We start from the raw sequence: 141,092 nt of genomic DNA, 5'->3' as shown, positions 1-141,092 counted from the left end.
AGTCTCTCCTGGAAGATATTCATAGTGCTGCTGCTGCGCTCGGTTGTAAACACAAAAAAAAGTGACAGTAATAGTTGTGTAAAGGCTGAAAAAAGGAGAGCTTGGATTGTCAGTTTTGGAAAATCTGTCATAATCCCGACGTCGGAAAGGTGTGTTCAACCGTCCGACAAGCATCTCTGATGGATTATACTGGCACCTTAATAGCATCTGATATCTCCTCCCACATACTTTATCTACAGCTCAGTTTTTAGAGCTGTGTCTGACATGTTTTATAACCTTCCAAAACAGACAATGGGACAATCATTCCCACTTCACGCAGTGGTTGGCCAGCTGTGTGGAAGTGAGAAAGTTGGCATTGTTTGAACTTTTCTTCATACTTCACACAACAACTTCAGTCAGTTTTCGTTTGAACAACCCGGAGAGTGTAACACCATGAATGTCTGGAAGTGTGTGATTTGTCTTTTACAAGACTACAAAAAATTTGCAAAAACACACCAAGTTCCTGGAAAGAGAGAGAGAGAGAAGGAGATAGAGAGAGAGAGAGAGAGAGAGAGAGAGAGGCAGGCTTTAGAAAACGCCTGAGACGTTCAGAAGAAACTTTTAGATGTGATTAATTGTTGTACGAGAGGATTGTTTCAGCATCTGAGGCTTTAAGAGTGTAGCAATCGGAGCAGTCGGTAGGTTTGTTATGCACTCAACTCTCACGCAGAAGCTCTTATCCCTGACAAAGACTGATATGTTGGATTTTAACATACAATAGATTGTTGTCAATAACCCTAAACCATGCTCAGATATTGTAGAAATACATACTTTATTCATCATCAGACTTATCCTTTAAGGAAAAATGATGGGAACAGCTGAAACCTCTTTAGTTGGTTATAAAGCTGAAGCAAGAAGTTCAGAGTTTGCTTAATATCTGTCTGATCTGTTCACTCACCTGTCTGTCGTTATAACTACCAGGAAACGACGGCCAAAAACTACAAAAATAAGGTCCAATCCGCGATGATTTGAGCTGAGCTGCAGCCTATTTAGATGATTCAAAAGTACAGGATGTCAGCGCAAAACCTAAATGTCACATTCTGTATTTTCCCATGGTGCATGTAACACAGTGACAAAGATAGTTTTTTTTTGTCTCGTCCTGGAAGTAACTTAATTATGGTGTGATAAACGCTCCTGGCTTCGATTTAAATGGCTGTTGTGAGCGTTTCGGTCCTGGATGACTTAGCGTTTTAATTCTCTCGGCCCTGTTGAGGTCCAGCGGGGCAACAACCAAAACAACAATTATGGTGAGTGACATGACGTGAGCTCCGAGACATCGTCCTCTATATAATCATCACCAAGAGTTCATATTCCCTCATGGCACATGAACTATTTTAAGTATTTGGACTTTTTTCAATCTTTTTACAGGAAGTGTGGCCTCTCTCGCAGCAGAACACGTGTATGACCTGGGAAATATGCAACAAGTCTCAAGAGCGCAGACATTTACTCACCGCAGGGAATAGTACATTATTCCTCCAACAGGCCTTATAATTCGTTTGGGATTTGCTCTCTCTCTGCCTTTTAAACTGTCTCTTTCATGACCGACACAAAGCAGTAAAACACTTTAAAAGACAGCACTATCAGGCTGTCAGATTATAAGCAGAGCCTGTTAAGTGCTCACTATCATATATGTACCTGTCAGCTGCTGATACACTGTCCAAACCTTTTTTTTTTTTTTTTTTTTTACTCTTTCAGCTTTCAGCTCACTTTGCAGACATGAAATAACCAACAACACATTAACAGTCTGTTGTGCCTAAAGGAAGCTGAAACAGGAAGTAGTTTGTTACAGCTTGATAATCTGATTTTTGGTCCTCAGAGGGAACCATGAGTCTCATTGACTTCAGGTTGTTACTGCAGCAGGGGGGGCCACCATCTGTAGAGTCCATACTGAGTGCCACCTTTAGAAAGGACACCTCCTCCTCAAATTATCGGCGGTCTTACTCCCTCTGCTGGACGTTGACTGTCCACACAGCTGCAGGAGAAGCTGCTGATCATCAGACAGGAAAGTGTCAAACTCCTCCTCAGTAAAAAACCCAACTTCTAGAGAATCTTATTGAGTCATTTCTGGCTATAACTGCCTTCTTAGGGATTTATTTTCCTTTAAAAAAAAAAAAAAAGTAACAAAAACTGTCAGTTCAGACCTGTAACAACACTTCAACTTGTTCCAGTGGAAATTATTTTGTGTATCTGCAGTTTGAAAGAATAAAACTCAATCTTAGATACATGAAAACAAGTAAAACAATCTCACCATGGCTTTTGAGCATATACCATGGTCTTCCTCAGTAGACATTCACCAGCTGCACTGTTGAAAATAAGACTTTAAGGACTCAATTACAGACGAAAATTGACTGCAAAAGAAGGAAATGATTGAGCGACTGAATACTTTAACGCCGTTATAATGTCGTTAAACCTTAATGAAAATACAGCAGCACAAAACCTTTATTTGGTTTTGACAGAAATGTCTTAAAACAACAGTTAGGAAACATGTTTTTCTTGCTGTAATCATTCCTCCTGTTCATACTGACCATTAGAGGATCCCTTCATAATGCAAAAGTTTATCTGAAGCTAATATGAAGCTTGTTCTAAGACAGACGGAGGAGCTCAAAAATGCTAAAATACGATTAATGCTGAGTAACGTTTGAAACGTTTCTGTTCTGGTGTTAATTAGATTCCTGAGTTTCTGTCATAGCAATGATACTTTTTATCAAAACTTACTTTAAGAATAAAAAAAAGTTTTTTCACAAAACTCTTCAACTAAAAAAAGACCATATTTCTCCAAAGATACAACTTAAAATTGTGAAAATTACAATTTAAATCAGTAAATATCTAATTAAAGAATTAAGTGAAGAAGACAAAAAAACCCATCATGTTAACAATTAGGATTAAATGATCAAAATGAGAAAAGAAGACTCATAAAATAACAACAACCTGAGCAACTACAAAGCAAACATTTGACCCTCATTTAGACTCGACTCAGCTAATTTTAGAACTAAATCTCTTTCATGTGCTTCTTCTTCTTCTTCATCTTCTTCTTCTTCTTCTGTGATGAAATGATGCTGGTGTATCTTTATTCTGACCTTTTTCTCCTCCTCCTCCTCACACAGCCCGTGTTCTCTCTCTCTCTCTCTCTCTCTCTCTCTCTCTCTCTCTCTCTCTCTCTCTCTCTCTCACTGAGCTGCAGACGGGAGGAAAACCCGCTCGGTCATCATCTGTAGTGGAGCTTTCTCTAATGGGCTCCATACTGGCCAGTTGGAGATGATTATTTGGAGAAACATGACACTGGGGCTTGGATCAAAATCGGCTGAATGTGGGCACATGTTACAGGTCTGGGCATGCATGTGGACGTCTGAACAAGGGCTGGAGAAGTGTGTGTGTGTGTGTGTGTGTGTGTGTGTGTGTGTGTGTGTGAAGGAGAGTATAAGAGAGGGATACAGTTTATGCATGTGCCTTTTGATCAGTGCCTAAACTTGAGGCTATGTGGAATGTTTCTTTTTCTCCTTTGAAGGCAGTTTAAGTTTTCTGTAATAGTTTTGGTTCAGCTGGGGCTTGTGCCTGTGTGCGTGCATGTGTGTGTCAGTGTGTGTGTGTGTGTGTGTGTGTGTGTGTGTGTGTCTTCAGCTCAGTATAAATGAGGGCGAGCTCTGAAATGAATATCATTGTCACATCTCGTGCCAGAGCAAATTCCCCATCCAAAACGAGCAATTTGGAGCCGACGCCTGCCGTGGAAAATCTGCCTTCAATTTTCCCCCACTGGTGGCTGTGCGTGCGCTCGCCCCTCCGACTCTTTTTCTCTCATTCACACACACACACACACACACACACACACACACTAAGCAAACCAAAGGCCGAGCTTTCTCCTTCACACACACACACACACTTGTAGATCTAGTTGGCCTGCAGCAAGTGGACCCCACAGTTTATTTTTTTCTCAATTATCCATTTAGTGTAAGTGGCAGGCGCCTGATGGGCTCCACGCCGAGAGGAAACGTTTGTATTGTCCTTATTTAACAATGGCGTTTAAACTAATACCTGATTAGCGAGAATGAGTCAGCGGTGAAAAATAGATTTTTTTTTTTTTTTGACTCCCTTCTCTGACACTGTTCTGGTTCTTTGTTTTTCTAGTTCCAGCAATCGCCTCCTACCATCACAACTTCCACAGACTGTTTTCACTTTAATTAGCTCATTGGAGTGCTTTTCCCACAAAGACACAACTTCTGAATCTGTTCTCATAAATTCGGAGCAGCGAGTCTTGGCTGGATTTACTGTAAGTGCAGAGCCAGGTTGGAATATATTTACTGAGCACATATGTGTGTGTGTGTGTGTGTGTGTGTGTGTGTGGACATGTCCAGTGTTGGAGACTCATGTGGTGGAATTAATGGGGATTTGTGATTAACATGCAGAGAGGAACTTGCTTATTACAGATTCTTTTTTTTTTGTTTTGTTTGTTTGATAGTTGTGTGTTCTTGCAGAGCTGCAGCCAAGATTTTAGAGACACTAAGGTCATGAATCAAAGTCCCCCTCCCTCAGATATTTAAAAAAATGGTTTTATTTCTGTCAGATTGGAGCTGAACACATTTATGCTGAAAGCAGAGATGTCGTTTTTTTTGTTTTGTTTGTTTGATAATTATGTTCTTGCAGGGCTGCAGCCAAGATTTTAGAGACGCTGGGATCATGAATCAAAGTCCCCCCTCCCTCAGATATAAAAAAAAATGGTTTTATTTCTGTCAGATTGGAGCCGAACACATTTATGCTGAAAGCAGAGATGTAACAGTTAATCGTCAATCAGCTCCTCCGACATACGAAGGTCATCTGTGTGAATGTGGAAGTTATTCAGTCTCTTAAACATGAGGCTGAAATTAATAATGATGCAAGCTTTTTGAAAAAAAAAAAAAAAAAAAAAAAGAATGAACGTAGCTTCTGCCCGACCTCCGCAGTCTGGATGTGAAAGTGCTATGTGGAGTTGCTCATTAAACCAGCAGGAATTACTTTCTAGCGTCTGGTTTAAATTATAAAAGCTGCAATGATTTCTGTCATTTTAATCGGAAGAAAAGCATACTTTAAGCTAATAAAAAAAATCCGACACACATGGTGGTGTAAAAGTGGAATTTCGGCTACGAAATGTAACGCTAATGCCAAGCTAACGCCAGCAGCCCCGTGTATAGGCAGATCACTCAGTCTTTAGAGGGTCCCTGATTGGTCAGAAAACAATAGAAACCTGATGATTTAATGGAGATTTATGAAAGTAAATTTAGTAGCTTATAACCTGCATTTTAAAGACATATGATGATATCTTCAACATATACAGTAAATGCTTTCTCCTGGACATATTTCTTGACCAAAGCGCCCAAACAGTGAGATCTTGTTACATAAATTATAGTGTTATATGCAGGTTTATAAGTGAGGCAGCCTTTATCCCAACATGAAGGTCAGTATGCAGTTTCAAAGCTTCCTCCTTAGTGAGGTTGTCACTTTTAATCAAAAATTCAAATTAACAGTCCAACATGGGAAAACATTAAGGTTCCCCTCCACTCAGATATGTTTTTCTTCTCGTTCCTATGGTCGGATGTTTGAACTTCACGCTGCAGAATGATGTATGTGCAGAGTTTGACACTAGAAGGTTGTTTTCACATTCATCAGCTGAAAGTGGAAAATTTCTCTGAGCTCATTGAAAATACAATTTTTTAAGGGGGGGGGGGGGCGACGAGCATCATTTGTGGACTTCACAGTGAAGAAAGAGACATCTTGTGTCCAGCAGGAAAACTTCTGAATTTTTAATGAGGGAGAGGGAGTAGATGTAATCTTAAGGATTTTAACAAGATAATTGTAAGTCTAAAGTGGACCTTTAAATATAGTCTAAAAGTTTGGAATCACCCTATAAAAAAGCTGCAGCAATTAGCCGATTAATCAGTTAATCATTTTGGTTATTTTTCAAGCAAAAATGCCCAAAATTCTCTGCTTCTAGCCTCTAAAATGTGATGCTTTGCTGTTTTTCTGTATCATATATGACACTAAATTGACTGGCTTTTGGTTTTAGACTGTTAGTCAGAAAAAACAAGCAAATTGAAGACGTCTCCATGTCCTCTGAGAAACTGTGAATGCACCATTTTTTAACATTTCGCTAACCAAATGATTAATTTAGAAATAATCAATACAAAAAAATAATTGTTGCAACCCTAAAATAACCACCATGTGTAGGTTTTTAACTGTTAACTCCACTCAGGTTGCTGATTCTCCAAAACTCTGAGACAAAATACGGAGGATATCACCTCAGTGCCCTCGCTGGTAGCTACGTCCCTGTTCTGACTGCCTTTACTTCCAAAGTGGATCCTCCATGTGATCCAGCCTCTGTTCACGCTCAGCTGCACAAGCACAGGAAAGCACAGATGACTTCAGTACACACACACACACACACACACACACACACACAGCACGCTGAAACTAAACCGAGCCTCAAGTTCAGCCAAGCAGCCATAAAAAGCTCTGACGCAGCACTTTCCAAATTTTGTCCGTTCTGATCTGCTGTAATTACAAGTCTGAGTTTCCATGACAGACACCAGCTTGGCAGAGCAGAAAGCTGATTTGAAACAATGCCGTGATGATACATTATGACCAGCGAATTATCATTAAACATCGTCCAAGTCTTTAACTTGGACGAACCGCTTCTCATCAGCTCTGCAGTTTTCTATCTGTGGAATTCTGTTTTTTCTTTTGACTCATCATCAGTCTGAAAGGAATCTTCCTGACGCCTCACTTCCCCCCGAGGAACAACTCTTCTTCATCTTTATTTTCCTCTCTCCTCTCATTATGTGTGTTGTTGGACTATTGTGCTGCGGAGGATCTTTTTTTCTGTTGAGCAAGGCAGGCAGGCAGCCTGCCCTGCGCAGATATTAAATCTATGGAGACAGCAGGAATGATGCGAGTGGGAGAAAATGAGGCAGCGGGGAGGAAAGGCGGAGAGAAAAACTCGCCCGAGAAAACAGAACTTTGACCCACTTGTAGCATGTGTGATTAGCTAAATGTTATTAAGCTGAGAATTTGAATATGAGGACCAGATGCATAACAGAAGATGGGCCCGATATATACGGGAACCAATGAAACCAAGACAAACAGGTAAACTGTAAATAATAATAATAAAAAAAACATAAACATAAAACAGACCTTCCAGATTTTGGTCCTTGAGTCAAAAAATGTTTAGTTCATCCTACACTGCAGGTGAGGAAGATTTTGGTTCAGTTAATTCCAGCTGGCCATCAAAGGAAAAGGTTATTAAAAACCAAACCCTGACCACTGAATGTAAAGAATCTGAGGGTAAAGAAACCTGTTTGGTTTCAAGTTTATCTGCTTCTAAGTTTTCACGCCGACTATCAGGAGAGGAGTGAGGAAGAGGAAATGACCCAGTATGACCCGGATATGTGTAATTCAGGAGTTGTCCGGGTTTGGCTTATTGGAAAAGATATATAAGAATATATAATATAAGAACTGATTATTATTATGTTTGTAATATTATGTTAGATTCTTTTTAGATTTTAACTACTCTACTTGTCTTAGCTCATGACATGTTTATCCTGCAAAGACCTTCAAAAGGTAACAGACCCATTGCTGCAACAGAACCTCAACCACCACAACTTTTTAAAACTACAATATGAAAGTTCTAGAAATCAAGCTAGCGCTAGCATGAGACTCTGTAGCAAATGACTCATGATCATGTTCACCTCATGTATTGATTTCTTTGCAGGAACTGGAAGTAACGGAGCTCTAAGGCTTGGTTCACATCACAGGTCTTACCGTAGTCTGATCTGATCTCTTCGTGTTCATGTTTGTAAGTGACATGTATCCAGCTCCTAAACTGCCACACATGTGTAGATTTAACTGAAATGTGAGCTGCATCTGTATAAGAATATCAACAATAACATAATCATTTGTGCAACAGTCAAATCCTAAACATGGATGACATGGTACAACAAGTTCTTTCCAGTTTAGCTCGAATAAAAGCTTCTACAAAAATGACACACAAATGTGAGAATTCCTTGCATGTTTATTGTAACCGGGCTGTGAGGTGTCGACACTGAATGATGTAGACAGGAGATATTGTGCAGAGAAGTGAGACGTGGCCCAGATCTGATTTCAATCAGATCAGATTTGTTTTGTTCACATTTCCATGAAAAAAAATCTGATCTGAGTCACTTGGAGGCAAATAAATTTGCAGATTTGGGCCACTACAGCATCTAATGTGAACGTAGCCTCAGACTGGAGGTATCAAGAGCTTGTTAGCCATAGCAACATCTCCCAGAAGCTAATTGATATGAGAGGAGTATTAGGCCAGAAGTGCGTTTTAGCCCCTTTATAGATTTGAGAAGGGAATATCTCAGTACTGCTGCCAGGCTGATCAATGAACCAGAGTCACATAAGCCTTTAACAACTCCACTACACATTAAAATCTGCTTTGGATCATATTTCAACTAAAAAAATACAAGTAAACTTACATACTATAGCTTTAAGGTTTTGTTCATTCTTTTAGGGGAAAATGAGCTTATTTGCTGACCTATTAAGAGTTAGGTGAAAAAATCTGTATCATTTTCATCCATTACAGTAATAAGTATGGGACGCATTTATTAGCCTGAGGACTGATAGCAAAGCTCCATCAACAGGTAAACATAAACATGTTGACATGTTCCCACATGCTGACCTTTAGACCAGAACATTTAGTGAAGAACACGTTGAACCTGTAGCATGTATGTTAACATTTAGCATGTTAGCATGTTGTATGTAATCTCAGCAGAATAAGAAGACCAGGAAAACCAACCAGCTTTTGTCAGTGTAAAAACATTTTTGTGATATTTTGAGTATTTTTTCCACTCAGTTTTATTCATGTGCAAATTCTGGCCTTTCCTGCCTGTCTGCCTGCCTGCTGGAATAAATAAGGTATCAACACAGGAGCTTTTGCCAGTAACTGATCCAGGACTCCGAGAGCCTAAAAGTTTTCAACCATGAATCCAATTCTAGAAATTGTAATGTGTAATGTGGTTACAACTGATTGGTTTTGTTATTGTGAAAATACTTTGAGTCATAAGTTAGAAAATCTTTTCATTTCAAGTAGCAGTTATGTATGCTGTAATTTATCATTATTAAACCTTCATCACCATCATCAAAAACAGTGACATTAAGATCATTCAACAGTTAGTGACTCAACAAACACAGTCATCTGAATATGTATCATGCACATTTCCTCTATGTTTATATTCTGGGGCTTTACTGGAATATCTTTGCATGATTTACAGTTAAAAACTCCATATTTATCTTATACTGGCTCTTTATGCAGCCCCTCAGTTCAGCCTCTGTCTGAAACAGGCCGTTTTAGCTCCTGTCTCTTTAAGCCCCGCCCTCCTGATGAGTCTGTTCTGATTGGTCAGTTTCAGGAAGCTATATAGCTATAGAAGCAGGATTTCACATCTTTTTCTCCTTCTTTACTCCAAATGTCAACTTCTCAAATCCATCCGTACATGTTGGAGCTGAATCAGATCTGAAATATGTAAGTGGACAACATGACAACACATGGAAACACCTTAGCAACCGCCTTAGCAACCACCTTAGCAACCAAGACTATGAAACAAGTGGCTGTTTGTGAGCATGTGCAAATGATCTGATGTCATCGGGAGGAGGAAGCAGAGGTAACATTGCAAATGAAGCATTCAGAGGAGGTTGAAGCCCTGACTTTTGACTTGCATGGAGCATTTTTACATATGTTTGCCTCAAGTTTTGGAACTTTAATCATGTTTAAAATCTAACATCATAACAGCATATAAATCACAGAAAATCAATCACAGAAAATCACAAAAGGCAGAATATATCCTCTTTAAAGAAAATGGGACTTGCAGTGACATTAATGGGATGTGAGGTACAAAAACTGAAAGATTCAGGAGTGAGAGATAGGAATATAAAATAACGCTTTTGAACAGCTGTGTAACGTGTGTGTGTAATGACGGACACACCTGTGTTCTGATGGATATCAGTGCCAGGCAGCGTGTTTCCTCCAGCGATGAAGGTTTTGATCACTACATCAGCTCTGGGTGCAGGAATGAGCTAATATTAACAGTCAGCCGAAATGTCTCGACCTCATTCGTCACGTCACACACGATCATGACAAATTTAAACAAACATAGCAGGAAAGTGAAGAGAGGGTTGAGTGCTTTCTACAACACGAGTATGCAACACAAATATTCATAAACATAATGTCACTCACCAACACAGAAACACACCCACAACACATCATTCCATTCATGTAAGGATGTAAATTTACAGTAGGCCAGTGTATGACACACACATTGATTTTTACCATAAATAAACATATAAAGCAGCTGTAACATATATTTTTTTATGATACAATTGTATCAAATGGCTCATATTGATGAACCTACAGACTCTGCAGCTCTTCTCAGCTTTACGGAGCTTTATAGTGAGTTTCAGCTCTGCAACTTTACTGTTCTGGTTCACTCTCAGCGCTCTCATAGCATCGTTTTGACTAGCTGGTGAACATAGTGGAGCATTTAGCAGCTAAAGAGCCAGATATTTCCCTCAGGAGTTGGTAGAGAGTAAAAACAGAGCTAAAAGAGAGTGAATATTGGACTTACATTCACCAGGTGGACAGAAACACGACTCTAAATGAATGATAATGTTGCTCCATAACTGCTGGATGTGGAAATTAGCAACTGTTTGCTAACAAGTTCAACATGTCAACTTGAAAGCTGATGATACGTCAGAGTTGTTACTTGTTTCTGCTGAAAGCAAGTGGCCAAAACATCAGTTATTGCAGGTTTAAGTAGCTTTAAAATGAACGAGAGGAACTCCTCACTGATAACCTCACTTATAAATATTCTGTATCTGCTTGTTGAAACAATCATATCAGCCAAGAAATAATTCCAACATGTACTAAATTTCTCTTTAAACAAGATACAGCAGGTTAATTAGTGAGCTTTAGAGGTGTTGATAGGTGTATTTTTGAACTTTTGACAGAGCCGTGCTAGCCGTTTCCCTCTGCTCCCAGTCTTTATGCTAAGCTAGGCTAACCACATCCTGACTCCTACTCTGCATTTTACTCAGACATGAGGTTGAAATCTGTCTCAACATCTCACTCTCAAGAAAGAAAGCAAATAATTGTATTCTTTCCAAGTCCTCCTCCACTCAGAAATCTGTTTTTCTTCTTGTTCCTTCAGTTGGATGTTTGTTCTCTCCTCCTCTGTGCAGAATGATGAATGTGCAGAGTTTGTTTTTACATTCATCTACTGAAGGAGGAAAGTTTTCTCTGTGATCACCTTAAATCTCAGTTTAACAAAGGTACCTATGAGCATCATTTGTGACATCACAGCTAGTTTGGAGCCCGTCGTGGTCCAGTATGGAACTTAACACAAGTGTGATGTGGAAACTTGAAGCCTCCAGAGATACAAACACTGAGGATGAACTTTACAGTGAAGGAGGAAACATTTTGTGTCCAAGAGGAAAAAAAATTCTGATATTGAACAATATTTGCATATTCATAGATTCTTGATTTTCACATGTGGGAGAAGGAGGAGATGTCATTTTCATGTTTCAAATTTTTTTTTTTTTTTTTTGTGGAAAAATCATATCAGAGACAAATTATAAGTCAGAGCAGAGTATTTTTATATGTCTTCAAACACGTCTGGAGGGGATTTTTAATTCATTTCAGTTTCTTGAAATTATAGCAAAAGTTCAGTTTATTTTCAGTTTCTTTTTTATGCACCTTCTTTCTTTCTCTCGGCAGACTTTTTGGCAGCGTTTACAAGCACAAAGAAGGTTTAAATGTTTGATTGCCTGTCTAATCACGCTTTGTGTGTGTGTACATAGGTGCATGTGTGTATGTATGTGTGTGTTGTCAGAAAACACATTGAACCCACATGTGCACACTGGTCGTCTCATACACACAACTATTTGATTCATTAATGTAAACACACACATGCACACACACACACACACTTAAGCGTGCATGAAATAAGAAACCCAAAGAGGTGTAGTTCACCATTTGGCCACCAGGTGACATAAAAGCAAAGGTTGGCTGGGGTTCATCTGGAGGGAAGCCTGCTGTGTGGGAGAGCTGAGGAGGGATGAGGATCTTTGAAATGAAAGAGAAAAGAAAAAAAGAAAGAGAGAGAGAGATGGAAATAGAGAAAGACACAAAATATGAAAAACCACAGCAGACAGAGAAAGATGATGTTATTATGATCATATCACATATTATGGAGGGAAGAAGGAACATAACAAGCAGAACATGAAAAAATGAAATGACAAAGACGGATCGAGTTCTTCATTCAGTCACTGAACGGAGGTCACAGTTATATAATTATACATCATTATTACTGATACATTACTGTCTAAGCAGCATCTTGATGAAGTGGAGCCAATTTTAACTACTTCATTTCAGTTTAATCTGTAAGAATGCAACGTATTTTATGAGCTGAAATGTTTTCTTTGTAAAATCGAGGCCTAACAGCAGCTGTCAGATGAATGTAGTATTTGTAGAATAAAAAAAACAGCAATATTTCATCTGCAGTGGGAGTAAAAGTGGAAAATGTAATAGAAATACTTCAAGTACAAGCACCTCAAAACTGTAGCTATATGCAGTACAGTATAAATCTGCTTTTTACTGAAGCTTTAATAAATATTTTCACATTTTGCAAGCAAGAAGCTTCCAGTTATTCATTCATTTTTTGTTTGTGTAATTGGTCTAATTTCCAGGTTATAGAGACTTCCTTTGATTAACTCATTTTTTTATATTTATTCACTGTTATGAAGTTATTTTCTGCATCTACCTGCAAGATGGTTTAATAATTCTTCTACAGCATGAGCTGCAGGCTAATCTGGTGGAGTAAAACCTGTCATTTTATTTTAATTTACCTAAACTTTGGAGGGTTTAAATTGAAGAAGATATTGGCTCCTAATGAGATCAGTATCAATCAGATGAAGAGGTCCCATCTGTTTACATCTTGTCACCCCTGCAGGCAGACCACTGATCTTTTGTCTTGACCCTCTTTCAACACGTTTCATGTCACTGACTGATGCTCCTCTCACATGATTGTGAGCCAAAACGAGCGCACGAGCCCCCCCCCTCCACCTCCGCATCACGAGGCTTCTCCTTTGATGTTTGGGTACACCGCACCGCTGGGAGGGAGGAGAGGGGGGGGGGGAATCCAGTCTGCCGTTTATTGGGTCGCGGAGGGGGGGTGTTGTTGGTGGTGGTGGTGGGTTCCTCTCTGTTACCGACCAATGAGCTGAAACGGGAGCATCGGCGGCAGCAGCAGCATCTCTGACTCCAGATCGAGGTGATCATCAGGGATGCTGGATGCGGATGGATCCCGGCTGCTGTAACCGGACCTGGATGGTTAATTACAGGATTACAGTCGGTGATGTCCGGTGATGTGCGCGAGGGGATGCCGTGATTTGAAGAAGATGGAGAGGGGACCGCTGCTGTCACCGCGACGCACAACACTAGTGAGGAACTGAGAGGTAATCAGGCATCTTCAGCTTCACTGTGTGCTGCAATGTTTCATATTACATCATGCTGTTATTTCAGAGAATTAGACAGCAGCAAACGATGCATTTATTTGAGCATTTTGTCGCTTTATTGCAGCGACCTGCACTGTGTTTATGGCTGTCATTTACCCTCCCGGCGGGCTCCGTTGTGTTGTGGTTCACTGTGAACCAGGATCCGGAGTGTTGATGTTGTTAGTGCGTGACAGCTGTCTGATGGGTCTGCAGGAGGTGTCACAGTCTGACTATTCTGAGCCAATAACGGTTTCCTGTTCGGTATCGATTCATTGATTGCTGGGCTGTGTGACACCCAGCAGGCCCAGTGTGTGTGTGTGTGTGTGTGTGTGTGTGTGTGTGTGTGTGTGTGTGTGTGTGTGAGAAGAGTTCTGTCTGCTTCAATTTAAAGGACCATCCTGGTGTTTTTTTTTGTTTTTTGTTTTTTTGATGGATCAGCTGTGATATTGATAAATGAAATAAATTCAGGTCAGTGGCTTTGGACCTTTTTGACTTTTGGTTGTTCAGCTGTAAATTGGCAACAACATGATGCAATACCAACACTGTCAAAATCTTTGCATCATACTAAAGGCCCCTTTACACTGTGTGATTTTGGGCCATCTGAGAGGAAAGTTGACAATCATGAGAGAAATGTGGTGAAATCTTCGGTTGTCAATCCAAAACAGTGTCCTAGATCTCACTATGAGACGACCGGGGACAACCTGAGACAAAAATCTGATATTTCAGACCAAATTCTCACAATGTGACAGCTGCTACGACTAACGACTACAAACCAACCAATTTTATTTATATAGCTTTTTTTTGTTTGTTTCACAGCGGTTACATTCTTTTTTTGTGTATTATTTTCATTGACACATTATACAAAGCAACATATAAACAACATAGAAATCAATACCCAAAATCAAACTAAAACTTGTACACACACACACACACACACACACACACACACACACACACACACACACCAGCTGGGGAAGAGGAATACAAGTAATGTAAGTAAGAAAAGTTCATCCTGGCCACGTGTCAAGGACATAAAAACATATCATCCTCAAGTGACTATCAATCACAGCCCCACAATTTATTATTTTTTTTAAAAAGGGACCCAATCTACAAATGAGGTTAAATTGAGTCCAGATATTGCAAAAAAAGGGACCCCAAGATTCCTCCCATCTATGTAGACCTTTTCAAATCACAGTTTCTCCATGTGGATAATTAAAGCAAGTTCATGCAGCCAGTCACTAAAGCACGGTGGAGTTGGTGTCTTCCAGTCTTTGAGAATATGTTTGTTTTTTTGTTTTTTTACTGTGTACATCAATAAAGCTGTTTGAATATGTAAAGTGAGAGTCAACGAATAACAGTTTAAAAAGCAAACAGGTTTTGCACCAAAGTGCTTCACAAAGACAGGAGTGTGTATACACATACAAGCATACAGACCATAGACTGTATAAAAGTATGGACGTAGTTACCGTGACGTCACCCGTTGGTTTCTGAAGAGCGGTTTTGAAGCTCAAAGTGAGCCGCTCCGGCCGTCGCCATCTTGGCAATACGTGACTCTGCCTAACTCCCAGCCAATCAAAAATGAGCAAAGAGGCGGGGCCAAATGGCTGAAACAAGCCACCAAGTGGCTGGCGGACCTGTCACTCAAAGCAGCCATGTCCTTCATTATGCATAACTTTATGGCTTAATAAAATTTAAACAGGTGAGTTATAAAAAATTCACCCCCCGTACAGTTGTCATGAAAGGGGAAATTAGCTTTAGAGACCAAAACCGTTGTTTGTACCAGGCTGTAAACATGTTTATTTCTGCTGTAAAGTTGGGCATTTTAACATGGGGGTCTATGGGATTGACTCGCTTTTGGAGCCTCAAGTGGTCATTCAAGGAACTGCAGTTTTTGGCACTTCCACATTGGCTTCATTTTACAGCCTCGGAGGTTGCCACTTGATAAAGAAATATATGTGCATAACAGATCATTGCAAAAAAAAAAAAAAAAAAATAGAGCAAGATTAAAATAGAAACATGTTTAAACACAAATTAAAACCCAAGACGCCACAGTGGGAAGATCTGAGGGGTCTGGCGGTGCTGTAAGAGGTGAGAAGTTCTGAGATATAAGTAGAGGTGAAAACATGGAGAGATTCATAGACAATTAGAAGAATTTTGAAGGTTTTCTTGTAATGAATAAGGAGCCAGTGTAAGGATGCAGGGATAGGAGTGATGTGGTCTTGTTTCTTGGACTTTGTTAATAACCAGGCAGCAGCGTTGTGGATTAGTTGTGAGCAGGAAATGGTAGCCTGAGAGATGCATAGCCAGAGGGAGTTACAGTAGTCCAGCCTGGATGATATTAACGCATCAATGATTCTTTCTAGGTCAGAGGAAGAAGCTGGACCTGACAACAGAATTTACCACCCAGGTTCTTAGCATGTGGTCTGATGCAGGTGGAGAGGTGATGGTGGTAATAACAGCAGTATGATGTTCAGGAGCTAAACAGTATGATCTCTGTCTTGTCCTCATTTAACTGAAGGAGGTTATGAGCTAACCAGTCTTTAATGTCTTGAGGACAGTTTTGTAATTGAGTTGCATCGGCCTGACTTTGGGAATTGAGTGGGAGGTAGATCTGTGTATCATCTGCGTAACAGTGAAAAAACACATAATGAGTTTGGATGATTCTTCCCAATCGGGAGCATGAATAATACAGCGTGAAACGATGAAGAAAACACCAGCTGCTGTGACATTTTGTAAGCGCAGCTGAATAAAATTTAGTAGCCCCAAGCCTCCAAACTGAGCTGTGGACGGTCAAGTTGCATTGTGGGTAATGTAGGCGCCAGGTTTTGACAAGTAAAATCTTTGGTTCTGCTGCGTCCATCGTGAGTCTGACATGTTATAAGTGTGAAATAATAAATCTTTTAAGCTGTTTTCTTATTGTTTTGTCCTTTCAGTGTTTTCAGATTTGGTCTCAGTGAGCATTATGTGCATGTATATTATTTATCGGTGCATTCAGGCAAACCGTATTTGCCTTAAGGCGATTGTCGGTCACAGATTAATGCGTCAAAAATACAGTTGACAGATGAAAAAGCCACTGCGGGACGGTAACTCTCTGACAGTCCCCGGTCATGTTGGCAGAAGTTCAGTCCTGTTTGTTAAAGCAGCTCAATCATCTCTGTGCTCTACTTTGACCTGGTTTTACCTCGACTCAGCACTAACCAGACTGGAAAAATATAACCTGACTCCCCACTGGCATCTTCTGCTCGTCTATGATGTGATTATTCATTCAAATAACAGACAGTAATGAACCTGCTTTTTGAATCTTGAATCCCACCGTGGATTCATGAGCACTGAAGCAGATACAAAACTTTTAGCATTAAGAACTAATATTTCAATATCTTTTACTGCAGTGGTTGTGTTACTTTCCATTTCTTCTACATTTCAGAGGGAAAATTAACACTTTTTACTCCACTAAATATATATATGATGGCTGGAAATGACTGATTACTTCACAGATTTGGATTACACTTTGAACATGACATAAACTCATAATAAATATTCGTTCAGAAACAACTTTCTTCTGTCCTTTCTTATTGATTTCCTTCTTTTATTCCTGGTGTCTTTCTTTCTTTCTCTCTTTAAATTTCCCCAAATACTTGTCGAGATTCAAAGTTTTACAGTGAAACTAAACTATTTAAACTATTAATCGCAATATAAATAGTTTATTTTAGATATATACTTTGATTACCAAGTGAGCACACTTTTATATTATATCGATGGCCGAAGAGCAAAACCTCCTATCTGAAAAATGCACTTTTTTGAGAAAACTTGTTTAAAAAAACATGTTGTTTTCTTGCAGAATGCTATTTGTTAAGGATACCCAATACATAACACACTGTTTTTGGGCTATATTACTATATTATGTGGTGTTGTTTACGGTATCTTTGTATGGTTATTTATATGGTTTGTATGGTTACACTGCACTGTTACTTTTATTCTCTGGTTTTATCTGTCTTATTCCCTTTTTAGCTTCTTTTTATTTCCAAATTTAACACTTTTTAATTAGGGTTAGTTAGTTTTTATAGTAGTCTTTTTACTTGTGTTGCTTTTATATTCTGTATTAATGCCTTTTATGTTCTATGTAAAGCACTTTGAATCGCCTTGCCTTATTACAGTATTGTTAACACATAGTATAGTAATATAGTCCAAACACAGGGTATTATATATTGGATATCCTTAACAAATAGCATTCTGCAAGAAAACAACAAGTTGTTTTTTTTTAGTTTTCTCAAAAAAGTGCATTTTTCAGATAGGAGGTTTTGCTCTTCGGCCATCAATATGTTGTTTACAGTATCATCACCGCCCAATCAAAACCAAATATCACCAAAGAGTCGACTTTTAATGAAATTAGAAAATCAGCCTCGTTACAGTCTTGCTGACGCAGCGTGTTTTAGAGAATTCAATAGTCGTTAGAGGGGGTTTATTGCATAGGATGTAAAAATTACTCACTACTTACTACTACTTATGAGACTTTTACATGCTACAGAGTATTTTTCCATCATGATATTGCTGCTTTTACTGTATTGACTACTTGGCAAGTTTATTTTTTTATCGCACCTTTCAGCAACAAGGAGACATAAAACAAACACAAAACAATATAAAAATACACATATGGATATAAAAAAAGAGTGAAATATGCTAGAAGATTTAAAAAAACAGGAGAATAAAAATTATAATGCAATGCAACATAGTCACAAATTCAATTTAATAAAAGGTTTTGACAAACAGAAAAGTCTTGGATGAGCCTTCAGGTTTTAAACTGAGTGATTATGGGTCAGATTTTTGTTATTTGAGCCAAAACACAACACTCAGCTATTGATTATTTGTAAAAGTGGTGTTAGGTGAAGTCAGCCTTGGTTAGAAGTTGGTATGATGCTTATTAATAATAAATACATTTGACTTTTGCCTGTAGATTATATGGAAAACAACTGCAGGACAGTATGTTTGTGTTTTAATGTAGATTTTGTGCATTTTTACAGTGAAATCGTCACGTTTCTGTTAGATAAGTGTCACACCAGCCTGATGTTTCTTATATGTTTTTTGGCTACATGTGTGTTGAAAAACTGCTTCCAGCTCTCTACTGACAGACTCTTGGCCTTGTAAACACACCACAGAAAATCTGAAAGATACTCACAGCTGACAGCTTGTACAGAAATTACAGTTAATTAGACAACTACATCTCTCCCAACAGAGGAAAGGTACACAAGCCCTGGTTCTAATCAGAGGGTGAGAGAGAGAGAGGAGGTCTGTGCCTCATTCTCTACAGATGTTAGTGGGGAGAGATTCAAAAAAATACCTCTAAATCTCATGTTGGATGCTGAAAAACATAAAGTTTCTCCAGGCGAGATTATGTCTCTCAAATGAGTTTCTGATGTCGGGTGCAGTTATTCAAATCTTCTCCATCGCCGGGATTAAAACCTTGTAAGTGAAATATAAAACTGACACTTCATGCAGAGACAGCAACAGACCCTCGCCGACATTAGACATCTCATCCCCCTGGTTATCCTTCAGTATTAACTGATCACAGAGCAGCCGGGTTGGTAATCATGAGAATGATCTCAGGATTTCAGGGTTTAGAAGTTCGAAAATTCGTTCTTGCGGTCATGTCGGGGCGCCAGCATGTGAAATCATGGCTGATTTAGGCAGTAAATGCAATTTTACCTCCTGCAAGTCAGAAAAAAAAACACTGAAACTTGAATACTCAAATAAAAATTGTTGAAAAACAAGACTAAGAGTCTAAAGTAATACTTGCAGCTCAGTGACGCTGTAAAGGAGAGCAAACTGTTGGATGGATCATAAGCTCCCTTCACACATTCAACCCTTTACTTGATAGCGACTTAACATGTCGTAACGTACGTAACACGTAAAAGTCATGACAACAATCTAACAAGGTTGAACTGACTGCTGTCAGATTAACATAAAGACCATAGCAGCAGGTAAAACATGTCCAGCTAACACTGCTGATATATAATATGAAGTCTATCCTGCTCTCAAGTTTATTGCCAATATATCTGGAGAGCCTGATGTCTTTTATGCTTACAAACTCTGTGCAAGTTTAAGTTTAATTTGTCATTTTCACAACAGAAGCTCAAGTGAAAAATACACAGACAGAAACATGCAGCACTCTACCAAAGAGTAACTTACACACACAAGATAATACATCGGCGTTGTGGTTGTTCCACACAAACTGTTATAAATTGACTTTTATTCAGTTTTAAGCCACATTTTCATGATAAATTTAGGTCGTTTTTAACTATATCTTTTAGCTGGAAGAAGGATTTTAGTCATTGGACGTCTGGATCTTAAGTTATCAGAGAAATAAACTGGGCAAACGTTAGCAGCAGCTCGGCTAACAGCCCCTCCAGGAAGTCCGGTGGTCACCAAACATCATCGGAGAAATATTGATTTTTTTAGGTCAAACAGCTTTAATTCGTATTCATCACACTCTGTCTTTTGTTATTGTTTTGATTGAGAGACCCCTAGCAGCTGAAATTACATATTGTACATTTAAAGAGGTGGTTCAGTAAATTTGTGAGCCACATATTTTATGATGATAAAATTTGCTGACATGCACTAAACACAGACAGGTGACGCTGATGGGAATGTCACTTGTTTTAAACCAAAGTGTTGGATAAATTTAGCACCAGATGAAACATCAGAAGAGTTATTACAAGTCATCCTGAGGCAAAAATAGTTTAAAAGACCAACCAACAACCCGACTGATTTTGTTTGGTAGTAAAGTCTAGACTTACCTGTGTGTCATTGCTTTTAGTTTAGCTTTAAAATAATTTAGTATTTGGTCTGTGGTCAGAACGTTTGGATGATGATCTGTTGTGTGTGACGGCTGTCGGCTGGACGACAGTTTTCTAAAACAGAGGAGGGGAGGAAGAAGGATGTGAGGGAGGAAGAGGAGCTTGTGGGAGATGACGAGGAGAGAAGCGGGGATAGTCGAAGGAAAGGTGTGATCAGGATAATTAAAGGGTGTAGTTGTGTTCTGTCAGCAGACTCTTCTACTTCATTCCATGTCTTCTGTCTCTTCACTGTTTTTCTTCTTCTCTTACTGTAACTCCCTCCCTTCCTTCTATGAGTCAGGAAGCTGAAAGGACAGACTGAAATAACAATCTGTCTCATGAGTTTTCTAACATCACGTACCTCGGTTAAACTCAGTGATGAAATGTGTCAGAAATTCAGCAGAAGAACCCTCGAGCTGTCACACCCTTCTTGACTGATTGAAATCCTGAACAAACTGAGCTGGTGTCAGTGTTTCTGTCTCTGTCTCAGGTTAAAATAAAAACGTGAACTCATCCAAATGAATCTGATCTCACGTTTTTAACACAACCTCCTCACTAAACTGGACCACAGTGTGAAATACTCGCACGCTTGCACACCTACGTCTCAAAAGAGTGACTGTGTCCTGACAAAAAAAGTCTAAATAGCAGCAGAGCTCAATTATACTTTACTATTTATAACATCTGGAGAAAACAGATTTACCTGGTGGAAGAATCAGCCTGGCAGTGAGTTAAATAAAAGAGGGGAAATTATGTATGTATTTATATACATATTGAACAGAGAAGTAATGTCTGAACATTAGAGATGGAGCGAAGTGATACAAACAGCAAAAACCTGTTGAAACTCATTTTAAAAGGTTGATGTTTGCATGTTAAAATAAAAATGTTACAAAAAAGAACATAAAAGGAAGGAATGATAAGAAAACAGTTACAATGAGTGAGAAGTTATTGCATTTACTTTACATCCAAGGCTTCAGAAGTAGCGACTCTAAAAACAGGAATTTGCTAACTTTTCTATATAATTGTTTCATATTATATAGTTTTTTTTAAAGCTTTGAAGAGGTAAAACTATCCAGAATTTCACATTAAAATAGCAAAGATTAGAGTCTTAATGGACACATATTATGCATATATATATTCTGGGGCTCTACTGGAATATCTTTGCATGATTTCCAGTTATAGTTAAAATTATTTATCTTCTACTGGTCCTCTATGCAGCCCCTCAGTTCAGCCTCTGTCTGATACAGGTCATTTTAGCTCCTGTCTCTTTAAGGCCTTTTAAGGTCCGATCTTAAATATGACAATACAACAAACACAAGGCGAACAACCTCAGCACCAAAGATTATAGAATGGACGGCCAATTTTGGGCGGGAGCATTTTTGCCACAGACTGTGAAAAGTATTGATGTAGCCAACATAACGTCACACATTGGTTTCTGAAGAGCGGTTTTGAAGCTCAAAGTCTTGGCAGCGCCTGACTCCGGCTAATCCAAAATGGGCAAAGTGGTGCAGCTGAGATGGGCTGAATGAAGCCTGGTTGCTGAAACAAGCCACCTAGCGGTTAGCAACCTGTCACTCAAAGCAGCCACATCCTTAATTATGCATAACTTTACGGCTTAATAACATTTAAACGGCTGAGTTATAAAAAAAAATTCATTCCCCGTACAGTTGACATGAAAGGGGTAAAAAACGTTTGTTGTACCAGGCTGTAAACATGTTTATTTCTGCTGTAAAGTTGGTCATTTTAACATTGGGGGTCTATGGAGAGTGACTCACTTTTGGAGCCTCAAGTGGCCATTCGAGGAACTGCAGTTTTTGGCACTTCTGCACTGGCTTCATTTTTCAGGTTGCTGCTTGATTTTTACATATATTCCCCTCAAGTTTTGGAACTTTTGACTGTTCAACATCTGACATCATAGCAGGATATAAATAACAGAAAATCCCCCTCAAAAATGTCCCCTTTAATCATCTCCCTTCAGTTTCTGTGTACCTTTGCCACCACCAGACAGAGAACCCAGATTAGATTTAAAACCCAATGTATAAACACAGAGATAAACATCCAACACTCAAAATAACTGAGCAGTAAATCACAAAGAGTGAAGGTTTGTTGTTTTCTATGATTACATAACGTGTGTTTGGCTCTCAGTCAGACCTCAGACCTGCAGGACCGCAGGCCGGCTGGTTCAGGCTGCAGCTCCTGAGTGCACCGGCTGCATGTGTGGAATGTGAGGCAGGTATGTGAGGTTACTTCTGCACTGGTGGAGACAGACAGAAAAAGATTCCTTGAATTTTGACCCTTTAGGTTCAACATTTTAGACATCTGTTATTTGCAGACTCCAGGTTACACACTGTACTGAATCTAAAATGTATTTTGCAAAAAACATTTACTCGTACATGCTCCAGCTGTTTGGGTTGAGAAACATCTACTATTAGTTATTTAAATGCAAGCTTTAGTCCGTTAACTGCAAAAACTTTACATTACTTTTTATGCTATTTTTGCACCTTACAGATAATAAATTATTGAAGATCATTACTATGAGGTTATAACCACAGGAGATCACTGTTCATTTCCTGTTTCCAACTGTGAGTCGGGACAGTTTTTTAAAAAAAAAACTGAACCACAATCATCCTAATCTTAACCCCGTGGTTACTGTTGTAGCCATGACAACGAAGGTTACCCAACTTTAAGGAAGTAATAACTTTAATCCATGTCACATGTTTCTCTAACTTTAACAAAGTGATCATGATCTTTACCTAAACCTAGGTTCATAAAAACATTATTGTGTAACAGTTTTGGAAAGTACAGACAGATGATGTTAGAAAATGCTTCTATTTCTGGAGCGTTCTGGAGTCACATGGTCAAACTACCTATTTAGCTGTTTAATTTGGAGGACTTGTTGACCAACCCAGATATGGTGATAAGGGTGTACTGAACCTAAACAGTGACTGTGTGGCACAAAATCAATCTAAAAACTGCTGTAAAGTATTCAAGTTATATCAAAAACACATCTCTATATAATAATTAATGGCACATTTTAACCTGATTGGTCACTTTTCTGGCCTTTTTTCTACATGTGTTAAGCTGCAGTTAATGATACTCAACACTTCCTGTGGATGTTTCACAATTATAGCTGCAATTGTGTCCCCTGAACTGCTGAAAGTGTTTTAATGTGAAAGTTTTTTGTGAAACAGTGTGTTTGTAGTAACAGTAAACAGCAGCAGCAGCTGTAATCTTACACAGAGAGTTTAAAGAACGGATGTCGTCTTACTAAAAATATGATTAAACACACAGAGAGGCCTGTCTCTGGTCACATAAATACAGGCTTGTTTCTCTCGCCGGTTGACGTAAATGAAAGCTCTGTCCGTTATTTGTGAATCGGTGTACAGTAACGAACTAACGTGCCTTAAAACCACTGGTGAGGTCATTAAAGTTCAAACCAAAAACTCAGTTCAAATCAGGGTATTTTTTTTCACACATACACGCTCCAGCAGACCACACCCTCCTGTTTAGAGAAGCAATGAGGAGGAATTTCCATGGACTTCTGCTGCTCGCTGACTCCTGGTCAGCGCTGTCTGTCTTTGATCCTGAAGCTGCCCTCCACCAGAATGAATGTGCTGCTTGTCTGTTTGAATCTAGCCAGTAGAGCAGCACTGTGAGGAGAGCCATAATAGACTCACCTAATGTGGTCTATAAGAAAGATCTGATCAGTGTGTGTGTTTGTGTGTGTGTGTGTGTGTGTGTTTGTGTGTGTGTGTGTGTGCATGACCTGCAGGCAGAAATGTAGAGCAGCTGGATGTGTGTTTTTTTTTTTTTTTTTTGGGAGATTAGCGTCTGGATTCATACCCTGTTTTACCTGCTGGAAGCCTGCTCCAACATGTCATACACACACCTGCAGGGGAGGGGGAGGAGGAGGGGGTTGCATAGACACACACACACACACACACACACACATGTATGGGTGCCCTCTTTGTGCTCCACCCTGCCTTCAAAGAATCCCAGAGGCAAATAGTCAATTGACAGTTAAGTGACTGTTTTACTAGCAATGACAAGAAGACGTTAGTGTGGTTTGGACACATGCTGAAACACACACACACACACACACACACCTAGTGAAGCGTCTGTTTTGGAGCATGCTGTAACAGATCACTCTTTCATGCTGAACCAGGCAGTCTGTGTACCTTTGCTCCCCAGTGGTGTTTACCTCCTCTCTCTCTCTCTGTGCTGCCGCTGCTGTTCTCTCTGCCACGTCAAATGACTGCCTGGGTGCTTGGCTCGCTCCTCGGGGAGCCTCACGGCCGAACAGCCTGACTGTGGTCACTCCGCGCTTTGGTCTGTGTGAGTTAGAAACAAACTGGCTCGAAAGATTTCAACAAACTCACAACTTTTTTTTTTTGGGCGGCGGGTCTGGAGCTCTACTGGCAGTCTGGGAGATCCAGGGATGAGTTCAGGTCTGTGGAGACAGTCAGACTGAAGACTCCTGCTCACCTGACAGTTGTGGAGATACTGGGAGAGAAGCTGCTGGAGCTACTGGGGTTTTTTGTTTTAGTTCATGCAGCTGAAAAATGAGTGGATTTCTCTACAGGGGAAGGTAAGGCTTTTTTTTTTGTAATGATAACAGATCCTGTGATGAGTCATGAAGGGTCGGCTCATTGTGTTGTTGCTTCTGTGGTGCATGTGTGGGGGTGCGTTCATGAATGTGAAAAGACTCACCTCTGCAGTGAATGCAGATAAATTAAAAAATCAAAAAAAAGAAGAAGAGTTCTTTAGCTCACATTGAAAAAAGAAGACCTTTGTGCCGGTGTTACATAAGTACCCATGAGGTCTCGACTCCCACAAGTGGTGCTCCTGCATGAGAGGCAGCTATTGGCTGAGCTAATTTCAGTCTGAATTATCTGCGGATGACTACCGTCATTTTCAGCCTGCCAGACAAAACAGAGGGTCCTATTATCACGCGATCCTGTTGTTAAAGCTGCAGAACAGTATTTAAGATTTTAGTCGAGATCTCCAAATGTTTCCAAAACATACCGCGCATGAGGTTTGGAGAAATGTGTTTAAAAAAACATGGTTTCTAGAGTCTGAATATGTAATTCAGTATCTCTTATCGAATCTGATTAAGTTCAGGTTTCAACATATGTAAGTAAAAGTTGTAAATGTGTAAAATAATATAAATACAGATCTGTAATCAGGCAGAAAGCCAACAGTTTGAGCTTGCAGCCTGATCAATGCTTCAAGTTTATTTAAAATCAGAGAAAGTGAAAGTCAGCAGCGGCGAAGATGAGAAGCCACCTGAATGTTTTGCATGCTGCTCTTTGTTAATAACGAAGATGGAGGAGAGATAAGATTATTGTTCTGTAAACTAGAGTTCAAATAGAACCAACGTTACCTTCTACTAATGATCACTATTATTATAAAGTTTTCTGAGCTCAAACTGAAGCTCTCACACATCACGCTGGCAGTTGCTTTGTTTGTTATTTTTGTGATGTGAACGACACTATTTAGCTGTTATGAGACAGCAGTCGCCTTATTCAACGAGTAGAAATGGCGGCAGGGTCAGTTTGTGAGAGAGCTGCTGTCTGATTGGCTGTGCAACCTAACGAATCAGCAGTCCAGCATTTGGTTTCTTATTTATACACCTTCACTTCTGCTTTTCTTCATCTACAAAGCAAAGCTTTACAATATCAGAAGTAATTTTTTGTTGATAATTTGTATTCTGAGCATATAAAGACACTATTTCATCAGATTCAAACACAAACACTACTTTTTTATTACAAACACAGACACACTGACCAGTTATTTCCTCTCATGCAGGTGCAGAATGTACAGTGTGTGTGTGTGTGTGTGTGTGTGTGTGTGTTGGCTACAGCAAACCACCTGGCCGAATAAGCGAGTTTCTCATGTGTGTGTTATGTCACGACCAATATTTATTCAATTCTAGCATCCTAAAAGGTTATAATCTGGCGTCTTAAGACATTAAAAATGTGTTAATACATCCAGTTTCGCAGTGTTGTCACACCTGTTTCAATTAATGTCTCCTTGCCACAGCAGGTTTTAATCTCTGCAGAGTTTTCAGGTGCAACTTTTACAGGTGACGTGCGTCTTTGTCGGCACTAGTCTGGGGCTCGAAACATCGCTTATTCTTTCTGGCATGAAAAACATATTGAAAATTAGTATTTTATGCGAGCAAATCTTTGGTTTAGAAGCAGAGATATTGTGGTGTTTTTACTTGATTAATGACTTTAATTGAATATATATTATTCAACTATTTCATAAGTCAATTGATGTAGATATGCTGTCCTGTAATGTCGTTAATATTAGTGATGCGCATCTCCATCACCGACGCAATACGATATGATTCACCAGTATTGTGATGCAGTTTGATTCAGCACGATTTTGTCGTTGTGGATATTTTGAGCGATGGTCAGAAAGGCGCACACGAGACTGTTGATGTCTTAAAGCTGAAATAGTTTATTGAAAGTTTACTTGGCCAAGTGGAGAACCAAAAACAGTAAACACCAGAGTGTTTTGCTCCGATGCTGTCTCTTTCAGTTCTGCCCTCTGAAGGTCCCAGTCCTCGTCTTTATCAGCCCACAAAATGAAAAATTAGTCTGACTGGTTCCCTATTTTCTAAACAAGGAACCGTTTAAGTCACGTTGCGTTTAATTTCAGCAGTTTTGGTTTGGTTGTCTGTGTCTGTGTTGCTTAGGGAAGCCTCCTCTGACCTTGGTAACCATGGAAATGCTGATATACTCTTTATCAGAGAGGTTTCTGCTTTCCCCAAAACATCACAGACAGCTGACATCTCGAGGAGAGATTAAGAATTACAGCGTGACCTCAAGGCTTCGTCTTGACCCCGATGTCACTCCAACCTGTAACCGCTAAAGATGGAAAATTCCAGATTTGATTCAACACGATGCAAAAAAATGATGCTATGTAATTCAATGTGGTAACAGAGAGTTTGATTTTATTTCTTACACATACAGCAAATCATTTTTACTTGACATGTTTGTTTCTCTAGTACTGCGACTCAGTAATCATCTCATGTTGTTTCTTTTTGACCTCTAAAGCAACACTTTGACCTTTCACAAACAGGCCTTTTCACAAGTCCTTTATAGCGTAACGTTCTCTGTCTCCAGTTTACATTCATACACTCCTCGACCCAAACAATTACTGTCGAAATACTTTAATAATCCACTCACTCCAACATGCGGAACAATAATTCTAGAGTGCGAGTTCCAACTAGAACGTTTTTGGCAGCGCACCACTTAGCTGTAGCATGCTAGCACGCTAGAGAGACAGTTTAGAGAGCAGGAATCAACCTAAATATCAAATTATTGATCACAAATTATCAAAACAGGAGGAGGAGGAAGTGCTTAGAGTCGTGATCGCCTACGCTCATAGAATAAATGTATTATTTCACTTGAAGATGGAGTGCCTCAGTTTTTCTCCATAGCTGTCTAATATTCAGCAAGACTTACTGGATTCTGCTTTTTTTATTGATCACAAACTATTGGTCACAATTCTAAATAATAAAGGCGAAGGGCCTCTACGTAAAGATGTTAGAAGTGAAAGTTCATCCCAAACTGTATCCTTTTTTAATCAGGGTAATCACACCGTAAATGTTCATCTTCCCATCCCTAATTAATATGTAAGGCACAACTTTTGGTGCAATATGAGGAACTTTCAGCTCATGGTGTCACTTCTCTCTTTCTGCTAAACTTGAGTTTCATGTGAGTTTTGAAGGGTTCTTCTGCGTTAGAGCACGTTCCAGACGTTAATTGCATCAGAGGAAGGAATATTAATGAGGTGACTGGCTGAGGTTTGATGACGTGAGAGCACAAATGTTGTTCTCACACGACAACTCGAGTCTGTTGATCGGTGTTCTGGTGGTCTGTAGCCACACAGCTGTTTACTGAACTTTACTGTTGTCTACTCAGCTTCTATTGTCACACAGTTACACATTTGCTCTTCAGCTCCTCCAGCAGCTGTCATCACCAAGTCTCCAATTTGTTCAGAGCAAAAGAAACAGGCTGTCATGGAGGTCAATGTAGGACTGACTGGAACACACACACACACACAGAGCGAGGTGTCTGAGTGTTGTAAAACAAGCGAATACACTGAAATCCTTTGATTCCTGTGTTATTCAGAGTGGATGAATTGAGCTCATTACAGTCTCACCCTGACGTGAAGCTCCCCTCGTCTTGACTGATCTTCACTTTAGTTAAAAGACGCCTTTACAGCTTCGACTTAATCTCTCTCATTGATTATTCATGAAAGGCTCAGAGGACGTGCTAATGGGGAAGAAATCCATCCAAAGATCCTCTGATCCTAAAAAAATCCTGCTTATTGACTGTCTTTAAGTAGAGCTGCAGCGGATCTCAGAGGACAAAACAGACTTTTCTTTCTTCTTAGAGGTGTAGAAAATAACTGAACGTCACTGTATCAACCAGTGGCATCCCTTAAGTAGGTAAACTAACAATAAAAGTGACTCTTTATGTAACAAACGCTCTCAGAAAGGCCCAGAGGGTTTCCAGTTGGTGGAAGGATTTAATGGATTCTTCCACTCTCCCGTCTTTGTTTACTGTTTCTCCGCTGGTGAGTGATGGCTGTGTGACTTAAAGCATGCGCTGACTCAGTTTCCACCAGCAGTGTGTGAGTGTGCCTGCTGTCTCTGACATGTCAGTGGGAAGCTCCCCCCCCCCCCCCCCCCCCTCCACCCACCCCCACCTTTTCAGCTCTGCTCATCATGGACTATTTTTGAACCACTGGGTTTTTTTGAGAATTGACCACATTTTCTGTGACATATGCCCAGGAAGAACAGCAGCAGCAGCAGCAGCAGGTAGGAGCAGCAGATAGGTGGAAAAATATACCATCCACCTGGGAGAACTGGTTTAAATGACGGGATAAGGATCAGTGTGTGGCGGCTGCTGGTGAAGACACATGGGATTGTGTTGAGTCTGGAGGAATTTGGCTGATAGCTGTCTCTTGTTTCAGGCACTGTAGTGCAGAGAAACGGGCCAGGCCGAAGAGCATCGGACCTATGATGGGTAAGTTAGTCTTCAAATATCATAAATACTACTTTAATCTCTAATCAACATGCTCCTCATTGTAATATTTCCTACTAAGCAGACTTCCTGGCATGTTTTCTCTTGTTTCTTGTTTCTGGTTTGATGCCTCCATGCTCCTGTGTTGACTAATTAGCTGTTTGTAGGTGTTACAGTCTGTTGCAACTATGACTCTATGAATGACTCTGTGTTGAGCAGAGTGTTGCTAACAGCCACCACCCCTTTTATAGGTGTGTGTGTTTGAGAGCTTTAAACTTTTTAGAGTGAGAATAAAAGGAGATTTTAGCCCGTTTTCACATCTTGGGTGTTTGAGGACTTTGGCTACATTCAGGTAAAACTGGTCTTGATCAGATTTTTTGGTGACAGATTCTGTAATTGTCTCATAAGGTTGTTTCCTTAAAAGAACTACGCAATGTGGCGCTAATAGTAGGAAAAATAGAGAATATTGTGAGACAGAAGAATAAAGAAAGAACCAGGAAAGTTGCTGATTTTTAGAGGAATTGTCTTTAAAGAGCTGCTAACATGTTAATAACCTTCAGAGATTCATTAAAACTAAAAAAAAAAAAAAGGACATTTTACATTTTCTCATGTTCATCAAATCCTGTTCAGTGACTAAAAACCCTCCAGGCTGCACTGACAATTCATTGGGATTTCTATATTCATTTTACATAATCAGTACCAAAGAATTTATATATACAAATCAGTTTCTTTCAACAAAAACATGTAAAAATAAAGCGTAACCTTCCTCTGATTCCTCACAGATGTCAGGTGTGTTTTTTAATGACTGTGAATAGGAAGAAAATGTTCATATCTGATAAAAAAACATTTGATTTGTTTATATGAGACAGTATGGTTTTAGTCTCAAAGGAACAGTTTTGGATAGACACTTGTTTGCTTTTTTTCAGTTTCTGTTTGTTAAGCTGGAGTCAGGATGTGGTTAGCCTAGCTTAGCATAAAGACTGAAAGCAGGGGAAAACAGCTAGCTGGCTCTGTTCACAGTTCAAAAATACACCCCTAAAGCTCACTTTTTAGCATATTGTAGCCATCTTGTGTGCTGAAACTGTACATAAACAGAAATCTAAAACTGGGGAGAGTTAAAGTGTGGGAACCACGTCTTGACAAATAACAGTGTATCCATCCGCCCAGTACGGCTAAGCGTTGCCAGCATATCGGCTCCTGCTAACCTCACTGTGATGACAAGACTTCAGGAAGCTGCTCACAGTCACGTAACTGACAAAAAATAATTGTGACTTTTCCTCAAACCACAAACTATAGATTTTACATTTCTGTCTATATATGGACTAAAGGAAGGAGACAGAACATGTTAATTAGTGAGCTTTAGAGATGCCGGTGGATGTATTTTTAAATTTTGGACCGAGCCAGGCTAGCTTTTTCCCTCTGGATCCAGTCTTTATGCTAAGCTAAGCTAAGCTAACCACGTCCTGACTCCAGCTCTGTACTTAACACACAGACGTGAGACTGGATCTCAGCAGAGCATGATTCCCAAAATGTTAAACTATTTCTTTAAGGTTTGACATTCAGGTGAAGGTCAGACGTGAAAGAAGTATTCAAATCTTTTACTTAAAGGACAGATTCACAGTTTTTCTTACAGTCTTTTTAGCATCAAATTCCCTCTTTGTGTTTCCTCGGACAGTGTTTCCCTGTTGAGCTGCAGGTGGAAGTATAGTAACAAAAAGAGGGACTTTGGCACTAAAAAGACTGTAACGCTGAAAGATATCTACTTGATTTGACTGATTTGGATGCTGAAGCTTCATATTAGCTTCAGATAAACTTTTAAATACATTTTTGCATTTTGTCCCCCATCACTTCCATTGTAAGGTCATTATGAAGGGATCTTCTAAAGGTCAGTATGAACAGGAGGAATGATGACAGCAAGAAAAACAGGTTTAATGTTAATTTAGGCTCCTGGCTGTTGACTTGTAAAATTGTGAACCTGTCCTTTAAGTAGGCATAGTAATACCACACTGCATAAATACTCTGTTACAAGTCAAATTTTAGAATTGGCATCAAAATATAATTATAAAAGTATTCATTATACAGAGTGGCAGACTTTCAGAATAATATATCTTGTATTATTTATGCATTAATGTGTTTCTGTAAGTCAAATACATCAGAATTTACTAATTTATGATATTATATATTATTAATTTGAATCTGCAGAGTAGCTAAAGCTGTCAGATAAATGTAGTGGAGGAGAAGTTGGGCTGAACAATTTTGGCAAAAATATCTAATTTTGATTTTGACTGATATTGTAATTGCGGTATGATTTGCAATATTAGAGGGAACGGTCATTTTTACATCATTATTCTCATTTTCATTGAATTAATTATTATTAAAATGATTATGATGTATTTTTTGTGGGAATCTGTACTAAATAAAGATGTTTAAATTAAAGATTGTAGAATATCATGTGATACCAGGACGTCAATATTTACTTTAAAATGGTATTTTGACACATTTCTCCTTTAACAAATATTGCACCTCCTCAGATCTGAAAATAATTGTTCAGCTCTAAGCAGAAGTTTAAATTAGCATAAAATGGAAATACTCAAGTATCTCAAAATTGTACTTAAATACAGAACTTGAGTAAATGTACTCAGTTACACTGCAAAAACAAACACATACAGTATCAATAAGGGTCTTCACAAGTGTAGGAATACAGCATGTGAGTGCGTGAGTGTTTGCATGGTTGTACCAGTGCGTCATTCATATCAGTGTTGCGTAATATTTTGTACCCTGACCAGCTGCAAGGCGCTGCAGCTTTCAGGCTTGGATCCAGAATACCTTCTACCTTCACGTTGTAGAGCAGCTTTTTAATAATATTTAATGTGCTGCAATTTTAAAGAACCGTCAGAAATCTGTTCTTTGCCAGAGCAGACTTGATTATGTCCCTCGGGATCTGGCCTTCTACTGCCGAACCGATTGGCTCTGCAAGTTAAAGGAATAAAACACGAACCATTGTGCAAATCCCTCCTGTGTGGGGTTTTCTGGGAACGATCCTGGCTTTTTAGAGAGGATAAATTTGGCTTTGAGACGTCTTAAGACTTGTGGTACCGTTTCAGCTGGACAGGAATACACCATGTCCGTTCCGTGCGTGTGTGTCTGTGTGTGTGTGTGGACACGGCTCATATATATCCAGGTTTAATAGGGTTATAAAGAGGCGAGGGTTGATCAGGACGTCTAAGAGATGCTGCTCAGAGAGCCCTGAGGTGAGGTGTGTTTAGATTTCAGCACCGTACTTTTAGTACTGATGATTCTCAGTAACAGTGGAACATTTTTACTGTAGGTTGTCAGGATTTATGAGGACTTTTAAACAGTGTAGTTTGCAGATGAAATGCGTTTATTTTAATGTATGACTAATGGCTAGAGAAACTCACTCTGTTCATGCTTTCCTGCAAAATGCTCCTGATTTTTTAATGAATATATGTCGACAAAAAAATAAAACTTGTCTGTAGTTGAGATTTCAGCCGCATCTTATAGTCTTCATCAGTAGATGAAGCTTAGAATGAACTGTCAAGCTAAATTTTTAAGCCGACATTGACAAGAAGTCCTAAAAGTGCTCAGAAAAATGGCCGCAGACGTTTCCGAAATTATTGGTACCATTGCATTTTATTAAAATAATGCATAATTCACCCTGAACGGTGTTGAAATGAAAAGATATTTTATTATCAATGCATGTCTATGTTTGGTTTGCAGTGGAATAAAACAAAAAAAGATGTGAAAATAACTGAATTCATGCAAAGACGTTCTAAAATAGCCTGGAAAAAACGTCTTGTTATCCTTGAGAAACTGTAAGAAATAATTGATTTGTAGTGATACTTTAAGCAGACTATTGTGTTTTAATTAGTATCACAGGTGTTTTCAATCTTATAATCAATCATGCAGCCAGTTTTAAAAGGAGAACATTACTCACTCTGCTGTTTTGTGCCACTGTGTGCATCACATTGAACATGGAAAACAGAAGGAAAACTAGAGAATGGTCTGAAGAGATTAGAAACAAGGTAATAGCCAAGCAGGGTCAACGTAAAGGTTACACGACCATCACCAAAGAGCTCGATGTTCCCGTGACCACTGCTGCCAATATTATTAATAAGTTTAAGGCGCATGGAGCTGTAGCCAACATCTCTGGACGTGGTCGCAAGAGAAAAATTGGCCTGAGATTGAACAGAAGGATTGCTCAAACGATCGACAAAAGAACCAAAGAAAACTTCAATACGGATCCAAGCTGATCTTCAAGTTCAAGGTAGAATAGGTTCACGTCGCACCATCCGTCACTGTAGAAGATCCAGGAAGACGCCACTTCTAAGAGGGAGACACAAGAAAACAGACTGGACTTTGCCAAAATGCATGTTGACAAGCTGCAGTCCTTCTGGGAGAATGTGGTTTGGACAGATGAAACTAAATCAGAGCTTTTTGGTAGATCACACCAACCTTATGTTTACAGAAGAAAAAAATGAAGCCTTCGAAGACAATAACACCACCATGCCTACCGTGAAACATGGAGGAGAATCAGTGATGTTTTTGGTCTTGAATCTGTGCTGCACAATGAAACCAGAAGACTATTAAGGCCTTTTGGAGCAAAACATACAGCCCAGTGTCAGAAAACTCAGTGTCTCAGTCGTGGGTCATGGGTTTTCCAGCAGGATAATGACCCAAAACATACATCAAAAAGCACCCAACAGAGGATGAGAAGAAAACGTTGGACCGATCTGAAGCGGCCCGCTATGAGTCCTGATCTGAATCCCATTGAACATCTGTGGAAAGAGCTGAAACCTGGGAGACCAGGCATCCATCAAACCTGAGAGAACTGGAGCAGTTTGCTCAAGAAGAGTCGGCTGAACTACCAGCGGAGACGAGTAGAAACTATATTCAGACTCCGAAAGGCTGTGCTACAAAATATTAAAGGTAGCAACACTCGTGGCCATTTCCATTAGTTTTATTGTATTAAATAATATGTTAAGCTGTAAATCAAAAGCAAATTTTCAGTTATATTCAATGTGAAATAAAGAACAATGGATACTATATCCTTCTGTCAGTTTCAACTTAATACAGAGAGAAAGAGGTGGATCTCCATGACAACTGTGCCAATTTTATTTGCTGATGAAGACCGTGTAATACAGTCGAAAGCTCAGAACAAGTGAATAAGCGAGCGTGAACTCTCAAGCTCAAAATCAATTTGGTTTTGAAACATCTCAAAACTTCTAGTTGTCAACAGAACGTGTCGCTGAATCTCTTCATGTGCCGTTGAGTCTGTTGAGCTCAATCTCTCACATCAGGCCATCGTGAGGTCAGAGGTCATGTTCAAATATAGTAACACCAACCTTTAAACTATATTAGTACCCTCTCTTTACTGCTGCAACTTAATGAAACTCAGCGGAGGAGTTCCTGGAACTACATTTTGGCGCCGTTAAACAACAGTAATCACCATTTCTCTACTGAAATCTCTATCTTAGGACATCATTTTCACTGGGGATAAGTCACATTTTCACAATCCTATTTTTGTCACCGTCCAGTTTTTACAGCTTTCAGTCTTCTCGCTGTACGGCTGCCAAAATTCAGAGGAGGGAAAATACAATAAAATGAAGCAGTAAAGAAAAGTTTTTTTAGTGAAGATGTAAGATTTAAGTATCAGTTTTCTTTCAAAGAAGTAAAATTTTGATTCTAAGTCGATGAGCTCATTAATAACTCCATAACTCACACAGCATTTCTTTTTGTTGGAAAACTCAATAACTTTTGATCATTATGTGTTATTTTCTAGAATGATAAATGTAGTTTCTCTGTTTAATTATTTTACTTATGAACTCAAACCTTCAGACTTTTATTGGCCAGAGCAACTAAAAAAAAAAAGGAAGAAAAATGGAGGGCAGTGTTCGGTGGCAGGAGGCCATTCACAGGGAACTGGAGTCAGCGGTTAGAAACCAAAAGGTCTGACTAGAAGATGTCTCAGGCCAAAGAAATTGGGAAACAACACACAGCCAAAAAATTTTAAAAAGATGAAAAAGATTAAAGAACGATTAAGGAAATTAATGGCGGCACAGTGGAGCAGTGTGGTCTGGCACAATGGATGATGTTTTAGAGCACAAAGACCTGGATTCTCTGTCGGTAAACTTCATGTTTGTGTAATGATATCGTCCTCCCTGCTGTCACTTTTATAATGACATATATCTGAAATGTCTCGGTCAATTAAACACAGTGGAAACACCCGTTGTGAAGCCTCCAGATGTTTTTAAAATGTCAGGTTATCAAGTTTTTAAGCTCCTGTAGTAAAAAAAATGGCTGTTGGTGTCTTGCTTAAGAACACTTACACTTCTTCTTACGTTGCTTCTTACATTTAAGTTTGATTTGGTTTCTTTTCCATTTCCTATCTGCAGATTTCTCGTGTGATGAGACAGGCAAAGGCCCACCGGTACAGATGCACAGCCTCAGAGAGTTTGAACAGGTAAGAATTTGCTGTGTTTGCACATGTTGGGCTCATGTGATAGTATAGCTGTATGTGTAGTAATAAAGTTACCTGTCTGGTGCTGCTGTGAGAAGGATAAAGCAAACTGAGCTGCTATAGAGCTGCTGGAAAATAACATTTGAGGTAGAAATGTAGAAATGAGGCCACTAACGTTGGCGTAACTCTCTCTCTCTCTCTCTCTCCGTCGGAGGTGTCCGGGCTTGTCTGTGCTCGCTGGTAATGACTATGTAGGTGTGTTTGGGAAGATGATGTGGCAACTGAAACTCTGCATGAGTCAAAGACTTTCCTCCACACTCCCTGTCTGTCTCTTATACATACTGTTACTTATATATGCTCTGATATATGGTCTTAAAATACTGAGTAATTATAGATACTGATCTGATTTCCCACATTATACAGCTGCAGAGTGCACTTTTAGTCTTGAAACATAATTTTGAGAGATTTTTACATTCTACATTAACAAAAAATACTCTGCCCAAGAGATTTAAACAAACTAAAGAAAAACTTCTAAATTTTCCATACTGCTGTCTCTACGGCTTGTCGTATCGATGATCAAGGCGAACGCTTCGCACAAAGACAGAATCACATGTAAAGACGGAGGTTTATGAATAAATAAGCGGAACCCGCATATGCGGATGTATTTTTAGAAACTGGAATCAAGTATTCTGTATAGTTCACGGTGTGTCTGGTTGGGTTTTGAACCGAGGAGATGAGAGGCACAGTTTTCCGCCGGTTCTGGTTCTCCGCCAGAGTAATGGATTCTGGGAGCTCTGCCAGGTGCATTATGGGTCTGATATAACTCTGGAGGTGCTTACTGCAATTAGCCTGTTCCCCTTTTAGTGAAGGACAGAGCTATAGAGGGGGAGTTGCTGGTTGTATTACTGTTGCATCATTGTGAAGAGTTTAGGTTGTATCAGGTACCATTCTGACTTTTAAACAGGTGCTAATGTATATAATTTATAGACTATAGAGGTAAAAGTCCTGCGTAAAAAATCCTACTGCGATAAAAGTACATAAGTATTATGAGCTTGATGTAGTTAAAGTATTGCAGTAAAAGTAGTGGTTTGGTCCCTCTGACTGATATATTATTATATATGACATCATTAGATTATTAATAGTGAAGCATCAGTGTTAGAGCAGCATGTTACTGTTGTAGCTGCTGGAGGTGGAGCTAGTTTACACTACTTTATATACAGTTAGCTAGTTTAGTCCAGTGGTTCCCAACCTAGGGGTCACGGCCCCTCCAAAGGGTCAGCAGATAAATCTGAGGGGTCGTGAGATGATTAATGGGAGAGGAAAGAAGTAAAAACAAAGTTCTGATACACAAATCTGTTTTCAGACTTTTTCTTTAATATTTGATTTTTTGGTGAAATATTGGATCATTTGAACATTTATTGAAATGAAAGCATGTGAGAAGTTTAGAGGGAAAAATCACTATTTGGTGGAGCTGTTAACAACTCATAGACATGTGAAATGTGACCCCGACTACACACTGCTTTTTGTAAGACATCAAAAAGCCAAAAAGGTTGGAAACCACTGGTTTCATCTTTAACAATGTGTTGTATTTTAAAAGCTTGTTATATTATCCATTGTGTCAAATCTTCATCTGAAAAGTAACTAAAGCTGTCAAATAAATGTAGTGGAGTAGAAAGTACAATATTTCCCTCTGAAATTTAGTGATCTTTGCTCATTTTATGTCACTTGAGCTTTTTGTTCGCAAACTTTGGCTAAACAGTATGCATGTAACACCTACTGTAAGTATGTTTAACTGCCTCTTCTATTATTAAGTACAGCAGCATATTACTGCCACCATGATAAAAATGAATAAGCTCAGTTTCTTGTTTTAACAAGATCCTTTTGATGTTATTACAAGATATGTTTCATGTTTTTCTGAGATATTTTCATGTTATTACTAGATACCAAATTATTCCATTTTTACAAGCAACTTTTCTTGTAATAACATATCACTTTATGTGGTTGTAACATGATAAGTTGTCAAGCTGTTATAACAAGAAACGTTGATATATTTTGCTAGAACAAGAAAAAGATCCAGTCAGCGCCTGAAGAGATGATATTGAAGCCTACATGCTAGTTCTAGAAAAGTGAAAATTACTGGTTATTTTCTCCCACATGTGGAAACCTGCTGTTTGGATAATGTGCCAATGTAACTATGCTGATGTTGAACATTTTGATGCATGAGAGCACTTGACTGACAGATGTGATTTTCAGTTTAATAATTAGGTAATAATGGAGAAAGTCTCCAACCTCAGTCATGCTGTTTTTAGTTTTGCATGATATTCCACCATATAGATGATTTATTCATTAAAATATTCTGGATACCAGTTTTAAGTTGGTAAAAAAAATGTGTCTTGAGCTGGTCCAGAGGCTTTAATAAAAAAAAAAAAAAGAAAGAAAAAGCTTTGTATTATCAGAATGAAGACATATTTCCTCTGAAGCTACGAGCAGAGGCAGAAAGCTAAACTCTTGGCTGGTTGGTTGGAGGCTATATTACAGCGTGCAGGCAGCTTTCCTTTGAAGTTTCCCTCTGAGTATCCCACTGAGGGATAAAGGGATGAGTCATGCTATATGCAGACATACAGTTCAGACTGGGAGGCAACCTAAACACCGGCTTCGTATGTGAGAGAATGAGAGAAAAATTTATGAAATTGCTGATGTTGTGTGTTTGAATTACAATCAGTGTGTTACAGACCTGCAAGAAATCTTTGTCAGTGTTTTCACATGTTTTAGACCAGTTATTACAAATCATACTTTAAATTGTCACTCCTCATTTTCTTGGTTTCTTGGTAAGTCTCGTCTTAAAACAACAGTCACGTTCCCAAATGAATATTGACACGTTTTTCTTGCTGTAATCATTCCTCCCGTTCGTACTGACTCACAGTGTAAGTGATGGGAGATTTGATGCTAAAAAGACTGTAAATGTGGCAGATATCCACTTATAACTAACTCAGACCGCTGATCCTCATGTAAGCTTCACATCAACTTTTAAATACATGTTTTCACAAAATGACTGTGTGGACACACTGTGGATTTTGGCTTCCATCACTTACACTGACTGCACATTTGAAGGAATGATTACAGCGAGGAAAACCTGTTTCAAAAGGCATTTTTGGAGCAAACACTTGTCGGGACTCCGTGAGAGGAACTGCCCCCTGGGGAGCTTCCTACATATCTTCAAGGGCTTTTTTTCTGTTTGCATTGGCACCACCAATAGGAACACTGAAGTGACGTAGCCTGCACAAGGCTCTCACATCTGATGTCACATTGAAATGCCATTGAAATGGCGGCTAGCAGTGCTAACAGAGCTAATACAGCTAACCGTGCTAACAAGGGTTACTCACCAGGGCGACATGGGGTGCTACACTTCCTTAACAACGTCCAACCACCATTGGGCAGAACAGTGGTATGAGCGGCACACGCCAGTGCACACTGGGCCCGGGTAGTGTGCAATGTGGAGCGGCGGCGATTAGCTAACCAGTGGGACATGAATAAGCTATTAGCAGCTGCAGTGGAGTGTGGGGGCCCTGCCTGTGTGAAGGCCAAGGAATAGCGGACCTCACGCACGGCCTTCCCCTTATTCACCTCACCTGGGGAGGAAAGAGGAATGTCCCCGCCGACCCAGATGGGGCGCCTCTCATGGCTAACAGCGCTAATTCCTGAAACATGAGTGTGTAATGTTAGTACTGGGAAAACCGTCTCGGATGCCATGTAATAGTTACACCTTTAATGAAGTGAAAAAGGTTGTTGATGCTGTCTCTGGCTGGAGGCAGCGGCACAAACAGGCCCGCCACCCCCGCCTAGAAACAGCTGGACAGGCCTGGGATGGCTAGTGCTGGCGGCGGACCTGTCGCTGGACCTCTCCCCGGGGCGGCAACGTTGGCGGCTCTGCTGCTGCTGGCGTTGCTGCTGCTGCTGCTGGCGAGGAGGAGGCTGCTGGGGACGGAGGTGCGAGCCCAGTGTTTTGTTCCATTTTTTAAGGCCACCGTTAACAGCTGTTGTTTACAAGGCTTACGCTTTATATGGGTTTCTAAAAATGGCGGTTGCATTGTCAATGTGTTAGACCAGCGTACACTTATGTCTGGGAGAGTACGTACTCTGAGGCAGGAGCTTAAAAAGTCCCTCAAAGTGGCGTTCTACGAACTGCGATCGTTCCCAGTTCCTGTGGTGCGGACACAATAAAAAGGGGAGGGGTGGTCCCGTCTGAAAACACCCATTGTTCATTTGGGCATCTGTCTGTTGTTTTAAGACTGACTTGAAAAACTGTGAACCTATCCTTGAAAACCTGCTTTAAGTAGTTCATTCAACATTGTGAAAATCATGTCTGAGCTTAATATTAAAGTTATGTCCTGGTTGCATGGTAGGCCTACTGCCATTTACTGTCCTGCCATTATACCTACAGATTTATTTAAAAGTCACTAAAAGATGCTTTGTTGATTGCTACTCAACAGTTTTATTTTTTAAACAAAATTTAACAATTTTACATTAAATATTTGCCCCAATATTTTGCCCCAATTTTAGGAGATGTGAAGCTAGCAGGGCATGCTAGCTGGTTAGCTGACGAGCTCCCATCATCATTTACGGTCATCCCCAGTGGGAACTTACAGCCGTATCTCAGCAAGACCTTTGGTATGGATGTCATACATCTTGCCATTAATAAAACTTAAACATATAGTATAGTAGATAAAGAGTAGACTTATTGTAAATATAGATTAGCCTACATTGATGATAACAGGTGATCAGTTGAGTCTAGCTGAGCTGGTGATGTTAACAAGAACGGTGCTGTTGTACTGCATTCGCCTGTTTGGAAAGTTCAAACTTGGTGTTTGGGAGTTCAATCTTAATGTACTCTTGATTTAGAAAAGTCAAGAGTCTCGCACTAAAAACTGCTTTTCTCACGACTGGCTAATGAAACAGAGCTTTGCGCTGCTACTGCTAGTCCCAGCGACTGAATCACGCTAACTAGCTTGTTAGCTTGTAAGGTTGTAAGCTAGTCTTTCTCTCCTCGATTCTAAATGAGCTTTTATAGTATTTTGTGTGTTTCAGGAGCATCATCTAGCTATTGATTGGCTGTGGTTGTGATCGGCTAACAAGCTTGTGAGCGAGTCTTGAACTGAGCGACAGGAATTTGCTAACTAGCTTGCATGTTTGTTATTTCACCCATGGTATTCAAGGTTTTCAGTTATTCTGAATGTTGTTCTTGTATATTTATATTTGAACAAGTTCTGGTTTAGTATCCTGACCTTTTTAAAAATGCACCCACTTCTTTTTTCCACAACTGTCAACTGTTTTGGTGTCAACATACAAGGAGCCTTGTGTATTTGTGTCTCAACAGGTAGGCTACAGACGCCGCTGTTCTTTATGAATTAACAAGGTTTTCAGAGGTTGTCTCTGCTCTACAAATATTCCATATTCATATCCTGAAAGAAAAAATGCTGAACTTTTTCAAGGACTCCTTGGAAGTTTTGCACTGTTTTTCTTCCCTGTCTAAATCAAGTATTGTAGGTTAAAGGCTCCAGTGGAAATAATTGCTAATTAGAACTTTAGTGGCATTTTTTTGTTCAAATTCAGTTGGCTGCTCTAGCTTTTGCTTGGTTATTAGTGGCTGTGGAGAGGATGTTACGTCTCAATCGTATCTGGATATAAACCTTGGGATTTGATTTGTAAATCTGCAGCGTTTGTTTCCTGTGAGAATGTGCGGCACGAAACACAGATGTGGCCAGTAAATTCCTAAGTCACACAAGGTTCCCCTGGTGGTTCTGATCCAGTGAAAGATAAGACTTACAACAATAAAAAAAAAAATAAAAAAAATAAAAAAAAATAAAAACATGGTGATGAATTCTCTGTGAGTATGTCAATGCAGAAAATTCAGAAACTGGAAACCTGGCAAGAAGTCTCTTTACAGTGCGAGACGTTTAGGCAAGAGTTCAGAATGTGATTTATCTGATTTCCATCAGTGTGCTGGAGTATTTACAGTTCAGACTCTCAAACTATAACAAACGGAAACAACTGATTTTCAATATAGAGCAGAGACATAACAGTCAGGCTCTTGTCTGAAAAATTTCCACTTTCTGATGGAGCAGATTAAAGTTTGTTGACCTTTCTTTGCCACTGTAGTTTTACATTAAGTTTTTCTGACAGTGGTGGTGTATGTTGGTCCTCTCATCTTAATAGAGCAGTCTGTATTATTGAATCCAGGTTATGGCTCAGTGTGTGTGTGTGTGTATGTGTGTGTGTGTGTGTGTGTGTGTGTGTGTACAGTTTGTCCTCTGTCTACATTTGCGTCAGTTTAAAGAATCAATCCTCCCGCCGGCTCGCTGGAAGAAACATGAACCTGCCAGAGCAGCGTTTGTAACTGTCAAACATCCGCGCTCTGCAATCCTGAGGTTTTTAAAAAGAGAAAAGAAAGAAAAATCACCCAATCAAAATGCCCCTTTCTCAAATGGCCTTTATTAGTCCACAGGAGAAATTGAAAGCACATGGCTGCCTATAAATGTGAATTCAAACCGACCACAGAGACACTTAGATTGATAGAAGAAGGGGGAGGATTGCGTATAATTTTAGCCATTAAAACCTCAGGACAAATTAGGGTTGTTAATCTGTTATTTTGCCCTCGGTCTCAGTGTTCACTTCTAAAAAGCCACATATGCTTTGAAAGGTCTGTCAGAGTTGGATTACCATTACCAGAGTGGCAGTAATGGACTGTATTCAGTATTGTATGGAGACCAAAACACAGAAAGAACACCCGATCCCGCAGCTGACAGCAGGGCTGAAGTGAGCATGTCATTAAAACGGCACGTTTCTTTTAATTCGCTTTATCTCCTTTATCGTCTTCCTCCTTTGTGCGCTCTCCTAGTTTTTGTTGTAGCGTTTGAAAATACCATAGGTTAAAAATATGTGTGTGTGTGTGTGTCAGCCCTCAAGCTGCTGGCTCTGATTCATTGCTTTATTAGGTGGTATCTCCAGCTTTGTATGGTAACATGTTAAAACACAGAAGTAATAGCGTTGGATAAAAGGCAAAAACAACACAGAGAGACGTCCAACTACCTTACAGATGATTCTAGTTAATACTAGAACGATCATCTGGCAAGTCAGCACAATGTTGTAATGTCATAATCGACCTGAAATATGTCTAAATTCAGTAGTGGCATGTTAAAAATGATTTTCACTAACAAAGACATCGCTTGTGAACATACTAGTCAATAATAATTACTTTAAAAAAATGGACCTTAAAAGACATTTATGTGTACTTGTTGTGCAGGAATGTGTGGTTGCATAAACATTAGCTGTTGGGAGATTGTTATTTATTATTAGGTGTTTGGCAAGCTAAATAGTTGCTAAGCTGTTACAAGTGTTTCTTATGCATTAGCTTGTTGGTTGCTAACAAGCTGCTAAAGGGCCATTAGCAGCTTTTGCTAGCGTGATGCTGTAGCTTTCGGTCGGAGTGCTTGTCCTTCACAAGGTGGTGGCTTAATTGTTCAAATAGGTTGCTAAGTGGTAGCTATTTGGTTGCTAATTGGTTGCTATAGAGAGATTATAGAGTCAAGATTTAGTTTATTGTCATTTTTTTGTGTATTTGCATACACACAAATAAAGAAATGCTGTTCCTCCCATCCTACTGCAGTGCAACAACAACATAAAGCATAAAGATATTATGCATATCTGAAAAATTCCCTTTAAAAAAATGATAAAAACATATAAATCTCAAGAGAAAACAAACAAAATAAGAACAAGCAGTTAGCAGCAGAGTGCATTAAAGTGCATTTAGAGAGAAAAGTAGACAGCTCTCGCTCTGATGGGCAAGTCTGTAACTCAATGCAATCTCACATTCAGAGTTTCCTGTGTTTCCTGGAGTTTACTTTCCATATTCTGAGACGACTGGGCTCCGCTACAGAAGCTTAAAAGTTAAAACAACGATTACTTTGTTGTTTAGCTTCAATTGAATCTAACAAGGCATCATTTAGGCCTTTAAAAAACAGAATAAATCTTCTTTTAAGGAAACAAAGAACTCCCAGTAAAACTCAGACGTGTCCATAAATATTCTAAGGAAAAAAAAAAACCTCCAAAAAATAAATGATGTTTGTATCAGAGTTCAATGACTTTATTTGCATAACTTCTGGTTACCAGCACTGATGTAGCCAAGAGTAATCACCCAATAAACCTGATAATAAAAACAACTGTTTGCAACGTCTGACTTTTGCCTGTAGTATGCTATACTTAAAAGTTATATCCTTGAAAAGAATATTTCATTATGTTTTTAAAAGTTGAATAGACTGCACCGTCGTCGGATCGATCTGAAGCTACAGTTGATAAAACCGTTTGTGAAGCCGTCAGACGAGTTCGTCATTCGGCTCAGCGTTTTTACTGAAAGGTTAAGAGAGCGAAAGAAAACCTGCAATTACTTCGAAGAGTCTGAGGTATTTTTCCTTTGTAAAGAATAACCTTTTATAGCAAAGGAAGGAGCTTAAGATCTCAGAAGGAGAATAGAAAAAGGAAATAGAAGCTATGCAGCTTTGTAAGAACAAATATTTCTAGACTGTTCTCTTTATTTCAGGAAACACCATCCATACCCGCATTGATATTGAAGTATGATACAAATTTCCTCCTCTCGGGTTTTCTCATATCTCCCACTAAGAATAGATATTGATGCCAGCTTGTCTGTCTGCGCCCTTACTGACCTACACTGCAAAAAAATCTGGAGTCAAGTCAGATTTTGCTGTAGTCTTGTTTCTTTATTTTAGTTATTAAATGAAAAACAATAAATTAGATATTTCTTATATCTAGTTTTAATTCATTTTTTGGTTGTTTTTCTTATTTTTCTTAGTTAAAAACATGGTTTTAATCAAAACACTTTGTTATGCTCATTCTTTGTCCTTGCACTCACTGCCCTCCCAGCAGCAACCCTTCCTTTTGCACTACTTGTTTTTTAATAAAGTTATATAAAGACAAATAAATCTCTCTTTGCAAAGTTCAGTGAGACTGTTCTCTGCATGACACATGAAGGAGAAGGGATCGATTTGTGACCGTCTGAGCGACGTGAAACCGGCGTATCTCCTTCTTTAATGAAATAAACGGGAATTGGATGTTTTGTGATGGTGTAATTTTTTGCAGCGTGTCCGGTGGATGAGCTAACGAGCGTTAATGGACGTGCTGACTGCGGAGGAGTCAGTTTTCACCGCAGCAGCACTCAGACAGACTGCAGATCGATACACAGCAGCTCAGCTTTCAGCTTTCAGCCAACCAGCAGAACTGCTCGAACGTAAATGAGCTGTCCTACACACACACATGCACACACACACACACACACACACACACACACACACACACACACACAAAGACAGACATTTTCTCAATGGTTAGCTTGTTGTGATTTAACAAGGAGGTGGACGGGCATGTAAATTGCTGTTTTCCACCACATTTGCACTACAATCTTTGGTATGTGCGTTAGACACACACACACACAGTTACAAACTCAGTGTCCTTTTGTTATATATCACATGACCGGAGCACATTTTTGTCAATTACTGAAAAGGTGAAACAAGCAATAACCTGCTGTTCAGCCTGGAGAGATGAATATGTCGATAATGTGATATGAAGCTGAAAGTTGGATTATTTTATTGTGATATTGCTCATATTTGTCTGCAAAAAACTTGAAAATGTTTTCAAGGTTTTCAGAGGTTTTCATGTTCAGATAAATGTTCTGGATTATGGTGCATATCTGGAAATATTCACAGTGATCTTTGGTTTCTTCACAGAATCCTGCAACTTATCTGAAATCCAAAGTTTTCAAAGCAGCAGCAGCAACTGTTTTCCTGCATTATAGTTCGGTTTTCTGAGCACATTTAACCATTGTAGCTCATATCTTCATTTTTAATTATTACTGTATTTCAAACAATGTGTAAAAACCTTCTGAAAAGCATTAATAATAATCCTGATGTATCAAAATATTTGGAGTAGTTGATTCAGTCGGGATTGATGAGCTCTAATCTGCAGATATTCCATGTTTCCTTCACAATGCGACAACTGGACTAAAGCAACAAGATTTAACAAATTGATAAACACTCAAGCGAAGCTGGATTATCAACCGAGCACAGCAGCCCCCCCCCCCCAAAAAAACCCCACAGGGGCCGAGAAAGTCACAACTGGTTTTAGTTAATTTGATTATTTGCTCATTTGTTAGGGAGTTTGCACCACTTATATACAATATCAACTAAGACAGGTCCTTATGGTGCATATTCCAAAAAAAAAAAAAAAGTTATGTTTAATCAAATTACCAAACATATTCATGAAGAAAACATGGAGCCTGGAGGTAGTTTATATCCATTTTAGGAACACTGGTTAGTTTCTGGATGTCTGTCCTTTATTTTCATGTTAGTTTTTGGCCTAACTTGTTGTTTTTGATCTTGTTTTGTCAAACACTTTGGGCTGCAAGTTATTAATATTATTATTATTATTATTATAATGACACTGCAGTGTGTAGTCTGCTGGACTGGTTTTAATGGGAATAGGAGGCGACAGGGAGGACAGAGAGGTGATCAGTAGGGGCCTTACAGGTTAATCCAGCCATACAACAAAACATCTCACAAGTTAAACATGTTTTAATCCCTTACGCTCACTGAGAAATTATGTCTACAACACTGGAAAAACATGAAGATGTCATCCTCAGCACCTCGTTGCATCCTGTAGACTCAAGAGAGGATTTGTTCAGGGAGAGTAAGTGGTGCAGAGTGCAGACAGGCTTCACTGTACTGCACTAGTGCCACCATCTGGAGAGAAACTGAGAAAAAGGCTACCTGAGTGCTACATTGGCAGTCCGACTTAGATTTTGTTAATTGATCCCAGGCGTGCGCAATAAATTCGTGCTCCTCTCCAGCGGGTCAGAGAAGACATATTGACTTGATCACGGCGTCAGTCATGGATGATAATTGTTCAGTTAAAGTGTACAGTAATTTGCTCCCAACACACTCACGGCGGTAACACGGCTGGAAACGCCTGACAGACTGTATATCTGTGTTTTATTCCTGACAAGTTTGTATTTTATTTTGTTTTCTCGAAAGTATCGAGGAACAACGTGCAGGATTCAAGTCTGATTTTGAGATACTTGCACATGTCTTTGTCTGCATGTTTTCTCTATATGATGTACAGCATGTTCCAAAGCTCTCCATTGTGTGTGTTTCTCTGTTGTTCAGAAAGATATTTATGTATTATATTCCAACTTCATCCCTCCACTGAGCCCGCACATCATATGGAAACAGTTACAAACAAAAAGAAGCAGAAAACTGTTTTTTTTATGAATCAGTCTTGTACTTAGTGGCAGGCCGGATCCTGCAATTACTCCGGCAGTATAGGCAGCCTTTATTCCCGGGGTCAGAGAGGAAGAGAAACCACAGTCTACCACAGTATACCCTCCACAAATCTGACCAATCACCTTCTGAGGGTAAATGGAAATACAGTTTAACTTTAAAGTAACATTCACATGACTGAAACCACGATTCGTGAAAAAGGTCAAACACTTGTAGTACAAAGAACAACTTTATTATAATACCAAATCAATCCTATAAATACACACACTGGGTTGTTTGATGCTCCAACTGACTCTCATTCAAAAAAATAAAATACTAAAATACTGAGTCAATGAGTCATTCTGGTCTCAATCTTTAAATTCAGGCCCTCTAATAAATGTGCTGGTGGTCATTTTGGAAATTATTGCTCCATTAATAAGATTGGAAGACTTATAGTAGCTTTGACGTCTGCTGTGTGAGTGTTGATTGACAGCTGTGATTGACAGTTGGCTCCAGGACTCACACTGAGTCGGACTATTGTGTCAATATTTCACTTAGTTTAATGTTACTTGATACCTGCCCTGTTAGCGCAATTAAGCTAAAGTAGCTAATGTTAGCTCAAGTGCGCAGTGCCCGGTGTTCCCAGTAAGCTAACGTAAGTGTGAGTGTTGAAGACAACACGCTGCATTCTTTATCTGGGACGTTCTTGCTCCAAGCTGCAACTCTGGGCTTCAAACCGGCTCCAGTGAAACCAACGGGTGACGTCACACCTCGCTACGTCCATCTTTATATACAGTCTATGGTATGAGGCCCAGTGATGGACGTCGCTGACACCATATCAGGTCCATAAGCAGGAGAATCACATTTATGAGGCGACTCGTATCGAAGAGGTCTTAACCTACTCTAAAAGCTCTGAACTCTGATAACGCTTGCCTCTCTGCCAGTTTAGGAATGTCTAACAATAAAGTTGCTCTTTTTTCACAACAAGTGTTGCTGGAGTTTTGACCTTTCAAACACTTTTCCCTTCTTCATGCATCTTGGAAGTAAGTTGTGCCAGAAATCCATCCTCTGCTGAAAACACGATTCATGACGGCTTGTTAAAGAAAAGACGACAAAAAATGTCAGAGGATATGAGATAAAAACATAATTATTAAATGTTTGAGGTTGTTGTGACATGAGTCCTGAGCCACAAACTAGAGGGCCACTACACTTTTCTGTCAACATACAGAACTGTAGGCAGGCTTTCTGTTTCTCAGGATGTCATATTATATTTTTTATAATGACACATTAACTCAAGTGGTCAGACACACAAAGGTTTGCAACAATTTTCAGTGGATGTAAAATGCTTCTTGTGGTCATCCATTACATTGTAAGTAGTTGCATTAAAATAAGTCACCCAGCGCAACTCCCTGACACGTTTTTAATAGTTTTTGGACAATAACGGAGGTCTACTGCACAGAGGAATAACATATATATATATATATGTACATTATATTTGTTGACAATGAGAAAAATATGGAGAATCAGCAGCTGTATCCTGTACGGTATAAATGCTCACATGGTAAAGGAGGGATTATACCTTCTGAGCCACTGGAAGGTTTTTATAGTAATTTGACATCTCTGCAGGAAGTGTTGAGTTTCATTGACGGCAGATTAATAGGAATTTTTTTTTTTAAAAGCAACAGCAAAGGTGAAGTGATTGGAAATAATAGTGAATAAAAATCTGTTTTTGTTTAAAAGAAAAAAAAGCAGCAAAAGTTTGAAAAGTTTTGTTGTTTTTGATGGAATTAGTGCTGTGGAATTTTAACAAGACCGAGGAAGTATTGAGTTTGCTTTAACAGCAAAAAGCAGAGTTTGAGCAAGAATTCAATGCCAGCTTTCAGCATTTTACAGTTTTTTTGATACACCAAGGCTTCGGGCGCACACTTTTTGCTCATTACCAAAAAACCCAGTCCTACGATCCATGAGCGCTACGACGTTCATCGAAGACTTCACTGTATCGCAGCCTCAGATTTGGCTGTTAAAAAAAAAAAAAAAGCGGCGGCCTGTTCCTGTTTTTCTCCATCTAATCAGAATCAAATTTGTAGGCCTACAGTAAATGTTACACTAATCAGGCCAGGCTTTTAACTCCGAAAGCTTTGGACAAACACTCAAAGTACAAGATGTTTCAACGGCCAAGATACACAAAAGGATATAAAAATCAAATGTTTATGCACCACTTGTGCCGGCCTGGAAAGCTTTGAGTCGTTTAGTCTCTCCTAACTGCTGAAGAGCTGGCAAATGTGACACTTTTCTATCAAAAACACCTATTCATTAGGAAAGGAAATTGAATATAGATTTTTACAAGGTTCCTTTTGTATCTTTTTCTCCTTTGACTGTTGGTAGGTGTGTTTCCCATCAGCCGGCTGGTTGTTGTAGCTTATTACTGATGGACTGACTGATGGTCTCCATTTGTTATTGTTTTATAGAGTCTCTCTGCGGGCTGGTAATGGCCAGATCTGTGTGTAATCAAAGCCATCTCCTCATCCACTCTCTCCACCCTTCTTTCTCTTTTTCTCTCACAGATACATCCTGCAGATTCTCTTTTTTCCCCCCTTCTTCTTCTTCTTCTTCTTCTTCTTCTTCTTCTTTTCCCTCCTTTAAATCTTTTCTTTTCTTTGCCGGGATGTCTTATAAAAGGTTGTGAAAGAGCGACATGTGCAGAGCAGACCTCTGAACAGACAACCCTCTTTTTTTTTTTTTTTCCTCCCCTCCCCTCCGTTCCCCTCCTCACATACCAGAGAAAACTCACCCACTTGCCAGAGAAAAGGGGAGGAAAAATTTATGTTTGAAAAAAAAAAAAAAATCCAAACTTGGAACGGGCTTATGCACACCCATGTGTCATCATTTATTTCCAATGTAGGGTTCCTGGAATCAGCGCATTAGAATGGGGTGTTGAAATTGAGAGTTTTTCTGCTGTGCTTTGGGGACAGGTGCTTTTTGGTAAAAAAAAAAAAAAAAAAAAAACCCTCTGACTTATCTGTGATTGAGGGAGCCTTTAAATGGAATAATTGCTAGCAGAGGAGAGGAAAAGGAAGACCAGGAGCAGCGAGAGAAACTCCTGATTTTCATCAGCCACTCGCTTTTCTATTCGAGATCTTCCTTCTTGTCTCTTTGGGTCTCTTACTCCTCTGTCTGTCTGCCTCTGTTTCTCCTTAACGCTCTTCCATTTGTTCTCATATTGTCTATCACTGACATCCTCAATAGTGTTTTATGAGTTCAGCCGCTACTCAGCAACTTCTTTTCTTACATGATCCGTTCTGCTGAGCCCTTCAACATATTTTCAAGCCTGATTAGATTTCAAACGGCCTCCGTTTTTTTCCCCCCCCGTCCAACCTGACTCAAGCCGTCGTTGCTTAAAGGATAACACAACAATGAATTGATCTACTAACAAGTATTGTGTGTGTGTTATCCAAAGTTATTCCTCTGTGACGTAGAGCGATTAAAAACACATGATTGAGCTGCATTGTTGCACTGGGTGACATCTTCCTTCATCACCATGAACACACACACACACACTGTACTTTTTTTGGGCTTTTTGCCTTTATTCAGGTCAGTAGAGAGAAACAGGAAACACAGAGGAGACGGAGGAGTAGCTACGACACGCCAACAAGAAGGGTCCCTCGGCCGTGGACGTTGCGGTTATGTGGTTTAACAGGCAGGTCGCCGCGGCGCCCCGCTGTAGTTTATTTTGACTCAATCCACACACACACACACACACACCATCCTGCTGCCAGAAATACACACTAGAGCACCAAATATGGATCCATCCGCCGCTGAAAATAGTCCCCCAACAAGCTGTCCTAGGAAATGACTCAGCATTTTAAGACACTATATTTATTAATACTAGTAGTATTTGTGAGCTTGTTTTGAAGTTCTTGAGTAGGAACCAGTAACAGATTACTGGTTTGGGTGTGTTTATGGGATTTGTTCACAATAAATAAAATATATAATAATGTTTCCTTCCACAATCTGAAGTTATGATAAATAAAAACCGATCACAATCTTGCAGCGTCTGCAGCAAAGATGGCCGACGTCTTCTGCAGGGTTCATATATGACTTTGTTGACCCTGTTTTTTCTTTTCTCTAACTCATTCCGATTAAACATAATGATGTTTTCAGTCAAAGTAAAGCAGTTAAACTATTCAGATTCAGTTTTTATTTTCACCTCTTCTTAGTGGAATCTCCCGTGAGTCTGTGAAACGGCAGTAATTCCTGTCTTGAAACGTATCAGGAGTTTGTTCTGCGGCTCTTTAACAGCTCTGGCCTGACTACTCTCCTCCGCCCTGTGAAAATATTTTCTCTCGCCATTGAAACATTAGAATTCAACCATCAAAACTCTTCAGTAAAAGCTGAGCTGCTCTACACACACCCTGCTGGGTGACGCTGCACTACAGCGTCCTGCAAAAACCTTGTATCCCTGCCCCACACATATACATATATTAACCTCTGAAACACCAAACATCCCCTCTAACTTCTTTTCCCAATACTTCATGAAAACTATATCAAGTCTATTATGAGTTAAATAGACAAACCCAATATAGATTTTTTTATGGCTGCAACATTACATCAAATGTAAATATTTGATGGGTGCAGCAGTGGTTTTTGGGGTGATGGTTCAGTAAGGTAACAGCAGCTGCAGGTACAGTGTGTAAAAGTTTGTGCACATTTATACGGGGCAGTAGTCCTCGACGTATTTGGGAGAAAATGGTTTAAGCATGTCATGCCAACAGCTTTCATCCGATCCACCAGTCTACTGTGTTGCTGTAACTTACTGGGAAACAATAAAGCTCCCCAACGATTGATCTAAATGTCACTGGAGGCTCCTCCAGCTCGTTTTTTTATTTGTATTCACCGTAACTTCTAACCCAAAAAAAACACGGTTTAGCAACATGCAACAGGGTGAAACTTCCACTTTAGGATTTATGTTGCTCATTTAGACCTAATTAATGTAGATTATTCTGTTTCTACAGTAATTTCTTGGTTCTCATGTCAACCTTGCATCCTGATTCTGAGTCTGTATTTATGCTCAGACAACAAAAGCACTTTGGTTGAAGTTAGAGAAAGTTGGTGGTTTTGGTTAAATGTTAATAAACACGTTGTGTCTCTCTTTTTTTTTCTGTATTAAACCAAGACCATCATCCTTCTTCTAACCTCAACCAAATGCTGCTAGTGTCTACACACGACCATAAAACTGCTTCATAACATTAAAGTCACAACGAGCGGATATTGAACTGCGAGAGAGCAGATATGTTTGGCACAAAAGTACGGATGAAATATGTTGTCAGTGAACATTTTACTCATATGTTCAACAACATTTCTTCATTATGTTATTTGAAAGTGTAATCTGGTCGGCAATATGTTTCCTACAAAACTGAACTGCTGTTGCAAATTACTTATATAGTAACTTAATTTCTGGGAGACGCAGGGAGTAAATGTGGATTTGAGCAGCGCAGGAAACAAATACACGGATCAGACAGAGATGAAGCAGTCTAAGACAGAGACCCGGGGACCGAGCGAAACTATTGAAAAGAGTCCCCCTGTTGCGCTGAGAGAAATAAAAAGCATGAAGGAAAAAGGGGAAAAATCTTCCAGGGGGTTTTTCAAACTGTGGAAAGTTGACCTTTTGGAGATAGCAGGTTTCTGCAGGGCACCGAGGATTGGCAGGTAACTAACAAACCCAGAAGGCTGAGTGTAGCCTGGCTCAGATCAGAGCGGCCCAGCCTGCGCAAGCCAGTGTTGAGTAATGCTGTTAGTAAATACCAGACCAATTACTGCTAACGAGGGGCCTTATTGGAACCAGATGAACATTTATTGAATTTGTCAGAGAAAGGTAGAGTGCAGATAGCTAATGAAGTGCAGCCGCAGCGCCGGGCTAGGCAGCCAGGCGCGCTGGGGGAATGCATAATTCACCTGGCAGTGCCACGATGTTTTCCCATGTTTGTGGTTTTATACTCGTTTAATACTGCAGAAACATTTTTAACAAAAAGAAGTGAGTTAAAAAGGGGGGGGGGCGGGGGGGGGGAGTACATTTTATTTGTCAGTTAATGTAATAATGTATTTCATTTATACCTCAGTCCAAAATATGTAGAAAAAAAAAAAGAGTTCTTGGAGACGAGTAGTAGATGTGTCCCTCGATGCAAATTCCATCCAAATCGTTGCTGAACCCTGAAATCTGGAACATAATTTAAAGTCCTCACACGATTCGAAGCCACGGAGTGTTGAGCTGATGTCCTGAAGTCCCCTCTGTGCTCAGAATAATTATATGTTTGAATATATTTCACAGTGACTGACGCTGTGCTCGCTATATCAGCCTGACACATACATACACTCACTCACACACACACACACACACACACGCAGCAGCTTCACTTAACGGATACTCGCAGTCATGTTCAGCTGTAGTTGGTTATGTAACAATGGAAATAAAAGCGGTGACATAAGTGCACAAACCAGATGCATTTTATAATTGTGTTATGAGATATGAATTAGGTTTTTTTTTTTTTTTGTGCTATGTGTATCTTCATCTCATGCGAATTATATTCAGCTGTTTTCTTACAGGAATCACATGTTCATAGTTAAAACTGTGTAAAACATTCACTGCCAATGTTTTTAAAGCTGGATTAATATATATATTAAAATAGATTAAATCATTATGTGCGATGCGGCGCAGAAGGTCTCGTTCGTAGTGAAGAAGTTACAAAATACTGAAACTGTATTTCTTGAAATATTGAAGTTGCACTAATTAGTATTTGTTTTTATATTGACATTGGATCATATTGCTGTGTGTAAATGTGAAAAATGTCGCTGCAGCTCTTCCAAGATTTTAGCTTCTAGTTTTGGTTTTACAGCACATTTATTGTCTGGATCAGTGTCAGTGTTTCCAGAAGCAGCAGCAGCTGTTTTCTGATAAAAACCCCACTGTACACTACCTGCCCAGCAGCAAACAGCAGGCAGGCAAAGTTAGAGACGAGCTGGTGGAGAAAGTGAAGCGTTTAGCAGCTAAAGAAGCAGGTATTTTTCTAAGGAGTCGGTGGAGACCAAACCGGAGATAAAAGGAGAGTAAATATCGGACTTAAATTCACCAGGTGGACACAAACAAATGGGATGATCGTGTTCGCTTTTGGAGCCTCAAGTGGTTCATTCAAGGAACTGCATTGGCTTCATTCTACAGCCCCGGAGGTTGGCGCTTGGTTCTAACGCGTTATGACGACCTGCAGCAATAAAGGTAGTAATAATAATATGTGTTGAACAGTGTCTGTTTTGCTGCCACCAAGGGGCAAAAAAAAAAATTAACCAATGCAGCATTAAATTGTATATTCCAACAAACAACATCCACACGTTTGCTATGTTTACATCTAGACATCTGAAACCTTACAGGTAATGGAATACTCCACTAAAAAGTCTTGTTTGCTTGACTCAGTTGTTGCTGCAGTTCATTATAACTGTTATAAATCCAGCTGCTGTCCTCTGCAAAAGCAAGCTGCTAACTTTTCAGGACTTTTAAAATAACTGAATTTTTGTCCGCTTCTTTTTAGCGGAAACAACACTGACGTATCATCAGACGTATCACTTAGCAAAACAGTTGCTTATTTCCACATCCAGCAGTTACAGAGCAACATTATCATTCATTTAGACTCTCTTTTAGCTCTGTTTTTAACTCTCTACCAACTCCTGAGGGAAATATTTGTCTCTTTAGCTGCTAAATGCTCCACTATGTTCACCAGCTAGTCTACAGCTAACTGTGTCTGTTTGGTGCTGAGCAGGTAGTGGACAGTGGCTTTTTTTTTTACAGCTTTTTCTCTGAAAACAGCTGCCTGCTGCAAACCCAAAATGATGCTATGGGACATTGAGAGTGAACCAAAACAGTAAAGTTGCAGCTGGACAGATAAACAACGAGCTGAAAAATTGTTATAATGCTCCGTAAAGCCGAGGGGAGCTGCAGAGTCTCTGTAGGTTCATCATTATGAGCCACGACCAACACGTTGCACACTGACAGCTCAGACATTAATAATATAAAAATATCAATTATAGTTACTTTAAATGATGGGAGACCAAACCAGCAAACACTCAGCAGAGCAGAGGAGGCTGAGTTGGATTTAATTGGCTCGCGTTCTGAAACGAGGTTGACATGAGCTCTGCCCTGATTCATTCCTTCACCGTTTTTTATCTACATCTCTCTCCGTCCTCTTCTTCCTCAGCTCTCCCTCACATCATTCATCCTCTGTCAACCCCTTTCCTCTACCCCCCCCCCCATCCCCTCCCCATCCCCTCCATCCTCCCTCCGCCTGCCTCTTTGTCTCATTATATAGTCGCTTCTCATCCTGCCAGCTGATGGTTCAGTGCAGCGGGGCCCTCGGGCTCCCACTCGCTGTCCCTTTGATTTCCATCCACAGACGACAAAAAAGGAGGGCACACAAACACACACACACACACACACACAAACACACAACAATGCATACATGTGTACAACTGGACACACACATGCACACACACAGTCTGTACAGCGCATGTGTACAATCACGTACACATCTGCACAGTCGATGCTCAGCCATGTGGACGTTCACTGGTCACACTGTCCGGTACACTACACGGTCATCTTGTTCTGTACAGAGCTGTGTGTGTGTGTGTGTGTGTTTGTGTGCGTGTGTGTGTGTAGCTTTTGTTGGATGAAAGCCTCAAATCTCAAAAAAATTCTAAAATATTCAAGAATCATCTCATCTTAAATGTTTCTAGAACGTCACCGACTAAAACGTTCACACTGAAACTGCAGCTGCGGATGCACCGAGACTGAGACGGGTAGTTTTATAGGAATGAAAGTGTGTTTTGTGTTTTCTTTAACTGCTCCTGAATGCAACACAAACACTAGTACGACCCTGAATGTGTAAAGATAGAAAATGCAGCCATGACACTGTACAGTTGTGCAAACCTGCTCACATTCATTGCAATGAACTATGTAGCGCTGCAGCTAATAATTATTGCTATTAGCAATTTATTTAGCCTTTTTTTAAATTAAAGATTTAATCTATAAAATGCCAGAAAACATGTTGTTTCAGTTTATAATTATATAAAACAGAGAAAAGCAGTAAATCTCCACATTTGAGAAAGTGAAACACGAGATTTGAATTGTTTAATGACAGTTAATTGATTATCACAATCGTTTCTGATTAATTTGACGCCTCAGTAATCGTTTCAGCTTTAAGACAAAAGACAAAAAAAAAAACCCCTGGAGATTTATGGGTAAACTGGCGCCGTCACACTTCCTGAGTTACAAAACAGAAAATTTGGTCCCTTCACAAAAAGTTTCTGTAGATCAGATTTTTTTTTTTTTTTTTACAATGTGACAAATTCTTCTCATAAGTGAGAAAATTTAAACCGGGAAGAGAAACTTGTCGAAGAGTTATTAGCCTTGACGTTCTCAGCCACTTGAAAGAATGTCTGATGAATTAAGGCAAATTGAAGAAACTAATATGTCTGGTTAAATAATAAAATGACTCTGTTGGTAATTGTCTCTGTTTGAAACTCTTCTGTAGTTGTTTTCTAGGTTTTCATATTGTTTTTTTCTGCATCATTTTATTCCAAAATGTCCAACTTTAGGAAGAATCTGTCACCTGAAAGTTAAAAAAATAATAAATGTAATTAAACATTGTTGATCTTTCCAAATGTCGTATTTCATTAGTCCTAGTTTTCCTATTTTAACAGAATAACGTGCAGCCATGTGGTCCGCAGACTCAGTCTGAACCCTCCAAATTAAAATTTCCTGTCACATAAACTGTTGAAATTCGTTGCCTTAATTAATGTCCTTCACTCTTTTTTTTTTTTTTCTTCAGATCACATAGTTCATTATGTCATGTGTTTACAGAGGCTTATGTAACACGAGCGTCAGTGTTTATACTGTAGTCTTCAACCTTGCCATACTTTGTTCTGCATACTTTACGTTAGAGAGACTTGGGCGGTGATGGATAACAGTTTCCTTTAGAATCATTTTAATTTCCCTGTGAAAATCACCTACATGTGTCCTGACCTACATGCCGAGAGCAGCTCCTTAAAGCTCTTTGACACCTGACTCTCTTCTGTCACCATCTGTTGGACAAAGTTTGTATTGCAAATGCAAATTAAAAATGACTGATTATAGATTATAAGAATATATAGAGATGTATCTTCACTAGGAGGTGTGTGTGTGTGTGGATTATCTTTATATGGATTTACAGTTTTGCACACAAACACATCGTTCTGAGCTCTTCACAGTCCACGTCCTTCTCTGTTTGTCAGCTGGGCTTCATTCACAAAACGTGGCTCTGCCGGCAGCATTTCCTCTGCTTTCTATTTGGGGAAGAAACTAAAAAAAAAAAAAAAAAAAAAAAAGAAAGAACCACTAACTTTGTTCTGAAGGTCTGTGTTTGTTTTCTCAGATCTGTCTGCTCTCTCTCTCTCTCTCTCCCCGTATGGCAGAAATGAATCCAAGCGGAGAGCCAGAAATTCGAGGATAGATTGGGTTACACTACTTCCCAGCAGAGACAAAAGTGGCCTATATGGGAGGGTCGGCCATGACAGTTGGCAGTTGGTTCGGTTTGGGGCGAACCTGATACCATAATTTAGATCTGCCATAAACACACAGAAATGAGACACAGACCTACTCTCTCTCTGAAATACAACCATGGGAAAACCGGGCATTTTGGCCCGCGAAAGCTCTGCCCCGACCGTAACATGAAATACATGCTTTTATGATTAGATGTAACGTGTTTATCATTGCTTACACAAACTGATGGAAAGTATTTGCTTGGCCTTGCCCATGTTGCCTGCATGTGTACGGAGCGGCGGCTTGGGAACAGGTATTAGTTTCTGCTCAGGAGGAGACGGGTTTCGGTAACGATGACTCGTGTGTTTAGATGTAGCAGATTGACTCCCGTCGGGTCCGGCGTGCGTGTTGATCTGAGGACGAATGAATTGTCATAATCGTTGTTTTCAACTTTTACGGGTGCGTTGTAGACAATCTTATGTTTCTGCTTGTGCTCAGCACCGAGTGTGTGTGTGTGTGTGTGTGTGTGTGTGTCTACTGATTAGCTCTGGCACTGCCGCTGAGCGAGAGGAGGTTTGTGGAAGATTAGCTTAGCAGGATGGTTTCCTGTCTGATCTTACAGAAATCAAGTCTTTCCAGTCCGAGGGCCAACAGTCAGCAAACACATGCAGAGCTTGAAAGATGTTTGATATTGTGGACGCAACTTTTCTGCCAGCTCTGTCGAACAAAAAAATCCGTCGCTGTCAAGCCGCCAAACACCAGGGCTGAAAGCTGAAGGCAGAGCAGAGGTGTCTCTGCCACTAACAGCCAGTAAACGCTAACTCCAAAAGAATCTCTGACTTTATTGTATGTTCAAAAAAAAGTCCCGACGTCCCACTGAAAGTACAAAGTTAATATATATATATATTTTATTTTTTTTTACAAGAAGTTAAAGTGCACATTTCCAGCTCTATATTTATATTCTGGGGCTCTACTGGAATATCTTTGCATGATTTACAGTTCAAACTCCTGTGAATAGACAATATGAGTAGACAACATGAACAACACATGGAACAGCCTTAGCAACAAAGGCTACAGAAAGGACAGCCACAAACTCGCAGGCAGGCAGCAGCATACGTTCTACATACGTTCTCCTCAGGTTTTTAGCACTTTGACATCATAACAGTATAAAAATGTCAAGTTCTGTTCTTAAAACAACAGTCAGGAGCCCAAATGAACAGTGAAAGAGGTTTTCCTCCTCTCTGTAATTATTCCTCCTGTTCATACTGGCTTTTAATGTCGGGCACCTGACTGTTGTTTTTAAGACAGACTTGGAAAAAATTGTGAACGTAAACCTTTCACGCTTCATGCAAGTTTCTTCCTTGTTTCCTTAAATGACAGTTAATGCTGCAAATAATATGCAATATATAGGAATAATTCAGTAGGTTTCTTCTTTCTTTTCAGTAAGTTTTATTGAGTTTAAAGCAAAAATAACACATAAAACAATGTATGATAACTGCATTATCATACATATGTAGTCAATAAGGGAAAAATACATATAGAAGTCACAGCGATTAAGTATAAATAGATATTAATGCTAATACTAATCCTGATTCCACATTTAATATTTTCCACTTGGTCTCCTCCTTTCATCTTCATCTAGACATCTTTTAAACAAGAATACCAAAAAAAAAAAAAAAAAGTTTATGGCTGTTAAGGTCCTGAAATGTTGACCTTTTAGCTCGATGGGTGTCACGGCTTCACTTGTTCAGTGGAAATAAGGCGTAAACGTTGAATCGGCTCCCGAGAAAAAAGGATCATAAAACAGGATTATAGATTTCTGTCTGTCTGAGTCGGAAGGGTCGCTCGGAGGTAGAGAACCCGAACCGGAGAGAGAGAGACTGTCGCCTTTCATAGGTTGTCTGTGGGTGACAAATGTGAGCTGTGATGTAAAGACGTGTGTGTGTGTGTGTGTGTGTGTGTGTGTGTGTGGGCGTTTACTGTTGTGCTGCCGTTTTGGATCGAAGATGAAAATGCTGCAATATGACGAAAACTACGACAAACATCCAGTTTTTCTGGCCAAAACGTTGAACAAATCGATGAGTAAATGTTTAATAATCAAATCATCTCTTTAGTAATATTCTAAGCAGACATGCTGAACATTTGCTGGTTGCAGCTTCTCAAAATGTGATGATTTTGAAGCTTTTATGTGTCGTATATGATAGTTAACTGAATATCTTTGGATTGATCAGACAAAACAAGACATCTGGAGACATCACCGTGAGCTTTCTCTGACATTTTATTGACAAAAATGATGCATGAACCAGAGAATATTTGGTATATTTGTTTAATTAATAGTTTAAACAACTAATTGATTATCAAAAATTGCTCTCAGTTGTTGTGCAACTTATTGGTTAGTTGATCTTTTTTAGCACATTTGCACACCCCAGCTGGAGAGCACCCCTCCTCCTCCTGTTGATCCCAGCTTTAGTTTTACCCTCCTGCCCCCTCTTCCTCCTCCTCCTCCTCCTCCTCCTCCTGAGCACACTCTGCTTTTATCTTTGTGTCGATCCCCCCTCCCCCCACCCCACCCCCCCTCAGTCCCTGGATGAGGTAATTTCCTGTCTGGCTGACTCACAGCACTCACACCTCTGAATGAAAGGATGGAGGGATGGAGGAGAGATGGAGCGAGTGCTGTAAAGAGAAAAAGAGAGTGTTGGGTGTCAGATCTGCATCCAGAAAAAGCTGTTTTGTTGGCTCAGATTTCAGATTTTTTTCTGCCTTTCGCCTGCATCCTGCCAAAACATAATTAAAACTCAGATATACATGCAGGGGTGAGATGTCAGCGTTTGTACAAGAGGAAAGAAATGTGCAAGAAAACCCAACTGATTCAAACACATATGCATGTATACATATAAACGCCAGAAATCCCTTCATTCTATAAACTTGGACATTTACACATTAGTTCCACTGACTTGTCAGTGTTGAGTTGACAAGGTTTCGTCTTTGGCAGGCCGGTCAGACTCACAACCATCATCATCATCATCATCAGCTGCAGCAGCAGCTGTGTTTCAGCCCCAGGTGCTGCCCGAGTCCAGGCCCCGGCTCCCCTCTCTCCTTCCTCTCTCTCTCTTTGGGAGTATCACGCTGCATCATCAACCCGAGCTCCGGGCTGCAGGCCATCCGTCACGGCCCCGCGCTCACTTCCGGGGGTCAGGTATCTCAGACAGCCCGGGTCAGGAAGGGGGATGTATTGCTGGAACATCTGATCTCGATCCAGCCTTTTAAAATCACCTGTCCAGTAAAATAGTTCGGTCGGGGACAGCTTGCGTTCCACCTGGCAGGGAGCGGCGGCGGCGGCGGCCTTTGTGTGTCTACTGTACTGTAAGTGCACGTCGTGATATTAAAGTCTTTGTAGCGATGGGTCCGCATCCTGATTAGTCCCAGAAGACCTTTCAGTCAGGCAGCAGGGGATAAATGACCCAGTCTGCCCTGCATCAGATACAGTACTGTATTTATGACTCCCTGCTGTCTACAAAATACATGACATCAATTGTGGTTTCACTGAAATAGACTAACTGTGCACACTTTGGTAGCTGTAACCGTTTAGCCTGCGAATGTTTGTTCAAGAATAGAAAACTGAGGTTTCCACTGCAGAGCCACATGAAGCCAAGACTTTGTCATTATTTATTGCTCAATTTTTCTATGATGCTTGATGCATTTTAATGTCAGAGACAGCTGGGGGTTGAAATTCCCCTCGCTTGCCTCTCACTTCCTTAGAAGCGAGCAGCTGAATTGTGTCCGTGACATCGATTATTTGCACCGACTGCTTGTTTAGATTATCTGTTATGTTTCTCTGATCAGATTTTGCCTAATCTAATTGTTTTTGTACTTTTATTCAATAAACATTCAATTTAATTTGTTTCATACTTTTATTCAATAAAGAAAATGTACTTTTCCTGCAACCTCCCGGTCACAAACCTGCTCCTTTAACCTCAGTCCGCCGCTGCTAGCTTATTGAATTGTGATAACACTGACAGGTTCTTTAAAAAATGTAGTCTGTGGTTCCAGACCTCTAAATCACTGTCCACATCTCAGATTTTTAAGATTTTTTTTTTTTTTTAGTGATTCAAAGAGGTCTTGTGTCAGCTGTCATTGGCAGTCGTTTCCCCCGATTCCCCCCGAACACAAGAGCAAAATCAATCATTCGGATTATCAGCTAGAAAATCAGCAACAGAAAAATAGCCACAAAAATGGCAACGAGCACGGACGGACGGACGCAGCTGTGCAGGTTTGTTGTAAGTCGACCCTTTAATTGTCATATGTCCTAGATTGTAGTTATTGCTCCTACGGTAGCAGCTTCTCGTGTCAGTTGAAATGATGTCGAACAGAAACAATGAAAAATGAATTGAAAATAAAATGACGATTGAGTTTGATTAATGAAAAATGTGCTTTTATTCAGACTCATTACTACTGCGGCCCTGATCAAGAAGATCTTTGCTCAGAAGATTAATTAACAGAGATGTTTAGTAGATGTATGAACAAATGTTTAGCAAGTTGGACTGAGTGAACAGTATGTTACCTCCTGCTAAAAAGCAACAGAAACACAAGAGTTTTAACTGAACTAAATATAAAAGTTTGAACCAGAAACACACTGAAATGACTTCTGAAGTAACCAGATCATCAGAGTGCTATGAATAGAGATGCAAATGTGAGGAACTGCTGTTTCTGTTTTCCCCATTTCAAACTTTCCTTTAAACAATATCCTCAATATTTCTGAACATAGAAGCTCAGAAGAGGTTTATGTCATAAACACCAGTTTAAATTATCGTTGTGTGTCTGTCATTTTTGCAGACGGCTCTAAACACTACAATACCCATGAGCTTTAGCTGTCGTCAGTATGGAGAAGAAGCCAATCAGAGCAGTAAGGACTTCAAAACACTGATGTTGCACTGTAGTTGCTGAATAAGTGACCCAGAAATGAAAAGTGAACTGATTTACGCTGTAACGTCTGCCAAACGAGTTCACACGATGCAGATTAAGCCTTTCATCGCCAGGTAAACATCTCTGTATGTCACAGTTTACCAGAGATTTAAAATCTGGTGTCTGTGGTGACATTCCCACGCTGGTAGCGATGCGTTTATGTCAACCAGCGATGATTGGTTCATGACTGTCGACGGAGAGAGTAGGTTTAATCACTGCAGGTTTAATCTTTATCTTTACACCTGCCGTTAGAGGCACATGTGACAGCGTTTTAAGCTCTGTGATTGGCTGTTTCGTCTTCAGATGCACCTTGGGAGTTAACTTCTCCCACAAAGTTGTTTTTTTTATCAAAGAACCAGATATTTTCTAACACAGTTGTTGATCTTTTGGATTGATGATTTTACCAGGAGTTTCATGCCGATTTAAGTCACAAGAAGAAGAATCCAAGATCTGTGAATAATGGATGAGACCGCAAATCCTGAACCCGAACTGTATGAAACGATTCAAATCAGCGAAGTGATTCATGAATTCCACCTCGAGTAATTAGTCAGATAGTATTAAAAACAGAAGGTTAAGTACTTGCGCGCCGCGAGGGTGAAAAATTTAGATTCAAAGCTAAAAATGTTCTCATTTCTTCTGGTCACGTAGCAACAAAATGAAAACACTGGCTGGCCGGGGTTTAAAACAGCCAAATGCACTAACATGTATCCTGAAACCTTGTGTGTGATTTCTGCTGCAGAGCTTAATAGAGTTCAAAAAAAAAAAAAAAAGGGGGTTTACTTGTTATTTATGTCCGCTGCTTCCTCCCAAACAGCCTTTAATGTGATTTCATTCTGAACTCCATGTCAGCTGAGATGATTTGCCGGCAGGCTCTGGTTTCAAATAAATGAACAGTGCTTTTGATCCTGTCTTATAAAGTGGAGTTTTCTCGGGCCCTCGCTTGGAGAAGAGCTGAATAATCCACTTCCAGCTCAGGCCTGCATCTGAGCGTCTGGAGTCAGTGTGTGTGCTGTTAAAGAGATTCAGATCCTGTTTTGCTTCATGCCTCTTGTTCTCTTGGCATCATTAAAGCAAAACAATGGCGCTCTGAGTAAATAGCCATGGAAACGCAGACATGGCTGCAGATAAACACCGAGGGCCAGCCAGGTTTTTTATTCAGCGTGTGCAGCCGTGTGACCCGCTCTTTCCCACTGAAACCGCCCGCCGCAGGCTGCATGCGACGTACTCGTCTTGACCTCGTCTAAATATTAGTTTCATCCTTGCTTTTTTGCACATTACCGTACGTTTTTTTTTTTTTTTTTGGACATCATCAAGCTCATCTTAGAGGATTGGAAAATAAGCGTCGGTGTGCGTAAATGTATTTGAATTTAACATGTCGAAGTGTTGGTGTTTGGAAGCCAGAACGTCACACACACACACACACACACACACAGTTGGTCGGGTGTTTTTTGTTTGTTTTGTTGGGCTTTTTTTTTTTTTTTTTTTCACACCGCATTGAAGTTGCCAGACGGGCTGGAGAAGCCATCAAAACGGCCTCTATACCGAACCCATCCATCCATCTGTGTCATTCCATCCCAGAGAACGCAGGCTGGCATCGAGCTTCGGCTACCAACCGACCCTCCGCTGCCACCTCCATCGCACCGCACCATCCTTCACTCACATACAGCTGCTGCCACCACATCTGGGAGTGATTTGATCGAAACCCAAACGAGAGGAGGAAAGTGAGAGGAGATGAAGCCTACATTTGGTTATCCTCCACCCCCTTTTATGTCTTCTGTCTGTGACATAGACAGATCTCTCTGCTATTGATAGATTACTTTCATAAAGTTAATTTAGTTCCCTGTAGACTGATAAACACTGTGCTCATTATCTCTGGTTTGAATAAACTGAGCATCCTGTGAGAAACAACTGGCACGTTGTTGATGCTGCTTTAACTGTTTCTTGACTGAATCAGATTAACAGTGTTTAACACATCATGAGGCTGACAGTAGACTGAGAGAATCTGATGGACTTTTCAATGAAGTTTCTATAGTTTTGATAGGATTTTATTGACGATTAAACCAAGATAATATATATAATTTACACTACAGGTAGTTTTCATTTGAATCTCTCTGGTTGTATTAGACCATTGTGGGCAAAGCTGCAGAACTGCTTTTATCTTGATATTGAATTTACAGGATTTTTGCACCAAAATAAAGTTGTGACAGTTTGCATCAGAGGCCAATCGATACCTGTTCAGAGGAAATATTAGATTGATGCCAAAGATATGTTTGAGGTCATTATATCACACAGTTTGTCCACCGGAGAGCTCTGAAAAGGTCTTTTAACTGCTCACTATATATTCTGGTCACACTTTTTTGAAAAATATTGGCTTGTAAATATTTTACACTTAAAGTATTGACATTAATATGAGTATTAGCCTTTTAAAAAAAAGCAGCTCACAATAGTTACAATGAATTTCAGCAGCACAGTTTCGTCCAAACACCCATATTTTCACCATATGGATAAAAAACACCACTTTCATTTAGCGTTAGCTCAGTCAGCGGTTTGTCGTCTGCAACTAGACTTAATTAAATTGGTCATGAGTGAGTTTTAAACAGCTGAATATGTTTGTTTGCCATATTTGCTTGTGAAAGACCAGACTACAAACTTTTAAGAGCCACATTTCAAGCATATAGGAAGAGAATATTTGACATTATAAACATTTTACTGGACTATTACATTAATGCAGTTTTTTCGTCATTGGAAAATGTATCTAAAAATCAATTTAAAGTCCCTTGTTGCAGCATATAATAATAATTACAATCTTTATTTATAGAGCACCACATAACAAAGTATATAATTGGATTTTATGATGTAACAGATTCCAGTAAAAGGAATTAAACTCTTAGTTCTCTTATATTCTGCATTACAATTATTTTATTTTGTGCTTCGACATGAAGTTTATTTGACGTTCTGTGCAGTCGGTTCCTCTTCTGACAGATCATGACATCACTGCGAGCCCTCTCTGCCCTCAGCAGGGTTGTAAATTTTATGCTTGATTATTTTCCTGATGAATAAATCTCAAACGTAGAGCTGTGTGTGTGTGTGTGTGTGTTTTTTTTCTTCTCTCTGAGCTTCGGCCCACTGGTTTGTTCATCATTATGAGCCTTGTGGTGAGAGGAGAAATGACTATTCACTGGAAAATGAAATGGAAATAAATATAGTTCCATCTCAGAAACAATAAACTGGGTTATTTTTACACGCTTGTTAAAAGTTTCTTGATGTATTTAGCTTCAGTTTTTGTTAACAGTGTGAGAACAGTAGCACGTGGCCTTGTCTCCCTTGTTAATCTATTTTAAGGGGCAAAGTGTAGCGTAATATATTGCAGGGACTTTTGCATTGAGTGTAATTTTATGATGAACATTTGCAGTGAACCTCAATTACTTGGATTCAGTGTGTGTGTGGTCAGATTTAATGTGGCTCCCAGTCTCGCTAATAACAGCAGTACGATCTCTGAAGTCTGCAGTAGCCAACGCTGTCTGAGTGATTAATACGCTTTCAAATCATCACACTCCATCTCATTGTATTAAATATAACTGGTCTGTGCCATGTCGTGTTTGCAGTTTTATTAATGATGTACTCACTCAAATGTCATTTTGTCTTAACTCTCCACCCTGACGTCAAAGTATCTGCCCATATATCTGTCTCAACGTCGACCTTTCCAGTAAAACGTTGCTCAAGTTGTAAGCCGCTTTCAGAAATTTGGGCAAAATGTAAAAATTCCAGCAAAGTTCTTGTACACCATAAAGTCTTGGATTGAGAAACTCTTGATTCCTGCACACAGTTGGTATCAGAGTCTGATGAAAGTCTTAAAGGATAGTTTCACAGTTTTTCCAAGTGTGTCTTAAAACAACAGTCAGGTGTCCATATGAACAGTGACAGAGGGTTTTCCTCGCTGTTATCATTCCTCCTGTTCATACTGGATATTAAAAGATCCTTCAAATGTGCTTTCAAATCCACAGTGTGTCCACACAGTCATTTAAAAGTTGATGTGAAGCTTATATGAGGTTTCAGCAGTCTGAGTTAGTCATATCAAGTGGATATCTGCCATATTTACAGTCTTTTTAGCATCATTTGGACGGCTGAAGCTTCATATTAGCTTCAGATAAACTTTTAAATACAGTTTTAGGAGGACTTTGGAGGATTTTGTCCCCCCATCACTTCCATTGTTGTTATGTAGGGATCTTCTAATGGTCAGTATGAACAGGAGGAATGATTACAGCAAGAAAAACAAACACTTGAAAAACTGTGAACTCGTCCTTCAAGACATTATAATTCTTGGTACCTCGAGGTACGAGAAAACTGATGAATGCCACAAATGTTCTTAAATCTTTCTTACATGCTACTTAAGAACAAATATGTTCATATGAGTGGTTCTTGCGTGAGGCCCAGTGTGTTCATCAGTGAGTGTTAGCGGTGTTAGCAGGTGTATTGTTGGACAGGACCAAGCTAGCTTCCAGTCTTTATGCTAAGCTAGGCTAACCGCGTCCTGATTCAAGCTCTTTACTGAACACAGAGACATGAAATGGGCATTGACTTCCATCTTCTTGTTTAAAAATTTAAAAAAAGAAGCAAATTAGCCAATTTCCCAAAATGTTGAACTAGTCTTTTCATGCATTATAGTATAAATAAATATGAGCGACTGTAGATTGACGCATGTAATAAACCGTGCTGCTGCATCCATCCTCTGCGGTGGTGTGATCTGGTTTCTCTACAGTGTGTTTGGTGCATTAGTCTCCTGTTTTTTTCTGTCCATGATTTTAATTAGCTCCTGGGGATATTTTTAGTTGGTCCCTTGACGCTTTAATTAGGTTTACAAATTATAATTTTTAACCACCATGTCTACCGTGGACCGTGGCAGCACAATAAACACAATCAGACGTTCCCCCTTGTGCAGAACTGCATTAGGGGCTTGGCACCGCCGGAGAGCAGGGCTGGAAAATGTCGAGCTAGCTGGCATCAAGGAGCTCCTGTTACCGGTAAAAGGGGGGAAAACTCCCAGCGCTCTGCCAATCCAGAGCACGCACACACTCACACACACACACACACACACACACACACACACATGCAAACTCCCAATTACACTCATAGTCCTGTAGAGTTGTTTTTTAAACTTTTCTCGGCACAATGTGCTGCCATGGCAACTAAACAGCAAGTCAAGCAGACGTACGTGGAAAGGGACAATGAATAATATCTCAGGGTTGTGTTGGGACGTGGATCCTCTCTGGTCCTGGTGTTTCAGGTCTTAATCCTTTCTGATTCTAATAACTGGGGTCCGAGTTTTGTTCCCAAATCATAAGACACAGTGGGGTAGAAGTTTAGAGCAGCGAGAGTCTGGAAAAATGTAATAATGCTGCTTTTCTTTTTTTTTTCCCCCCCTCCCGTCTCTAGTATTGGATTATGCTCTGACGCTGGAAAAGTCCTGCAGAATTAGGATGATTTCATTTCACGGACACGTCGTGTTGTAATAAATTCAGTCGTCTCTCTCTCTCTGCGTGACCTTTGGATGAGCCGCCGCGGTCAAAGTCTTCTCTCCAACTCTTGTCGACTTCAGATTGGTTTTCAGTTTCGGCATGGATGATGCACTTGTGACTGACTCTCTTGATCACTGTGGCCAAAAAACTATCACTCTCTGTGTGTGTATGTGTGTGTGTGTGTGTGTTCTGTTATGATCACCTTATACAACAAAAGCAGATGAGCAGATGACAACCTAGTTGATATTTGGATGGATTATTGTAGTTTTCAGACTCTCTCAAATTGAGAATCTTATAAAGAAGTTTTTTTGTTCATTCTCTCCCCTCGATTATTAGTTATTGATAAATGGCTTTAGGTAACATTTTCAGTAGTCAGCCAGTGTTTCTCCATCAGTCTAGATCTCTGTGGACACTGTGTGCGTGTGTCTGGATATTAGATGAGGAGTTGTATGTGGCCAAAAGTATGAGGACACATGAATATTACACTCGTATGTGATAGTTGAACGTGTGATTTTTGAACCTGGCTGCTTGGATTTTCTCACACGAGAGGTCCAACACTGACGTTGGGGTGATCAGGTCTGGCTCGGTGGTGTTGGATAGGGGTATGAGGTCGGGGCTCTGAAGTTCTTCCACATCAAACTGGGAAAACCATTTGTTTATGAGCTGCTTTGTGCACGGAGGTGTTGCTATGTTGAAACAGGAAAGGAACAAACACAAAAGTTGGAAGAACATCATCGTCAGAACTATCATTGTTTGTGGTAACTTTAAGATTTCCTTTCATTGGAACTAAGGAGCCCAAAGCAGGATGTGCACGTACTTTGTCTCTATACTGTATTTAAGATGTAGACGCTGTAGATTAGAAGATGAGGAACGACTCACACCTTCAAATTGTTTAACATTTTACATATTTACAAATCATGTCTCTATTAGTGTTAGAGTGAGTACAAAAAATAATTCAACAACAATAATACTGATATGATGAGACAGAAAAACACCCACTTTGATAATCAATTAATCATTTATCAAATACATTGCCAACCTTTCTCTGGTTCCAGCTTCTATAAGGTCTCAGATTTGCTTCATTTATCTGTTTTATATGATTTTAAACCGAATATCCCTGTTTTGGACAAAAAACGAGAACACAAACCACCCAACAATATAACAGCATATAGAGCAACAACCTACATTATATATATATATCACAAAATGTGAAGTTTGTTCATTTTTTGTAAGTTTTCTGAGATATCTACTTACATCTACAAAACTTGGAATAACTTACTAAAAAGCACCTAAATCCTGTAAATATTTGAACTCTCTAGACTATCAATTCTTCTCCTAGTCTCTAGTGTTCTTTGCCTTTTTTCTGAGGAAAATCTCCAAACTGTAATTAGATAGGGTTCAGTTAATTTGTCTGAATGCATTTTTAAACATGTGGAGAAGTCATGTTCAAACTGATTTAATACCTACATCCAGAGGTAATTCTTCTTTCCACTGTATAAAGACTTCAGTGTCACAGTGACTATTAGATTCACAGTCTCATTTTCATGTCTTATAAGCCACCGTTTATCTGTTAAGATATCAGAAAAGGATACAATTACTGGGACTTTGGACAAAACGTAAGACAAATGACAGCCATCATTGCTTTATTGACGGATGTGGGCCCTATGAGAAGCAGATGTGTGGTTATTTTAAACAGATCAGCGCTCATAATTTTGCAGTCTGTATTATATAGTGTTACACAAATTGTAGTTTTTAAGGAAACTCTAAAAAACTGTGTTAAGTATGATTGACGTTACTGTGCCTGCAACTAACTGTGTCCTGGCCCTTTAAGACTGGAGATGTTAATCCAGCCAGGACTTTAAGCAAATGTGCAGTATTTTTTCTGTGTCTTTCATTTTCTACATAACTAGTTCACATTCAAGCTCTCTGCATATATTTTCTCCTCTTGTGTGTGTGTGTATGTATGTGCAGAATGTGGATACAACATGTGTTCCTGCATTCAGCCATATGCTAGTGTGTAGTTGAAACTGCAGTCAGTCAGTCTCGTACTGTGTGCCAGCACATCAGACGGCCCTGCATGCGTGATCAGCGTCTCCCAGTGCAGCATTCCTCAGTGACAGCCGCAGGGCAACAGCTTCTTTAAATAGCTGCTGGATGGCTGCAGCTCCGTCTGTAGATCTGTGGAGACGTTGGGATCCTCTGAGCTCAGGTAGAGCGTTAGCGCCTCCTTGTGGTCGCACGCCGTCTCGACTCCGGAGATGTTTACAAACAAGGATCCAACCTGAGAGATAAGAGGAACCAAAGGCTTGCTTTAAGGTTTGAAAGCTTTCTAAATGAGTGAAGTTGCAGCTGGTTTATCTTAGAAAACTCTTTGGATCTTTTCCCAGATTAAAACTGCTCTAAATGTTGTTGAAAAGTAAAAGTTTGGCATCTAGTCTGCATATAAAAAGTGTTTCAACAGGATTCAATATACAAAGATCTGCTACATGTTGAAATAAAGTGACTCATATGCTTTTGCAATGACTTTAATATGTGACAACTATATTTAGCCTGATTCTAACCCTGGAGCTGCAAGTCACCATCAAAACTCTACTGACTCATCGCAGCAGCAGGATGAAATCAGATTGTCTTTGCTCTTGTTTTGTAAATTATTTTAAGCGTCTGACGTTGGTTAAGAGGAGTTTGTTTGGTTCTGTTTTCACAAAGGCAAGAATCCACCTTCTGACACATGAAATGACAAATGACAAATTTGTTTATTTTGCAATGTCTTTCACTGCTTCTTTTTTGGTCAATTTGCTGGTAGATTCCTCTTAATAAGTGTTATTTTTCTGATGTTCCTGCTATGTGAGCAGCAAGGTTTAGTTTTATTTTTGTTTCCATTTTGACCAGTTACAATTACAACAATGTTTATATGGTGGGAAGTTGTGCTTGCTACTGGAGTCTTTTAATTTGAATACATTTTGAATTTACAGTTTTTTGGTGAATAACTTCAGAATCTTTTTTTTAGAAGAATGAACCATGCATGAGGTTAATCTTTGTCTTGGTTACAACACCTCTCACTTTACTGTAAGCAAATAACTTTGCAGCATTTTTAAGTGTAATTCTCAGAATTCTCTTAAATTCGAGGCCTGGACTCAAAGGAAAAAGTCTAAGATCTCAAGTCGGCTGCTCTAAATAAACAACATTCAAGTCAAAAAACTTTGATCGTGTCTCCAACACATTCGTGAGCGTGAAGAGGTTTCTACAGTAGCTCAGCATTTGTGCCTGTTATCAACACACACACATGTGCACAATCTCTCCTGTCTCAAATTCTTGGCATGACTTCCTCGTGGTAAAAAAGGAAACATCCCCGCGCCCCCCTGCCCCCCTCCCTCCCTGCACCCATAATCCCCTCCTGCCCGCCTGTATGCCATCTCTGACCCTCCTGTAACAAATCCAAACTGTGAGGAGCTCATGTCCACTTGATGTTTTGACCACGACTCTGTTCACGTTCTCCGTCTGAGAGCAGGAATCTGATCTGTGGTCTGATTTTTATCAGGATAGTTTGATTCTTTAGGCAGCCGTGTTCCCCTTCAGTCCTGTCTTTTCACATATTATGCTGTGCTAAATGGGGGGCTACGATGCCCCCTACAAAAGAGCCACCTGTTACCATGTCTAACTGTGGTTTCCGTGGTTACCGCACTATCTCGCAGCACCTGAACGACCTGAAGAAGGAGAACTTCAGCCTGAAGCTCCGGATCTACTTCCTGGAGGAGAAGATCCAGCAGAAGTTTGAGGAGAGCAGCGATGACGTGCACAAGAGGGTGAGTGAGAAATATTCGTGACTAATGAAGCGTGAAGTTACTCAAAACTGTTTGTTTTTGCATGCATTTGTTGCGTGTCTGTGGTTATCTGCTCTAGGGTGCAGTCAGCCTTGTTGTTCTCAGCTCTGCGGGTTTGTGTTTGACATTAACTCGGACTGACAGCAGGTCTCAGGCTGCTCCGCAACACAAACTGTCAGTCAGACGTCTGTGAGGTTGACTAGTTTGCCTCAGTGCTGTCAGATCAAACTGAGCGGCTGCTTAAAGGCTTCAGCATGTTTCTAATGTGTCGTCCAAACACATCTATGGGCAAAAGTGTTTATAGCTGTTCTGAACAGACACATTTGACGGAGGAGTGAAAAGGCTGCACTCACACAGTCTCTCCTCCGTGGCGTTCAGGGAGTTCACACAAAAAGTGTGTTCAAACCTGCTTTCTTAGCTCCAAGCACCCAACCAATCCCTGCATAAAATGGACCTTAATGCTGGATCGTCCATTTCAGAAAGTTAGGGTTGTTGAACAGCAGATGCTCCCTGTGTGGGGAGGGGGCTCCCAGCGCTGTTCGACTAATCACCAAACACTTTGAAGCATACAGATGCCTTAAAGCACGAGTTCACAATTGTTCAAGTCTGTCTTCAAACAACAGTCAGGTATCAAAGTTCCCTTTTTTTTGTTTCCCTGTTGAGCTGCAGTGGAAAAAAAGTGACCAAAAAGAGAGAATTTTGTACTAAAAAGACTGTAACTTCAGAGGATATCCTCTTAATTTGACTAACTCACACTGTTTAAGCCTCACATTAGTTACAGACAAACTTTAGATTATATTTTTACCTGAAATACAAAAATACATTACATTGAAAGCACATCAGGAAGGGATCTTAGACAGTCCAGCATTAACAGGAGGACTGATCACAGCAAGACAACACAGCTAGCTTTAAGATATCGCAGCTACTCATGGGCCATCAAACAAATTGAAAATGGGAAATCTCTACGGATCTTTTGTGGAGTTTTTTCCCCCAGACTTTAGAAAACTCCCAAAGCCGCTCGGCCAACAACAGAAGATATTAACAGAAGATATTTACATCTTTACTGCGTTATTACATCTCCGACAGGTAAAAATCTGTGGTTGTTAATGCTAAAACTATGTTTACATGTTCGTTTGTAACAACGCGTTGTAGCAGAGTTACTTCCTGAGCTTGCGAGGCAGCTGGATTCGCGAGATCACGACATCACGAGATCCACCGGTAGTTTGAACCAATCAGCATCTTGTGAGGATTCTCACATGATCTTGCGAATCCAGCTGCCTTGCGAGGTAAGACGGTGATAGACAGATGGTTCATCCAATCACGTGCCAAGTATTTTTTGAAAGTGCCGCCCTTTTCCAAACAAGGCGACTTCTCGATGGTTCTGTGTAACAAACCATCTGGTGCGTCATGTTAGTTACTTCCCACCACTCGTTAGATTAGTAGATACCAGTAAAATGAAATAAAGTTAGTGTCCAAACAGTAGCAAGTGCAAGTAGATCATAATTTATTATTATTATTTAATTGTAATTTAGAATGTAAGCTGTACGTGTTTATGTACATGTGTAATGTGTTGCTGTTTTTTTTACTCTGAATGATCTGCAGCATAACGAACAGCTTTATTTGCTCTCGCCATCTTTTTCTGTCACTTTGCATTAGTGGAAGTATATTCTGAGCTGTCCTCAGCTCAGAGGACCATGTATGCTGGAAACTGTGCTCAACATGATGTTCTGGCAGTAGTAGCAAAAATACAGGAAATTTTGAAACCCATGACAACATTAAACAAAAAAAAAACAGTTGTAGAACAGATGAAAAACAGTTGAAACGCATCTGTTTCTTTTAAAAGATGTTTATCAGTGAGAGTCTGTTAAAAAAAGAGAAACAAAGAGCTTTAAATACACTGTTTTGCCTGCCAGGACGGAGGAAGGTCACGAACAGACAGTGGACAGAAAGACAAACTGTTTCTACTGCCCCTGCAGTGTTTGACCTGTTTTCCATCGGCCACTATAGACCCGATGACCCACATTATGTTGATCTGAGAGCCCTCGGGCCCGCTGTGTGCGTGCATGTGTGAACGCTGTGCGTGCTCATACTGTACATTGCATGTGAGAGCATTTCCAAGCGCAGCATAAGCAAGCAACAAGGCTCATGTGCACCTGTGTTGTGTGTCAGTGTGTCAGTAATCTGACCTGCTGTACACGGATACATAAAGTTCTGTCATTTCAGATTGATGCACAGAACAGAACATCAAATCATCAACACATGCAGATACCTGCACTTGAGCCGACTGACAGCCAGTTCAGTCCAGTTTGTTGCTGCATCCAGAGCCAAGAGTTAAAAGTGGAGGTGTTGCTGGGTACAGAGGAAGGGGGTAGGGGGGGGGGGGGGCAGAGTGGTAGATGGCTATACACAGGGGGGGTTGCGGAGAAGACAGATACAGCAGGTGTTTGTATCCCTACCGGCTATTTATAGTCCTGCTGAGCTCCCAGAGATACGGGTCAGCACGTGAGACTCGTGTGTTGTGGAGTCTCTGCAGCACTGAGCAGGTTCTGCAAAGTTGTTTATTGTCCGTATGGAAACATACACAAACACCTCAGAGTGCATTCATGTTCTCGTGTTTAATATAAATATATATATTATGTCATAAAACAATCTGCACATAACACACAAAAACAGTGTTTGGGGTGAATAATGTTAACCTGCTGTTCCAGCCGAGCAGATGTTAATATATTTTGTGGTCTTGATATGAATTGATTCTACGTCAATATTGTAATAAAACACCAGTTTTTTACCAGGGATTTTACTCATCAGACATTGTTGATTTACCTTAAAACTGCAACAATTAATAGTTTTAGATTAACAGCAGAAAATGTGTAAACTGTCCTCAGACAGACTGCAGAACATCGTCATCAATTTTTTTATACTTTTTAACGTAGATTTACATTTGCTTACATATGATAGCGTTCATAATTCTAACATTCTTACAGTATTTTATATATATTATGTATTTTATAATGAAAATAAATAATAATAACAATAATAATAGTAAAGAAAAAACAAGGTAGTATGATAAACTATACATATACACATACATATCTACACACATACACACGGGGGAAAAAACTAAAGAAAAGAATCAAACAAGCTCATTGATTAACTCATTTATCATTTATCTATGCTAAGTAATTCTTTGGTCCCTATGTTTAACATTGATTTGATCAAAGCATCTTTTACTCCTCAAACTCTTAAAGGCTGAATCCTTATTTTATAACTCGGCATCTGCCTCTTTTTTAGAATAAATCCCTCAATATTGTTTAATTATGAGCCTCATATTTAATCCATGTATTCCTAATTCTTTATTCCTATTCTACAGAGCTTTTTAGCTGCTTTTAGCTCATTATTTTAGTTTTCTGGCCACAGCTTTACTGTATGGTTCAGGCTCAGTGCTCCCAGCAATATAAAATGTGATTTTACCACAATCATGCAGCTTTATTAGTTGTCCTGATAACAATTACTTACAATACTACTTAAAAAAATCCCACTGTTTAGTGTCTATAACATGTAATAAATGGTTTATAACACACTATAATGTAGTTATTAGCAGATATAAGAACATTTCTAAGCATTGATTAATGTACAGCATATGTCTTCTGCTGTGAAGACATATTTTATACTTTCACAACTGTGTTTTACTATATTTTCATTCATTACCTGTTTGTACAGCAGCCTGTACTTATAGATGCCCACAGGAGGAATTATATATCTGCTATATATCTGATATCTGCTTATATCTACATTATAGTGTGTTATAAACATGTAATAAATGTTTATTTACTGCTTATGAATGCTAAATAGGGGGACTTCTTCATTATGACGGCTAAATCTACATTCATTTCCACTGAGTATCCCATGGAGCCGATCACTGTTGTTAAAACTGAACTTTACTTCCTATTTGCGAGTTCTTATCGTTGTGTTTAATGTGTCTTCTTGTCGTTTTCAGAACATCGAGTTGAAGGTTGAAGTGGAGAGTCTGAAAAAGGAGCTTGAGGAGAAACAGCAGTTTCTGGACAAAGCACTGTGAGTACGACTTCTGCTCAGATTTAGAGAAACTTGAGTGAGAAACTGCAAAAAAGAAACACTCTTGCTGTCGCTAGTTTGATTATTTCCCATGAGTCCACAAATCAGAGGCTCGGGCACCCTCAGTCGGGGACACGGCGGCCTCTCATCACACGCGAGCCCGCTGGCCTGTAGACTCACCTAGCTATCACAACACAGACTAAGCTCTGAGGAATGCCATGCATGGACTCGGCAGCGAAATGCTTTTGAAGAGGATGAAGTGGCTCTGTGTTCTGGGACGGAGGATGGAGAGGGGATAAGGTTGAGGAGGTGAAGGGAGGCGGACTGTGGGTTTGTTTTGAAGGGGGGAGGTTTGGAGTAGTAGGGGAGAGTAAAAGGGCAGAGGTGCCTTGTGGTTTATTGCGTTGCTGAGTCTGGAACTATTTGAGCTCCAGCACCTGTCTGCATGTGAAGCAGCTGTCTGTCAGTGTATCAGTTTCTTTTAAACTCCTCTCCTCTCTGCCAACACACTCTGCGATCAGAACAATGACCTGCAAACCCAGCTTGTGCTTTCTGATAGTTTGCTCTCTGTGATAGTGTTTTCCATCTGAGCCGAGATTCAAACTGTTTCAAGTCCTTCTAAATACAATATGAACGTTGACAGAGTTAGACCATTCTTCCCTTCTCTCCATACTGAGCTGATTCTCCCCTAACATACTCCACTCCACTGTAAGAAATGGAGAAACGTATTGGTTGAATCTTACTGAGCCCCCACAGTCCCAGAGGATAATTAGGGAGCGAGCCCGTGTTTGTTTGTTTGTTTCTTTCTTTATTATTACGCCACTTAAACCCTTAATTTGACCCCCTAAACATGCTCAAAAACTCACCAAATTTGGCATGCACAGCAGGTCTGGTGAAACATTTGATAAAATGTAAAAAGTGACCCCCAAAGTGCCAAAATGTGCTCTCTAGCGCCACCTTTATAACTAAAATGGCTTGTGCTCAAAATATATTTATTATCTTGTGCACAAAAGATATTAGATCCATATTTTGCATAAAAGATAATAACTTTTTCACACAAGATTTAAAAAAAATATCTTTCAGGACTTAGATTTAGACAACAGGCATATTTGTTGTATGGTAAATGGACTGTACTTGTATTGCTCCTTTCTAGTCTTCCGACCACTCAAAGCACTTTTACACTACAAATCACATTCACCCATTCATACACTGAATGGGTACAGGAGCTACCATGCAAGGTCCCAACCTGCCCATCAGAGGAAATCTAACCATTCACACACATTCATACACTGACGGCACAGCCATCAGGAGCAATTCGGGGGTTAAGTATCGTGCCCAAGGACACATCGGCATGTGGACTGGAGGAGCCGGGAATCGAACCGCCGATCTTCCGATTAGCGGACGACTTGCTCTACCTGCTGAGCCACAGTCATATGTCAGGTGTCTCTCTCTTGCCCCATGTATCTCATCTTTCTCCACTATCTGCTGCCATGAAATATGAATGAATGTCATATGAAACATATCTGATAAGTCCCCCTTTATAAAGGGTTTTTATTATGTTAGTATACCATTTAGATAATTTATAAGCAATTAATAAGAATAACTTTTGGGTTGCAAGGTTGTGGAAAATACTCTTCCAGTATCAGACTTACTTTGTCTGGTTTGACTTTGACGTACCGTCTAGAAAAGTGCAGCAGGGTATCTGGACCAATATCCAGATCCAAAGTTTATAGCAATGATGCATAAATGCTTCACAATTCTTCCTACTCCATTGCACAAATGTAGCAGTAATTAAAATCCCTCAGAGAATTATCTGCTGAGCTTAGCCTCTTTTAGCTCGTAGTTTTGGTTTTGCAGCACAGCAACAGCCAGCAACAAACAGCAGACAGACACAGTTAGCATCTAGCAGCTAAACGAGATATTAGAGATATTTTTCCCAGGAGTTTCTGGAGACCGAACCAAAGCTAAAAGAAGAGTGAATATTGATCATGTTGCTTTTGTATCTGTTGGATCGGCTGTTTGAGATGATAATATATCAGGGCTGACTGTGTTTCTTCAGCTTTTGTGTAGACTTCTTCTCCTCACATGTGGCCAAAAAAATTATGTTTTTTGGTGCAGTTTTCTGGACATTTTGGACATTAGGTTTCAGAATCGACACTGAAATCTGTTTATTTTGTTGCTTCATATTCCAAAAGAAATTCAAGACAAGACTTGTAGTCAGCATGTCTGTTAGCTTTGTAAATGATCATTATCCGTAATGGATGGAAGTCACAGCAGCACCATTAGCTCAGTGTTTTATAGACAATAATCAAGTCAGTCAAATAAGCACTTTGTCAAAATAATGAAACAGGGCAGAAATTCCAGCCAATGAGGAGAGTAAATGTGTTCATGTTGGGTGAAGTTCAGTCTCTCTCAATCTCCTGCTGTTTCATAAATAAACTCCCAGGCCACAGTTTATCATTAGAGCTATTAACAGAGCCCGGCTGATGGACGAGAGGAGGAAAAGCCGAGTGTGACCTCCTGCCTGTAGAAGTTGCTGAGTGGTGGAGCAGCGACAGACCATAATAATCTCCACCTCCGTCCCTCAGAGGAGGTCAGGAGACGTCCCCCCCCCCTCCCCCACTCCTGGAGTCCATGTTTCCTTTCCCCCCTGCAGAAACCTGTTGTTTTGAACTCAGATGTTTGTTTGTTAGCAGGATATCTTAAAAGCCCCTAAATACATTGTGATTTAATTTTTGTTTCTGGTTTGGATCCAGATCCAGATCAGTAGCAGCACATCCAGTATTTATAACAGCTGGGCCACTTTAATGTGCTATTTCACACAATAAGTTACATGAATTTAGTGAACGTGATTATAGTTTAATCTGTCATCAACTAATTAAATCAATCATGAAACAAGGTGCATCAGGATCTGAGTGGAAACCCTGACAGCACTTTAGATCATATTCATTAGTCAGACATACAATCAAAATTCTTTTTTCCTGGTTTTCTTGTATAAAGACAAACATCTATTTCTACCAAAACAGATTTTATGCAACGTTTTTAATTTGATTCTTTTTCACCACTTGTTACAGATTCCATCTAACCTTTAATCCTCTTAAGATGAGCCTGAAAATGTTCTTGTTGACATGAAAACATTGTGCAGTTGCAACCAGTTTCTCATGACAAACAGTCATATCAACGCTGAGCGATCCTGACAAACTGAATGGCGATTAACCTGCAGGTGCTGCTACGCTAACTGGATTAAAGGCACCCTTAGGAGTCACATTTACGTTCAGTGTTTATTGTGTGCGTCCTTGAGACTTACTGTAACCAACATGTTGAATGTATTTGCTTTATTTATACAACAAAGACACACAAATGCTTTTTAAATGTTAACAGTTGTGCATTGTTTACATCCATGTTTGCTAGCTTGCAGGCTACTTCTTCACTGGCCTTGTTGGCACACTGCTGTGTTTCTTTAAGCTTCTTTTGGCAGAATTGTGTATCTCGTCACTGTGTGCTCGTGTACATGTATAACATACAAACAAAACAGGGAGCCTATTGTTAAAACTTTGCTCTATAGCACTACTAGTGGTCAAAAACACCACGGGGTATCTTTAAACAACCATAAGTCTTTACAGTGGTCATCATGACCTGCATGATTATGTATAATCATCCGGTTCTCACTCCCAACTCGTCATATATCGACGCTTGGTCAGGGCCCCGTGGCGTCCCTTTTTAACGCACTGGGTACCCCTTTAGCGTCGTTTTTTAACGTGCAGGGCAGTCCGACGACGTCTATATAAGGTGACAAATTTCAGCCTAGTCGCCGGAATAAAACGTTGGCATTGTACGTCTCTGCAAACCAGAGATACGTTGAATATGTACATTTCAACACCTGTAATACATATCATATCAACATTTCTGAAGTGACGTACTTCACATGACATCTATATAAGCTGATTTACTTTCTTATTAGGAGGTGGAGGAGTCGGTGGATGGCTTGTAATGTCGTTGGCAGAAAGACCACCTTGCCGCTTTTGTTTATTTTATAACCCTAACCCTAAAACCTGACCCTGACCCTTTAACCCAAACCATGATCTTTTCCTAACCCTAACCAAGTGGTTTTTGTGCCTAAACCTAACCAGACCTTAACCACTGCGTTGTCACACCATAAAACATATAATATAATTTTTAACAGTGACTGTTGTGATACTGCGCGTTGAAAAATGACGCTAAAGGGGTACCCAATGCAATAAAAAGTGATGCCAGGGGGGTCCTGACCAAGCTTCAATATGTGACGAGTTGGGAGTGAGAACGTGTTGGTATAACAGTGTTTATTTTGATGCAGATCTGCATGCAGATTAAAATATTGACCATTTCCCGTTATTAAAATAATAAAAAGCTACAGTAGGTGCTTTCTCCTCTATTTGAGGAAGCAGACTAGAAAGAAACAGCACAAAGTGTTTAGAAAACAGCGTCAGATTTGTGATATTTTTAAGCCTCTTCTACTGTGACAGAGTTCTCTCACCATGATGACACCAAACCATTCAAGAATAACATCCTATAAGACTTGCAGCGCACTGATATATAAAGTAACTAACTGAGACATATCAGATTTTGTGGGATACAATCCAAAGTGTTTATACATACAAACATGCAGCACATCATTAGTCTGCTGGGACTCCTGTTAATGACAGTCTGACCGAAGTGACCCGACATGAATAAATCATGAATGTTTGGTGTCTTCGGGGGGAAAAGAAGTCAATGAAATAAAACCCATCTGCTGCTGCATTCAGCGTTTTTATTGCATACATGTATTATTCACTGACTTTCTGCAAACACACTGACTTCATTCAAGCTGCAAAATATCTGCAGGTTAATTCAACATTGACAAGAGAGATTTTTGCATATAAACACATTTTTTTTACTCATATTTTCACATTACGATGTTCAATTAACACCTTTCACATTAATTTAATAGATGTCCAATGAGGAGCCAGAATAACATGTTTCAACAGCATCTTTTTATTCATGTTTTATTAACATTCAATCTAGAAATTAAATGAAAGTTTTTAGGACGTCTTCTGAAAGTTCCTCACAGACAATCAAACATTTTTAAAGGGTTTTAAAGGGCAAAAAGTCTTTCTAGACATTCTTCTTTAAGCTCCCCTTTTACTTTTTTCAGACATCATCTGAAGGTTCTTCATTGACCTTCAAACAACTTTCACTTGTCATTACTTTAAATGTTTGTTTTTGCTGTCAACTACATTGTTTAAAAGGCTCTTGTTAAGTTTCTCAAATGTTTCCAGACTTGATCTCACTCCCCTTAAAGTAAGCTTTTAATTTTTGCTGCTTTTAAAGTGTTTTCTCCAAACTATGTGACATCATCATAGGTCAACCGCAGAGTGCCTGTCCAATCAGAATGAAGCAGAGCTGCAGCGTCGCTTGGCGGAGCGGCAGGAGGAGATCAGCCACATGCAGGAAATCCTCGAAACCAAAGTTCAGCTACTGCAAGAGGTACAAACACACACAAACACAAACAAACACACACAAACACACACAAACATGCTGATGTCGTTTAAAGGGCATCAAAAAGACTCGGAGCAGGTTTGCATTAGTTCGATGTTTATCACACATTAAGCAGCTTCTTCTCCCGTCTGTGCTGCGTTCACAGGAGGCCCTGCTGGCGCGAGGCGAGGCTGAGCAGATGGCCTCTCTGGCGGACTCGGAGGCCCAGCGATGCCTGGCTCTGGAGAGAGAGATGGTGAAGAGGATGGAGGAGTGTGGAGGCGACGTGGGACGACTCGCCCAGCAGGCCCTGGCGGATAAAGACAGGTGACTTCCGGATTTGGCCCTCATCTCGGAGAATCAGAAATGTGTCTGTTTTTGCTGAAACGGTGACAATTTGGTTTAAAATGGATTTCATAGACTGTAGACAGATGTTTTATAGGTTTCTGTTTGATGGATTTACAGTAGTGGTGAAATAGTTAATAAATAAATTAGTCAGTAACATAAAACCGACAGCTTCTATCAGTTTTATATAATTATATATTGAATATCTTCGTGTTTTGGACTGTTGGTGGGACAAAATAAGAGATGAAATGGAAATTTTTATCATTTTCTGTCCAGTTATAGACTAAATAATTTATGAGTTAATTGAAATCTGGAATGGGAATGATCATTAGTTGGCTCTGAGGTTCTGGAAGATGTCTGCTGTTGATATCTGTGCTATTCACAGCTCGGCGGCGCTGACAGATCTGTTGGCTCTGACGCTTTTATCTACTGACCTTGTCAAAAACAGTCTCCTGCCTGGAACAAAGAGCCACATCTCTGACCTACATACTGTATCCGACCCCAGTAGAGGCTCGCAGTTAGATATGTAGAGTGTAGAAACTTTAACTGTTGTTCTCCATCTCTCTCTCTCTCTCTCTCTCTCTCTCTCAGGGTGATCGAGGAGTTGAAGCAGCAGAAACGTTCACTGGGCCTGCAGGTCGAGGAGCTCGAGGTCAAAGTTCAAAACCTTTCCTCTTCTGTCAGGAAGAAGGAGCTGGGAGCTGAGGTATATTTACCTCCTCTTCATCTATACACAGATATAAACTTACAGACCAAACAAGTCGGACTTAATCACATAGTACGAACACATGTTCCTCCAATCAGATCACATGACACAAGACAACTGTGTCTGTATTTAAACTCCTAAAAGTGAAGAAACATTTATCACATGATTCACTCTGACTGACAGAAAACTGTAAGAAAAATCTTAAAGAGCAGCTATAATTAATAATTGCATAAATAATCATATGTACTTCATATTTGGAGATGAAGAACCAATCAGATATATTGATTTAACCCACATTCTCAGTGATTTTATTCTGCAAAATTCAAACAATTATTTTTATTATCTATTAATCTGAACATTATTTTCTCAATTAAACAATTAATTCTTAATCAGTTTGTCTATAAAATGTCAAAAAATAAAAATAAGAGCCCACGGTCACTACACCAATAATCAAAAATCCAAAGATATTCAGTTTATAATTGTGTACGATGCAGAAAAGCTTCTAATCTTCACATTTGAGAAGCCGCAACTAGCAGCCAAACCAGCTGGTATTTATTATTATTATTAAATGTCTAAAACAATAATTCAATTATTAATTGTATTTACATAGCCCAATATCACCAAGGTTACAAAGTTCTTCATGAGGTTTACAGTATATAGCAAACATTGCAACACTTTCTTTACTTAAACCTTCAATTCAGATAAAGAAAAACTCCCCAAAAAAGCCTTTAAATGGGAAAGAAAGTAAATAAACTTCAGGAGGAGCAGCAGAGGAGGGTTCCTCTGTGTGCAGAACGGATAAAATAGCAGGAAAATCAAGTATAAATAAAGTCTGACACCTTCAGTATCCACACTAGATACTTAACATATGAAAAAACATCCAAATATATAAATGAGTCTGATATTTATAAAATGACACTGTGCCAACACAGTTTCATCTGAACCAATTTAAGACCTCTAGAGCTAAAAAACAAAGAGATTTTATTCATAAACTTGCCTTTTTTTTATTTCCATCTTTATATTAAGTCTTAAATTTCACTCTGAAACACCGGTTGCCCTCCTCCTCCTCCTCTTCCTCCCTCCTCCTCCTCCTCTCTGTGTTCTGCGTGTTTCTGGCTCAGACTGCAACCAGGCCACCAGGCTTAGATATCAAACTGTTTTTATATCCACATGTGGGTCAGTGGAACTTTGGCAAAGCGGTCGAGCTGCACGTTACCCTTAAGATGAAAACACGTGTATGTTATTTTTGGGTTTTAATAAATACTGTACTCGCTACCTGATACGGCGGCTCATATGTTTTGGGCTCATGACTCATCACTTTGCATAAAATATCAAAACCATCTTTTGTCTTATTTTCAATTTAAAAAGGAGACGTAGTAAGAAAAACACATTTTAGTTTGTTTTATCTTTGTAACATAAGTTCACTTCTTTCCCCAACAGAGTCACAACGACCACCGAGTCCATGCAGAGATGCAGGTAAGACGAAGATTCACCTGGTTTCTATTTATTTATTTATTGAACAGTAGAGACTCTCAATCTACTCAACAACACATTTACAGACTTGTTTTACTGGTTTCTGTTGTTGTTGTTGTTGTTGTTGTTGTTGTTGTTGGTGAGTTGGACGTCAGATAAAACACCATTATGAGTCCCAGTCTTCCCAGTTCTTCCTCCTCTCAGATCATGAAGAGGCAGCTCCACCTAGTGGCGTCTAATCTGCACTGCATAGATGAAAAATGCATTTATTTTGAGGTGTACTGTCTGGGAGACTCTCTACTGTTATTAGATTAAATACTTTAACTTTAAATGCAGAAGTTTTATTTGTAGTTAAGTATTTGACCAGTTTACTTTCTTCAATCTCCTATCCGTCCTTCGCTCATTTCTTCCCTCGTTCCTTCTTTCAATTCTTTCCTTTTTTCTAATCTTGAGAGATGAGAACTCCAGCAACACGTGTAGTATGAAGAACAACTTTATTAGTCGACTGACGCGTTTCGGCTTGCGGCTTTCATCAGTGTGGACGATGACCCTGATGAAGGCCGCAAGCCGAAAGACTTCCTTCCCTTCTCCGTGCACCTTGGAAGTAGTTGTACCAGAGATCCTTATTCTTCATCTACAACTTCCTTCTGCTCTTCCTCCTTAATTTATTCTTTACTTCTGTCATTCCTTGTTTCCACTGGTTGATTTGTTTAAGTGAATGAATGTCCTGCATCAGCCTATGTGGGCTCACAAGACACTAGACAGCAACAACAGCTGGGATAGATCACATGACACATCATAATATACAGTTATACAAATTCAAAAAGACACAAAACATTCAATATACATGACAGAAAAGTCTTATTATGATGGATACAGTGTTCTCTGTATCTGTTGCTATGCATCTTGTTAACATAAAACCCTCAGAGAGCAATAAATATTTCATTATAAGTATTTATTCCACTATTAAAACACACAGAAACATCTTTTTTTTTTCTCTCCTATCTTATCAAAGTGTCTGATGTGAACAGTTTGTCCCATCAGAAGCGCCCTCATATCACCCCTGCTTGTCTAATATTAGGTCACATTCAGCAGCAGCAGCAGCAGCAGCAGCAGAGTCAGTATCAGGGTCACTGCGGAGTCATCTCACACGTACAGTACAGTACAGTCCTGCTAATTCAGCCTCCACTCTCCCCACTGACGCCAGTTATAATTATAATCAGCTCACTGTCTGCAGGCTGCTCCACATAGAAGCTCGTTTCATGCACAGAGGGGAGAAGTTGTTTACTTGGCGCAAACCAAAAAAAAAAAAAAAAAAAAAAAGAAGAAAATCAGCGGAGACACCTCTTCTGTCCGCGTGGACGTTAATTCTCCGCTGTCACTTTCTAGTATTTCTGCCACTTTAAGACAAATAAACAGCGAGGGCGCAGTCCGTCAGCGCTGTTTGGTACTTATCTCTGATTAGGATTAATTGATTTTTGATTGCGTGCCTCGGTGTTTGATCAGTGTTTTGGTGTCGTGTCTCCAGAGGCCTTGTAGGGGTGACAAATGTGGCCCCGAGAAAAAAAAAAAAGAGAGAGAGAGAGAGAGAGAGAGAGAGAGAGAGAGAGGGGAAGAAAACAAATCACATGTGAGAACATTTGTATCAACAACACATCCAAGCCTGCTGCGATAATGAAAGACGGATGAAGACTCGAGTATCTGTGGGAAAAAGTCCTGAAAGCATCGTGTTGAAAATGACATCACAGTCCTGCTGCTGCTGCTGCTGCTGCTGCTGCACGATTAAAGCGTCATGTGAGCACGCTCCCCCTTCCTCCCTCCTCCTCCTCCCTCCTCCTCCTCCTCCCTCCTCCTCCTCCCTCCTCCTCCTCTCTGCCTTCAGTGTGATATGCATGTGAAGGCCGAGCTGGGACCGCATGCCCCCCCCCTGGGAAAGGCATGAACTCATTCCACGTTGACAATTCAGAGAATTTGATGAAGCTGATGGAAAACACACACAGGCCTGGTTTTTTCAGTTCACACCCTGCACACACTCACACACAAAAAGCCTTTTTGGAAGTGGAAAGTGTAATATTTTGAATTACGCACAAGTTGTCACCCAGTGTTTTGACATTAATGATCTGGAGGGGAAGAGGAATTAACTGTTTTTTTCCAGTAACAGAGTCGTTTTGGCTTCAACGCCTGCAGGCTGAGGTTTAATTAAACAAAGAAAATATGCAAAAGGAAGAACTGACCAACAAGTATACATTAAAAAATAGCAGCAAACTGTTGCTTGCAGTGTTATTATCCTCATCATCTTTTCATCTGGTGATTAGTTTTTGAATTCATTGATAAATTAAAACATCAGAAGAAGCAGATTTCTTGTTTTATCTCAAAAACAAAAGATTTTCAGTTATAAAACTTCTCACATTGGAGGAGATGTAAACATCAACTTTTAATTGTTTTTGCTGAAAATAGCTCAAAGGATGAATAGATGACATGAACGTGACATTATTGTTATCAGTATTATAGAAATAATAGGTATAAATCAGACTGATGACAATAAGCAGATCATTCATCGGTCACAGGGGACAAAAATTGAAAAGCAAAATAACAAGTGACGAACAGTCAGACAAAATAAAATAAATATAAAAATTAAATTAAAAAAATAATAATTTAATATATTAAAATAAAAATAAATTAAGTGAGAAAATGAGGAAAATAAAAATAAAAAAGGCACAAAAAAAGTTCTCAGGTCATTAAAATATATAATTTATATAGATTTATTTAAACTATTTTAAGTTAACTGACACAATTTTCTGAATTAATTTTCAAACACAATTTTATTTTAGATTTCATCATCTTGAAGGCTCAATATGTAATTAAAAATAAAAGTAATTTTTTTTTTTTTTAATTAAAAAGAGACTATGGCAACCCCATCATAAAGCTCGCAACAACTACCTTTAATCTGTGGACTAAAAGTAGATACAGATTAATTATTAAATTAAAGGTATTAACAGTTTATAACATATATAATTGATGTTGTTTACGGCTTGTTAACGTCAATAATGTTTGTAAACACAACTGTAAGCAGGCTGAGATTTATTTTCAGTTATGATCATTTGGTTTCAGCACATTTGTTCATTATGTAAAAAAAATGACTGATTGGCCCTTTAATTCTTTTTTATTCATAATTAATTAATTTATTAATACTATAATGTTTATTAAAAAGAGAGTCAGTGTATTAAAGGACAGATCCAGCGACCCTCCTGTTTCCTGGAAATGGTTCAGTCCAGGCAGCAGCAAGAGGTCTCACTCCTACACAGATATCAGGAACCGAAAACGACAAAAAGATTGTCCCCTGAATGCAGTTTGACGTCACTTGTCAGAGATGGAAAGTAACGCAGTATGTTTTCTCTCAGCTATATTTAGGCAGTTTCATTTTATACTAATGTTTACATCAGAAATAATACAATATCAATATTATATGCATATTAATGGACCTGTATGGAAGGTGGCATTATGAGTATAAATAGATATATTACCTTGAATGACTCTAGTCTAGTTTTTTCTTGCTGTAATCATTCCTCCTGTTCATACTGACCATTAGAAGATCCCTTCATAATGACCTTACAATGGAAGTGATGGAGGACAAAATCCACAGTCCTCCTCCTGTGCAAAAAATGTATTTAAAAGTTTATCTGAAGTTAATATGAAGCTTCAACATCTTTCAATGTAACAGTCTTTTTAGTGCCAAAGTTCCTCTTTTTGTTACTATACTTCCACCTGCAGCTCAACAGGGAAACACTGTCCGAGGAAACACAAAGAGGGAATTTGATGCTAAAAAGACTGTAAATGTGTCAGATATCCACTTGATATGACTAACTCAGACTGCTGAAGCCTCATATAAGCTTCACATCAACTTATAAATGACTGTGTGGACACACTGTGGATTTTGGCCTCCATCACTTACATTAAAAGCACTTTTGAAGGATCTTTTAATATCCAGACATAATTGAAAACTTGTCCTGTCCTTTAATTAAATAATTTACACCAAAGAAAGTGAAAGCTGGGAAACATCTTTTAAAGTACAATTTATGTGGAGGTTCCCTTGTAATTTAATGTAATTTAATGAATCATATATTTTGTAATGGGAGGATTAAGCTCACTTTTAGAGTCTCGGTGTGAGGCATCATCTCACATAGACGATCTTTGCTTTCTGTCAACGTTGCCTCGTTATGAAAGCGGCGGAGCGTCTGACAGCCGCTCCCTCCATCCTCCGCTGATGAAGCCGCTGCCGCTGGACAGAAAGCTGCCCGGGGGACCCGGAGAGACACCGGTGGATGTTTTCACTAAACTAAACCGTCGATGAAGGGAGATTTGTTGGGGTTTTTTTTCCGTGTTCGTGTCCGGTTGTAACGGGGGGCAGCAGCGGCAGCAGCAGCAGCAGCAGCGGGGGGATGCTGTCATGCAAAGAGACGTCATTGATTTAAAGGAAAGAAAATACGGCGGTGACATCAGAGGAGGGTCGTTTCTATTCCCACCGGAGGACACAGGATTCAAACACGGAATCGATCTGTTCGACATGTCTCCGTTTCTACACCGAGGAAGTGAAATTATGACCCGTGACAGCGAAGATCTCTCACATCCGCTCTGCAGGGAAAACTCCGCAGATGATCATCACGCTGTCATGTCTGCGTGATCCGACGAGATCTGAGCTTCATGAGGTTTATTCATCGAAGAGAAATGAAGAGATTCTGATGCTGCTTCCTCATCTGAGCTCCACCCTCATGAGACTTGTTTTTATTCCTGATCAGCGGAGAAAAGGCGATTAAAATATCATATGTGATCGATTAGGCTACAAGTCTTGATGTAAAGAGTCATTAAGCCTCCAAGTTTGATTAAAGCTCCTAATGAAAATTGAAAAAAAAAAAAAAAGTACATACGACACAGCAGATATCTTTAAATTTCTGATTTGAGATTGAAAGTTTAATCTTGACAAAGTTGCTAAAACAAATTTCAGCATAAAAGTCTATTTAGCAGCTATTCTGGAGCTTTCTGTCTTATCTCATGATCCTCCTCAGCAGATGGAGTTTGCTCGCTTGTCAAAAGACTTTGAAAATAGTTTGAATTTTAAGTTTTAGTAGTTTTTTTTTTGTTGTTGTTTTTAAAATAATAACTTTAAAGTTCAGTTAATGGCAGCTCAGGACTGGCACTGGAACATGAAGTACGGAAGTTGAAGAAGGACAAAACTTGAAATTTAAAAAGAACTATTTAATGTGATTTTATTCTATCAAAACTTTTTAAATCAGTGCAGTTGGATCACACCTGTACAAAACTCCAGCACTTTAATTTACTCTGCACAGGTGTGAGTTCACCTACAATCCATAAAGCAGCTCTTAAACTTCTAGCAGCTCTTAAAAACTACTTGTTGTGATGCTGGACGTCGTAAAGATGAAGGAGGCGTGCAGGATCTGCGCCCGCGAGCTCTGCGGCAACCAGCGGCGATGGATTTTCCACCCGGCGGCCAAACTCAACCTACAGGTGCTGCTGTCTCACGCTCTGGGACACGAGCTGACCCGGGACGGCCGCGGCGAGTTCGCCTGCTCCAAGTGCACCTTCATGCTGGACCGCATGTACCGCTTTGACACGGTGATCGCCCGAGTGGAGGCGTTGTCTCTGGAGCGCCTCCACAAGCTGCTGCTGGAGAAAGACCGGCTGCGGCAGTGTATCGGAGGCATGTACCGCAAAAACAACGCGGAGGACGGAGGCGTGGCCCCGGCCGGGTCCTGCGTAGGAGTCGTCGGGGTGGAGGCGGGGTCTGAAGACTCTCCTGTGGTGGATCTGTCGGACCTGCAGGAAGTGAGATACTCAGATATGGTCCAGGATGATCTGGTGTACTCTGTGTATGAGTCATGGGCTGATAAGGAGGACCCCGCCCTGGACCACCAACACCACGTCCATCATTGCACCGGAGCGGACTCCCTTCCCGGCCAGAAGCCCAGGCGCTGCAGGGGCTGTGCGGCGCTCCGTGTGGCAGACTCTGACTACGAGGCGGTGTGTAAGGTGCCTCGGAGGGTTGGACGCCGGAGCACATCCTGCGGCCCGTCTACACGCTACTCAACTGGAACTCCAGGGGCAGAGGACCCTAACAGAACCTCCGGTGGGTCCGAGGCTACGTCCGTCCCCTTTGAGCCCCCTTCAGCTGGATTAGAGACCGATAAAACCACTTGTGACAGAACGAGTCTGAGCCCGACATCGTCTGTAGAATCTCTGGACACCGCCGTGGATGTGGGCTGCCATCCTGCGACCCACAAAGAGAGAGAGGAACCTGAGCCAGAGAAAGATCCAGAAGAGGCTCCAGTGAGAAGGGACGCTCCATGGGACAAACCCCTAAGCGAGAGCTCCCTCTCTGGGCTTGAGATGATGCTGAACCTCCTGAAGGGCTGGGAGTACCGGCCGGTGAAACCTCGGAGAGGCAGCAAGCTCCCAGTTCTGGTCAAAGCCAAGCTAGAGCAGGGCCTGTCGCTGCCGCTGCCCATCCCGCTGAGGGCACCACGTGGAGGGGCAGCGGACTGTGAGCTGAACCCCCACCAGCCTGTGCCGGAGGTCGTGACCCCGTGTCCTCAGCAGGAGCTGCAGGCGGAGCTGGCGGAGCTGGAGGAGCAGTGGTTGGATGATTATGTTCAGTGCGGGCCGTTCCGCTTTCAGCAGGTAGCCGCAGCACCTGGATGACCTTTGACCTTAAATGATCCACACAGTGTAGATTCTGTAGCTTTCATTTAGGCAGGACGGTTAAAACACTGGTCTCATTATTATTATTATTGGAAATCTATAAAACATTTTTCAGTTTATGTGTTTCGGTTCACCCTGATGATGTCATGGTGACATCATCAGGGTTAACTAGCTTAGAGTATAAATGCAGTGGTATGTGGCATTAGCTCATGCTATATACTTCTCCCTATACAGAGAAACATTCAATAAATTAATACATTTTTAAATTTCTTTTAATTAAAAAAAAAATTGGATGGAAAAAAAATCAATAATGAAAAATCTGGGTAAATATTAAAACACAAAAATATCATTTGCACTGCAAACATTCTGTAGTTTCTGTTTTTTATTATTTTAAGCAACACTCACCTGATCTCAGATATAATCAGAAACTCTTCTCACATTTTTTCCTTCTCTCTCCATTAGTAGCGTCGTATTCTGAGGCCTGTTAACTGTAAAACACAGCCGACAGTGTCGTCTCTCAGCTGGAAGCAGAACCTGCTTTCTTCCAAACCTCTTAATCATCAGCAACATCTCAGATCTTTTTTTTTTCCAGCATTTCAAATAAAGTAATAAAGTGAAAAAGCTGCAGCAGCTCCGACTAATTATCAGGCTCAAAACAGGACAACTTTTTGAGAGCTGGTTTAAAACCCAGATGCACAAATTTCACATTTACATCACATTTATTTACACATTTCATCACAAGACAATGATGCAAAACTAAACATCACTTCAGAACGACATCGACCTGCCGAACGAGCTCAAATCTCACCGGATGTTCTGTCTACTCATCTCCTTCGACGCTGACGAAGCCTCTCAGGGGAGCATAAATACCCTTCTTCGCCCGTATCCTAGCAACACTCCGGTTGCCATGGGAACAGTCTCCCAAGCGCTGCAGCGGCCCGTCAGCGCTCGGTCTGATCCGGCTTCATAACTTCTATTGTTATGTTAATGATTAGTGGCTCGGCGTGCCAGCAGCAAACCAAACGCAGACAAGAATGCTCTGTTATTATGGCGGCATTGAGGCTGCACAGTGGACCTCTTTACTGGTATGAATAGAGAAATTTACACCCCAGTCATTCATGCACTGGTTTAAATGGAGTAGTTCTTTCAAAAGGCTTTTGTCTATAAATCAACAACCACCTAATTCTATCTCTCTAGCTCATAGAGGCTGACAGACTTCCTCAGTTTCTCTTAAAAACTGAAATAAATGATTTTCCCTTTATCAGAACATACAGTTACATACAATTACATACAGCAGGTCATTCCAGAAAAGCTTATTTGGAACCATTATAGTCTAACCATTATTTTCTTTTTCTATTTTTGTGTCTCCATCCTATAATTTGAGCCTATTATTATGTTGAGATGCAGCAAGTTACACGTACATCTCAAAGGCATCCCAGAAGAGGGGTTAGAGTGACATCACATCTTTATACAGATCCATAAAAAACACAAACAAGGAAGTCAACAACACGCTGCCGTGGCAACAGCAGTCTGTTTCCCCAGGAAGTCGTCCAACTGCGAGCCGAGCTGACATCACTTTCCACTTTCACTCAATCACCCACACAACAGCTGCGAGGACGGAGCGCTGAACTGAGCGTGTGTGTGCGTGTGCGTGTGTGTGTGTGTGTGTGTGTGTGTGTGTGTGTGTTTAGACAGGAAAACTCTCTACACTGATTAATCCGTCAACTAGTGTCAGGATTTGTCTGATGAATTTGAAACAAAGACAGTAAACTAATCTCAGAATTTCAAACTTTTCAACTTATTTATTATGAAAATGATCAGTTTTATATCTTCTGTTTCATCCCAAATGTCTCTATCACACCATGACAACTACTACATATTGTCTTTGTCGTTATTGATCTGCTCTAACATGATTCCTCCCGTGTTTTTCAGCGGATGATTGACCAGCAGCAGGATCAGCTGAGCCAGTACGAGAGCGCTGCAGGCGAGTGTGTCGGCGAGCTGCAGAAGGCCCAGGACCAGGTCCGCTCGCTGCAGGCCAAGATCAGAGAGAGCGAGAGCAGGAACCAGGTAGGAACACGTCACCTCGCACACCTGCGTCTGAAAACTCTTTAGTAAACAGGAAACAGGTTGAAGTTATTAAAGACGTCGTTGTATCATTTTTTCCATTCAGTCGTTTCTGTGATTGTGTGTGTGTGTGTGTACAGAAGCTGCAGGAGCGTCTCGGTGAGATGGAGCTGGAGCTGCGGTCAGCACGAGAGGAAGCGCAACAGCAGGAGCGAAACATCCAGAACATCAGCGATACCGTCAACTCCAAGGAGGCAGAGGTAGAGAGGGATGCATGAATAGATAGATAGATAGAAAAAGGAAGAGAGAAGGAAGGAACTATACATTCATACAGAGAATAAAAAGTCTGAACACAGCAGTGAGAGGAAGAAAAACACAAGAGCGAGACTGAGATTAAGTGTGAAAAGGATGCACAGTTTGAATAGTGTTTATGTGTGTGTGTGTGTGTGTGCGTGCGTGTGTGTGTGTGTGTGTGTGCATGCGCGTGTGTGTGTGTGTGTGCGTGTGTGCATGCGCGTGTGTGTGTGTGTGTGCGTGTGTGCAGGCTGCAGAGCTGTACCGGGTGATCGAGGAGCAGAATAAGATGTTGTGTTCTCTGAAAGAGCTCGCCAACCGCAACCAGCTGCAGCAGCTGCAGGTTTGTAGCTGCTCCTGTTTCTGCTTTCTGTGTCTTAGTTTCTCATTTATTTATTAATTTATTTATTTATTTAATTGGATCAGATATTTTATTTTCTTTGGATCCCAGTTATTTGTTACAAGCACAACAGCTGCTCTTCCTGGCGTCCTTAGAAAAAAGGAATAATAATAATACTACTACAGTAATTAGATATAATAATGTGAATCAAAAGTAAGTAAAAAATAATCTTACATACACATGTATGTACGCACAAACATAACTATGTATTTATATACAGAACAAGTACTAAAAAAGAGTAAAAAAGGTTCAATCTTGTTTCAAGTTTGTAATATAATAATAGTACAATAATATAGTATATATACACACTGCACTTGAATATCTATAACAACTCAGTCTTTCAAATACAATATTGAATAATAAGCTTCTCTACAAACTAATAAACCCCGTCAGAATACCTTTAGTTTTTTTAAAGGTAATCTTAAAGGGGTTTTCTGATAAATGATTTTAAATTATTCCACTGAATGGCTGCCCTCAAATGTGAGGACACCTTTAAATAGTTCCACTCAAATATTTAACCAACATTTTTTAAATCCTCCTCACTGATGTTTCTCTCTGGGTGTTTACCTGCAGGTGTCTGGGGCGGAGAGTATCCGGGGTCAGGGTGAGGTGCTGGCTCTGCAGGCGTCTCTCTTCCAGGCTCAGCTGGAGCTTCAGGCCGGCCAGCGGACGCAGCGGCAGTCGGCGAGGACGCAGGAGGACCTGAACCGGGCCCTGCAGCGGCTGGAGAAAGACCTGCAGGGGGCGCTGCAGCACAGGAGGGAGACGGAGAGACACAACCAGGTGAGAACGGGAGGGATGAGTTGTGATTTGACTGGTTTAGAGTTGTAGAAAGACTAAAGAGAGTTCAGCTGAGGACCTGGAGGATACGTAGCTGTTAAACATCATCATGAATCACAGATCTCTGTGCTGTATGAAGTCATATATATATATATATGTATGTGTGTGTGGCGTTCAGGATCTGCAGCTAGCTCTGGAGAAGGCTCGCTCGGCCCTGCAGGAGAGAGAGGAGCAGCTGAGTAACGACGAGCGAGAGAGGCAGAGGAAGGAGGAGGAGAGAGAGAAGATCATCAGAGAGCTGAAGACGTCCCTGCAGACTAAAGAGCAGCTGGTGCAGGTCAGACACACAGTAAACACCTTCACACACACACACACACACACACACACACACACACACACACACTGCCGTACACTGACTCTGTGTGTTTATCGTCCACCAGGATTACTGTGAGCTGTTGGATGATCCAAAGGAGAAGAGAGACTCTCTGCTTCAGAAACTCCGACAGCGTATTCAGGAGAGAGACCGAGCTCTGGAGGTAAACACACACACACACACACACACACACACACACATATCAGTGTTTACTCTGCTGTCGTCCAGTACATCCAGTGAGTTCATGTAACAGCCTTGTATTGTCAAACATCACATGAACATCATCCAGTGTCATCCAGACCTGGTATATTAATCTATTTATTTATTTAGTCTAATTTAATCAGCGTCTTCTGTTTTTGCAGCTTATGTTGTTGAACATTTTACAACCCAGAAAACCCCAACAAGCAGCAACAGCAGTGAATCACAGACAGATCCCACAAAATATCCCATAAATCAGAATTAAAGTGAAATACAATCACTAAATGATGAATGAAACAAGCTAAATATCATCTTAAAACAACCCAAGACGTGTCTACAACCATCATTTACTTCACTGAGACTTTATTTCTCTGACACAGACTCACTTCCTGTCTGGTAACCAGTCACTGTGTACATATAAGAGAGCTTGTTTATGAAACAAGATCACATCCATCCTTTGCCAAAAAAAAGTGTCAACCATTCCAGAGAGAAAGTTATTCACGGTAGCTTTTTAGATTGACCATAAGAGGAAACTAGAGAACTGCTTACACAAGCTTTTTACAGATACTGTATATCAGTATCTGTGTATATGTCGGCCAGTAAGAAGCCAAATAACTGCAGTACAGAAATGTGAAAGTAAGTTTTAGGTTTGTCCACCAGAGGGCGCACCGAGAACTGTAAACTGTCCTGCTCAGTACGTCTCCTGATAACAATAATAAACCAAAGTTATTTGAATGTTAAACTCCGAATCCCAGATCAGTATCACCTCAAAAATCCACTATCAGATAAACTTTTAGTGCCATTTATGATGATTCCTCCTAGAAAAACAACTCCAACAACATCTCCCAACTCTCTAGTCTTCATAGCAGCCCTGGGGAGGATTTATTTGTCATTTTTTTCTGTCCGATCTGCAGCGAGCGGTGGACGAAAAGTTCCGCTGCGTGGAGGCGAAAGAAGAGGAGACACGTCGACTACAGCTGCTCCTCCGAGAGAAGGAGAGAGACCTGGAGAGGCAGCGATGTGTCCTGGATAACAACGAGGAGACCATCACTGTGAGAAAACACACAATAATACACACCGTCCTTCTCCCCGATTGTCCCAGCCTCCTTATCGGCCGCTTGTGTGTGTGTGTGTGTGTGTTTGTGTGTCAGAGCCTGGAGGTGCTGGTGCGAGGTAAAGCTCTGGAGCTGGAGCAGGTGTGTGACGCCTGGAGGAACGTCCAGCGGCAGCAGCAGGACAGCGAGGAGAGACAGATCTACATCCTGAGAGAGAGAGACACCATCATCAGCCAGCTGCAGGCGGCGCTGCACGCTCGCACGCAGGAGGCCCAGGTACTGAAAAGACAGAAGATTTACTGAAACATTCATATCTGTTATATTTGACCTCTCAGCTTTAAATGACGACAACTACAGTCAGTTAACTTAAATTAAAGTGCACTGTTACTCAAAATAACTTCATATAGTTCAGTTCAGATCTTTATTGTCCCACAAGAGGAAGAACACAAAACCATGAAAACATAAACACAATAAAAACACAATAAAAGACATTAAAAGTGCTGCTACTATACATGCAATCCACACAATAAGGGTGTACGTTAAAAACAAGGAAATAAACTTCTTGTCATTGAGGCCATTCTGACTGAATATAAGGTAAAGTAAGTAAAATAAGTAATGAATGTTTATTACTGCAGATGAATAGGCAGCTAGATCTCTGTGCAGCTAATTACAACACATTTCCAGAATATCTGCAACAGAGGTGGCGAGTGCAAATTTAGCCTGACCCATAGTCAGAGTGGTTACAGCTATGAGAAAAAAGCAGGAAAATACAGTCAATCAATCCTCTAACTGTGTTCAAAGAACCAAGCTGTTGGATTATAATTAACAGGATCATTTTAGCTGGTAAACATCATATTAGCAACATTAGCATGGGTTAGTTAAGTCACATTAGAAGAACTGGTGGAGAATTTTGCAGCTTTCTTGTCAGGTTGAACATCGCAGATCGGCTTTGCATCACAAGTTGGAAACAACACAGAAAACATCAGATCTGTGTTTATTTCCTCCTCGTTGGATTCATGTTTCTTCTTCTTCTTCTTCTTCTTCCCTCGGCTGCAGGATCTGCGCTGCTCGCTGCTATCTCAGATCCAATCGACTCCCGGCGACATTCTGGAGGAGCTGAAGGTCCGCCTCCAGCTCAAAGACCGCCTCTTCCAGGAGGTGCTTGGTGACCGGACACGTCAGGCCCAGGAGCACCAGGAGCAGGTCCAGGATCTACGTAGAACCATCAGCTCCAGAGATCAGTACATTCAGGTACGGCAGGGGAGCATCAGTAAATATTTAGACTCAATATAAGAGTCGTATGTGTGGAAAAAAAATAACAGCAGTCCCCCTGCAGGACTCGGCCAGCCGGCTCGGCGAGGTGATGTCAGAGCAGACAGCCAGGCTCCAGGAGCTCCGCAAACAGCTGAGCTCAAGTTACGGGTCGAGGTCTGACTCCGATCCGGACTTGGCAGCGGAGCTTCAGGCGGCGCAGGAGGAGCTGAGTCTGGTTCTCAGGAGGGAGAAGGAGAGCCGGGAGCTGAGCAGGAGTCAGGCCGCCACGCTGGACTCGCTCACCAGGACGCTGCACGTGAAGGAGGAGATGATCAGGGTCAGTGTGAGAAGAAGAAGAGAGACGGAGGAATGTTTGAATGTTTATCATGAGAGTGATTTAACTGGAAAGTCTGAAATAAAAGGCAGTATTCAAAAATGAGAAATAACATCAGTAAGAGGAAGGAATTACCTGGACTACAGTAGAACAGCCACATAGAAACACACTGCTTCACTTTTTAATATAAATACTGTTCAAAATAAATAAATTCCAATCATTTCTACATTGCAATTCTAATATGTGTTAAGCTACTATGATTACTTTCAATACTTGAATACTAGTCTCAAATTCAATTTAATGAAAGGCAGTAGCAAAATATCAAATATCTAAAATAATAATAATAATAACTTTATTTATATCGCACCTTTTTAAAAACAAAGTTTACAGACAAAGCAAAAGCAGTACAACGCAAAGCAAAGACATGAGACAGAAGACAATAACAGATCTGACCTTAAAAAAGATGGCGGCCGAAGGCAAAGAAAGACAATAAAGAGATGAGAAAAAAGTTTAAAAGGAAGATGATCTAAAGACAACATTACATAAAAGCAAGTCTGTAAAAATGGGTTTTAAGAAGTGATTTAAAAGAAGTTACTGATTCTGAAGCCTTATCTCTAAGTCGAAAAAGCAACAGTCACCTTTAGATTTAAGCCTCAGAAGGGGCCCCAACCTAAAGATCTAAGGCTGCGGGCTGGCTGGCTCGTACGGGGTCAGCATATCTGTTACGTAGCTCAGAGCTTCAGACCCAGACGTGCTTTAAAAGTGATCAGTAAAATCTTAAAATCAATTCTAAAACAAACAGGGAGCCAATGGAGAGAAGCCAGAATCAGGGTGATGTGATGTCGTCTGTTAAAACCAGTAAGAATAAAAATATGATAATGAATAAATACAGTAAATTAGAAATAAAAGCTGTGTTTTATCTGCAACTGTAGTAAAGGTTTATTTGATAATTGACTTTTATTGTCTAAAATAAACAAAACTACACTGATTTTTAATTGTAATTTACCAACAGTTGACAGTTTTTGCAGGTAGATTCACATGACAGACTTTTCTAGTTTTTACTCACATTCAAAATACATTCAGCCAACATATTTACTACAGTATGAGAACAGAATTAGTTGATATAAAGGCAAAAAGGCTGTTTTGACCACACAACGTCTCTGCTGATTATCTGCAGCTTTGCATCGTCTACTTCAGCAGTATTTTGTGTTGTAAATGTATTTGTACTCGTGTGTGTGTATATGTCATGTTTGGTGGCGTTCCTCTGGGCGTTCTCCAGGACTTCCAGAGGCAGCTGGTGGAGCCCGCCGGCCTCCCGCTGGTCGAACGTCTCACCCAGGAGGTCCAGGAGCTGAGGGAGAGCTTGGTCCAGCTGGACGGCGGTCCCCCGGCCAGAGGCCCCGTCCTGGGCCGGGACCGACCCAACAGCGGCAGGCAGCCTGAGTTTGGAGGTGGGCATCAGAGAAGCATGGGACAGTATCTGTAACAACAACTGGGAGCGGTGGCGGTGGTGTTGGCGTCCGAGTGGAGCGAATCACTGTGCTGTTGGTGTTTGTACTAATTTATAACTGAACCAAGGAGAACTAATGGGTGAAATACTAACACTGAACATTTTTATTGTAACAAGTGATGGAAACATGATGGATTTTGGGGAATTCGCCTTGTGTTTGGCTTCTAACTCGAAACAGTTAACGTTGCTTCTTAACACTGATGACAGAAATGTTTGTTGAAACCCTTAACAAGCAGCATCCCCATGTTTTGGGATGATATCCAGTTAAATTCTTACTCAAACTTGACAAAATATAATCATAATCTATCTGTGGAAACTATTTTAGGATCCCAGTTGTATATTTTGTAACAGGAGTCCATAGAAACCAATGAAATTCTAAAAAAAAAGGCTTAAAAAAAACTTATATCTTTACAATATTTGAGTCTCTGTAAATTGGTTCAGTATAATTCTGACCTTTTGATAGTAAAATCAACTTTTTGATAGAGTTCTATTTAGGAAGAGACCAGAATTACGACTGTAATTGAAACAGCACAAGAATAATAATTATTTTATTTTCGGTACGTCTTTTACTGGCTTGTGCACAAAAACAGTTAGTGCTTGTTAAGGGGTTGCATGTGTGTTCAGTTAAAAAAAAGAAAAAATCAACAAACCAAACAGGACGTAGCATCATGTTTGAGGTTTGGAGAAAAAAATATAAAAATAAATACAATATATAACTGATAAATACTGATAACTAATTACCTGATATTGCAGAAATCTGTACATCAAATCTGTAAAACTTGTTTCCATCAGAGACTTAAAGTCTGAAAAACTGCAGAATTTCTTTTTTTTTAAATTCATTTTGTAACTATAACGTGTTTGTCTCATTTTGGATCAATGCTCTTCACGTTAACCCTCCTGGGTGACGACCAGTTTGGAAACAGCTGGAAAAATATAATATTTTAGTGCAGTTAAATGTGATTTTTGCACAATTTTATTCATTTGCTTTGTTAAAAGTATCCCAACATATTTTCTATTTTGTATGACAGATGTTGTCATGCTTTGTATTTTGTTAAGATATATGTTTATGTGTGTCAGTCTTAATATATTAGTGTGTTTGCATGTTCAACAGCATGAAGGAGCCTTTTTTTTTTAATGCTGTAAAACTGTATGACAATTACTGGAGATTATAAATATACAAGCATATTCCACACTGCTTTTATTAATATAATTCTGTATCATTACTCAGTTTTCAGCTGTCTAGATGAATGTTTTCTGTTTGCTTCTGTGATTTTATGAGACTCGGTGCAGTTCAGCAACCATCAGTTGCATCTTTCTGGTTCAATATTCATGAATATGATCATAAAAAAACAAGTGTCACACTGGAGAACAAGTACAGTAAGTATGAATGTTTTTTTCCTCAGAACAGAGGAATGTAAAAATTAAAAGAAAAAGAAATTAAAAGAAAGTTCAGCCACATTTGTTGCATCGCTGACATTCCTGCACATTTTATTGGATTTTTATAAACGTTTAGACCCCAAAATGTTACTGAACAGTTCAATAAATATACCTGTTGTATTATGCATGTGTGATTTCAGGATGTTTCCATGGTTTATACAGTTCAAGTTGCCCAAGTTTCCCTTCTTCCCCTTCTTATATAGTCACATCCTCATGCTGCATCTCTCACCAGAAAAACCTAAAAAAAAAAAAAACACAGTAACTTAAGCACAAAGTCCAGATTCAGAGGAACATTCATTCTAAAGCACAAAAACTACTCACAATTAATTATATTGTTATGCTTCACCTCACAGTCACAGCGACAGGATTTTAATATTTTAAAACATGAGTTCATGAATTCCCCCAAACACAACGTCAAACCTCGCAGCACATTCAGCTGCTCAGTTATATATTTACTTTAAATGTCATTTTCATGCATGATGGTCTAGATGCAGTTTGAAAGAATTCTTCATGCTGTTAGGAATAATTCATTCTAGTAGAAAAAATCACTTTATATTTAGAAATCCACCAAATGTTCAGCTAAAAACAGTCACATTTAAAGATGCTGATACTGAGGAATATCAGAATTAACCTTTTAAAAACCCACCGCATGTGATTTCAGTTTAACTGTAGACTGTATACTTCTCTTAAGTTGTTACAAACCTAAAATTCACAGAAACAACAGAGATAAGACGACCTCATGATTATATAGATATGAGACTAAATTCAGGTAGTAATGTGACCTACAGTAGGCTGTTATAGAGCCCAAGAACATGAAAAACACATCTATTAACATGTAAATATGACGATGATGATAATAGAAGCCGGTCCTGCTTTAACCTTTTGTTAATTTAATCAACAGCACATCCAAGAAACTTAAAGATTAACTTTATCACAAATATGTAAAATCTCACATGTTCAGGAAATCACCCATAATCCAGTTCTGTTCTGTTCATGTTCATCAGTCCTGAAAGCAGCTTCTTATATAAAATTAAATCCCAGTTATGACTTGAATGTGTTCATTATACTGCAGTTTAGACCACAAATACAGTGCAGTAACTAACATGCAATGTTTAGCAGATCAGTGAACAAGCTGTTTATATGAACATACAGTAAAACTATATATATTTATATATATATATATATATATATATATACTGTAGTCTGAGTTACAAACTACCAAGATGATAATGAAAGTGAAGAATGTCAGCAGGTCAGCTGGACTGTATGAGGACTGTTTCAGAAATAAACAGATGTTTTCTCCGTGTTGACAGTGTTGCTCATTAAACTGGTTGCTGAACTGCACAAAGTCACAAAATAAACAAGTTCAATGTTAAAATCAGCTGTTTGTTTATATGATTTCAGTTGTTTATTATTTCTTCATCTTTCTCTAACTTTCCTCTGCTTCCTGTAGAGCTGACCTCAGAGGATGAAGACGAGGCTGACGACGATCTGAACAGCGAGTACACTGAGAGCGTTGATGAAGAGGAGTCCAAGCTGAGGGTCCAGTCACTGGCGAACAACAAGGTACGAACATCTGGATCAGCACCGATGTTTAATGTCATGTCTCAGTCATTTATTTTAAACACCCTTTTAATTTCTACTTTAGTGCTACTTTCATATTGACAAGTTGATTGTTTTCTTCTAATTTTAAATATTTTAATATTTATAAATACAATGTCTGTGTGTGTGTCGTTGAGGAGGCTACAACTGAACTTCATTGTGTAATCCTGAATTAATTAATTTGACAATTAAAATGAACCTTGAACCTGGAATGTTAGCAGCTGGGTTTTCTTCAAACTCTTTGGACTTAATTGTTATTATTATTATAATTAGGTCTTGTAAAAATTGTAGTTTTAGTATTAGACATTAAATGTTGATTGATGTAATTGTGCGGCTATGAAATTTACAGTTAGTGTGATGTACTTTCAATTAAAGATTCAATTAGAGATTCAGTTTAAGATGATTTACATGACAGATGATGCATCCAGTAACTTATAATTTGCTTGTGTAGTAAACTAAGAACTCGGGGGGTTCTGGACTTATAACTCATCAATAGTTCTGACTCTGTGTGATCAGGGTTCTGGAGGTCCAGGAAAGGCTTCGTCCCAGGATCTGTTGTTTGAAGGTCAGGGGTTGATGGAGGTCAAACAGCTGGTGGAGCAGAAGAGAGCGGTGGAGAGAGAGCTGGGAGAGCTGAAGGCTCAGCTGGAGAAGACCGGCTTCTCCTCGCTGTCACAGATGAGGTAAAAACATTCAGTCAAAGGCTCAAAATATCCCAAAAAATCACATGAAAACACCAAAACAAATTTGTGTGTGAATCCGAAGCCTTATATATCTTCTTCCTCTGTAACATAGAGCTCCATTTTTGTCCAAAAACTACAAAAACGCAGCAGTCCTCTCAAAAGCTCTCACAATCCCAACAGATCTTTCTTAATAATTGTCTCATATATGCAAAAAAAAATGTGTGTTAACAATGTGGAAAAGTTTTTAAAAAACACTGTCTGTTAAGATGCGACATGATCAATATTTCAAAGGTTGAACAAATCTAATTTTTGCTGGTCCAGGTATCATTGGATAATTCGTAAATCATTTTAATTCAAAAACCAAAAAACGGTTAATCTTCACCATAGCAACGGTCGCTGAGGATCATGGGTATGCTAATGTAGCCGCTTCCGCTATCGTACAAAACTGACAAAAAATACTTGGTTTCTAAACCAAAATTGCACGGTCTTTTGAATTTGGTTTTCTGGATTTTGGGAAACTAAAAAGAAATAAATCACGTGATTTCGTTTTTCGTTTTTGGTTTAAAATGAAAAAAGGAAAAAAAACGATGTGACTTCCGTTTTTGGTTTCAAACGCAAAAACGAATTGGCTGAATGTCCGCGGACCTGCTCGATATTCAATCCAAAAAGGAATAACGATAAAACGAATCAGCGAAAACCAAAAACGGGCCGGGTTTGATTGGTTTTTCGTTTTTTGATTCTGACACCAAAAACGGTTTTTTGTTTTTTGTTTTGAAACAAATAACAGATTCACCGTTTTTTGGGTTTTGAATTACAAATGAATTACGAATGATCCGATAATACCCGGACCGCTGCTGATATGACTCTATTTAATTTGACTTTTATACAATACCTAGAAAAAATCTCAAGATATGACATTAGAGTCGGGGAAAAATATCAGTGTAATGTGTGATTGTGACAGACAGTGTATAGCATCATTCACTACTTACTATGGGATATTTCATAAGTGATTATATATAGAGATATGCTAACTGGCTGTTAAAGAAGTGGTTATGTTCACTATCTGTCAAACACTCTCTATCATTGTAACATGCATCTTCTACAGGAATGGGAAGGATATTGGTTGAGAACTGAGATTACTTCCATAGCTGCGTTTTCTGTCATTGTTAGTTTAGCTGGTTTGTTTGTCTTGCTTTTCTCTTTTTCCCTCTTTTTTGCTTTGTTGTAATGCTCAGATGGCAGAGTATACGTAATATAATGTAACAGTGTAATTTTAAGCACAATAAAAAATAAATTAAAAAATCCCACACACACCGTCCTGCTGCCAGAAGTACTCACTAGAGCACAAAATATGGATTAATCCGCTACTGAAAATAGTCCCCAACTAATGCACTATTTCCTCCTGTTTGTAGTTAAAAACTGCAGCGACCAGCTGTTTTAGTAAATTACTGAGCCTATTTTAAACATTCAACTATATATTTGTGAGCTGTTTTTAAAGATTTATGACTATAGGAATCAATGAGCTTGTAGCTGAGTGTCACAGATGGACTAATTGTTGACAAAAAGGAAAATATAAAGAGCTGAGAGCTGCATTAGTTCATTTTTTGGCCACTAGAGGTTATTTTTAACTGTCTGTCTCCGTCCTTCTGTTTTAAAGGAAAGCTCTGTTCAGTCTGCGTTTGGAGAACGAAGATTTAAAGCATCAGCTGACTGAAGGGCTGCAGCCTGACAGTAGACAGAGTGATGAGCAGAAGGTGCTGGACGGCGAAGAAGAGGACGAGGAGGAGGAGGACGAGGAGGAGTTGGATGTGACCATAGAAGAAGAAGAGGAGGAAATCTCTGAGCTGTGGGAAACCTGGGATGGTGAGCTGTCTCTGTCTGAGGGGAAACAGTCCCTGAACAAAATCCAGACCGATGAGGAGCAGAGGACGAAGAGAGCCGACAGACCTGAACCACTGCACCTGCTCACCAGCTCCTCACAGGTACGGGAGTCCAAACTGGACTGTTTTTCTTTAAGATTGGTACGTTTTTGAGGACTTTTCATTGTAAGAAATGTGTTGTTAAAAGAGTGATCCTTAAACAATGTCAAACTCACAGCAGAAGCAGAGATATCATCTTTTATTTCACACATTCTGCTTCTGCCTACATTACCCACAATGCAACTGGAGATTGGTGTATGTGATGCTAATAGTGGCTAATGTAGCCTGGAGCAGCACTCCACACCCTCAGATTTTTTTTTTCTTTTCAAACTTCAGCCCCAACTGACTCAATTGACATCATCAGTGACATCATCAGTGACATCATCAGTGACATAATCAGCTCCCTCTGGAGACACAGAAGGCTTTATACTAGTTTTTACGCACACGACACCTGGAAACACAAGCTGAGGTGGGACATTGGTGGAGTTCCCCTTTAAAGCATGAAACTGTTACTTAAGTTTCATGAATTTCACGATTGTCCACGTAAGACAGCTTGAAGAACACTTTAAGATCTCTAAATATAAGAGTTCTTGACAGCAAAATGCAGTTCAGTTGTCTATTTATTGCCTCCCTTCAGTTTTTTTTTTTTTTTGCAGTATAATCAAACAAACAAATACATAAATTAATAATCAATGCAATAAATCACAACAAAGATAGAAATGATATCAAATGTACATTCACAAAAGTATAGATCTTTGTTTGTGAACAATTATTTGTTAAGTTTATATCCCAGAAACTCTACTTCAGACAGAGAATGTCAGCAGAAAAATAATATTAAAGACAGTAAATTAAATTTAAATGAATAAATAAATAAAAGCATAGTGTAAATAATAAACAAATTATCAGGAAGAAAGCTCAGAAACACATGAGGGAGCAAAGACACAGTCGTAGTTTTTGTTGACGTCATTAGATTGTTGAACAAAGGAAACTAAATACATTATGTGAAAGTTTTAGTGGAAAAATTGTCACTGATGAGCTTCATAAACAGACTGTATACAGCAGTGGTCACTCATCCCCACCAACCTACATTTTATCTAAATCTGACTGTTCATTTTCAAGTGTTAAGGCCAAAGTGTGGTTTGAGGGGAAAGTTTGACCTCATGTTGCTGTAGATGAAAGGTCAGACAGTGCTGATCCTGAGGCGCCTGAATATCTGTATGAAATATCATGACATCGTTTTCTGTAGTTGTTGAGATGTTGTTGCTTTGAACCAAAGTACCAACGAACTCAAGAGAGGTAAAACTTGTTCCTGAAAGTTAAAAAGTAGGATGTGAGATTTGATATAAGATACACATGTCACAGTGTTTCTGTCTCTTCCTGTTTGTCGTCCAGGAGGAAGACCTGGACAGCGAGCGGTCAGGTGGTCGGCAGCAGGCCGCCGTTGCCTCGGTGACGGTGGAGAAGGCGGTTCGTCTGCAGCAGCAGAGCAAAGAGCTGCAGGAGAGACTGATGGTGTCTGAAGCCACAGTTCAGGCTCAGGCCGAGCAGCTCAAAGACTACAGAGAGCTGCTCAGTGAGTGCACAGATAAAGACTCACTTTAAAAGACTTATTTTTATAAACTATTCAAAACAAACATATCAATAATCCAAACAGGGCCTTTAAAATAACCTGACAGCCTTCAACTGGCTGAAACACTGGAATAAAGCTCACTCTTCTTCTTCTTCTTCTTCTTCTTCTTCTTCTTCTTCTTCTTCTTCTTCTTCTTCTTCTTCCTCGGTGTCTCTGCAGCTGAGACGGCCGTGCAGCAGGACAGTAAGCAGATCCAGGTGGACCTGCAGGATCTGGGCTACGAGACCTGCGGCCGCAGTGAGAACGAGGCCGAGAGGGAAGACACCAGCAGCCCAGGTATCCTCCTCTCACAGAGTCTGTGGACTGTTTCATGTCTCTAAAGATTCTGATTTATATCAACTTCACACAAAGAAATTCATCCAAACACATAATATTAACACATTTTAAGATAACAGGTACTTCTGCTGCTGGGTTGTTGTAGTTATTAGTAGAGGGCACTAGAGGGCAGCAGAGGAAAAGTCAGCAGCAGCATCAACTACATGATCGGCTTTTCCTCCATACTGAACCTTTATTTTCATTCCCACTCTTCAGTCTGAGTTGTTTATAATAATAATCCTGTTTTTAATAGTATTTTTCAAGTGAGCAACACAAAGTGTGAACTCAGCTACAAGCCTGATTTATCATTATATTGATTAAACAAACATATGAAACGGTCAGAAACCCAGAATACAAGAAAATAAATCATAGAGACGCTTATAGAAATATTCAAATCTTTACTGATAATTACTCATAAATCATTCTATGAAGGTTTTTCACATAAAGAAATCAGAAAAATAATAATGGCAACAAACTTAATTTTCATAACAGCTTTTATACATCAGATGTAGATGAAAGTACTTCATATAAACTGGAAAAAAAACATTTAAATAGATGCAAGAAACTCATTTTTGTCCCTTTTTGTTCCTTGTTCTGTTTAGTAACTGCTTCTGATTAGTTTCTTTTTTCTTTTTATGTCAGAAATCCCACTAAAAATAAATATAATAACATTAAATATACCATAACTGATATGGATTATTATATGTGTCAAAGAATAATCAAAAAAGTATGTGATAAAACACTTGACTTTAACTGGCTGTTTGTTCCCTGACAGAGTTTGATGACCTGGAGATGTGCACGTCTCTGGACTGCGGGTCCCAGTGGTGGCCCACCACCAGCAGCAGCAGCAGCTCCACCTTCACTAAAACCACCACCCAGACCTCAGGTTACGGAGACGAGGCGTCGTCCCTCCAGCGCCTGGTGGAAGACCTTCGCTCTCAGCTGTCCCGCTCTCAGAGCGTGATCCGCGGCCTCCAGAGCCGCATCCGCTCCCTCTCCACCTCCAGCGACTACGGACCCTCCACACCCCGCAAGGTCAACTGGTCCTTCCAGGCTTCGCCCTCCCAAAGCGGGGCTGAGGACGACGAGGGCTGGCAGTCATCCGACGGAGGTCCGCTGGCTTCGCCTCGTCACCCTCACCCGGACAAGAACCTCCAGGAGCTGGTGTCCCGCGTGGACGCGCTGGAGGACCAGCTGAGGAAAGGAGGCAAGAAGACCGTCGGCGAGGAGGGAAAGTCTGCCACCTGGCCGGGGTGAGTGTTACATAATTACAGCAAATACAGAAGCTCATTTTTACATTACTGTAAGTCAAGAAAAAAGTTTAAAAAAAGACAAAAAATATTCTAATACAACAAATTATTGAATTTGAAAAAAAAATATATAAAAAAAATGAAGAAATTCCCCATGTGAACATATTCATGACAAGATTAGATACTTAATTATGTTAATTACTGAATAAGTAAATGACATTTTCTGTCATTAAATTGCTGTTTCTGTATCTAAAATGTGTTTTGTAACAAATAGAGTAAAGGGTGTAATTCTCTGCAGATATTTCACATTAAAAGCCTCCTGGGAAATGGAGGGATTATGTCCTTTAAGCTGCTGGATGTTAATGTGACTGAAGCGTTGAGTTGTACTGATGGTATCTTAACAGCTACCAAGATGATTATAGTGAATAAAAAATAGTTTGACTGTTTCTGTTGTTGTTAGTGCTGTAGAAATGTACATTATTCTGAAATTAAAACAAGCTGATAACAAAATAAGGTCAAAATAGGGACATTTGTACTGAAATTGTACTCAAATATACTAAAAAATCAAGGAGAATTTGTAATAAAAGTCTCTAATATAAGTCAGTTTCACATATGAAGCTGCTCTGTCACATTTAATAAAGACCATAATAAAGAAAAAAACGAACTTTTACAGTAGATAACATGTCTGCACAGTGATCCATTAATCACTGCAGGCATTAAACGCTGTCTGTCTCCATCAGCATCAGTCTGTGTTAATCAAGCGGAGCCGCAGATGTTTTCATGTACACTCGGCCGCCTGACGGTCAGAGGGGATTAACTGACACGAGGTTTCGGGAACACGCTGTCCCGTTTGCCATGTGTGACCAAAACTGTAGCTACAGTGAAGCTTCATCACTCATTTAGATGCTGAATCAGGTCCTGAAAAAACACATCACCGGCCTGAAACAGAGTCATCTGCTGAAGGAGGAAAGTTTCTCTGAGCTCACTTTTAAATCTCAGTTTAACACATTTAACCTAAGAGCATCATTTGTGACATCACGACTAGTGAATACTGATAACTAACCTGATATTCACCAAAATGCAGAAATCTTAACAAGCAGCATCCCCAATACAAGCTTTTTTCACTTTTTGGGATGAAATCCAGTTAAATTCTTTCTCAAACGTGACAAAATATAATCATAATCTATCTGTGGGAACTATTTTAGGATCCCAGTTGTTAATTTTGTTTGTCGTTTTAAAAACCAATGAAATTCTTTAAAAAAAACGGCTTAAAAAACTGTACAACTGTACAATGTTTGAGTCTCTATAAATCAGTTCAGTATAATTCTGACTTTTTGATGGAGTTCTATTTCACACAGGACCAGACTGTAATTGAAACAATGATTTATTTTTGGTACGTTGTTTCCTGGCTTGTACACAAAACAAGTCAGCGCTTGTTAAGAGGTTGCATGTGTGTTTAATTAAAAAAAAAAGGAAAAATCAAGAAACCAAACAGGAAAGTCTGAAAATCTCCAGAATTTCTTCATTTTGTATCTATAACATGTGTTTGTCACATTTGATTTTAACCCTCCTGGGTGATGACTAGTTTGGAAACATGACATGTTGAATCTGTTACTTTATTATGGAAAAATAGAATATTCCGATATAAATCTTTTATTGCATCAAGTCCTAAAAACACATCAGTCCATTAGATCAGCTGTCTGAAACTCCTCCACGAGATGCCGGGTTCAATAACTGTTCATTCTAATATATTAAAGTCCTTCAGATGGATGTTCTTCTCGTCTCTCGTCATCCACTAAAGGAGGAAAATTTCTCTGAGCTAAATCTCACCAACGAGCATCATTTATGGCATCATAACTAGTTTGGAGCAAATAGTGCAACTTAACACAAACTTGAAGCCTCCGGTACAAAAACACTGAGAATTAACTTTAAAGTGAAGGAGGAAACATCTTGTGTCCAGCAGGAAGGAGTAGTTAAAGGGTAATTGAACTACTTTTTGTGGGAAAACCATGTCACCATCCTCCTCCAACATGTCAGGAGATGATCTTTAAATAAAGAAAATCTGTTCCTCACATCTCAGGATGATACTGCAGAGTGAGTTACAGACACTGAATTAAAAATGTCTCGGACTGTTGATGTAGACACAATTATATTTAAAGAGGGCAGAGTGACATCTGCTATCATCAGGCATTATTCATTCTCCAAACACATTGAAGCAGGTTTTCCTGTCCACATGTGGAAAAAAAAGGATCCATATAAGCTTCAGATAGTCAGTAGTCTTTAAACCATGTGTGTAAAACTTCTAAACAGTGAGAACCTTTACATGAAATACATAATATTAAAAAACAAGACAAGACAAACAAGTGACAATTGAGCAAATGTCATAAAGACTCTTTTCATTGGAACAATTTACCATTTTTATCAGAAAAAAATACTTTAACCAAACAGTTGAAGAGATTTCCAACGAGTCGTAGAATAGAAATGAGGAATTGTGTTGTTTGTTTTATAGGCTATCAGCTAATAGGGATTCAAATAAATAAATATTCACAAAAACATCAATTACAGTGACTCATTCATTCATTTTGCCTTCATTATGTGACTGATATTTGTGTCCTTCTCTCTCTGCAGTCAATTCGACTCTCTGATCAAGTCTCAGGCCAGAGAGCTGTCTCACCTCCGCCAGCGGCTGCGAGAAGGTCGAGGCGTCTGCCACATCCTCACCCAGCACCTGGGAGACACCACCAAGGCCTTCGAGGAGCTGCTGAGAGCCAACGACATCGACTACTACATGGGCCAGAGCTTCAGGGACCAGCTGGCTCAGAGCAGCGCGTTAGCTCAGCGAGTCAGCGCCAAGATCAGCGGACGTGAGTTTTATTATTTATCTTTCTTTACTGGTGGACGGTGACAGTCACTAACAGGCTGTCTGGAGATGAATCTAACGTGTAATTGAATATGTGAATAAATTATATAACGAGCTTCAGTAAATTAATTATATAAATGTTGCTTTTCCCAACAGGAGATCACCCTGAAGATCCAGACGAGAAGACAGAGCTGCTGGCCATCCGGTCAGTGCTCATTTATTTATTTATTTATTTATTTATTTATTTATTTATTTGTGTGTCTGTGTCGTGTGTGTCTGTGTTTGATTTCTGGTGCGGTGTCAAATTTTTTTGCATAACAGCAGACTCACATGTCGGTCAATGGAAAGTACGGCCGATGTTTTGCTCCTCGGGGCAGAGTAATCAAACGCTGATCCGATAACGAACCAACGAAGGTCCCACCGACCAATTAATGAGAGAGCTAATTGGTTAATTAATGAGGAGAGGAGAGGGCTGGATAGACTCAACATAACAGATAGATGTCACTCTGCATGTCTGTCTGCGTGTTTTGCATCTTTAGAAGCTTTGTTTTACACATCTGTAATTTCTTAATCATTTCGTGTCATTTATAATATTGGTAATAATTATAGAGAAAATAGAGACAAAGTTCATGGACTGTTATATGAGTTTAGGTGTTTGCATTGAGTTTAAATGCAGTTGTTGATTTTCAGAGGTGAATTTTCTTCATTTAATTAATTTAAGTAAATATTCATTAATTAATAATTTATCAGTGAAAAGTTGTATGAAAAGCTTTTATCTAGTCGGCCATATCTCTAACAGACTGCTTATACCTGCTACTATATAAATAAGAAATAAACAATGTTACAACACATAATAAAGTAACAGACTCAACATGTCAACATCATAGAAAAAAATCTAAAATATAATTATAGAAAGAAAAACAAGACACAACCATATAGACGAATGTTCGCCTACAGACAGATTTCTCTCTAGCTTACACTCGCAATTAATTGGAGTTAATTAATTGGAAGTGTACCAGCTGAACATTGTCCATATCTATAATTAGTAGCTAATTAAATATTCTTTTCCGGGAGCCTTCCTATGAATTTACAGTAACTCACATCAGTTCTTTCTAGGAAACTGTAGGAAACTGTAGTTCATAGAATAAACCTCCACCCATCACTTCATTACCCAGCAGCCATTGCTAACGCCATGATTACAACACACATCAACAAAATAATGTTTGTGTCGTGTAATCCTGTGCTAACGAGGGAGAAAAAAATGAGAAAATTTCTCTCTTTTCTGCCTCTTGCATTCGTCTTTTATTCGTCTTTTTGCTTATAAACGATGTCACGTCTCGTTTCCTGCTGCTGGTCGCTCTCGTCGGGCCCCAAAGCAACTTGTTATGACGTTAGGGGAAGCTGCTGTGATGTCACCGCATCGTTATAAAACCACAGAGTCCTCTGGCGTCACCACCCTGCAGGGCAGAGCCATGATTGGACCACCCTCCTCCTCCTCCTCCTCCTCCTCCTCCTCCTCTTCACCACCACCACACTCGCTCTTCCAAACCCTACAACTCATTAATTTGTGGCGGGTAGTCGTGACCAGCAGGGCACAGCTGATGTCACAGCGAGGACCTTCACTGTCCGGTCGATCGGTCAGCTAATTAGGCAGACGGTGAAAAGAGAGAAAGAGAGAGACAACGATGACGATGAAGGACAAACAACACGAGTGAGATCAGTAGTTATACAAGAGGAACAGAAAGTCTGACGTCCTGCTGCGGAGATCTTTGTTCAAGTGATTTGTTATCGTTAGAGCTGAAGGGGGAAACGCCGTGTTGTCATTCAATAAATTAAATCATTATGTAACATGTGAAAAGTGTCGACTCTGCAGCTCTCTGGAGCGTTTTAGCCTCTTTCAGCTCGTTGTTTTGGTTTCGTGTCACATTCAGTAACTAAAGAGCTGAAAGGAGAGTATTTTTAAAATGTTTAATTCTGTATTTGGATCTCCGTAATTACACAAGAGAAACAGGAAGTCAGTCCTACCAGACCTGCTGACATTGATCTGTTTGTGGACTAAACTTAACTTTATTTTAATAACAATAATAATAATAATTTTAATAAATCTCATCTCTGCTCCATCAGAACACTTGAATATATCTGAGCAATTGAACATATTATGATATATGAATAACTTCCCTTTTTATTTATTTACTTACTATTTTAATCACTTTACTCTTTGCACACTGTAATATTTGACTATATTTAAATATCTGTCTTTATGTTACTGTTGTCGTCTATAATTTAATGTATTTGGCTGCTGTGATGATTTAATTTCCCTCCGGGGATTAATAAAGTCAATTATCTATCAATTAGCTTCAATCACACAAAATAATAATAACAAAAATGAAAAATGATTTAAAATCACACTGTATTATTGGGGGAAAAAAAGGTTGAAAAAGTAAAAACATAAATCTGAAAATGAGTCAAATTATTTTGCAGATGAAAATGTAGAAATTGAAAACACAATTCATCTGTTTCTGTTTTAAAGAAAGAAAGAAAAATATTTATTCTCTGTTGTGTTTCCAGCTTGTTCTTCTGTTTCTGAGTCTCCAAAAACTCAATGAAGTCTGTTTTAAAGTTTAAGAAATAAATTAACTGGCAGAGGATTGAACTTTTATGTTTTTTACTATTAAAGGAGGATTTCATCTAATTTACAAAAAAATCATATTTTCTCCTCTTTGTATCCAGCTGTGCATCAATAGTTTCAGTTTTTCCTGCCGACACTTTCACATATTTATAATATTTATAATTATCTTATATAATATGTCATTTTTTTTTATTATAGTTATATATTTAAACCTCCGTGTGAAGTTTTCTTCAGCACAAAGTTGTTGAGCGTAAATAATTCTTCAAACTGTCTCTTCAGTCATTTTTGATTTAAATGTCATGAATATTGCAGACGACTGTACGTTCAGGTGTATTTCAGGCTGAAAAGCTTGTGGCCATTTCTTTCTTCACGGATGAGTAGTGACGGATGTCCTGGATGTTCACTCGCTAATAACACGACACCTGATTCTGTTTCATAACACGACTCAGCGATGATGAACAGAAAACAAACAGCTGCCTGTACAACGGAAATAATACGACACTTTGTAAACCTCTTAGTCATAAATGAAACATGATTTTTTTTTTTTAGATAACGAGCGAAAACACCAGTTTGGTCCTTTGAGTTGGACCAGTGGTGTTGGGTAGAGGAAGGTGAGCGTTGGGTCAAACCCCGATAAACAAACAATGCTTTCTGATTAGAGATAGAGAGACATAGAGAGAAACAGACAGAGAGAGAGAGAGAGAGAGAGAGAGAGGCCTGCAGTAATCTAACATCATGTTGTTGCAGCACAGATGGCCCACCAGATGTGAAAGGAGAATTATCGTGTTTTTTATTCCACGACAGCCATCTCGTTCAGGATGTCCTTCTGATTCCGAGTGTACGGGAGAGAGAGTCGGAGGATGTTTGTAATCCGAGTATTAACCTCTGCATTAACTGAAATCACCCTAAAGACTGTGTGACATATTGCAATGTTGATAACGTTTCCCATTATCAGATAATAATGGATGATAATGGATGACATGGAGGCAAAACACACAGTATTTGCTATAAAAGCTTTATTATTATTGTGTCCAAAGATACTTCATGTCTACAAAAAAAGTCATAAATTACCAAAATAAAACACATAGAATTGCAACCTACTTAAAAAAATCTAAATACACTTAAATAATTATTAAATAGAATTAATTTAATAGTCCATTTTGCGTTCTTTTCCAATATTTTTAAGATATATTAGATTTCAAACCATTTATATGACCCTGAAACCTCAAAATAATCATGATTTTAACAGGCACTTGCCATCAAATCACAAAAACAAATATTTTTTTGGTATTAAAATAATAATAATATACATTTATGTGGACGTATATATTCTGTACAGTGTGACTGCACTGATGGCGTAACGCTACTGAGGCTTTTTGCTGGCTGCGTTTGGCTCAGGGCGCATGTTGACATGGCGTCTAATCAGGTTAAGTTATTAAGACCTCGAATGGGGAGGGAAATAGGTCAGGAGCAGCTAAACGCAATGAGAGAGAGAGAGAGAGAGAGAGAGAGAGAGAGAGCAGAAAGAGAGAGAGAGAGAGAGAAAACGTGAGGGAAAGCAGCAGCAGCAGAGGGATGCAGCTCGGCAGAGAGAGCATCGCTTTGCTTCAGTGTATCTGCAGCAGCAGCAGCACATGCTGCTAAACATCCAGCAGCGCTTTGATCTCTATTATGTAAGATTTACTCATCGTAAAAAAACCTGCGTTATCGTGGACACTAGATATGAATTTACTGCTTTTACTGTAGTATCAGTTCGTTTCCTTCAAGCTAAAGCTGGATGTAAAGTTTCTTCTTCTTCTTTTTCAACCTCCTCAGCAGATCCTGAAAAGAAGAACTTACTTATGATTTCAGTCTTGCATCAGAGTGGAAGCTTGCGTGTGTTTTTTTTTTTTTTTTGCGGATGGACACAAATCTTTCCTGAACGCACACAAAACAGCAAAAAAGAAAGAGGAAGTGCTGCTTTGTGGATGATCACTCATTCACGCTTCTGTTTCTCTCTCTTTCTTTCTGTGATGATCAGCGCAGCGTGAAACACACACAAGCCCTCTTCCCCCGGGGGACCCGGACATCCGTTTGTTTTTATTACGCCCTCTCTTTTCTCTCTCATCCCTCTTTGTGTTGCTCTTTCGTTACTACATCTCTCCCTCGGGGCTGCTGCTGCTGCTGCTGCTGCTGCTGCTGATGTATGAGTGTTTGCTGGTGGGATGAGAGGTTATATCCAGGGAGGTAATAACAGGCTTTTCCTTTTGAGAAGTTAAACAGAATTGCAGATAAAGAGAAAAAAAACTGCTGCAGGTCTCCTCAGGCAGTTGAGTCATGATTTTTGGTTCAACATAGAGCTGAAACCACTAATTCATGCTTCACCTCATTACACGCTGCTGGCTGGACTAAAAACTATTTGAGCTGCACTCAGGATACAGTTTTCTTCATCTCTGCTGATCCTCTTCCTGTGGCTGGATGTAAAAGCTAGGATGTCATGGAGTGTCATCCTCCTGTTACAGCAAATGCACAAATCCTTTAAATGTTCTGTGTGAACCACCATTTTTTGGGGTTTTTTTTTTTGCTATTCCGGCTTCAGTCTGCACCCGCCACATGGTTTTCTTGGCAACCAAAGAATCAGATTTGGGATTTATTTGAGCTAGCACCTGTAGTCCCATCTGATAGTCCCCTCAGTGTGTGTGTGTGTGTGTGTGCGCGCCACCGAAATCCAGCTCCCCGGGAAGCCCAAACCTAATCGGAGGATTTGCTGTGCTTTTCATCTAATCGCCCACACGCTCAGTCATTCCTCCATCCCTTTTATCCCTCGCTCACGCTCAGCCTGTACCTGCTGTCACACACTCTCTTTGGGGGTCAGGACCTTGGCTAGCAAGCTAATGAGCCACGCTCAGTTACCTCTGGAAGACACAGAAGAGGGAGAAAACTGCAACGGAGAAAGTTTTTAACAGCCGAGAAGACTGAGGTGGGGAAGGGAGGAGGGGGGATGGTCAGTCAGTAGCCCGGGCGGAGGGCCGTCGGCCGGGGGGGGGGAGCAGAGGGAGCTGAAGGAGGCTGATGGCTCCTCTGTGGAAGGCCATGCTGTCAAAGAGCAGCCCGCTGTACAGAGACTCTCTGTTCTCCTTCTCTCTGTGGGAATGGAAAGCTCAGGAGAGAGAGCTGCTGCTTCTGAAGAAACACACCGACAGGGAGAGGAGAGCGCTGTTCGCACAACTCGACAAGTAAGACGGAGAAAAAAACAAAAGAAAATTCTGTATAGTTATAAAGTAGCACTTTTTTAAACAATATTACAAATTACTTCTTTACAATCAAACTAAAAGGTATAGAGCTGGAGTCATGGTTAGCTTAGCTTAGCATAAAGACTGGAAGCAGAGGGAAACCGTTAGCCTGACTCTCTGAAAGTGAACAAACAAACTCTGAAGCTGTTTTATTTACAGATTTTATTTGTTTCTTAAAGCCTCACACAGATAGAAATGTAAAAATGACAATTTGTGGTTTTAAGGGGAAGTTACATGCAGGAACTATTTGTTGTGTGTATCCATCCTCCCAGCACTTAGATACAGTCGGCGAGCACAGACTTGGTTGATGGTACCAAACTAGAAAACTTCACTGTGATAATAAGACGTCAGGAAGCTGCACACAGTCACTGACTGTTGAAGACGGCAAACACATTTCTGTTTATGTACAGATTAAACAAACCAGATTCTGATGTTACTCAGCAAGTTTTTGATGTATTGGTTGGCGGGTTTTTCACCTAAAGTCAAGATAAAATGAAAAATGTCTTTTTTAATCCTTTTAGATCACATCCACCGGTCATATTCTGCACCTATTTAACAATATATGCCAAAAAATCCATTTCTTTGTATCTTATATCAAAATTCAATCATGTTTTCTTTCTGTACAACAAAATATGTCGCGTACGTCTACATGTACGTAGGCTTGAACCAACGATGACCAATAATATTCATCCATCAATCAATCTTCAACTTCACGAAGCTTCATTATGACGCCCACCTCTCAATGTTCATGTAACATTCCTCCCAACGTTACGACCCGCCTGTCTGTCCTGTTTCACTCTGAGTCTCTAAATGCTGTTTCATCTGGACTTTAATAGAGTTCAACAAGCTGTTTCCAGTTTTTATGCTAAACTATATCATCCTCATCTCACTCTGAGAGAGACGTTAAGTGTTTTTTATTCAAGCATTCATTACTTAGTTATTAGTTAATGCATCCTCTGTCCTCACTAGTACACAACGAGATAAACACACTTTCAGTAAAGGTTGAAGACAGAAGTTGACCTTCTGAACAGCCGGACAGATAAACAATGAGCTGAAACTCAATATAAAGCTCCGTAAAGTCAAGAGGAGCTGCAGAGTCTCTGATAAAACTCTCACGTTACACATCGTCATTTTATACATCGTTACATCGATTATATCTGCTTTAATCAAATTAGACAGAACGTGTTAATTAGTGAGCGAGAGCCATGCTAGCTGTTTCCACCTGCTTCCAGTCTTTATGCTAAGCTAGGCTAACCACGTCCTGACTCCAGCTCCGTACTTGATATCGAGCTTCTCATTTCATTGCAGAAAGTATTTTTTATTTGTATTTCCCAAAAATGTAAGGGTAACACTTTATTTTAACCCCCCCCCCATTTCACATCTACAAGCTATATATAAACATTTAATAAATTCTGAATAATAAACAATAATGTAGTTGTAAACAGATATAAGTGTTTATTCATGTTGACGCTGGTGTAGAAACAGATAATATGATAATAATATGAAACCTGTCTTCATAGGAGACATTTTTGACCGATACACACTGAATAAATTACACCTAAAATGTCCTCATATCTGCTTAAAATTACATTATAGTATCTTATAACCATAAATTAAATGTTTATATACATATATAAATGCAAAATAGGGATGTTAACGTTAAGTTTTACTGTTTTAAGATGCATCTGTTTGGAAAGAAATCTATAAGAAAGAAGACGTGACGTGAACATCAACAGATAAATAAATGACTGTAGATTGACTTTAATGTGAATATGTGTGTGTGGTCACATGTACGTATTGTGTGTGTGTGTGTGTGTGTGTGTGTGTATCATGATGTGAGTGACCTTCACCTCGGCGTCTGTGTACCAACACGTCACCATTAATTAAATCAGCTGAACAGAGACAAGCTGCATAGACGACGTGTGTTAACGAGGTCAGAGAAGAAGAACGGATGTGTGTAAAAATATTTAACTCGTTATGTCTTTATATTTATAGACGTATGAATCTGCGTTTTCACCTGTTTGAGGTGATGCATTGTGTGTGTGTGTGTGTGTGTGTGTGTGTGAGTGTGTGAGTCACTAAGAGGCTTCTCAGTGAGTGTACTGGACAGGACAGATCAGCAGGCAGGTGACTCACACACCTGATGCTTCGTTATTCATTAATGCTCGTTATCCTCTAAGTCACAAGGCGGCTGATGAAGCTGTTCAGATTCTCTCGGAGCAATTAAAGATCAATTGTTTTGAGTTTTTACAGTTTTTATAGATTTTAAAACTACCAGGCTGATTATTTACATATTTATTTTTATGTTTCCATGCGTCAAAAATATGTTGTTTATATAACTAAACTTTATCTTATCAATTTGAAAAGTTAAATCATTCATTGATCTAGTTCTACTAACGTTACAGTTTACATTTAAAGCACCTTAAATATAGAAATTAATAACATCAAATTGAATTTAATCAAATTGTGTTCAGACTGAAAGAATTTATGATTCATTTAATCTTTGAATCAAATCACTGTTTCAATCAATAATTAAACAAACAGCAGATCTGTTGTAAGAATTTGACATGAGGTTAAAATAATTCAATTCAAAGAACTTTATTTATCCCAAGCAGAGCGATTAATAAGTATACACACACATCTCAACAAAACACACGATAAAAATGAGACAATTAATGATTAAAATACTATCAGAGTGAACAGAAACAAATACTAAAATGCACATTTTAAAGTTCTGCAGCATGAGGTTCTTTGAATTAGGAAACAGCTGGTGATTTAAATCTTTCAGTGTTCAAACTGCTTCTTATGATATATTTTTTTGTAGTTTTTTCATCTTAAAACTACCAAACTGATTATTTACATCTGTATTTTTATGTTTCCATGCATCAAAAATATGTTTTCTTCTGTGTCCAAGTGTGTAACTAAACTGTATCTTTACAATTTGAAAAGTTGTGATCAGTTAAATCATTTATTACTGTCATTCATTGATCTAGTTTTAGTTTACCTTAAATACCTTAAATATAGAAATTAATAACATCAAATTGAATTAAATCAAATCGTGATCACTGTTGCAATCAATTATTTAACCATCACAATTAAACAAACAACAGTTCTGTTCTGTAATTTAGAAGTTTATGTAGCAAAGGACACACAGACAAAACACACATGATAAAAATGACACAATTAATAGTTAAAATGCTATCAGAGTGAACAGAAACAAATTTAAGTGCTACAACTAAAGTGCACATTTTAAAGTTCTTTAAATTTGGAAACAGCTGTATTTAAGGTTTGGAGTGCTAGTGATTTAAATCTTTAGAGTGTTCAAATTGTTTTTTATGATATTTTTATAGTTTATTTACTTTGCTATATTATTATAAATCCATTAATGGAAAGCTGTGAAACTATTTACTGTCTTAAAACAGAGTTATTGCCTCAGACTTATACAATATACAATTTATTATAATTAAAAGTGGAGAGATTTCAAGGCAGCTGAAAACTTTCTAAAGAAAATGATGAAAAGTGAAATTGCATCAAAACTGAAGTGTATGATGGGAATGAGAATATAAGATAAAATCTAAGTTAAAGGGGAAAAAAGCCGAGTTATTGAAGCAGAATCTCATCCGAGCATCGCTGAGAGCCAGGAAATAAACTACAGTCACACATCTTCACTCCTGGAAGCTGAACATCAGTCTGATCCACTGAACAGCTGGATGTTTGATGCCTTGCTCAAAGGCCTCAGCGGTGGTAACGAGGCAGCGGCGAGCACTGAACCTTCACTTTCCCACCCGGATATATCCAACCGAGGACTGAAACCTAAACCCTAAACATGGACTTGAATAAGACTTTGAATAAAGTTTGACTTGACTGATAATTAAAACATGCTAACCATGTGTGTGTGTGTTCATCCGTGTGTGTGTGTGTGTGTGTGTACACAGGCTCAGCAAGGAGCTGCAGCAGAAGGACAAGATCATCGAGTCTCTGCGCGCCAAACTAAACCAGCATCACCATCATCACTCTCATCGCTCCAACACGCCCTGCAGCAGCCACGCCCTCTCAGAGACCACCGACCAATCGGATCGCATCTCCTACGTGTCCGATGAGCAGGGCTCCACCAACGAGGACCTGGAGCTTTGCTCCGACGTGGACGCCGCCAGCGAGCTCGGTCAGGAGGAGACGCACACTTCCGCGAGAGTCGGCGCAGGTGAGGAGACGACGTCCGGCTTGGATTACGTTGTTGTATTAGTTGTAGTATTTGGCCAAAAGTATGTGGACACCCATGTTTATACATTGATATTTTAGACGATAGTGTGTTTTTGTGGCAATAGTTTCAATGTGACAACGCCTCTGTGCACAAAGCAGCTCCATAACGAAACAGTTTTCCCAGTTTGCTGTGGAAGAACTTGACTGGTCTGCACAGAGTCTTGATCTCAATCTCATCAAAGTCCTTGTATTCTTATACTTGGCAAGTAAATGATCCTTTAATCTTTGAATCCAACACCAACAAGCCAGACTTAATCACCCAAAAAAATCAGTATCGGACTTCACTAATGTTCCTGCGGCTGAATGGGAGCAAAATTCCTGTAGCCAGATTCCAACATCTGCTGGAAAACCCAATGAAGCTGTAACAACAGCAGATTATGTTCAATTGTCCACATACATTTGGCCATGAGATGTAATAAACCTAAATGATCCTTTAAAAAGCCTGAACGCTCCATCTCTCATGTCCTCTCGACCCTTTCGATTTCCAGACCGCCACTCTCGCAGTGGCTCCGTGTCACGCCACCCGTCTGTCCCTCCATCCATCACCTCATCCCACAGAACCCAGTCCTGCCTCAGCTGTCCCAGTTTGCATTGTCCCGGTTCACAAAGCTCACCGCACAGAGCTGCGGACATGCAGAGTCAGACAGGTAGGAGGTGTGAGCCAGGCTTCGCGCAGATCTTCAGCTGCTCTCATTTCTCCTTTTGTCTCCTTCATCTCCGCTTCGTATTTTCCGTCCATCTTCGTATCCCGTTGTTTTATTTTCCTTCCTTCTCCTCCTCCTCCTCCTCCTCCTCCTCCTCCTCCTCCTCCTCCTCCTCCTCCTTCTTCTTCTTCTTCTTCTTCTTCTCTCCCAGCTCCAGCCTCAGTCTTCACCTCTGCCCCCTACCACCCTCCCCTCTCCACCACCACCACCACCACCCAGAGCGCACCTTTGCCCTTTCATCCCAACCCCGCAACCCTGCGAACCCGTTACCAAGGCAACGGGGGAGTGGGTTTCTCCATGGCTGATGTGCATCAGGAGCTGCAGATGTTGCAGAGACAGCTGGGAGACAGTGACAGTGCGTCGCATGAGTCTGCGTATGAGAGTGTGTTAAAAGCCTAACATAAACTAACTAACTGTGTGTTTGAAGCTCAATAATAATAATCATGTAGAATAACAAGAGTTTCAGTAGCACAGAATCAATCTATCGCTGGCTAATAAACTTTGGAGGAAAAGTGAAGAGGATGATGAGCGTTTGAGGTTTATCTTCCCCAGATTCTCAACAGCAAAGGTTCAAACTTTTTAAAAAAAAAGGATTTGTGACATCATCACATTCACAGTTTGTTAGAAAATGGAGAAAAAGAGAAGAAAAATATGAGCAAAAGAAATAAAAGATGATAGTTAAGTGATGATCGAGGGATTGTTGCTTGAAAAATGAGACAGTTCTGGTGAAACTGGTGCAGTTTAAAACCACCGGGTGGCTACAAAGTAATGAATCAGATCCACTGTGAAAAGAGGAGATAATTTACATCCTTTCATCTAAAAAAGGATGAGACATCAAATAATGTGATGCTTTACTCTGCTGAAGTCAAGCTACACTAAATATTGGGCCATTAATGCGTTCAGGTTGATTTTTTTTGTCCCAGTTATGTTGAACACTCTTCTCCAAAATGACTTTTACTGAAATACAAGACTAGAAAACATAATGCTCCGGTGTTGAAAACATTTTGTTGTGACATTTTGTTCTTATTACACAATAAGGAGCTTGTGTACTCTGTTGTTTCTCTATTATACACTTTAGAAAACACACATTTTTCATCAGTTTTGCACTGAAATCATTGTTTGAACCAGCTGAAGACAAACCTCGTTAATGCTTCATAGTTTTTGCATTTCTAAGATGCGTCCCTGCTCTTTCTGTTACGCTGTAGCTGCCTCACCGTCAGTATTTCACTGTGAACTAGAGTTAGTGATGGTTACGTCGCTGCTGCGTGCAGATACACGGGGGTGTGAAGTGGAGTGAGAGCTGACCGGCTTTAATAATCTCCCCGACGAACCGCCTCGGCTTCTCTTCCCTTCGTCTCTTTTTGCCTTTATCTTTAACACGCTGTACTTTCTTTCTCATTAAATAACTGTTCCTCACTTGACGCCTCGTGAACCCAGAGCGCCCAGCTGGAGGAGGATTTGCTGTGATCTTTAAACACTGATGAAGGACGGAGATTTGAGAAACCCAGAACGAGACGGATTTCTGTAGGCTGATTAACAAACTCTGCGTCACTGTCGCCTGCTTGTGTTGTGTTTCTGTTTTCATTATTCTGTTTGCAAGATAAAAGGATCTTCTTAATATGTATGTATGCACATGTATGTTATTTTATTTACTCATTTTATGTTTCTTCATCTTCTCCTGCAGGGTTCTCCACTCCTCAGTCCAAACCTCTTCAGGGTTTGCCGTTGTTGTCCCACCAGCAGGCCGACTCCTCCGGCTTCCTGCCCTCCTTCTACCACGGATACCAGCCGTCTCCCTTCGGCAGCGCCACCACCACCACCACCAGCGGCGGCAGCAGCCTGGACGCCAGCTTGGCCATGAAAGCCGGGGCCAGCCTGCTGGAGAGCAGTGCATTGTGGGATATGGCCTATGGTACCCGACCGATGAGAGTCGGAGCCGACCTGTCGTCGGGATCCTCGGGGTACCAGTCGGGCACCAGCCACACAGGTAGACACGCGAGCTGGAGGCGTCGGATGTCTCACTCGACTTTGTTTTGCTTTACCCCAAAATAATCCTGTAACTATGACGACAAGAGAATTGGAATAGGACTGCAACTAACGATTGTTTCCATTACTAGTTAGTCTCTTGATTCTTTTTTGATTAATTGTTTAGTTAAAATATCTGAAAATACTGAAACATGTCAAACACAATCAGTCCAAAACCCAAAAATATTCAATTCACAGTGATATCAAACAGAGAAAAGCAACAAATCTTCACATTTAAGAAGCTGAAACCAGAATCTGTTTGCTATATTTGCTTGGTAAATGACATAAACTATGAATTGATTATGTAATAGTTGTTGATTAATGATTCTGTTCATGCTTTGGGATGTAATTAACTGTAATGTAAAGTATTTTGTAGTAAATTGTCAAAACAGAGTGACAGACGTTTCTCCTGTTTGTGCTTCTGTGTAGGTTCAGACCTGATGAAGGAGCATCTGAGGGAGATCAGGAGTCTGAGGGAGAGACTGGAGGACTCCATCCAGACCAACGACCGCCTGCGACAGCAGCTGGAGGAGAGACTGGCTCGCACCGCCACCGAGAAAGGTAACACACACACATAAACACAGGAAGTAACATATATATATACGGAGGCTGAAGAGTGTCGACACAATAATTACACACCTCTTCAGAAGTTATTTATAATCAATGAATGAATTATAGCATACATAACAAAATTTTAATTTATTTTAATTTATTCATCAAAAACAGGACAAAAATCTATTTATAGGTCATTTTATATAAATTAATGCATTAATAATTGAGTTTAAATCAGCTTTTTATTTGACATTTGCTGTCACTGCTTCGTAATAATTCAGCATTAATGAATATTATAAAAAAGATGATTTGTGTGAGTTGGTCACTTCTTTTCTCCTCCCTGTCCTCCTCCTCTTCCTCCGTCTCCGTCTCCTCCTCCTCCAGGAGCTCCTACCAACATCTACATCCAGGGTCTGGACTCGGTCGGTCAGCTTTCCAGTGAGATCCGGCTGCTGAAGGAGGAGAACGTCAGTCTGCAGAACCAGCTGAAGCAAACCGCGAGAGGTACGATCTGATGTTCACGGACTGAGTCAGAACCAAGACAAGACGTTAAGGTTAAAAAAAAATATCCGCTCAGCTCTGTGCTCTCATTGGTCCCCCCTTACAGAGGGCAGTAAGGAGGCGGAGCAGCTGAGGGAGGCGGCGCTGCTGGAGCGAGCCCGACTGAAAGAGGCGGAGCTTGAGGCTGAGAGGTGGGCGGAGCAAAGCAGGAAGCTGCAAGCTGATGCTGAAGCTCACAGTCAGGAGACCGCACAGCTGAAACAGGACAGACTGAGGAACCAGGAAACCATCAACAGGTGTGTGTTTCTCTGCGTGTGTGTGTGTTGCAGTTTGAAACCTTGAGAGTGAATAGAAAGTTTTGGAAAGTAAGGACATTTTTAGAAAGTGACGTTTTGCAAGAAAAAAACTGAAAAAAAACACTACTGATCGGTTTAATTTGTTCATAGACTAGAAACACATGAAATCTATTTATAGATCATTTTATATAAAGTATTGGTTCACACATTCAAAAATATGATTTGAAACTAAAAGCTTATTCAAAGATCTCTCCTATAAACATTAAATAAAAAAACAACTAATAATAGTAATTTTGTCTGAATTTGTTTTCTTATTTAAAACATTTTTTTAACTTGAAGACATTTTTGCAAAGTGAGGAGACTTTGCTCGACGGTTAAGATTAAAAGAGTTAAAGGTTCAAATGTTGCTTTGGTGCCCTCCGGTGGTTAAACTCGCTGCAGTCACGTAGACGTGAATCACTGTTGGATGCAGTTACAGATGCAACAGATCACTTTTATGACCAAACTGCTTTTCAGACACACTTGACAACACTGTGTTTTTATTTCACAGTTGACAAGTTTAATCTTTCTTTCTGTACACATGAATCTGCTCACTTTAAACAAACATAAACTAACTCAGCTCAGTTTTATCCAGTAAACAATTCCAATAAAGTTTATTCAAACAATGTTATAAGATATATTGGCAGTTTTACTATCAGCCTGGCTCATAGGCTGCGACAAAATATGGGAAACCAGATTAGTTTAGTAACTTAGGATAAATGTTTATTTTCACAAAATGATATATGACAACAGGAAAAAATGTGGGAAAAAAGGAGGACAAGGCGTGATGAAGGAGGAGAGAGTAACATCTCAAGTCTCTTCATCATAGTTAAAAATCTGTCAATTGTCGGTCTGATCAACAAAAGAACCATAAACAACTTTCTTCGTTTATAAGACAGAATTTTTTTTTGTTATTTCCTCCATTAAACTGTTTCTTGCTGACAGACAGACTCTTCCTGACTTTAATTTGATCCATAGTAACAGTTCAACACATTAATATTTCACATAATTTATCGTCAGTTCCATTCAGTCACATGTGAGGCTGAAAATTCCTGAGCGTGGGGTTTGGTGTGAGTTAAATCATTTCCATTTGCCCTGAAACATTTAACCAAATACATATTTTCCAGTGTTCAGAAGACACCCTGATCATATTCTGGGTTATTGAATGATGAATTCACTATCAGGATTATCAAAAATTACAGATGCAAATAATCAATAAATAGTATAAACGCATTCTGCGAGTAGAAATGGTTTCTACAGCTGTTAAACCCGACTAACAGCTGATCACAGCTGGATCAGCTGTCACCATCATCAGACACGGACGTCGCTTCACGTGACGCTTCAGAGGAGAGGACGTCTCATGTCTCTTAAAACAAATTTCCTCGTTTCCTCTCTCCTCGCTTGGTTTCCTTGCGTCTCTCCTGCATCCACGGTTGGGAGGGACTAAGACGCAAGGAAAAGACGCAAGTGAGGGAAACGTGAATGCAATTTAAGAGACTTTGGATGCACCCTCTGTAGACGGCACGACCACACATGGACCCAGGTGTGGCTCATGATTGCGATGACGATCCTCCGCCCTGCCCCGGATCCTGCAAGACTAAAAAAGGAAAACCAGGAAACAGAACGCAGGAGCACCTAGTGGAGCGGAGTGGTCGTCACAACAGAGAGTAATTTTAAAAAAAAGACAAATATGGAGTTGCAGATGGCTGAAAGATACAGACAATATGAGTCACACAGTTTTAGCCACAACACATGCTAGTGTTTACTAGCAGGCGTGTTGGGAAATCAGACCGTATATCATGCCGCAAGACAGCCGACCAAACTTTCAGACATGCCAGAAATCCAACTGATCATCCGAGAGCCAGACTGTTGATGGTTCAGGCAGTTAATCAGGCGTCGTGACCTCAGACTGCACATTAAATGACGATCTAGCAGAAAGTCAGAGGGGGCAACCAAGTCGGTGTAAAATCTGGCTTAATGCATACATCCTCTGCCTGGCTGTAAGGTTAATGTTAGGGGGTCAGGGAGTGTATTATATCTGTTAGGGTCATCAGATATTTTTGATCAGTTGCTTCATATAAACAGAGACAGATACAACAATAACAGCCTAAATAATGTGTGATCTGATGTGTATGTGTGTGTTGACAGGCTGCAGCATGAGGTGAGCGTCCTCCAGCAGCAGCTGTGTGAGAGTCGCAGTCTGGTTTGCTCTCTGCAGTGTGAGCTGCAGGTGTATCACAGAGTGTGCGGAGTCACCGCAAACACACCGTCAGGTAACACGCTGCTGCATCACTCAGCTGTTTCCTGTCGTTTAAACGGAGATCAGTGACAAACATCCCGGGGGAAAAAATGTCTTGAATGGAGGTTTTTTGTTTGTTTATAAGCAGGTCAGGCCAGCGACAGCGCTCAGCCGGGTCACAACACCGCGACCTTTGACCCCAGAGAGCTCCACATTCAGCTGGAGCAGCAGCTGAGCGGACAGGTGGAGACGCAGCCTCGATCCAGGAGGCAGCTCTTCAACGGTCAGTATGTCTGGGATATAACACCAGGAATATTATTTAATTTTTCATTGTATTTTATTGTTCTATGGAGCCCCAATGAGCTGCGTCCTTAATAAAGTCATGTAAAGAATAAGAGTGAGAATGTCCGCAGCGCAGCACTAACGGAAACTCGTCTCCACAGACAACGTTCCTTCTCCGCCTGTGAGAGATACGGGACTCGTCAGTCCTTCGTCTCCGCTGCACGCCGCACACAAACATGCAGGAGACACCAGAGCTGTCGATCAAGGTGAGAAAACAGTCGTCTTTACCGCCGGACGCTACACTTGTAACGTCCGTCTCATCCGCGGTCGTCCATTTATCAGATTCTCTGGTTATACACCCTTTGTCTCTACATGTCTCAGGATGAATTTAGCACAGTGTCTATGGGTAATTCTTGGACAGAGGCTCTTTATTTTAATAGAGAAACATGTATATTTAAGGGAAATCTTTATTTCTAATTGTCATTTATAACCAACTTCCCCTGTTTTATAACTACATTTTATGTTTGTTTTCACAAATTAATTCCAGTTGCTTCTAGTTTAACGTTTTTTCGTTTGGTGTGGAGCTACCGTAATAGTCTAATTAAAATGTGAGCTGTTAGTTTTTTTAGCTTCCCTCAATGTTTTTTATCCAACTTTAATTAGCAATAATAACAGGCTGTTATTTGTTCATGACTATTATTTGAATACCAGCTTTTATTTGACAATTTACACCTTATCCACACACTTCATATCCTGCAATCTTCTGTTTATCTTTTATTAAGAATATGGTATTTTTATCTATTAACTATTTTAGGTTTCTATTTATCTTTTTAGAGAGATAACATTAACTTATGTGGAACCTCCCTCCTGTCTTCTACCCCTATATAATAATAATAATGTTTATTTATAAAGCATTTATAAAGCATAAAGTGTTTTACAGGCATAGATGAGGCATAAAAAGAAGAAAGATCAGAATAAAATACCAAATACACATATATATGTACACATACAGTACATATATAACATTAAAAATAATAATTACATATTTAAATACATACAGTATAATTAATGAAAAAATGCAATAAATGAATAAATAATAATATATGCTTAATTCCCTTGTTTCCCTTCCCAGCAGCCTCGGCGCTGCAGGGGCAGGCTCCGGACGGTTCCTTTGCTAACCGTCATGGCCGCCACGCTGTCGGCCACGTGGATGACTTCAAGGCTCTGCAGCAGCAGATCCTGGAGGGCGGCGCTCTCCTCCGCAGGATGGAGACCGCCGTCTGTTCCCTGAACGCCTCGCAGGAGTTCAGCCGTCATCAGGTGAGAGGTTCAGGGACCGAAAAAACGCCATCAAAGTGTCCAAATCCAGACACACGAACAGCCCCTACTTAATTTTATTATATTTAATGCTATCTCATTGGATTAACATTTGTACTGCATGTGTTTTATGTATCTCAGCCGTCAGACTCCGGTTCTGTCAGGAAGCTGCTGGTCGACACTAAAACCCTGAGACAGATCCTGGAGGAGGCCGACTCGCTGCTGCGGATGTTCTGGAGAGCAGCTCTGCCCAACTCTGAGGAAACCAAACAGGTCAGAGAAACCAGATGGAAAACCTCAAAGATCCAGGAGTAGACCACCAGTTTTTAACACTAAACATTAGAAATAATTCTCTCTTAGTGACTAATCATTGTGTTTCTGCAAGTTCATAAACTCACTTCATTTTTCCACTATGAGACACTGGCTATATGTAGTTCTTGGCAGCCAAATATAGATCCAGGAAGTAAGAGCTGACTCACTGCGGGCCGGAGCCCACCCAAGAATCACTTGTGTTCTGGATTTTTGGCGTCTGTATTTGTGGATATAATGTGACACTCACTAGCTTTGTGTTTTTTTAGGATCAGTCTCTGAGAGAAGAGGTCGTTTCTCTTCGTCTGAAGCTGTCAGAGAAAGAGGAGGCTCTAAGGGACGCCATGGAGAGAGTGAAGAGCTCCAACCGCACCAAAGATAGCATGGAGCACTTTATAGTCAACCAACGTGAGTCAGTCTTATATATATGTATACTTATATATATATATTTAGTAAATTAAAACATAAAAATAACAGTAACCACCAATAAAAAAAAAAAAAACGCATTTTTTTTAAATCTCTCAGTCACAGCTGATCTTTAAATGTTTGTTTTGTTTATTTGTATAATATCAAATAGAAGATAAAGTGTAAAAATTCAGATAAAAACTCATAAGTGGAAGGAAATATTCATATAATCGTATGAGATGTGCAGGCGGAGCCAAAAACGCTTATCATGTGGCACATTTCATCGTCACAACATATTATAAAAAGTCATTTTTAATCTCTTTAATTTGTTAATTTATGACTCAAAAGCAGGAAAAATGAAATCTTTTTATTGGTCATTTTATATTAAGTAATGCATTAATAACTGAATCTAAATTAACTTTTTATTTGACATTTGCTGTAATTTTATCACATTTTCATCATCATAACATCATATTTCAGGAGCAAAGTATCCACGTGCTGATCTATGCAAACCAGAATCTACAATATTGTTCAAAGTAGAGATGACAATGAGGAATTTCTTACATATTTTGGCAGTGAGAGTAATTATTAAAAACACTGTCAACACGCGTTTTCGTCAAACGCTCCGCTGTAGCCTGCTCCGTCGCTACTGTTGCGGCTGTGAAACGGTGGATAAATTGTTTTGGACGTTAAATGAATCATTTCGCCATTAAAATTTGATCCATTCAGTCCGATAACATTTGGAAAGTCTAGAAGAGCCGCACAATTCAATTATTTCATCCCCATTCAGGTTAGCAGAGCGCTAACTGGACGTTAGCAGCCGTTAGCCGGTCGGTCGAAGTCTCTGGTGCACACGCTCAGTATGTATTCATCCAGCCAGTGTGGGCACATCAAACCTGACACCAGATTAATATATATATATGTATACTGTGAAGTACAGAGAGATTTATCAATAACAGACGTTCATTTATATGTAAAAGTTCTGCACTGCAGGTTTAACAGAATTAGCATCTCTATTAGCAACTCTACATCGGTGTTTGAAGTTCTTTTAAAATGCAGGCTGAAGCTGAGGACTGTTCTGGTGTCTGGTGCTAAAAATAACAAACAAATAATCTGAACAACCTGAAGCTTATTAATATTGGCAAACACCGAGAATGGCTGATGTTGCAAAAAGAGCTTCTGTATGCTCCAAAATAAAACTAAGGAATCTTTTCTGTTGCTGTAAATCTTTCTGGCTCAAGTTTTACTGCAGTAGTTCCAATAGTCATTATCATCATCATCATCTACATCTGTTTCACCGTCTTTCCCTTCCTCTTCCTCTTCCTCCCACTCTTTTCTAGTTTTTTTTAAATCTAACCCAGAGCAGAGATTTTTACACTGATGAATGAATAAAGGATAACCCACATCCTCTGTGCGTGTGTGTGTGTTTGCTTACAGTGTCGAGAACCAGAGACGTCTTGAAGAAAGCCAAGACAAACCTGCAGGTGGGTTCATACGCCCGAGACATAATAAATCTCTTCCAGCGATTTTAGATTTAACTGAACAGAAGGAAAAAACAGCGTAAATCCTCGTTTCCTCTCTTTAACACCGTCTCTCTCTCCTCCTGTTTCTCTCCTCTGACTCTCGCTGAGTCACCTCAGGAGAACGAGCTCAGGATTTCTTCCCTTCGTCATGCTTCTTCCTCTCTTCCTCCTCCTTCCTCCTCCTTCTCTTTTTCCTCTCCCTCTTCCTCACACCCCTGGCCTGGTAAAGGTACGCTCCCCCCTGGCTTTGCTGTGCTCGATTTTAGAGTCTCAATAACGTGTTGAAGCTACTTGTGTCTTGGTATTAAAAGATGTGTTTGCATGTAGACAAAACATTTGTTTTAAACTTAACCGTCAGTGTTGTATCGTAGCCAGACAGCAGCCTCATACAGAAAAGGAGCTCAGCTTTCTAGTCTCCTTCGTATCTACAAACATGGACAAAAAGAAGCAAAGCTAACGTTAGCTGTAGCACAACGAGCAGCTTAAAGACTTACCTGCAAAAGTCAACCTCGGTGTGTTCCTTAATCCTCCACACCGCCGGTGAAAAGCTTTCTGTCCTTGACTCGTAAGCTACAGTTACCAGAGCAGTTTGTTCACATTGTGCTTGTCAAACACTAACATCAGAGACTCGGAGGCTAATTGAGCGTCTCTCGTGTATCTGCAAAGACCTGAAAATGACATTGACATGACTCGGAGTCACTTTTGTAGCTTCAGTTGGACTTTAAAGGTAACCTGTGGAGTTTTCTGACCACCAGTAACACTGTGTGAGCAGTGTGGGTTCGTGTCTTGTTTGTATCTTGTGTAAAGATGCAACGAAGCAGGTATTTTGATAAGAGATAAATCAAAAATGCCAAAAATTTCACTTGCTCCAGCGTCTCAGATGTGACTTTCTGATGCTTTTGTTTGTCACATATGATAAGAAACTGAATATTTTTTGGTTTTCGATTAATAAAACACTTTTGAATATGTTAACTTAGACTTTGAGAACAAAACGATGAATCAATTAATTGAGAAATAGTCGTCAGATTTATTGATTGACAGTTGCAGCCCTGCTCTCGTACTCTACTAGAATACACCTGCCGATAGATAAAATTGGATGCAGAAGAACAGAACTGTGTTCATTTAAAAGAAACTCTACAGAGTATCCTCACACAGTAAATCTTTTTTATGGACTGCAAGTGGTTATGTGAATGTTCATTTAACTGAGAAAGCAAAGCCAAAACCACCAAAACCACAAAAACGCCTGTGGTCAAATCATTCTAATGACTCACCTCCTTAACTTGTTTCCATGAGTAAACCCTCTGTGCTCTTTAAACACTCATCGTGTCGCCTCTCTCTTTTGTCTGTTTTGTCTTCTCACTCTGCATGAAAGTGAACTGCTGAATCTTCAGGCTGACTTTGTATGAAGTGGAATAAACGAGCCATAAAACACGTTGAAGTGATGTTAAATGAAGTGCCGACTGGAGGAGACGAGGTCGAACACAATGAAGCTGATAACTGTGTTAATTTGAGGGATTAATTGAGTCATTTAAGGGTACAAATTCACAGTTTGAGGGACCAGCTGATGAAGTCGTTTCTGCAGAAACAACATAATTCTGCTTTGTGTTTCAGGTGAAATCACAGGAGGCTTCTGTGAACTCGCCTTCTCTCCTGGTTGGGGTATCATGACGCCCCGGACTCCCTCTTCTTCTTCCTCCTCCTCCTCCTCCTCTTCCTCTTCCTCCTCTGCTGTCCTGGGACCAGCACACCACCTGCGCCCCCTCCAGGCAGCCCTCCTGTAGTGCACCAGCCTCGCCATCCTCACCGTCATCTCCTGTTCAGACAGGAAACGCTGCAAGTTCTGGCTCTCTTACTGGTTCGGAGTGTAAATGAATGTGTCTTCTTCTGCTGGTTTATGAATGTGGATGATTGTCTTTGTTATATTATAACGGTATAAAGTCGGAAAGCGATGTGAAGTCGAGACCGTCAACCGAAGTGTTTCCCTTTGTTTATACGAGACCAGTTTGGCTGAAGTTAGTTTTACGATTCAGAGCTTCTGATTGAGCTTTTCCTTTTTTTTTTTTCCATCCTCACAAATAATGTCAAAGTTTAACAAATATGAAACTGTTTTTTAAAGTCTTTGAGCTCTCAGTGTCGGTTTAGTCTAACAGCAGTTTCAGATGTAGACCCTCTAGGCAGATAAAAAACAGTAACGGTTTTCGTTTTTCACAAATCTTAAACTGGGTTTTAAACCGTCTTTGTGCTTTTTATAAAATATTCTAGTCCCTGTCTGATTAACTAACTCAAGAATCAGAAGCTCCCAGTCAGAATCCAACTTTAGTCTTGTACTTCAGCAGGGATTCAAGCAACAAAAATCCACTTGATGCCAGCAGGAAAAAAGGGGGGGGTGTGTGGTGGTGGGGGCGGGGGCTTCGAAAAAGCCAAAACCAAACTGCAAAGTGCTTCCTCTCAGCCTCTGTTGAGGCTCCTGTTTGCTGTTAGCGTGTAGAAAGATCGATAGAATAGATGCATGTGGTTTGAGCAGCTTGTGGAAACAAAGCCATACTCTCTGACGGTACAGTAGATATGTTTTTGTTTTGTCCTAATTGTACTAATAATGTCATAAAAATGGCCAACTACTGATATTATAAGAAAGAAAACAGAACTACCGGTGGCTGGTGGACGATGTTCTCTTGCATTTATTCTAAATTTTAGCTTCTTATTCTCAAACTCCTGACTATAACTGCTTTAAAGATGGAGTCAGTTCTTTGCAGATATTTAAATAATATGGGTCCAACCCAGTTTTTTTTTTTTTTTTCCTGCTGAAAACACAGATCTGTAGCGTCGGAAAGCCTTCTGACTAAGCTGCCGTGTGCAGCATCTCAGTAAAACCAGTGTTAATAGAAACAAGCACATGTTGCTCTGCAGTCTGTGCGATGCCTTCAATGACCTGTCTGATAATCTGGACAGAAGTGAATTTTTAGTGCACGGTCCAAAAGAGATAACATTTCATTTTTGTAAACAGATGGACCACACTTTTATTATGTTTTATCCTTTAAATGTTTTTTTTTTTTTTTTTTTTTAAATCTTTTTATGTTTGAATTTCCCTCAAGATGACAATCATATTTTAAAAAAATATTCAAAAGATGAACATCTGTATGTAAGGATGGTTTCCTCTAAAGTTCTGCAGGATTTGTTTGACGCTCACTGTGGAAATGAACTTTTCTGAAATTGGGGTCTTTTACACTGGCTTATCCCTTAGTTGTTGCTTTTTATCTATTTCTCTGTACAGTAGGTTGCCTGTCGCCCCCTTTGTGCATGAACTATGGAGTCACTGCCCTCTAATACTTTTACTGAAATATGCAATTTTTGGGTTACTGTGCAATACTAGCCTTTACGGTTGCTTTATTAGGTTATTTTAGGCCTGGGTATTAAAGTGCCATGTCATCTGTTTTTAGCTCTTACTAAAACAAACTTACTTTTGATGAATATGTCCTGTTATTGACAATCAATCTGAAGCACAGTTTTAACGGCCCAAATGCTCCTTTTTGGCTTAATATGACTCAAAGTTTTATATATTACATAATAAAAAAAAGGCAAAGTAACAGCATAAAGATCACTGTAATGATATATTTATAAAGCAATAAGATCAACCAAAGTGAGGTTGTCAAATCAGGTGTAAAAATTATAATATTTTTTTTTGTGTGTAATTCCCCACAGGTCAAAGGTCAAACTTCTTTTCTTAGTGTCTGTGTGGTTTTTAGGAACCACGTCTCATGTATGTACATATTAAAGGGAGTGTGAACATCAATGCAAGTTTTTTTGTTGCCGTGAGAGAAGAGATGGTCTTTAGACAAAGGCCAGCTGTATTTTTATGCATGTTCTCTTTATTAAAAATGTTTTGGGGTAAAAAGTAAAGAACCTTTTCAATAAAAAGGGGACAAAACAACATCTGTCTTGTTTGTTGTCTTCTTTGGATCAACTGTGTTTTCCTTCTTCTTTGTTTTGTTTCTCTGGAATTAAGTAAAATGCAGCCTGCAAATAATGATACACTTATTAGTTATTATAATGTGTTTATAAAAATTTAGAGATTTATACAGAGACAAGCATTTCAAATGATCTTAGATTGTAAATCACATGTTATTCGGCAGCAGTCTGTTGACTGTTTGTCCCTAAAAACAAAGATAATAAGTCTGGGAATATATATACTATACTATACGAAACACTGTCCGAGGAAACACAAAGAGGGAATTTGATGCTAAAAAGACTGTAAATGTGTCAGATATCCACTTGATATGACTAACTCAGACTGATGAAGCTGAATAGAAGCTTCACATCAACTTTTAAAAACCTGACAATTTAAACTTATCCTCCACACCGCCGGTGAAAAGCTTTCTGTCCTTGACTCGTAAGCTACAGTTACCAGAGCAGTTTGTTCACATTGTGCTTGTCAAACACTAACATCAGAGACTCGGAGGCTAACTGAGCGTCTCTCGTGTATCTGCAAAGACCTGACAATGACATTGACATGACTCGGAGTCACTTTTGTAGCTTCAGTTGGACTTTAAAGGTAACCTGTGGAGTTTTCTGACCACCAGTAACACTGTGTGAGCAGTGTGGGTTCGTGTCTTGTTTGTATCTTGTGTAAAGATGCAACGAAGCAGGTATTTTGATAAGAGATAAATCAAAAATGCCAAAAATTTCACTTGTTCCAGCGTCTCAGATGTGACTTTCTGATGCTTTTGTTTGTCACATATGATAAGAAACTGAATATTTTTTGGTTTTCGATTAATAAAACACTTTTGAATATGTTAACTTAGACTTTGAGAACAAAACGATGAATCAATTAATTGAGAAATAGTCGTCAGATTTATTGATTGACAGTTGCAGCCCTGCTCTCGTACTCTACTAGAATACACCTGCCGATAGATAAAATTGGATGCAGAAGAACAGAACTGTGTTCATTTAAAAGAAACTCTACAGAGTATCCTCACACAGTAAATCTTTTTTATGGTAAGACTGCAAGTGGTTATGTGAATGTTCATTTAACTGAGAAAGCAAAGCCGAAACCACCAAAACCACCAAAACCGCCTGAGGTCAAATCATTCTAATGACTCACATCCTTAACTTGTTTCCATGAGTAAACCCTCTGTGCTCTTTAAACACTCATCGTGTCGCCTCTCTCTTTTGTCTGTTTTGTCTTCTCACTCTGCATGAAAGTGAACTGCTGAATCTTCAGGCTGACTTTGTATGAAGTGGAATAAACGAGCCATAAAACACGTAATTTAACCCATAATTCTCAGGATTCTTGTTTTGTCTATCCATATTTAACTGCCTCCCACAATGTTACAGATATAGTGGTTCCTACAATTTTTTGCTTGTGACCCCGTAAATTAAGTAATGTTTGCTCATGACCCTTCGTCACAGGTTAGGGCCTCAGTATGGAGATGAGTTGTAAGCAGACCAACCAAAAAAAAAAGATCTTTCCTTCTCAGATAGTTTCATTTGAAGGATTTTTATAAGCTTGAACAAGTATCCAGTATTTTACAAGAATAAAAAACAAACAAAAATCATAGAATATTATATATATGTGTGTGTGTATGTATATATATATATATATATATATATAAGGAACCACTGCCCTAACACACATTTATAAGTTCTGCCATTATTTATTACTCCATATTCATTATGTAACTACTGTGATCTAAAGCAAAAAACAACTTCTTCTTTTGAAAAGAAAGTCTTATGTCAGCCTTTTCATATTTAGGATTCCTTTGATTTTGTCTTTAGTACTGTATCAACACCAATGTAGGTTTTGTATTATTGAAAAATGCAATAAAAGTTTGTATTTGAATTTTGTACAATTAAAAAAAACTTGGACTTCTGGGTTGGGCTCACGTACACTACCTGGCACGTCAGGTTAGACGCCATTTGAGAACAGTATTGTCTGCGGTAGGATCGCCCAGAGCATGTCTTTCTTTAAACAAATTTATTTCATCTTACTTGTTACAAAGTTGAACGGATTACTTCCACTTTGCTGTCTGAACAAGACGCGAGAAAGGAGTCGTCCCTCCAACACCGAGCTCCAGCATGGCTGGAAGAGAGGCTCAGGAACAGAGCAACCCGACAGGGAAGCTCGAAACCAGCAGCATCCTTGAGGCCATTTGGGGCGTCCAGATGGACATTAACATGTTTAAAATTGAACTATTAAAGACCATCGACGACACTAATAAACTCCATGAAGAGACAACTTCCATTATCCGAGCCCTCCAGGCGGCAAGTACCAAAACATTGCTGTTTTGGTACTTTTACTGCAGTTAAGGATCTGAGTACTTCTCCCATCACTGCTCAGAAAGTGGTAAAAATATAAAGCATGCACAAAGTAAAAGTAAAGACACACACACACACACACACACACACACACACAAACACAGGCAGGTACTGAATATAAATAAAAACTGATCCAAATTATGTGTTTTTTTAACACTTTATTTCTTCATTTTATTTGAAATGTGATCAGTTTGTGGGTCAGTAAAGTTGAAACCTGAGACAGGAAGAACACATGTTTACTTACATAATAAAACATTAAAACTGACACAGGGCGACAAAATTAAAATATTTTAGACCAAATTTTACAAACATTATATCAGTTGGCTACAGATGCCACTATGGCTGTGATCCTCTGCAACGAGCCTCAGCAAGCCTTGTCCTGAGAAAACAAAAGCAGAAAATAGGTATCATGCTCTTAGAAGTACCTGCACACCAACAGGTGTCGACATTGTTGTCTGTATTTTTTTCAATGGCAACTTTGCCTCCGACCCTCACAGCAGCAGCAGAGGGGAGCCATGAGGCCGCCGTTCTTAAGGAGTGCAGTTTGCCACTTGAACAGAAATTGAGCATGATCAAACTCTTTTAGTGCAGGGACATTAAGGTTCAGATCAAGCTGTTTTTTAAATGTGATCAAGAAAATCTTAAAAACGTTTGTAAAACTGACTGGTATCCTGTGTTGGGATGCTTAATTTGGAGTGATGTAGTAGTCTCTACATTTGGAACCAGTTAAAACTCTGGTGCAGTATTTTGCACAAGCTTTAGGCAAGAGAGTGATTTTCAGTTTTTGACTTGCAATATAATGATTGAATTATGCAGAATATACAGTTTAAAATAAAAAACCAAACAACAAATATACACATTATATATAAAATAACATGATTAAATCCCTATCATCAATACAGTGAAAATTCTCTAAATTACTGATCATCTAGCCTATCAGTAGAAACTGAAATATTGGTGTAGATGGCCAAAATTAGTTTAACATAATTATGTATGGATTTCTTTATTGTAAATATATAATGTGTTACAACGCAGTCAAAGTATGTATATCCATGCTTCACTGACGCCCAGGGTTGGGAAAACATAGACTTGAAGCTTAAACGAACAGAGCTCCTGTGCAGCATACGCGCTATGGCTGTCACTTTTTCCCAAAACAAAGTTCGAATGAATTCATTGTGCTATGGAATTTGTTCAAATTATACAGAACATTATATTATTTAATTTATAGGCAAAAAATAGGAAGTTGGGTGAGGTTGTGTAGCTGCTGGTGCTCTGATTCTTTAGCCTTGCTTGGGTGAGAAGCTAACAGGTGACTCCATTTGTTGTTGTGGTAACGTTACTGTAAAGTAGTTGCTTCATACAAAGTTGGCAAACAGCCTTATCTTTATCAATAATTTTGCCATTGATAGAGTAAAATCCAAAATTCTTACAAACAGCGCTTCTGAGATGCGTTAGTGTTGACATGTCCTCCAGTTTTTATCGCGCTCTCTCTACCTAGCCCTATGTCATGCAATAGTTCCAACGTGACAGTGCGGTTTAGCCACTCATCTATATAATGAGTGAGCTAGTGCACACACCTTGTAAACAGATAGTAGGCCTGGGTCATGCAGTGAATCACCCAGAAGCAGTTCCTTAAACTCCACTTGGCTTTCCCCTGGCTGAGAACGCCCTCCTGCAGGGTGGTGAGGCTGGGTATGACCATGGGGATGTTGAAGCCCAGAACCTTCCAATAACCATGCTGGCTGTATGTGAAGGCTGTGCCTGTGATGCCAAACAACTCAGGAAGAGGCTGGGGGATGCAAACTTCAAATAGTAATTACCATGATTAAAATACTTACCATAAACAACTTTCTTCAGTTCAGTTTTCTTCAGTTTTCTTATAAGAAAGATTTTTTTTTCCCCATGATGTTATTTCCTCCATTAAATTGTTTCTTGCTGACAGACAGACTCTTCCTGACTTTAATTTGATCCATAGTAACAGTTCAAAGCATTTATATTTTATCATTTATCGTCATTTCCCTTCAGTCACATGTGAGGGTGAAAATTCCCCAGCGTGGGGTTTGATGTGAGTTTAATCATTTCCATTTGCCCTGAAACATTTAACCAAATACATATTTTCCAGTGTTCAGAAGACACCCTGTGTATTCCCCCGGACTTTAGCAATTGTGCACCGCAGTTCTGTTATTCATTCCGTACATTTTTTTCATAGTTTATTTGCACTGCTTCGTAAGGTCATGGAGCCAGCAGCCAGTGTAGCCTTGGTTGAGCTGTTGAGTCTTCAAATCCCAGTCTTTCACACATCTCTCACCTATTGCTAAAAAAACCCAAAAAAACCATTTGTAAACCATTGCAAAGCTTTACTCATATTGAGGTCCCTCTTATATTATCTCTGCTTTTTGCTCTTTGTTCCCTTCGACCTGTATTTTGTTGAACATAGACTGACTGTTGGGGTCTTAATATTTAGAGAAGAAAAATTAGATCTACAAACGACACCTTCACAAGGAAAAAAGCATGGATGCTACATATGCAATTTTCAAGTTGTGGTCTAACTATGTATTGGGAGACAGTTTCCAACATTTTTAAGGTGGATTTACAGCCTTTATTATAGCTACCTTCAGTTTTGAACTTATCTTTTTTTAAAATAAGCATGTGATGCACATGTCAGTATGAATGATAACAAAAAACACTGTCAGAGCAGCATCTCACAAAAATGACAAAGGAAGTCATCAATGAGAGGAGCACAGAGAAACCAGATAACAGCCTGTTGCACTGTTTGAATGAACCCGATAACATAATGGACAGATTCACAGCGGTGCTGCTGGTCCCATTTTCCTGAATTTGGGAAGTCGTTATTCTCACTTCGGTGCGTTCATGAGCTTTAAAGTTGTAATGTGGAAACAAAATGGACACTACAAAGAATATGGTTTATATCAGTACATTCCCTAAAACCACTAAAATATTGCTTTACCTGACTTGTTATCAGGGTTAATGCTAATAAATAACTTTTCTAACTAATCTACACTGTATCTTTTTTTTGTCTGTTTGACTGCTGCATGTATGCAAATGATGTGCGATAAATTATTGTGCAAACAGCAGTGATTCAGTGATTCACACAAGCTGAAGGAATACCCAGCATTTCACTGCTCTTTTTATCAGTGCAGTGAAATGCTGGATATTCATTCAGCTAGTGTGATATTTTACAGATCTACTGAAGCTCATAACACCTGAAAATGTTTATTCTCTTTTCTTTGGAATGATGATTTTCCTTTTGCATGTACACCGACTACACAGGAGCCTTTATCAACGGTCGGTGGGAGCTAGCTATATGTAGTTTGTTTTTTAGGGACCAAGCCCAAAAGGCAGAAGACTTCTGTAAAACAGTATTTTTGTATATAATATATATATATATATATATAATAAATATTTTTATTTTTTCACTATTGTTTTTTTGTGTGTTTGTTTCTTTCTTTATTATTACGCCACTTAAACGCTTAATTTGACCCCCTAAACATGCTCAAAAACTCAATTTGTGTGGTCATCACAC

At 39.7% G+C, this 141,092-nt stretch overlaps 1 protein-coding gene across 8 annotated transcripts; it reads left to right on the top strand.

Annotated features, from left to right (window-relative positions):
- The first annotated feature begins 24,807 nt into the window (after window positions 1–24,807).
- On the top strand, window positions 24,808–135,164 carry LOC122989413 (phosphodiesterase 4D interacting protein). 8 transcript variants are annotated; one of them, XM_044362283.1, is made up of 44 exons: window positions 24,808–25,008; window positions 29,412–29,464; window positions 35,875–35,942; window positions 71,989–72,099; window positions 76,115–76,191; window positions 81,570–81,693; window positions 81,851–82,011; window positions 82,621–82,735; window positions 84,176–84,211; window positions 92,855–92,992; window positions 93,130–93,249; window positions 93,534–93,626; window positions 94,257–94,466; window positions 94,642–94,800; window positions 94,904–94,999; window positions 95,949–96,086; window positions 96,186–96,365; window positions 97,146–97,340; window positions 97,426–97,680; window positions 98,957–99,128; window positions 102,075–102,190; window positions 102,743–102,909; window positions 104,567–104,891; window positions 106,221–106,401; window positions 106,618–106,734; window positions 107,549–108,026; window positions 110,652–110,887; window positions 111,040–111,088; window positions 120,720–120,985; window positions 121,533–121,691; window positions 121,900–122,103; window positions 123,433–123,735; window positions 124,203–124,334; window positions 124,710–124,829; window positions 124,933–125,122; window positions 127,310–127,434; window positions 127,546–127,683; window positions 127,844–127,948; window positions 128,815–129,002; window positions 129,141–129,272; window positions 129,578–129,716; window positions 131,151–131,197; window positions 131,354–131,465; window positions 132,848–135,164. In XM_044362283.1, the coding sequence occupies exons 1-44, from the start codon at window positions 24,983–24,985 to the stop codon at window positions 133,015–133,017; spliced, it is 6,726 nt and encodes a 2,241-aa protein (XP_044218218.1). In that variant the 5' UTR covers window positions 24,808–24,982; the 3' UTR covers window positions 133,018–135,164. The 8 variants fall into 8 exon arrangements, with proteins under 8 accessions (XP_044218218.1, XP_044218217.1, XP_044218215.1 ...); XM_044362280.1 differs by lacking the exons at window positions 24,808–25,008; window positions 29,412–29,464; window positions 35,875–35,942; ... (4 more) ...; window positions 82,621–82,735; window positions 84,176–84,211 and adding an exon at window positions 88,396–90,901 and having other exon boundaries at window positions 128,818–129,002; XM_044362277.1 differs by lacking the exons at window positions 24,808–25,008; window positions 29,412–29,464; window positions 35,875–35,942; ... (4 more) ...; window positions 82,621–82,735; window positions 84,176–84,211 and adding an exon at window positions 88,396–90,901.
- Window positions 135,165–141,092: the final 5,928 nt, after the last annotated feature.

This window comes from Thunnus albacares, chromosome 9, assembly GCF_914725855.1.
Source record: "Thunnus albacares chromosome 9, fThuAlb1.1, whole genome shotgun sequence".
Classification (NCBI taxonomy): domain Eukaryota; kingdom Metazoa; phylum Chordata; class Actinopteri; order Scombriformes; family Scombridae; genus Thunnus; species Thunnus albacares.
Note: the sequence above shows the minus strand (reverse complement) of the source record. Positions and strands in the feature narration are given on the sequence as shown.

What these genes read in the sequence shown, in the direction of transcription:
- LOC122989413 (XM_044362277.1), top strand. Translation starts at nt 89,624, where the DNA reads ATGCTGGACGTCGTAAAGATGAAGGAGGCGTGCAGGATCTGCGCCCGC. An exon ending in AAGTCTGCCACCTGGCCGGG is followed by an intron (nt 108,027 to 110,651) that starts GTGAGTGTTACA and finishes CTCTCTCTGCAG; the next exon opens with TCAATTCGACTCTCTGATCA. An exon ending in AAGCCAAGACAAACCTGCAG is followed by an intron (nt 131,198 to 131,353) that starts GTGGGTTCATAC and finishes GAGTCACCTCAG; the next exon opens with GAGAACGAGCTCAGGATTTC.